This window comes from Silene latifolia, chromosome X (genome assembly GCF_048544455.1).
Source record: "Silene latifolia isolate original U9 population chromosome X, ASM4854445v1, whole genome shotgun sequence".
Taxonomy (NCBI): Eukaryota; Viridiplantae; Streptophyta; class Magnoliopsida; order Caryophyllales; family Caryophyllaceae; genus Silene; species Silene latifolia.
Window position 1 is genome coordinate 320,884,020 of NC_133537.1, and position 144,179 is coordinate 321,028,198.

General features: G+C 39.7%; 13 protein-coding genes across 18 annotated transcripts in view; 8 read left to right on the forward strand and 5 right to left on the reverse strand.

The window, feature by feature from the left end:
- The window catches only part of LOC141620669 (putative disease resistance protein RGA4), a 1,872-nt gene extending 1,825 nt beyond the window's left edge, over positions 1 to 47 (reverse strand). Inside the window, exon 1 of the mRNA XM_074437479.1 lies at positions 1 to 47. This exon is cut by the window's left edge and continues 1,825 nt beyond it. Coding sequence (XP_074293580.1) covers positions 1 to 47 — 47 coding nt within the window.
- Positions 48 to 122: 75 nt separating this feature from the next.
- On the reverse strand, positions 123 to 1,568 carry LOC141620670 (disease resistance protein RGA2-like). The gene has a single exon (XM_074437480.1). It carries the CDS (start codon positions 1,566 to 1,568, stop codon positions 123 to 125), a length of 1,446 nt encoding a protein of 481 aa, XP_074293581.1.
- Positions 1,569 to 3,424: 1,856 nt separating this feature from the next.
- Positions 3,425 to 10,294, reverse strand: LOC141617933 (putative disease resistance protein RGA3). 2 transcript variants are annotated; one of them, XM_074435059.1, is made up of 2 exons: positions 9,993 to 10,294; positions 3,425 to 6,724 (listed from the first exon to the last, which is right to left on the reverse strand). In XM_074435059.1, the coding sequence occupies exon 2, from the start codon at positions 6,459 to 6,461 to the stop codon at positions 5,292 to 5,294; it is 1,170 nt and encodes a 389-aa protein (XP_074291160.1). In that variant the 5' UTR covers positions 6,462 to 6,724; positions 9,993 to 10,294; the 3' UTR covers positions 3,425 to 5,291. The 2 variants fall into 2 exon arrangements, 1 of the variants encoding a protein (XP_074291160.1); XR_012531247.1 differs by lacking the exon at positions 3,425 to 6,724 and adding an exon at positions 9,463 to 9,817.
- A 681-nt stretch (positions 10,295 to 10,975) lies between these two features.
- LOC141620671 (putative disease resistance protein RGA1) lies at positions 10,976 to 13,864 on the reverse strand. Its single transcript, XM_074437481.1, has one exon. It carries the CDS (start codon positions 13,862 to 13,864, stop codon positions 10,976 to 10,978), a length of 2,889 nt encoding a protein of 962 aa, XP_074293582.1.
- A 7,134-nt stretch (positions 13,865 to 20,998) lies between these two features.
- LOC141617936 (cell number regulator 6-like) lies at positions 20,999 to 24,495 on the forward strand. 3 transcript variants are annotated; one of them, XM_074435061.1, is made up of 5 exons: positions 20,999 to 21,215; positions 21,320 to 21,445; positions 22,675 to 22,789; positions 23,184 to 23,449; positions 23,996 to 24,495. In XM_074435061.1, the coding sequence occupies exons 2-5, from the start codon at positions 21,332 to 21,334 to the stop codon at positions 24,227 to 24,229; spliced, it is 729 nt and encodes a 242-aa protein (XP_074291162.1). In that variant the 5' UTR covers positions 20,999 to 21,215; positions 21,320 to 21,331; the 3' UTR covers positions 24,230 to 24,495. The 3 variants fall into 3 exon arrangements, with proteins under 3 accessions (XP_074291162.1, XP_074291163.1, XP_074291164.1); XM_074435062.1 differs by having other exon boundaries at positions 21,007 to 21,215; positions 21,304 to 21,445; XM_074435063.1 differs by having other exon boundaries at positions 21,079 to 21,200.
- A 6,186-nt stretch (positions 24,496 to 30,681) lies between these two features.
- Positions 30,682 to 33,209, forward strand: LOC141617934 (putative glycerol-3-phosphate transporter 1). The gene is made up of 3 exons (XM_074435060.1): positions 30,682 to 30,768; positions 31,135 to 32,254; positions 32,377 to 33,209. Exons 2-3 carry the CDS (start codon positions 31,234 to 31,236, stop codon positions 32,922 to 32,924), a joined length of 1,569 nt encoding a protein of 522 aa, XP_074291161.1. The 5' UTR covers positions 30,682 to 30,768; positions 31,135 to 31,233; the 3' UTR covers positions 32,925 to 33,209.
- A 14,182-nt stretch (positions 33,210 to 47,391) lies between these two features.
- LOC141617937 (putative disease resistance protein RGA1) lies at positions 47,392 to 52,304 on the forward strand. Its single transcript, XM_074435064.1, has 2 exons — positions 47,392 to 47,647; positions 48,793 to 52,304. Exon 2 carries the CDS (start codon positions 48,817 to 48,819, stop codon positions 52,168 to 52,170), a length of 3,354 nt encoding a protein of 1,117 aa, XP_074291165.1. The 5' UTR covers positions 47,392 to 47,647; positions 48,793 to 48,816; the 3' UTR covers positions 52,171 to 52,304.
- A 1,904-nt stretch (positions 52,305 to 54,208) lies between these two features.
- LOC141620672 (putative disease resistance protein RGA4) lies at positions 54,209 to 55,054 on the forward strand. The gene has a single exon (XM_074437482.1). It carries the CDS (start codon positions 54,209 to 54,211, stop codon positions 55,052 to 55,054), a length of 846 nt encoding a protein of 281 aa, XP_074293583.1.
- Positions 55,055 to 55,220: 166 nt separating this feature from the next.
- On the forward strand, positions 55,221 to 57,783 carry LOC141617939 (disease resistance protein RGA2-like). Its single transcript, XM_074435065.1, has one exon. The coding sequence runs from the start codon at positions 55,223 to 55,225 to the stop codon at positions 57,125 to 57,127; it is 1,905 nt and encodes a 634-aa protein (XP_074291166.1). The 5' UTR covers positions 55,221 to 55,222; the 3' UTR covers positions 57,128 to 57,783.
- Positions 57,784 to 59,070: 1,287 nt separating this feature from the next.
- On the forward strand, positions 59,071 to 63,951 carry LOC141617940 (putative disease resistance protein RGA1). Its single transcript, XM_074435066.1, has 2 exons — positions 59,071 to 59,492; positions 60,349 to 63,951. The coding sequence occupies exon 2, from the start codon at positions 60,373 to 60,375 to the stop codon at positions 63,649 to 63,651; it is 3,279 nt and encodes a 1,092-aa protein (XP_074291167.1). The 5' UTR covers positions 59,071 to 59,492; positions 60,349 to 60,372; the 3' UTR covers positions 63,652 to 63,951.
- LOC141617941 (uncharacterized) lies at positions 60,592 to 72,249 on the forward strand. Its single transcript, XM_074435067.1, has 5 exons — positions 60,592 to 60,678; positions 64,583 to 64,878; positions 65,401 to 65,571; positions 66,569 to 66,811; positions 67,185 to 72,249. The coding sequence occupies exon 5, from the start codon at positions 70,218 to 70,220 to the stop codon at positions 71,190 to 71,192; it is 975 nt and encodes a 324-aa protein (XP_074291168.1). The 5' UTR covers positions 60,592 to 60,678; positions 64,583 to 64,878; positions 65,401 to 65,571; positions 66,569 to 66,811; positions 67,185 to 70,217; the 3' UTR covers positions 71,193 to 72,249.
- On the forward strand, positions 66,506 to 67,039 carry LOC141620674 (uncharacterized). Its single transcript, XM_074437483.1, has one exon. The coding sequence runs from the start codon at positions 66,506 to 66,508 to the stop codon at positions 67,037 to 67,039; it is 534 nt and encodes a 177-aa protein (XP_074293584.1).
- A 2,523-nt stretch (positions 72,250 to 74,772) lies between the features above and the next one.
- Positions 74,773 to 78,775, reverse strand: LOC141617943 (vesicle-associated protein 3-1-like). Of its 3 annotated transcripts, XM_074435068.1 has the most exons (11): positions 78,394 to 78,678; positions 78,208 to 78,278; positions 78,031 to 78,112; positions 77,316 to 77,428; positions 76,833 to 77,000; positions 76,717 to 76,758; positions 76,376 to 76,438; positions 75,916 to 75,957; positions 75,702 to 75,728; positions 75,135 to 75,212; positions 74,773 to 74,971 (listed from the first exon to the last, which is right to left on the reverse strand). In XM_074435068.1, the coding sequence occupies exons 1-11, from the start codon at positions 78,440 to 78,442 to the stop codon at positions 74,861 to 74,863; spliced, it is 846 nt and encodes a 281-aa protein (XP_074291169.1). In that variant the 5' UTR covers positions 78,443 to 78,678; the 3' UTR covers positions 74,773 to 74,860. The 3 variants fall into 3 exon arrangements, with proteins under 3 accessions (XP_074291169.1, XP_074291170.1, XP_074291171.1); XM_074435069.1 differs by lacking the exon at positions 76,376 to 76,438 and having other exon boundaries at positions 78,394 to 78,775; XM_074435070.1 differs by lacking the exon at positions 74,773 to 74,971 and having other exon boundaries at positions 75,671 to 75,728; positions 78,394 to 78,674.
- Between the last annotated feature and the right edge of the window lie 65,404 nt (positions 78,776 to 144,179).

The window sequence follows — 144,179 nt, forward strand, 5'->3', positions numbered from 1 at the left end:
GCAGCACAGATCTCCTTTTCAGCAACTTCTAGAGCAACATCGTGCATAAGGTCGTGCAATTTAAATGAAAATATCTCACCACGATTATGTGTTTGCACATCCTGGAAAAAACACCTGCGCAACTAAATCAAAATGTACTCTTCACCGGCATCTTCTATGCTTTGACCTTTTTCCAATGGCACAACATAGCCTTGTGCTATCCAAAGACTGATTAGCAACTCCTTTTGTATCTCAAAATCTTTGGGAAACAAAGCACAATAACTGAAACAACTCTTTAACGGGGACTCGAGACTATGATAACTCAGCTTTAGTATTGGCTTTATCCCGTGTTGACCTTCTTTAAGATTAGCTAACCCAGACTCTTGAACCGACAACCACTTATTTTTATCATGTCCGTAGAGAAGACTTCCTACCACTCTAATTGCTAGAGGGACATTAGCACAACTTTTAACAATTTTTTGGCCAATGTTAATGAGGCCGATGTGGGGGTTTGAGTTTGCTTGGTCGAGCACTCGTTCAAATGCTACGAGTTGGAACAAGCGCCATGAATTCTCATCAGATAGGCCTTGTAACTCATACACATGACTACTTCCTACAATGTTTGCAGTGTCTTTCGAACGTGAAGTTACCACCACCCAACTTCCTCTTTTACCTCCTATCAAATGTCCTACCAACTTACGCCATTCATCACGATTCTCAGTCCACACATCATCTAAAACAATCAAGAACCGCTGTCCTGCTAATTTTTCCCTAAGCTGGTTTATTAAAACCTCCATTGAAGAGCCATCATGCTTCTGGTGTGTTCCGGATTCCAGAATCTGAGCAAGAATTGTTTTCACGTCAAATTCAGTTTGATCTTGATCCGAAACACAAGTCCACAACCTCAAGGGAAATTCTCTAGCGACCTTTTTATCATTAAATACAAGCTGAGCAAGAGCAGTTTTCCCTAACCCACCCATCCCCACGATAGTAAGGAAGGAAACATCCCGCTGGCCGCCAGCAGCGTCTAGCAACATTCCGACAATGTTCTCCACATCTTCATCCCTTCCAATAATATCCGTGTTATTCACATAAGAACAGGTCTCCTCCCTTCTCCTTTTTATAGGCTTGTGGTCACAAGGAAGAGGATGGTAATCAAGACTTAAGCCAAACTTACTATGATTATTAGCAATTCCATCTAACTTCTTCCTAACCCTCCTAACCCCTTGAGACATATTGTAAGCAACAGCGAGCTGATTGAAACGGGAAAAGAACATACTCACCTCTTTAGAGAATTTGCTACCTTGCATGAGCTTCTTCTGCTTAGCAAGAGTGACAAACTCGTCGAGCAAATCATCAGCATCATAAACAGCCTCCTTTAGCTCCTCAACCCAAAAACGCGCTTCATGAGAAAGGTTCTCCTGCTTAGCCTCGGCATCAAGAAGCACGGCCCTCACTGTGTTGACCGTGCGTCTGAGTTCATCAAGCTCAGACTTGTAACCCATCATGGACCACATCTCTTTAAGCTCCGAACATTCCAGAGCTGCAAAGAGAGTTTGAGCAACGTTTATCAGTGTTCCGAAATCCATCTTGTTTTCTTACCATAAAATGCGGTGTTTTGTGTGTATGTGTGTGATAGAAAGAACAACTCTATGTAGTGATAATACTCTCTACTTATTACTCGCTGGTAGTGAAGCTGCCTTGCACTTTCTTCTCATTCTAAGAGCCCATACCAAGACTGCTAGCTACCTTATGAAACAACGGCTGCTAGGTATAAGTGGGCATTTCAGAATTTTCAATTTTGGTGGCTTACAAATTGCAATAAACAATCAGAACAAAGTAAGCTGTCTTTTTGGCGTTTTCAGAGCAAGTTGTGTAGTAGTAGTAGTAGTACCAGTAATGCCACTACTGTAATGATTCAATCACTTAATCTTGTGTGATACTGTTGAATACATGAGAGAAATAACTAAAACATTTATAAAGCGAGTTAACATAACATGAAAAGAGACTGTTGCCACATACAAAAGACACGATGTTATCATCCGGGTGTTTGTTTACTTTTATTATCTTAGCGGCTGATACGTGCATTTTATATAGTCCTTTTTGGCCTTTTTATGCACGTATTTCTATGTTATTATCGTAGTTTTATGCTACGAAATGCCCCGAATGTGCTACTTTGGTTTGTTTTGTTCTATTTGGAGGAATGGACCAGAAAGTAGTGAAATCAAGCCTTTTACCGTCCGTTTTGGAGCGGAAATGTAGCTGTCTCGGGATGTGTGAAGCCGTTTCGGGAGCTAAGAAGACAAGTCAAAGCTGAAACTAACGGAATTGTGAGCTGCTGAAGTCAAATATCACTCGATTGAATGCTTTATAGGTCGATCGAGTGGTTTTGGATGGTAGAATTACTTCGATCGAGTACTTTCTTTACTCGATCGAAAGGATGCATTTTAGGGTTTGCTCGATCGAGTGGTTATTTCACTCGATCGAGTGGTTCGTGCTTGGTTTTGCTCGATCGAGCAGTTTTAAAGGGCTCGATCGAGTGGAATTGCTATTGGGCTCGGGCTTTTTGTTTTATTTCGCTATTAGGTTTAATAAGAATCGTCTCCTCTATAAATAGGACGACGACAAACACATTTAGGGGATCGAAAAACAGTTATTGGACTCCGTTCCTTGATACTTTACTCTTTCTCTGTAAACTGCTTTCCTCTTTTTTCCCGTCTTTCCTTTGTTTCTGTTCTTCCCTTTATTATGTCTAGCTAATTCTCTCTGCTAGTATTAGGGGATTTGATGAATGGATGTTAATTGCTAATTAGTTTATAGATTTGTCGTTGTTGTTTAAGTCTATGTTGTTAATCGCTGCTTTAATTGTATCTTGCTGAATCGATGCAATTAGCTTTTTAACCTTGGTAAGCCTTGACCTAGACCGGAAGGTTGGAAGGGGTGAGACCCGCAGTGAACAATAGGATGCTTTAGTGAGGGCGGAAGTTAAGCTAATAGCATCTTATGGCGAATTTAGACCGGAATGAGATATTCGTTGCCCCTTAGACCGACACGACTAATCTGTGACCTTAACTGCAATTAATTGACGTTCATTGACCCGAAATCCTAGTTCCCTCTCTCTTCCTTGTTAATTTCTCTTATCCCCTTTTCTCTTGCTTAATCTTATGTAGACAAACCGAATTGACAAGTAGATAGTAACCGCCTCCCTGTGGAGATCGACCCTACTTACCGCTGACTTCTATTAGTAGTATCTAGGTATTTATTTTTGGTACTGACGGTATCAGCGGCTTCCGCTGACGTTCCTGAATTTCATACATCAACCATTTAACCTGGAAAGAATGTTAACCTATCGTTATGATTTTGCTGAAGGTAGGGAATGTATAAGCATGCAAGTAAAATATTCAGAAGGAGAAAAGAGACGAAAAAAACATAGTTTCTGGTTGAAAAAAAAAGGATGAAAGTTACTTATATATCTGGCAACATTTTAACTTACAAAAAATTGGATTAGTTTACAGCATTTTTGCAGGTGCAAAGTTGAGGTCGCCGGTAGAGTTAACTTCACAACAAAAACTGAGTTAAATATTCGGTTACTAGGCTAAGACAAGATCACCAGAACCAAGGTTTGATTTCAATAAAGGAGATGTGTTTAATGTTGGGCCAGTCATCCCCATTTGGATTTTGGCATCTTTTATACAGCTCCTTTGGACAGTTGAAAACACGAAGAGACTGAAGAGATACGAGCTTCTGCATCCAGTTCGGAAATGATTGGAGTTGTGTGCAACTTGAAATATCAAGAAATTTGAGGGTGTGACAAATGGATCCCCATGCCACACCACTGCCTTCAACTTCTCCGTTAATCTCTTCATCTTCAAGAGTCACTATTGGGAGCGATTCTAAATATAATGTCTCTAGGGCAGTAAGATAGCCCATTCCTCCTAAAAGACTCCTTAGCTTCGGACACTTCTGTATTGTAAAACTATGCAGTGAAGATGAGCAGGCACGTAAGACTTGCCCAAACTCAGTTAAACTCTACACATCCTCGTTATCTATTAATTCCAAGTGAGTGAGCGTCTGAAAAGACTCTTCTGGTAGCGAAGAACATAACCACGCCATGTCGTCTACTTTCAGCTCCCATAATTTGAGACAACATGTAGGATCCGTTATTATTCTCAATCTTTCATTGAAATGATGTTAACGTAGCCTTTCCACTTTGGGGCAATGCAGGAGAGATGCCAAATGAGGACATTCCTCTATTTCCAATAATTTTAGCTCCGAAAGGAAAAGAGATGATAGATGCAATTCCTCACTACTGCTAATGCTATTATCTCCTCCCATTCTCTCCCCTGAGCTTTCACACCACTCTTTCAATTTAGGCAGATTCTTTAACCAAAGTTGCTCCAGGCAGGGCAAGTATGGCGTAACTTCTCCACATGTCTCCGGCAATGAGGTTGTTCCTGGCCAACTCACTACGTATTCCAAATAAGGCAGATTCTTCAGAGTAAGCTATTTCAAATAATATAGTTTTCCCACTGAAGGGACACAGCGAATACCCGGACAATTATCAAGTTCCAAACGAATGAGATTAGGAAGAAAGGTAGCCAAAGTTGTCATCTTTTGCCCATCTAGGCATTCTCGCGCCATGGTATTTCACTAATTCCAGCTCCATCAAATTAACATGCGGCTGCAGAGCTCCCAACAACTCTTCCTCATAACCAATGGCTACTTCACTACGCTCTTTGTGCATGAATTCAAACCTAATGGATTTGAGATGCTCCTTGTCTCTAATGTAGGCTTTGTCTCTTAAACTGTAGTCCTTAAGAAATGCACCATTTTTAGGGAAGTGGATATCAATATCAATATACCCTTGTAACTTCTTCAGAGCTTTTAGGCCTTCCAACTCCATATGTTGCTTCTGACTTGAGTTCCCTCCTCCCACTACAAACTTAGACAGCCTGCAAAGATGAATCAACTTTCCCATTCCCGGAGGCATAGAACACAGCCTGGTACAATTTGATAATGTGAAGACTCTAAGATTAACCAACTTGCTCATATCCTTCGGCAACTCTTTCAAACTCCAGCAATCGTCTAGATTCAAAGTTTGCAGATTATATAGTTCTGTGATGGACTTTGGGAGCACTTCCATATCATTACCGGAGAGGTCTAAATATCTCAGATGGATCAATTTCCCTAACGAGACAGGCAAAGATTTGATTTCAAGGAAACTCGAGTCCAAAGTCCTTAGAAACCTATAATTTTCAAGTACTGGTACTCTATTAATGAGTACCTCTCCATAGTTGTTATTACTACGAAAATTATAAACCTGGAAGTATGTTCGGATGTTGTTTTCTCGTAAAAGATACATGGCGGACCACTTTATCCACCTCACCCGTAAAAGAACTTGCTGGGCAGACTTCCATTTCAGCAACTTCCAAAGCAAGGTCGTGCATAAGGTCATGTAATTTAAATGAGAATACCTCACCATATTGATCTATGAGTACATCCTGGAAAAAATTCCTTCGTAACAGAATTAAAAAATACTCCTTACTTGCATCTTCTAGGCTTTGACCTTTTTCCAGTGGCATGATGTAGCCTTGTGCTATCCAAAGAGGTATCAACAAATTCTTTTTAATCATAAAATCCTTGGGAAATAAAGAACAGTAACTAAAACAACTTTTTAATGAAGACTGAAGATTCTGATAACTTAGTTTTAAAATTGGCTTGATCCCATTTTCGTTTTCCCCAAGGTTTCCTAACCCTGAGTCTTGAACCGACAGCCACTTGCTTTTATCCTGTCCGTAAAGAAGACTTCCTATCACTCTTATAGCAAGAGGGACATTGACACATAGTTCAACAATATTTTTGCCAATGTTTATGAAGTCGTCATAGTTATTTGGGCACACTTGGTCCAAAAGTTGTTCAAATGCCATCATTTGGAACAATCGCCAAGAATTTTCGTCAGACAAACCTTTCAGCTCGTATATAGGACCATTCCCTACTATTTTTGCAGTCTCTTTTGAACGAGTAGTTACCAAAACTCGACTTCCTCCTTTACCTCCCACCAAGTGTCCGACCAATTTTCGCCATTCATCACGACTCTCAGTCCACAAATCATCTAAAACAATCAAGAACCGCCTTTGTGCTAGTACTTCTCGCAATCGGTTTACCACCACCTCTGTTGAATAACCATAATACTTCTGACCTGTTGCAGATTCCACAATCTGAGCAAGGACTGTTTTCACATCCAGTTTTGACTGATCATGATCAGAGACACAAGTCCACAACCTCAAGGTAAATTCCTGGGTAATCTTTTCATGATTGTATACAAGTTGGGCCAGAGCCGTTTTCCCTAATCCACCCATCCCCACAATAGTAAGAGATAACATATCTCTTTCAATATCAGAGTTTAGCAACATTTCTACAATTTTCTCTAAATCCTCATCCCTTCCAATAATTTCAGTGTCTGACTGTCTGGATAAGAACATGTCTCCTCCCTCCTCCTCATGATAGGCTTATGGTCAAGACTTAAGCCAAACTTGCTATGCTTACTAGCGATACCGTCTAACTTCTTCATGATCTCTTTAACCCCACGAGACATACTATAAGCAACACCAATTTGATTATAACGGGAAAAGAAAAGACGCACCTTTTTAGTAAACTTATCATCCTCCATGAGCTGTTTTTGCTTGGTGAGAGTGATGAATTCGTCAAGCAAATCATCAGCATCGTAAACAGCATCCCTGAGCTCCTGGACATAGAGCAACGTTTCCTGAGATAACTCCTCATACTTGACCTCAGCGTCCAGTAACACTTTCTTGATGGTAGCAACAATGCCGATGAGTTCATCAAGATGGGACTTAAAGCCCCAGATGGACCACAGCTCATTAAGCTGGGAGCACTGCAGTGCAGTTAACAGAGTCTGAACTACAGACAATAATGTTCCTATGTCCATGTTTTAGTTCAAAGATGAGCAGCAACGCTGATGGGATCTGAATGGAGGGTAAATTTTTACACTAATATGAGAGGAGTGAAAGACACTGTTAGGTGCAATTCCTTCTTTTAATTGAAGTGTATGAAAGCTGGAAGTTGCACAGAAGGTTCAGTCTAAATTCAGTTTGGGATTCGTTATTATTGGCCTAAGATTATTTTATTAGGTTAAAAGACCGTGCGTTGTAACAGAGTAATTAATTTAATTAGTTATAACTATAATGAAAAAAAGTCATTTGTTTACACATGATTAAAATATCTCTTTCAAAGAAAATGGAAATAAATAAATACATGAGATGAATATGATAGAAAACTCTTAAGAGCTCTCTAAGACAGTACTTATGAGACTAAAAAGATTTTGGTTTGTTACCCAAGTATCAAGGATGAATCCTATTTATAATCATAGGATCACCCCACCTTATGATAATCATTCAATGTGGATGATGGCTATAGGATAGTGCAGTATATGATTAATTGATTAAGGATCAGCAATTTCCTAGCAAGTTCAATAGTAGCACCAAATCATGCTACTAGTCTAGAATACAATAGGATAGATAGAACGAGAAGTCGTTGAGTTTTTTCCTTGACTTTTCTGTTCTACAACTTATGATATATTGATTGGACATTTGGACCACATCACACTTAGCCAAACAATGGTCTCTCACAAAGTGATGACGAAAATACTCCCTCCATCCCGCTTATATTATCCCCTTGTATGTTATAAAAAAACAAGTTACCATTTATCCATTTGACTATCAGTAAATGAGAAAATATAATTGGGATGAAACATTTGTAAACTTAGTTAACTAAGGGCTAAACTGGACGTCACCATTTTTCATCACAAATTTAGTAATGGGACATTCAATTTGGAAGAAAATAAAAGGCAAGAAGACAACATAAATGGGATGGTGGGAGTAGAAGATTATAAACATAAGACTACATTTTGTGGCTAGGTTTAAAAGGGTGATTCGTGACCCTTCAATTCTCAAATACGGCAGTTTGTTCAAAACATTTAAGCGCTATGGAAATGATGTTGGGAAATTAGCGTCAATCTCCCACGCGCAACGGAAGCAACCAATTGACAATTAAACCGTAAAAGTAAATAAATGTAAGCAATAATAAGATGAGACGGTATTTTAGGGTCAAACCCAGGGCAAAACCTTCCAAACCGGAAGTAAAACCCACTAGCCAAATAGACTAGAATCCACTATAATAATATAGTACCAGTACAACGTAACCGTCCCGAATTAAATACCAATTCGAAACCCACAATAATATAAGATAACAACTTCTAACCTTCAAATAATATTAGTCAATGTCACTAATATTACCCCTAGAGTAACCTCCTAACTTATTGTATAAAAATACCCGTTATACTGCCTCTCACCCTCAAACCCGACTTGCTATTTACCAAGCTAAGTCACCTTGTTTGATATTTTGTTGTGAGATATATTTTTCCAAAGGATTTCAATCCTTTTTATAGCATTGTGAAAAGACGTTAGATTTTATAATAATAAAATCACTTCTCACGTTACCCTTAAATGAATTAATCACATTCATATGTTTTTACGTAATTGTAAAAACAAATGAATTCATATTCACTTAACTCCAAAATCCAAAGTGTTACATACATGTACTTCATTAATACATGTAATATTAATACATGTAACACCCTTCATTATACCTTGTCCGTGTAACTTGTGTTGGATAAGTTGTTTTAACCCAACAAATGATAATAACAAAAGTTTGAGAATTGTATAGTTAATATTCATAAAAGTACATGCTTATACAGTACACTATACAAAATGCTAAGAAACCTATCTAACGTGGCTAACGGTAGCTTAACCGCAAGATGAAAGATGCAAGTAAAGGATTATAATGACAACAAGAACATATTATAGTGATAACTAGAAGATGAAGGTACAGAAGTTGGAGATAATTGCTTTCAGGTGGGAGATTATGGGAAATTCTTTCTGGATAAAATGGTTACGAACAATGTACAAGTGGGTTATGTTAAATCCTAATAAAAAGCCGGTCTAATATCAATGAGAGCGTGCCCGTTTAAGGTGCAATTACTTCTTTGTACTCCCTCCAATCTATTTGCTTTCAGTACCTAACTTAATTGAGTTTTCCATCCTAGCTGAAGTATGAAAGCAGGAAGTTGCCCGGAAGTTTTAATGTAAACTTCATTGAGTTTTCTAAGGCTATCAATTTATTCGCGAATGTCGAATAAATGAGGTCTAAAATTGGTGACTGGTAATAGGATAATGCAGTAGTATATGATTAAGGATCACCAATTTCCTAGCAAGTTCAATAGTTACTAGAATACAATTTTCACTAATAGGGAAGATTGTATGAGAAGTCTTTGATTTTTTTCCTTGACTTTTCTACTCAATAATTAATGACATTATATAGATCGAAAATGAAGTAATGGACCATTGACAATGATTAAAGAAGACCGCATTACCCGTTCCAATCGCAAATACTCCCTCCAGCCGAATCATTTGTTTTATTTTATTCTTACAAATGATTAGGACAGAAGGAGCATAACGGTTTGTTCAAGACACATTGAAGCGCTATGGGGATGATAAAATGGTAAATAACAATGTAAAAGCGGGTTATGTTAAATCCTAAAAAGCAGTCGGTCTAATGGTAATTCATCGTAAACAATCTCATTACTGTATTATCATCCGAAAAACAAAGATCAATTTCAAGGTGCCATGAAGTCCTATCAGATTTCTACATAGTGACTTCTCAACAATCATCTATTATTACGATTCTGCATCTAATATAACAATGATGAGAAATCAATCATATACAACATCCAGCTACGGCGGCGATCAAGGTAGTTGATCTACAAGCAATCATCATATTCATCAATAAGCAATTTCAGAAAAAAATTTGAAATAATTGGTTCAATTACTTAAAAATAATTGTTTGATTTGATATGTTTTATATGCATCTAAGATTCAAGCATTACAAAAACAAAATTTTAACGAAATTAAGGTTCAAATGCCAGTAAGACATACATCAAATTTGACGATCTTGTTCAGTGATAGAAATTGAAGTAGTAGACGATTCCATATCCGAAATGATGTAATGTGTTGTGTGTACCGAATTGATATTTTGAATCATTGCGGCAGAATTAATTGTTGATCGAAGTAATTAGGATCGAATTTGGGTTAGTTATGAACCCTAATTTTTAGGATAGCCAAAGATCTAACATATTGGTACTCTTTTCTGGCGGGAATCTTTCACAATAAATTAACATTTTCCTTGGACAAAAAGGAAAATTAAAGTAATTGAGACTCAGTTAAAACTTGGGTGAATTTTCAAAAGACTCGGGTTTAAGTCTCCTAAGAGCAATTTTGTGGAGTGTTTATGTCCTGAATTTATACCGTCTAGACTTTATCACTCTTGGGTGGCCAAAGGTAACGGATGCGCATCCCCTCGTCACCAAAAAAAAAAAAATGGTATTCACGTATGATTTGAAAATCTAAAATCTGAGATATGGTAGAGGCACGACATTGCTAATGAAGTATGTAGTAAAATTCGTATGTGAAAAAGTACAACCCTAACTACCATATGTGCACAAAAAATTATTCAACTCTAGAGTCTAGACACGCCATTTCCAATAACATGTTTAATAAATCGATTTTTCAATGGTTACCACTTACCAGCAAAAATCACGTGTCTTTCATAGTTTATTTTGTTTTGTTTAACAATTTACATGTCTTTATTACATGGTTACTAGGCTGTTCAGAAACTATACAACTGGTGATAATGCATCAGATGTATAATCTACTTTCTGGTGCTGGAACCACAAACAAAACACAGTGTACAAACAATTTATAATGATTGTGTATAAAGTGTATTTTCAGAGGATATTACGATAATACTAACATATTAAATACGTAATAATGTAATATCCTCTAACATGTACTGAACTAAAAGATTTCAATCAAACTTGAATGCTGCTCATCAGAATTCATAATTTTCATCACAGGGTCGGTTACTGCACACCAAGAGTAATTGTTTTATGGGGTATGTGTTGAATGTGAGGCCAGTCTTGCCCATCTGGATTTTGACATTTTTCATACATCCCCTCTGAACAGCCCTCAACCTTAAGTCGTCGAAGAGAGTTGAGTTTCGGCATCCACTCAGGGAATGACTGCAGTTCTTTGCATTTAGAAATGGCAAGATAGTGTAGACTGTCACAAAGAGATTCCCAGGGCATGCCATCATCTGAAAGTTTGTCTATAGGGAGGGAGCGTAAAGATAAGTTAACCAATGCAACGAGAGAGCGCAACCCATCTGAAAGACTCGTTAGCTTAGGACAGTTGTATATCTCAAGAGTTCGCAGGGAAGATGAACATGCTTCCAAGACGTACTTAAATTCAGTCAAGTTTTCTATCTCCTTGTTGTCGATTAATTTCAAGTATTCAAGAGACTGATAAGACTCCTTTGGCAGCCAAGATTGTAACCATGCCATGTCATCGATACTCAATGCCATCAATTTGGGACTACTTGTAGCATTTGTTGCTATCTGCAGGTCTTTATTGAACCTGTGTAAATCTAGTTCTTCCACATTAGGGCAGTGCGGAAGCGATGTCAGCTCAGAGCAGTCCCTTATCTGCAAAACTTTTAACTGAGGAAAGAATAGAGCTGACTGGTGTTGCTGACAGTCCTGACACCATTCTTTTAATTTAGGCAAGAAGCGAAGACAAAGATTCTCAAGACGAGGGAATAATCCAATAACATCTCTGCTCGACCCTGGCTGGCTCTGTACGTACTCCAACTTTGGCAAAGACTCGATATTTAGTGTTTTGAGATGCTGCAGTCTTCCGAGAGAAGAGAGGCATTGAATCTCAGGACAATTGTCAAGAACCAATCGAATGAGATTAGGAAGTAAGGTAGCCAAGTTATCTTCATTTTCCCATCTCGGCATTCTTGCACCACCATATCCTACCAACTGCAGCTCCTTTAAATTTGCGTGCGGCTGTAAAGCTTTCAGAAAATTTTCCTCGTCACCAGCTGCTACTCTGCAACCACTTTTATGGTTGCACTTAAACCTAATGCGATCGAGATGCTCCTTGTCTCTCATATAGCCTCCATCTATTAGACTGTCATCCTGAACCAATGCACCAGTTTCAGGAAAGTGGATATCAATTTCGATAGACCCTCTTAGCTTCTTCAGAGCTTTTAGGCCTTCTAACTCGACATGTTTCGTTCTTGAGTTCGTCTCTCCCACCACAAACTTAGACAACCTGTACAGATCGGTCAACTTACCCATCCCGGAAGGCATGAAAGCCAACGCGTGACAACGAGATAGCCCCAAGACTCTAAGATTGACCAGCTTGCTCAAATCCTTTGGTAACTCTTTCAATCTAAAACATGAATCAAGACTCAATGTTTGCAAATTATAAAGTTTTGTGATTGACTTCGGGAGCACTTCCATATCATAATTATCGGAGAGATCTAAATACCTTAGATGGATCAGTTTACCTATTGAATCCGGCAGAATTCTGAAATTGAGATAACTCAGGTCTAAAACCCTTAGACACTTGTATCTCTTTAAAACTGTGACCACAGGTACATTTGCACAGTCGTCAGAATAAGACGCGGGATCAACATGGAGGTATGTTCGAATGTGAGCCTTGGCGAAAGAGCAATTTGAATATTGCTCTCTTTTAATGGATACATGGCGAACCTCCTTATTCACATCACCATTAAAAGATCTTGCTACGCAAATTTCCTTTTCAGCGACTTCTGTAGCAACATCATGCATGAGATCGTGTAATTTAAATGTCAAAATCTCATCAAATTGATTTTTTCGTATGTCATGGAAAAAACACCTATGCAACAGAATCAGAAAATACTCCTCAGCGGCTTCTTCTAGACTCTGACCTTTTTCGAATGGCACAATGTACCCTTGTGCTATCCAAAGACCGATCAACAAATCCTTTCGTATCTCAAAATCCTTAGGATATAAAGAGCAAAAGCTAAAACAACTCTTTAGTGAGGATTGAAGATTGTGATAAGTAAGTTTTAAAATTGGTTTTATCCCATCTCGGCCTTCCCTTACGTTTGCTAAACCCAAAGCTTGCACAGACTGCCACTTGCTTATATCTTGTCGATACAAAAGACTTCCAAGCACTCTTATAGCGAGAGGGACATTAGTACATGTTTTAACAATAGCTTCGCCAATGTCTTTGAATTCGTTATAGCGATTTGGGCTGGCCTGTTCTAGCAATTCTCCAAATGCCATCAGTTGGAACAAACGCCGTGAGTTCTCGTCTGACAAACCTTTTAACTCGTACATAAGACCAGTACCTAAAATGTTCGCGGTTTCTGTTGAACGGGAAGTTACTAAAATTTGGCTTCCTCTGCCTCCCACCATGTATCCAACCAACTGCCGCAACTCATCACAACTTTCTGACCATAAATCGTCTAAAACAATCAAAAACCGCTTTCCTGCTAGTTCTTTCTGCAGTTGACCTACTACAACATCCATTGAAAATCCATCATGTTTCCTTTTGGTTGCTGATTCCAAAAGCAAAGTAAGGATTGTTTTCACATCCAATTTTGATTGATCATGGTCGGAGACGCAAATCCATAACCTCAGGGGAAATTCTTTGGTAATGTTTTCATGATCGTACACAAGCTGGGCAAGAGCCGTTTTTCCTAACCCGCCCATCCCAACAATCGTAAGAAACGAAACATCTCCTCGAACATTATTAGAGTCTAGCAATATCCCAACAATATTCTCGACATCCTCGTCCCTCCCGATAATTTCAGTATTCGGTTGAGAACAGGTCTCCACCCTCCTACTGATACTCTCTTGGTTAAGACTTAAGCCATACTTGCTATGTTTACCAGCGATACGGCCTAACTTAGCCATGATATCCATCACCCGACTGGACAATTTAGCAGAACGACTAAACGGATTGACACGGGAAATGAAATGACTAACCTTTTGTTTAATCTTGCCATCAAACTAGTTATGATTAGCCAAAGTGACAAACGCGTCGAGCAAATCATCAGCATCGTAAATAGCATCTCTGAGCTCCTGAATATAGAGTTGTGTTTCTTGGGAGAGCTCGTCTTGTTTGGACTCGGCGTCTAGGAGAACTTTATTAATGGTACGAACCTCGCCACCGAGTTCATCAAGATCAACCACTTTGCCCCACATGGACCATGCCTTTAGAAGCTGGGTGCATTGCAGTGCAGTTAGTATGGTTTGAACTAATGTCAATGAAGTTGCTAAGTCCATTAGTTGTTTTGGTTTCAGAGATGAAAGACTATATTGTGAAAGGGAAATAGAATGCAAAGAAAAGAAATGTTTTTTTTAAGGTTGGTAGTTTGGTATGCCGGTGATAATTTTATAAATGCATTATTGCCTATCAGCCTATGTCACACTTGTAATAATGTAATGTAATATTCTTAAGTATGTGGTTGTCCATCGTCACCATAGTTAGTCTAAGAGTCCCAAAAAAACATAATCTGATATGGTTCGTGGTGAGTAATACCATGTACTTTGAACAATTGTAAAATTAATCTAAGTTTTAGATATACTAATTAGGGTACATAAGTTTGATCAAAAGTGAAATTTTACCCAATTTGTTATTGGAATTTGGAACCGATTCTGGCTTTAAGCCAAGAAGACCGGTTTCAGATAGAATTTCTAACGCAAACTACTTCCAAGTCGAGAAAGTATTTGAGATTGCCTAAGTCTTACGTGTAAAAACATGTACTCGAGTAGACTTGGTAAAACTTACTTGAACTAAATGACCCGACCCGACCCGACCCGACCCGAATAATCTAACCTGGACCCGAATTGAGGATCCGAATTTGAGTTGAAACTGAATTGATCCGACCTAAATATTTATTGTTGCATATTCACCATTATTCCCAAATAACTTGGTAACAACCCATACGAAAATGACCCGAATCTGAAATGAGCCGACTCACCCAGAATTCTTGCATACCCAAACAACCTAGATTGATCGACCTGATTGACCAGTTTAACAGGTCTACTCAACTCTCAAGTAGCTCTTGAATTTTGAAATGGCCTCTCGATCGTTTACACCTAATTTATCCATTTTTTGACAAAAAGTTACCAGAACAACAAACACTATTATACCAAAGTTGGCTGGTGTGAGTGGTAAGGGCTCTCATCTCTTAAACAAGTGGTCAGGGGTTCGATTCCTGACTCTTGCGAATGAAAAAAGCCAAACTTGGGAGGGGTCAACCCATTAAATTGCCTTCAGTACCCCGAAGGAGATTGCCCCAACCGTCGGTAGGGGATACTCCTGGTCAACACCAACAACAAACACTATTATCCAGTCAGGGGCGAGGGGCGGACACAGGATTTTACTTAAGAGAGAGCACCTTGTACTTTTCCCAAAAAATAATGCAAAAAGTAATGCTCTTAATAGGATTTGAACCCTAGTTGTCTAACAATAAAGGGAAGCTCCAATCATTTCGTCAATTGAAAATTAATGTTAATAATAGTCTAGTAGGTACCATATTAAATTGTTTCTGAAATTTGAGGGTGGCACTTGCCCGCCCTCCCTTTTCCCCCCGCAAATTCGTTCATGTGTCCAGTTATAACATTTTATTATTAAATGGTCACATTTTAACATAAAAATTGTTACATAAGGCCGTCTGAAACATTCAAACAAATAGTCTATCTGAAATGAAATTTAGTGTTTTTATCCTAGGTTACATGGGGTAGGTCCGTGTAAAAAGTGGTGTATATATAATTGGAGATTACCAATTTCTCCAAACATGAAATTTCCCATTTATTTACTCCCTCCGTCCGGTCATTTGTTGTCCTTTGGTTTTGATACAAAAACCAAGAAAAGAGGAAAGAGTCAATTACTAAATGACATGTGGACCAAATTGGGTATGAATGGCCAAATTGTTCATCAAATGCATTTCTAAATAGAAAGGACAACAAATAACTGAGACACCTTAAAATGAAAAAGGACAACAAATGACCGAGACGAAGGGAGTAGTAATTTGTTTTTTTTTTTGGTGCATAAGAGGGGTTAAACCCCGAGAAAGCAAACAACTAAGAACGAACAATACGAGGTATTGCTACCCCGAGAACATCTTCGCGAAGAATAGACCGTAAACCATCAGGAGGAGTTTCAAAGTATGACACCGTTGTACTCGAATTAATCCCGGTATTTGCAAGCCAGTCCGCAGCTCGATTAGCTTCCCGAAAAACGTGATCAATCTTTACATTCCAGCCGTCTAGCTTAATAAGATCGATGCATCTTTGCACGAGAGGTCGAAGGCTATTGCTTATGAGTTGTTCCTCTTGAACAAAGCTTACACATGGTGCATTATCCATGTGAACCAATAGCTTATGTACTCCAAGAGATCGAGCAAGCTCCAAACCAGTGACCAATGCTCTCATTTCTTCTCTCATTGAATTGCAGTACCCGCAAGATACATAAAAGGCTTGTATGAAATTGCCGGCCTCGTCTCTCAAAATACCACCACATCCCGCCGGACCCGGATTCCCTTTAGATGCGCCATCAGTATTAAGTAGAAGCCAATCATGGGGGGGAGGGTTCCACCGGATGTAGCGCTCTTCATGGACAGTACCGGGTATGGGAATAAGAAGGGAGAAAGGGTCGAGGGCCTTTCTAGTGCTGTCAAAGTGTCTATGCAAAAAACCAATAGGGTCCGTCGGATTTTCGTCAGCTCGCCCAAAGGTAACGTTGTTACTCCAGCGCCAAATCCACCAACATGTTATAGCGAACTTCATAGACCAATCATGAGTGGCAAAAGGTATGCTATTGCTAGCATTTTTCGAGACCCATTCGTTAAAGGTCAGAGTGTAAAAATTTGGAGAATTAGCACTCTCACCTAGTTGTGCCCATATTTCAGTTGAGAATTGGCATTTGCGGAGGAGATGATCCGTTGTTTCATCAGCATCTAAGCATCGTGGACAGATTGGGTCGTCATGAAGGCCTCTTCGAACTCGGTTATAGTTAGTCATTAAACGACCATGGGCCGCTAACCATATGAACATCCGGGTCCATTGTTGAACGGGTAATTTCCAAATTACATGCCATGCCATGGTCTCCGTTTCTGGTGGAGCATCCGCTGCTTTGATAAGAGTAAGAGCGGATTTTATCGAGAATTTCCCACTCGATGAGGCATTCCAATATAAAGAGTCTTTTATATAAGGCTCCGGGGACAAAGAATAAGCTGCGATTTTTAGAAGATCTTCACGGGATAGATAATTAGAGAAACTATCCCATTTCCACCCCGAGGACTCGTCCCACATGTCGGCCACCGTAGCTCCCAGGATAGTTTCCGGAATTGGTTGTGTATTTCTATCCGACAAGCATCCCTCATCCACCCATGAGTGGTCCCAGAACAGGGTCTTTCGACCGTTTCCCACTGCAACTGTACTTCCCCGATTAATAATTTTAGCTTGCGAGGTTATACCCGCCCAAACATTAGACATGTTTGGCTTGGGTTGAAACATATCAACGTCACACCTCCCATTACAATACTTGTTTCTGAGTACTCGAGCCCATAGAGAAGTTGGCTCGGTTAAAACTCTCCACCCGAGCTTTGTGAGAAAGGCTGCGTTTGATTGTCGTGAAGATCGAATGCCTAAACCCCCCTTTGCTTTGGGCTTTTGAATCGTTTCCCAAGAGATAAGGTGGATTTTTATTTGTTCTTCGGTTCCTCCCCATAAGAATCGTCTAGTCTTCTTGTCTAGATTGTCGCAGACGGAACGTGGTATTTTAGCTGTCTGCATGCTATAATTGGCCATAGTAGAGAGAGTAGATTGGACTAATGTATTCCGGCCTGCAAGCGATAAATGTTTTGTCTGCCATCCTGCCAGCCTTTTATTGAACTTTTCTTCGAGATGGGCAAAGGTATTTTTTGTCACGCGACCATTAATCGTTGGCATGCCCAAATAGGTACCCAAATCGTTAGTCACTTCAAAACCCAGTATACTCCTAATTTCTTCCATAACCGACTCCTCTGTATTAGCCGAGAAGAATAGTTTCGACTTTGCCACACTTACTTTCTCCCCCGAAGCGCGACAAAAGTTATCAAGTACATATTTTATGACATGGGCTTGGTCCGCTCTTGCTTCCGCGAATAAGACCATGTCGTCAGCAAAGAAAAGGTTCGAGATATTGGGTCCATTTTTACAGACGGGAATGGGGAGCCAGTTCTTGCTACGTACCTGAATATCAATTGCTTGGTGCAGCTTTTCAAGGCACATCACGAATAGGTAGGAGGACAGCGGGTCTCCTTGACGAACCCCGCGTGAAGGCTTGAAAGACTCGGTTGCTTCACCGTTCCATAGAATCTGCATTGTCGGTGTAGACACACATTCCATAATCGTATCTATCATGAGTAATGGGAAACCCATGTCGGTCAAAGTTCTCCTAATGAAACTCCATTTGAGACGATTGTATGCCTTTTCCAAATCTATTTTTAAAGCCATGTAGCCCTTCCTGCCTTTCTTTTTTCTCATTGTGTGAATCGCTTCCTGGAACACGACTATGTTGTCGGTGATTTGCCTCCCTGGAACGAACCCGCTTTGGCTTTCTGATATGAGCCATGGTAGTACCTTTCGAATTCTATTAGCAATGGTCTTGCTTATAATTTTGTATGCCACATTACAGAGGCTAATGGGTCGAAATTGAGAGATGTGCTCCGGGGCTTGGACTTTAGGGATCAAAACTATATGGGTATCGTTTAAATTATCGGGCATGCCCTTGCCTTCGAGTGCCTTCAGGACCATATCATAAACATCCCGTCTCACTATATCCCATTGCTTTTGATAAAAAAGAGCTTGAAATCCGTCGGGTCCTGGTGCTTTAAGTGATCCCATATGCAGGATCACATTGTCAATTTCAGCTCTTGAATAATATTTATTTAGCCATACCCAGTGTTCATGGCTGAACTCTTGGAACATATCGTATGGGATATCGGCTTCAAAGTCATCCGGAGTGTCGTCAGTGTAAAGTTTCTTATAAAACTCCAGCACAAGCTTTTTAATCTCCTCGTTATTTTCTATCCAGTCTCCATCATCGTTTTTCAGAGAATTAATTCGGTTTTTCCACCGACGAACCAAAGTGCTAACATGAAAGTAAGTCGTATTACGATCGCTATCTCGAATGAAGTCGACCCGTGATTTTTGGTACCAGAGTAATTCTTCTCTTTCCAGGATATCATCTAATTCTTTTCGTAATTTTGCCTCCAATTTGATTAAATGACTCTGTCTTTGATTCTAAAGGATACGTTGGCACCCTTCTATCCTCGCAAGCAGCTGCCTTTTCTGTCTAAAAATATTCCCAAACACATCCTCATTCCATCGTTGTAGTTTGTTAGAAAGATTAGACAATTGTGTAACTAAATTGTTGCCTGACTCCCAACTCGATTCAATGAAGGACGAAAAATTCTCATGAGTCATCCAAGCTGCTTGAAATCGAAACGGTCTTTGGACCGAGTTGAGAGGAGCGAAACCGTTAGGGGATATTAATAATGGGCAATGATCGCTTTGGAAAGCCGGAAGATGTCTCACAGCAACATCCCCAAACAATGTACCCCATTCGCTGTTGCACAGTGCCCTATCGAGGCGAGCACTTTGCCTTGTTGCTTCGGAATTCCCTTGAGACCATGTGTGGGCAGGGCCTGAGAATTCGAGCTCTATGAGTTGACAGTCTTCTATCCAATTGTTGAAATGTTCGCACCTACGCGCCATATTATTATCACCGCCGTGTCGCTCATATAAAGATCGTGTTTCATTATAATCGCCAGCTAACATCCAAGGGTGGTTATTGTTCCCTGCAAAACGTTCCAGTTCCGACCATAGTTCAACACGATTAGTTGGGTTTGGGCTAGCATAGACTGCGGAAAAGAACCAGGGCATATCTCCATTTCTCGACACTTCAATGGTGATATATTGTGGATGCTCCTTAATAGGCAGGACTGAAACGAACTCGGGTCTCCAATATAACCAAATACCACCGCTAAACCCATTCGCATCAACTCGTGAATGACCGTTATATCCAATAATCTTTTGTATTTTCAGAGCGTGCTCACCATCCATATGTGTCTCAACTAGAGAAATTATAGAAGGTTTATACATTCTAACCACTTCCTTAAGTGCGTTAATCTTATTTTTATTGCCCGTCCCTTGTATATTCCATACCATACAGGTTATGGGGGACAAATTTCGGGTTAATGCAGGTATTCTATCCGACATATCAAACGGTGCGTACAAGAGATGTGTTAGATAAGCTCGACTTACTAGCGAAAGAACTTGATTAATGCTCCATGGAATCGACATCTCCAGTTGGAGAGTCGATTGGTCGTCCTGGATTGCTTTGAGGTTGAGGTCCATTATGGGACATTCCGGTACCATCACCACCATAAAGGGTGCAAGAGTCTCCTTCCAAACTGACTTCTTGATGGTTTGTGTTGGAGGGACCATCTCGAATTGAGGGAGTTGTGGTAGGTATCGAGGTTGCGGTAGGTTGAGGTATAGGTATGGTATGTGTGGATCCATTATTATTGTTATTGGAAGCAGGAGATGAAGAAAACGTGATAACTGTGTTTGATAGAACAGGGGAGACGAGTTGGGTAATTTTTGTGGTGGACTGTATTGGCTGGTAGGTGTTGGAGATATCTTGTAGAATAGGAGAGGGACTACTAACAGTGGAATTTTTGGAAATATTTTGTATAATATGGGAAGAATTATTGGGTGTAGTATTTTTAGAAGTTGGAATATTTTTGATTTTATTAGAATTATTGTTTGTTCGGGTAGTCAAACGTGATTGGGAAAGAGATTTATTTGCTTGCTTATTATGGGAATGATATTTTTGATTTGCCTTGGAATTATGGCTGGGGGAATAATTTGTGGTAAATTGCATATTCTGAGCTGCTAGACTTGGCAGTTTTCCCATATTAGGAATATTTTCCTGATTACTCAGTAACTCGAATCTTGACCCGGGAACTGCGCTAGGTTTGGCATTAAATCACATTTACAAGTGAGCGTAAACTAGTAAAACTACCAAGTTAATCTCGTGATCTCTAATATACAAGTTGTTTACACAATTACACTTCATAGCAAGGAAGACTCCATTGTACTTCCATTTGAAGAAAAGTGGAAATTTTGTAAGAAAAAGATTGTCCCCTAAACCAAAGACTACGAAACCCCATCAAATCCCAAGTGTGAAATTACTGTAATCTTTACTCCGGTACTCCTCCTTTATTTACTTACCCTCTTGATTAGTTGATTTACCATCTTACTTCTTAATTTTCTTGTATAATTGTGATCAATTTCAGTAAAAAATTTATGCAGAGATAAACAAAAATGGCGGATGAAACTCAAACATCACGATATGTCAAGTTGTCTAAGGCTCAAATTTCTGCTGATGAACAAGAGACTAATCCTGGTGAACTTAATCAAGCTATACCCACTTCTCAGGTTTCTCTTCTTTTCTCTCATTTCTTGATTTTTCATCCCTTTTACTGATTTTTGTACAAACCCTTTTGCGATTACTACTTGATCTGCAAAACCCATGTCTTCAATTTTTGAAATGTTTGCTGATTTTGTTGAATTTGGGGGTAATGTGTGATTAATTGAGAAGTTAGGGTTGATTTGGGTGATTAGAATTGTTTGGTTTTGTTGTGCATTGGGGTGAGATTAGGAATTGTGTGAGAAAGTTTCATGGTGATACATTGATATTACTTGAGAATTTGAGTTCAAAATGTGAGATGTTGAAATGTTAGGTTTAAGGCTTGCCCGTTTATCTTTATACCTGATACTTTGATACTTTCTCGGTTTCATTTAGTTGTATACGTTTTTCAAAATATGTGGGTGGGATTTGAAAAACTTAGACAATCAAATGAAACATAGGAATATGATTTTATCATACATGTTAATAGCAATTGAAAATTCAATGTATGTGCCAATATGGACTATGTGGTGGAATTTGGTATGATGAAATTAGAATGCTGTCGTGAGTCGTGATCCTCAATGACTTCAGTGAGTTTGATGTGCCTGTTAGTTGCAATTGGGTGAGCTTGAGATTACGTGCTCACCTAAGTGACATTGGATCACTTGTGCATGTATTGTCCATTCATTATACTTGCGTCAAATTTACAATTTTTTTAGTCCTTGTGACGATGCAAAGTCAATCCTCTAGCTGCGTGGGAGCCTGGGAGGTCGAGATTCATGCAATTTTACCTTTTACTCTGTCAGGTAGGGGTTTTGGTTCAGAAGAAAAAATTTGTTAGTCTCCTTGAATCAACAATGATTTGTTAGGGTTAAACACTATGTGACCAGATGCTCAGATGACTGTATGAGATGGTGAAGAGATGTGTTCCAATTTGGTCAAAATAATTATGCCTATTGAAAGTTTGGAGCCATCAAGATGTTGATTCCTTAGGCTTGTTGCTTTGCCTATGATTTCTTATGACGGTATCTTAGGCCACCAAGTTGTTGATTTCCTAAGGCCTGTTGCTCTACCAAGTCATTCTCATGCTGTATCTTGATTTGGTAGTGCCTGATCAATTTCCGTATTCTATGATTACTGATGCTGTATCTTGATTTCCATTGAATCACACTTTATGGGTTTGTAAAATTGCATGGTTGTGTGTGCGGCGTAGTCCTGTTTTAAATTGTCCATTGTCCACTTGCTCCTGATTGTGCAGTTGCATGTTCGGAAGTGTAATGAATGTGGACAAGCTTTACCTGAAAGCTATCAAGCACCTGCGAATGAACCTTGGTCCAGTGGGATCTTTGGTTGTACTCAAGATACTGAAAGTTGTAAGTCCTTACTCCGTATTATTTCCACTTCTCTTTTCTAAGTTGTTGCGTATTTAGATTTTAGATGCTTAAACAGAGCAAGTACTATTTTTGTATGTTTTTCACCCTCATGCTGTCAGCATACAGCATTGAACACCAGTGCGATGGCTCCTTAAGAGTAACCCTCTCTGTTTGGTGGTCAGATTTTTCATTTTTCAATCACATCACACCATATACAATTCATTGCAACATTGATCACATGCCGTTCTGGCCTCTGGGACTTCTGGGAAGTGTGATCAGTCAAGACAATTTTAAAATTCATTGCTTCTTTCCTGATTTTTTTTCTCTTTTTTCTGCGCTTCAGTATTTTATATCAATTAATAAACCCTTTAACCATCTCTTTTTGTCCTCTCAGGTTGGACTGGACTTTTCTGCCCCTGTGTCTTATTTGGACGGAATATTGAAAGGTTGAGAGATGACACCCCCTGGACCACACCATGTATATGTCATGCTGTTTGTGTGGAAGGTGGAATGGCACTCGCTGCTGCTACTGCTTTAACCTATGGCATCGACCCTAACACCACTTGTCTGGTCTGGGAGGGCCTGTTTTTCACTTGGTGGATGTGTGGAATTTATACTGGTCTTGCTCGACAGAAGTTGCAAAGAAAATACCACCTGAAGGTATCTTTTTTTTATTCCAGTTTGGTTACTTCCCTTTTCACTTTGAAATCACAGTGACTTTATCCATGACCGTTTATTTGCTTTATGTTTGAGTACTATTTTCCTATATCCTGGACCTGGTGAATTCATGCAAATCAAAGCAGCTGTAAACTTAAATGTGTTATTTGGATTCATGCTGCTTTCCTGGACATCTTTATCTTTGAATTGTGTTGACTATTTGAGCAAAAGCATTGTGTTAGCTTTCTCAAAAGGTTGATCTTGGACCATTGAGGCTTGGTTTTGTCGACTTGCTGAGTTAATGCATGTCTTTGTGATGACCAGTTAGTCTAATGGGAGGAGGGTTTCATATTTATACTATGTGAGATCAACCCATTGAATAAAAAATCTTAATGACTATTCAAATAATGGCATAGACCATTTTCTGACCTAGGTTGAGTTCACTTTGTGAAATTTTTTGTGAAACTTGTCTTGTTTTTCTTTATTATCAGTCTTTGACCAACTTTTCGGGACCTTAAGTTGCGGGAACTTTATCATGTAACTGTGCAGAACTCTCCTTGTGACCCATGCCTAGTGCATTGCTGCATGCACTGGTGCGCCTTGTGCCAAGAACATCGAGAGATGAAGACCCGTCTTTCAGATGAGACTGCCATGGCTATGACCGTCGTGAACCCACCACCTGTTCAAGAGATGACTGGCCGGGACAACCAGGAGTCGACAACTACCTCTGGAAATGAAAGGAATGGTGAAGGCAACGCCACTTTAGAGTTGCAGGCATTGTAGTTTCCATCTAATCACATATTGTAGAAAGTGAAATGAGAAACATTCCCGGCAAACTCCTGAGATCATATTAGGTTACAGAAAAGTTGGCGACCGTAATTGTATGGTGATGCTAGTAATGTGTGCTATTACTATCTTGAAAGTCTCATTTACCCTGTGCATTCTATTTCTTTCTTTAAGCCAAGTGTAGATAAAGACTGCAATGGATATGCAATATGGTCAAGATTATGATTTTGGATCTATCAAGACTTTATATAACGAATTTGGACGAGATCTGGATCTCTTTTACGGATCTCTTAAAATGACCTTCGCCCCACTCACCCCTCCGTTGAACTACCTATATGGACCTCTCCGTCCACCTCTAGTTCGATGTGTGCATTAACACATGAGCTACATCCAGACCTGAGTTCAGTACTCATCTTTGACATCTGGAACTGTACATTTTTTTTTTTTTGGTGTCAAGGCAAATATGATGTTGACGGGATTTGAACTCAGGTCATGAGTACCACCGATCGTGACTTTACTCGTACGGTTATGGTCAACAATGGCCATACAATATAGAGTAGCAAGTTGTATGCAAGGTCCATTGTGATTAACATGATAGGCCTTAGTGCTTCCCTTGCTGGCAGTGGCTTTATATTTGAGCCCAATTGTGGATGGTAGAGGTTTGCAAAATCACTTTGGCGAGCTTATCGTTATGGCTATAAAATAAAGAGAAACAAAACCTTGCGCCACCAACAATTTTTTTGAGAAAGACTCCATGATTAAAGGACGCCACTCATACATATCGTGGTATACTCCCTCCGTTCACTTCAATTGCGAGGTGTAGTTTTAATCAAATATATGGATTTGGAGGGAACAGAGGGAGTATTATTTAAGTCTCGTGGATTCAACACCCTTTAACAAGTACAGTACATTGTATATTACGAGTTGTCGATACTATGCGACTTGGGGAGATACACCTCTAAATGTCGCTTTGTAGATATTAACTTCCTTAGCTAGTAAAGTTATTGAGGTGTGATATCTATGATACGGAACGAAACCCGTCACCTCAAAAATGACCTTTTGTCTACCAAAAGTGTCTCAGACTCGTACTTGTTCTTGAATTTTGTTGGATTGTAATGCACACATAATTTAATTTGAGGAACAAATCCAATCCAATGTCCATCTTGATTCATCATTAGGTAGACAACTCCATTTTTGTCTTCTAGATATCTCTGGTGAAATTTCGTGGAAATTACTTGCATTAAAGCTCAACAAAAACAACCCACAACGAGCAATTTCATCCCACTGTTAGCAGAACGAACATAAATGGCATGGCCCCAATCCTCATTGGTGAATATTACGTAATTTTGGAGCTTATGAGGCGGTCTTATATGATTAGACGGGGAATAGATAGGTATTTGAAATGGTGTCAAATGAGACGTTCTCATACAGGACGCACTGTCAATGCATTAGCTGCTTATGACTTTGTTAAACATTAATAAAGTATATGATTATTTCTAAAAAAGGCTAATTAATTATATTAATTAACAGCCGGGATTGACTAAAGTTTGTAAACTGCCCTTAAAGTGGGCATGGCGGCATGGCCTAAGGTCAAATTTGACACATTATACAGCAAGTGGTGCTGTGCACTATACAAATTCTCCTTTGTGATGGGATTTCCATCGCAAACTTGCGACGGGTCAAATATTATTTATGTGGATAAATAAAACAAAATAGAATGTTACTTTCTAGGGAGGGTGCATTACTAAGTACTAAGTACTAACCCAGCAAATATCAACACTTAATTTGACCTTTATGATCTTAGCCACAAAAATAAATCATGGTCAACTTTCTATTTCAAAAAGCTCAAAATCTTATGGTAGAGGTATTATCAAGTGTATTTGTAAGTGAATTCCCCATTTAGATGATCGGGAATTCGAGATGTAGACTTAGACTTTCAGTAGTGAACGCGTGCTTTTGGCATTTGGTGACATAATTCTTTTTTCCAAGAAATAATCGTTCATCTTAAAATATTTTTATGTTGCGTAATTTTTCCCTAAAATGATGTTGTATAGAACAAAGCCAAAATGGACAAATAATTGGTATCTCAAAACGTATTTATTGACGAATACATCCTCCAATCCAATCCAAACTACCCACTTGCTTTTTAGTGGTCAAACTTTGAAAAGTTTGACCGTTAATCCACAGAAAAATATAAAACTTTGAACGATAAAATTTACATATTTAGTTGTATTATGAAAATATCTTTCATAAATTATATTTTTTTGCAAAAAAAAATTATATACAAGGGAAGAAAAACGCGGTCAAAGTGTCACCTCGAAGACCACCCAAAAGCAAGTGGGTAGTTTGGATTGGATTGGAGGGAGTAATATTTATGGCCGAGACTTGCAAGAAATAAAACCGAAACTTAAAACATTGCTTGAGTAGTTGAGTGTGGTTTTAATTTACACCGATCTTACATGATAATCTATATAGGTTTAACTCACATAGTCGCATAAACTCCCCATAATTGGTGACAAAGCCACCCCTGTAGTTTTGGGGGCCTGCGCAAAATCTTAAAAAGGGACCCCGATACCATTTTATTAAAAGAGTAATTGGAAAAATATATAACTATTTTTAGTAATTTTTATATGGCTAGTTTATTTCTCAATTCTAAAATAATGTAGTACTACATAGATAAATTTCTATTCCTTTCTTCAACGACAATTAAGCAGCAGGGTGGTTAGTTGCATGATAAAGAAGCCAGCCTATCAAATGCAAGACATTGAAACCCTCACCCTTAATTTGCCGACGGAAAGTGACATAAAGGCATAGGAAACTTCGTTGATTGTTTGTTTTTGTCTGAATCTATCATGCAAGAGCCACATTTTAATACTTAATTACTGTTATTAAACTAAACATTACGTATCCATGCTATCGAGTCATCCATTATGGAGTATAGTAGTTATGCAATGCTTACTCAGCAATTGCATTGAGTCGTCGCACCATCAAACGGTTTTGGACTTGTGGCAACCAACGAGCTTGGATGTCCACGGAAACAGAGCAAATGCTCTACTTTAAAGTATACATCACCAAATCATCAACAATTGTCGAGTATTATATCATGCTCTACGTAATGTAATTTGGCTAACAAAAAAATTATATTACTCTGTAGTATAGATTACTTCTGTCTCGATCAATTAATCTATTTCGATTTTTAGTAAGTTTTACATAAGTAAGCAAGTGGATATTAAAATTGGGCAATTACGCATGTGAGATAAATCTTTAGTTTATCATTAGTTTTCTCTCCTTTTTATCATTTCTTTTATCTTGTTGCAAAATGAATAAATAACAAATGACTGAGATTTAGGATGTATAAACTAATTTTGTGATTTCCCACGCTATATTAGCACTATTTTTTAGTGTATGGTCTAGTTGAAGATTCCATTTGTAATAAATAATGAGTTTAATTATTAGATTACTTTTTTTTCTAATGGTCTATAATTTTTTGCGTAGTGATTGTGAAGATGACTCCAAGGTCTCCAATCTATATAAAAATGTAAGCCAATGAGCTACTTTTCCTTTTTACCAATTGCTTTTAGCATAATAGTTCGCTAGTTAGACTTGTGAAGTGAATTATCTTTTTTTATATGATGTTCACTAGAATTGAGCAAAAAATTCGATTATCTATCGTTTACACAATTCACTAATAATAAGGAATGCATTATATCGTGTTAGTACAATAGTAAAACAAGTATGAGTACACCATCTGATAAAAAAAAAAACATTTGTTCTTCTTCACATATAGCCTTATCAGTTTCAGTTATCATCTTATGTATGAAGATTGAAGAGACTGGCTTTGCACATATTTTTATATAGGAATATCATTTTAATAGATCCCACATATCATATCTCACGTATGTAAAAGGGACGATATCGACTACCAGAGTACCAGATCTCGATAGCCATGCCATCTGATAACGATATCTTCATATCTCATTTTTATTTCATTTCAATAATGACACTGAGTCGGCGAGAAGAATGGGTAGTAAATTTTGGAAACTTGCTAAGGTGGTAACTGGTACGTAGGCAGAGACAACAAGAAGTAGAGATAGGCAATGGCATAGGATAGTAAATTATTTTTGGTTTGGAAAATAAAAGGCATATTCCCCCTATAATGCGGACCAATCCAACAGCATATTCCTCAATTAGCTTGGTCCCATACTCTCACGCCACATTTCGTTACCCTCTTCCCTCAAAGCATGCACTTGTCAAACATTCTCGTGATCTAAATGGCTAGTTTTTTTTTTTTTGGGGCAGTCGAAAAAAATAAATGGCGAGTTTTTGTTGTTATCGTTATGGTTTTCCATATAATTATTTCTATCATCCTTTCTTTTGTAGTTTTGTTAACATTATATGCTATCCAATTGGATAAGTTTCAACTTCCAAAAAATGAACCACATTTTATATCTATAATTGTAATAACTAATACTCCTCATCCCGGTCAATTGTTGTTATTTGTTTTGGCACAAAGATCAGGGAAAGAGGAGAGAGTCAATTACTAAATGATAAATGGAACAAATTGAGTGAGAATGATCAAATTGTTCATCAAGTTCATTTTTAAAATAGAAAGGATAATAATTAACTGAGATACCCAAAATAAAAAAGGACAGCAAATGACTGGAACAGAGGAAATAACTATATGATTCCATATGCTTAAACGGGGAGAACATTAATATTGTTAAAAGTTAAAACATACGTATGTTAGCTAGACGGTATTATCAGTGACGGAGCTAGGATTTGAGCTTAGGAGGCGAAAATTTTTAAAAAGGACAAATGGATAATAATATAAGATATACTCGAAAAAAAATTAAAAAATTTAACTAAAAATTTCAAAAAACGAAGTTGATATATCCCTCTTATTCTCTATGTTCTTTCACTTTTGTTTTTGGGTAAAATTTAGTAGTATGATGATATGTGGATGTAAATAAAAGTAATAAAGAGATTGTGGGGTAAGTTGTTATAACCACAAATAATAGACAAATAAGAAAACTGGAAAATTTTTGTGAATTTACCATTTTAGAAAATATGAAAAATCTTAGAGAATAGGAGGGAATACGAGTATATCTAAATGGGAAATTGGGAATATAGCACTCCATTATTATGTTGTTTAAAACTCGCATAAAAAGCTAGAGCACATGTCACCAAACACAACGTATATTAGTCTCAAAAGTAAAAAGAGTGTACGTACAACCTTATGAATTTATACGGTGGTCGGCAAATATGATACGACTACGTTATACTTTCAGAATCATGCTACTATTAGATTCTCTCTCAACAACTATACTCTGTGTAATTGTGTATTTGGTAGCTGTTCGTTACTTGAGAAATATTCCATGGGAATTTCCGCCATATGTACGATTATGTATATTCAAAAGCGAGGTCTTACTCTAGTGATTAAAATTGAAGTATCAAAACTTTCTTAAACAACTAATATTATGCAGATCTATCTTATTTTCAATAATAGTCTCCCTTTTGGTGAGATCTGTTGTTCCGTCCCTTCTTTCGGGGTTTTTCCATTTTTTCGTGGGATTGTTATCAATATAATAAGTTTTAATCGACGGGGAGATTATCAGATTTGTTTCATGGATGAATACATCAAGACGGCTACACGGTTTCCCTCCATCAAGAAGGATGCAAAGACATCGATTATTCATAGATTCAAGAAATTTATGATTTTGGAGCGGCAGCATTCATTACAGATATTTAGATAGTTATTTTGAATGTATTTTTTACGTTAGCAATCTTGATTTTCCTTTGTCTATTTGTTATCTTCATTGTAACCTACGCCTAGTTGATTATTAATGAGATGACAATTTCAAAAAAAAAAATTGAAGTATCATGACAATAGATTATAATTTACATGTTCGAATTTCCTTTTCCTTATATTATACATTTATACTGGTCATGCGCTTCATTTGACACACAAAAAAAAAAAAAGCGAAGTTAAAAATGCTAGTAAAAATGGTTGTTTTCAGTTAATTTTCGATTTTCTACTAGTTGACAATAAGTTACATGTACTAATTATTTCGCTCTCTCGGAAATCTTCATACCTCCAACCACAAATCTTAAATTTGCTATTGTCTACATTGTTTTTCACCCCCTCTTCAATAATTTATCGATAAAATAACTAATTTTATTTTCTTAATTAAAGTATTCTTCTTGATTCACTGAACTAATAAAGCCAGTATGTAAGTGACATATTTACTAATCTCTACGTAATCTCTTAGCATCAAATATGTACATGCTCTTATATACCATACAAAAAAAAAGCACATGATATGCTTAGTATAATTCTATACTTTGGGGACATATTCCAAGGGGCAATATAGTAATTTCGGAATGACGTTAAACTAAAAAGTGACACTTCCGCTCAATACATAAGCAGCTCACAACGTTACTTGAAAAGCAAACATTCATTGTTTCAACACCATCCTCCTCTTCATAAATCTTCAAAGAGACAGGGTAAAACAGAGGAAATAACATCATCATAAAAGGTATTGTATTATTTTACGTTCAAATATTTTAGTTTCCGTTACTCCGCTACAACCACTAGGCTAGGACATCTTCCACTAATCAGTTTATTGTTTATTGAATAAGTAAGCAACATGCTGGGCTAGTTAGGAAGGAAAACAGGGGAAATTAATGCTAACTTTTGTGTTTTTTTGTCAACTACGAGTAATAATTATGATGATTTAATTATGTTTCTCCATGCAGTTTATTGCTCAAAATAAGATTTTATTAGGTTTGATTTTACTCAACGTGTACATCCGGCCCCCCTTAACCCGCAATTTGCAGTAGCCATTGATACACAGAGGTAATACTAATATTGTTGTCTAATTCTACCTTTCTCCTCTTTACAGCTTGCTTGATTTATTCTTCCAAAAGATCAGTCATCTGTTCTTTGCTCAACTTCAAGAACTAGTCTTGTTCTTCAGTGTAAAACAGCTCCTACTTCGTCAATGGGTTCAATCCATGAGATACACCCTCTTGAAATCAAGGATGAAAGGCCTATCGGGATTCGAATTATCGAGAATTCTAAGAAAAGATCCCTCTCATATCCCACTTACCAAGCAATTGCTTTGGTAGTTACATTCTTATCCTACACAAGCTACCATATAACCCGAAAAACGACTAGTATAGTGAAAAGTGCTCTAGATCCTCAAACTCCAACTTCATCAACAGTAGACTTGAGATCATACCCATGGCAAAACAATTATCTTCATGGAAATACCACATTTTTGGGTGCTACTAATGGTGGGTGGGCCCCATTCAATGGGAGCAATGGCAAAGAATTACTTGGTTACCTTGATGTGTCATTCTTAGCAGTATATGCTGCAGGAATGTTCTTTTCAGGACACATTGGTGACAGAATGAACTTAAGGGTGTTCCTAACAATCGGAATGTTGGGCACTGGTGTATTCACAGCGTTGTTTGGATTCGGATATTGGTTTAATATCCATAATTTCTATTATTACTTGGTTGTACAAATGTTTGCTGGAGTAGTCCAATCCACCGGGTGGCCTTCAGTTGTAGCCGTGGTTGGTAATTGGTTCGGAAAGGGTGGTCGTGGTTTGATCATGGGGATTTGGAATGCGCACACTTCAGTTGGGAATATTGTTGGGTCGTTGATGGCATCGTCTTTGTTGAAGTATGGTTGGGGTTGGTCAATGTTTGTTCCGGGTATTGTTGTAGGGTTTGCAGGGTTGGTTGTGTTTTTCTTCTTGCCTGTTAGTCCCTTGTCTTGTGGGATGCATATGGGTGAAGATGACGAGGATTCTCCTAAGAAAGAAGGAGTTTCGGAACCCTTTGTACCCTACTCGGGTTCAATTGATGAATCAGACGAAGATGAGCAAGGCGCTGTTGGATTTATTCAAGCGTGGAAGATCCCCGGGGTTGCTAATTATGCTCTTTGCTTGTTCTTCGCAAAACTCGTTGCCTATACCTTTCTCTACTGGCTTCCCTTCTACATCAGCTATACAGGTACCTTTCTCTACTGTCATATCGCGAGTTTCTCATGATTTGACGAGTACTAGTACGATTAGTTTTATGCTCAACATTGCAAGGAATGAATTAATCTAATCTTATGTCCTTGTATATTGCAGAAATCGGTGGAGAATACCTGTCAAGCGAAACAGCAGGGAATCTATCGACATTCTTTGACATAGGAGGGGTAGTCGGAGGGATTTTAGCAGGATTCTTCTCTGATAAACTTAATGCTAGAGCTATAACAGCAGCATCCTTCACTTACTTCACAATCCCGGCTCTATACTTGTACAGAAATTACGGTTACATCAACCTGTACTTAAACATCGTGCTAATGTTTATAGCCGGGATGTTTGTGAACGGACCATACGCCCTAATCACAACTGCAGTTTCAGCCGACCTTGGGACCCACGAGTCTTTGAAGGGAAACTCAAGAGCACTTGCGACAGTGACAGCAATTATAGATGGGACGGGGTCGATTGGGGCTGCTGTTGGGCCTTTGTTGACAGGTTATATTTCAGGTATCAGTTGGGATGCTGTTTTTACAATGTTGATGACTGCAGCTTTGATAGCAGGATTGTTACTTACTAAGCTTGTGGTTGATGAGATTCGTACAAAGATTGACAAAACTCGGTTTCCAAATGTCGCTAGGGATTTTCTTGTTTGAGAAATGAACAAAAATCGCAAAAAAGGAGGGAATTTATTTAGTTTGTACAGATTTTACGCACATGTTAACTAGTTTAACCATCTGACCGCTAATATTGGGGGAGTCTTTCATTCGTTGACAGTTTGGATACCATCGAAAAGAAAGGAATTATGTGCCTGATTAGGTCTCCATATGTGTATTAGGAATGGAGTGAAAATGCTTTACGTTGTAAATTACGGAGTATTATGTACTGTACATAATTATTGTTTATATTGTCTATGATAAACATTAAGGTTTCAGTAACAATTGTACACTTTACCACTACTCGATATCTGTATTTGAAAGCATTTGGTAAATTGATTTCAATTCGGAGTTGAGTCGATTAAGTTAAGCAAAGAACTTTCAGAAGTTTGACTCCCGAAAAGTAAACGAATAGTCGAGGGTTTTCATATATGATATACCCTAGTCCTTAACTTGAGGATGCTCCACTTATTTAATCGAAACTGTTCGAAACAAAACACACTAGTTATACTCCCTCCTATTCTCTATTTTCTTCCCTATTTCCTAAAACGGATTATTCAGGTTTTCTTCCCCTTTCCTTTTTTGGAAACTTTTTAATCTTATTTTATTCATTCCTCTCTCCTATCACCAAACCCCACCCAACTCACAATTCTTTATTTAATTCCTAATTATTCATTTCTCTCTCCTATCACCAAACCCCACCCAACTCACAATTCCTTATTTTATTCATTCTTCTCTCCTATCATCAAACCCCACCCAACTCACAATTCATATTTTATTATCCTCCTTAATATTTGTGCCCCAACCAAAGAGGAAGAAAAAGAAGAATAGGAGGGAGTATATACTTGCCAACTTGTACCATTGGAAGTTTAATCAAGGAAACTAAAATAATGATTAGCATAACTAAGTAGCTATCATTAGCTAAGTAATCCTGAAATTAAAGAGTATTATTATTATATGAAAAAGAAGAGAGGGGACCATATTGTATGAAGCATACCGTTGTGGTAATGCAATCTTTGGACTAATTAGGAGTAAAGATGTGACGATATTGACGTCCAAAAGAATGGTTGAAAATTGAAATTAGTATACTAAATTACTAGAGTGCGGCATGATTCCTACTCTAACAATAGCTTTATTATTGCGTTGACTAATTCATTTTTCTTTCGTTCAAGGCTTTGTATATTTGTGTGGTTCTAAATCCAAAGGTACATGTTTGAATAATTAAATCACCAAATTAATGTTTTTCTAAAGAAAGTTTCTGAGTATAGAATGATTTTGAGTCCATTTTTGAAATAATACTCAAAAATAAAATATTTATCGTTTTGGGTCGGTTTTGAAATTATTTGTCAAAATGGTATCCACGTAGGTTCGGATTTTTCAAACCTGAAACACGAAGTAAACACGCCATTGTCAATGGCGTGTTTACTAGAAAAAAAATAACTGACGTAAACACGCCATTGTTAATGGCGTGTCTTTTGGGATAGACACGCCAATAGTAGTGGCGTGTATTTTAGAAATCTTAAAAATTAAGAAAATCAAGCAGTACTTGTGTGCCGCACCTCTTTTCTCTTTCCTCCTACCATCAAACTCCTGTCACTAGGCCAATTGGCCAAATTAATCCTCCATTGTTGCAAGATCTCTCCTTCCACAACAAAAACCACCAACAAGTATCATTAATATAAGGGTAAATTGATAACTTATACCAAGGATAACACTCTTTTTCAAATCTTATACCTAAGATAATTTTTTTTCAAAACTTATACCGAAAATCCTATTTTTTTCCAAACTTAATACCAAATCACAATAAAAGACACAAACTGACGATTTTACCCTTAGTAATTACCTCATCACCACCATTTTCCCTCAAAATTAATCATTAACCTCTCTTATACATAAATCCATCACAAACACCCCACCATTATCACCCGTACAACCCAACTCCTTCCCCTTTCGACACCCATCATCGGTGTCGGGCTGCCACAGTAAGTGCCCTCTTGTCGGTGGGCCCTCCTATTACCACCCCATTAATCACTTATAACTAACCCACAACCTTCCCAATTCAAACCAACACCCATCTACACCACTAACCCAAACTCACAACCCCAATCTACATCCCACCACCGTCAATTCACCGTCACTGAGATGGTATATGAAGAAAACGAAAGATAAAACATGAAATTCCCCAGATCTATCTAACAAAGGAGAGATTGAAGACGTTTGAGCTAATTGAGAAGGCTACTAACCGATCGAGAACATTTCAAGGGAGTATACAAGATATGCTCAGACTCATTAAAATACAACACCTATGGTGAAAAACTCAATTAAATCTCGCTGAACTTTTTTTTCCTCAAACACCTATTAGTGGGCACTCTCACAATGCTTTAGTGGCATATAATTGCAGTCCCACATCTGACCAAACAAAACATCTGACCAAACTTTTGTTGAAATTGATTTAGATATATGAGTTCAATGGGAAGGATTAAAAATGGTGAATTTTTCCACTTAGCTGAAAGAAGGTGAGAAATGGTTGTGATAGGCTGGGAGTGGCGCTAGGAGAGTAGGAGGGTTCGTCGATAGGAGGACAGTCGTGGGTAGGCGGCGTTGGCACCGATGGTTGTGCTGGTGGTTTGTGGTTGTGGTGGTTATGGTGGATGTTTGGTTGATGATTTTAATGGGGGTGGAAAGGGTGGTTATATTTTATTAATAAGGGCAAAACTGTCATTTTATGTGTGATATTGAGATTTGGTAAGTTTGGAAGAAAATAAGATTTTAGGTATAAGTTTTCAAAAAAAGTTATCTTAGGTATAAAATTTGAAAAATGGTGTTATACTCGGTATAAATTATCAATTTACCCTTAATATAATTAAAAAGTTTTTGTGATTGTGGCTTTTCAAATTGATATGAATAATCAACTACATCACTGGTATTCCTTCTCTTAATTCGTTTGTTCATTTCGATCTCGATTTATACGGCGACCACCACCACACATTAACCACCAATTGAGCTCACCATTTCTCCCTCAATCACCAGCACATATCTTACTTCACACCATCCCTACCACCACTCGACCACCTTAACCCATCGTTCTCACCATTTCGAACAACCATAAATTGACCCAAATACCGAGAGACTCTTAGCACGGGGCTTGATTTAAGTCCACCGGACAACATGCATAATGTACTTCGAGATCCGTATTTGGGGGTGAGGATGAGCTTGAATGTTTGATGTTGTAAAGATATGGAAAATGGGTGAAGAATACACCCACTTTAGTTTGCTTTCTAGTTTGATAAAGACACGCCAACTACAATGGCGTGTTCTCTCTCTCTCTCTTTTTTTTTTTTAAAAAGACACGCCACTGCTAATGGCGTGTTTCCTTCACAAAACACGCCATTGGTAGTGGCGTGTTTCAGGTCATAAATCCGAGCCTACGTGGACACCATTTTGACAAATATTTTCAAAACCGACCCAAAACGATAAATATTTTATTTTTGAGTATTATTTCAAAAATGGACTCAATGATTTTTCATGTGGGAATAGTTCAATCATTTTGCCTAAATTCAAAACATAGACCTTGTACTACATATTTACTACCGATTTGAATTTGGAACCATATTAATAATTGTCTTCTAATGTCGATGACATTATACAATAATCTCACATTTGAAATCAATCAATACTATATATTAAATCCAGAAACCAAGGGACTTCAATGTAATTAAAGAAAGTTATATAAATTAATTATACTATATAGTTTTAAATCAATAGCACCGTGTGATGGACCCAATTAAGGGATCTCAATGTAAATATGATATAGTTTGGGTTAAAATTAAATTATATAGAAGCTTGGTAATTTTCCTAAACATGGACAATTTCCTTAAAATAAAATAATTAATTAAGATGGTCAATTTCCTTAAAATAAAATAATTAATTAAGATGGTCAATTTCAAGGAAACTAAAAGAAAGAAGATATTTAGTAATTTTCCTAAATATTTATAGAAGACTAGAAAATGGTCAATTTTCTTAAAATAAAAATAATTAATTCGTATAAACATGCAGACTTATGGTATTAATTATTATCATCATAAAATCAATACTATATATTAATTCCAGAAACCAAGGGACTTCAATGTAATTAAAGAAAGTTATACAAATTAATTATACTATATAGTTTTAAATCAATAGCACCGTGTGATGGACCCGATTAAGGGATCTCAATGCAAATATTATATAGTTTGGGTTAAAATTAAATTATATAGAAGCTTGGTAATTTTCCTAAACATGGTCAATTTACTTAAAATAAAATAATTAATTAAGATGTCCAATTTCCTTAAAATAAATAGTATAAACCCTCACACTTATGAAATTAATTATTATCATCATAAAATTATATATTAAATTTAAAATATATGCAATTTTATTAAACTTTTTAGTTTATTAGATGTATAGAGATGTTAATTATTTAACATACAAAAATATAATAAGTAAGTTATAAATAATTCAACTTAGATTCCATAATATATAATATTGCATAATTCTTTCGATTTGATTTAATGCATATATGTAATATATTTATATAAATATATAATCCTCTTAAAATTGCATGCCTAAGTAGTAAAAATAATTTCGTCAGTAAAGAAAAGAATTGTAGTAACATTGGATATAATTATATGATAATAATCACTCATTTGAATAGTAAAAGTAACAATATTATCAGCGATATTAGTGAAAGTGGTAGAAACAACAACGGGGTAGTGAAATAATCAATATTAATGCGGCAATAGTGAAAGTAACAATAATTACGGCGAGAGTAGTGGAATTATCAATATTAATGCGGCAGTAGTGACGATAACAATAATTACGGCGGGAGTAGTGAAAGTAACAATGATTACGGGCAAGTAGTGAAATGTTATTACTATTGTTTCATTAATAAGAGTAAAATATTAATAGCGGGAGTAGTGAATTTGTCTCAAAATTTATTTTATCGTAATTTTAGGATATATCATAGAAAAATATATTAATAATAAATATATGGGTTATGCAACTTTAAGTAATTTTATTAAATGAAAAAAAAAAAAATTAATGGTAAGTAAAGGTAGCCCGGGCAAAGCCGGGCACCAATGCTAGTTATATATTAAATTTAAAATCTATACAATTTTATTAAACTTTATAGTTTATTAGATGTATAGAGATGTTAATTATTTAACATACAAAAATATAATATAAGTAGGTTATAAATAATTCAAGTTAGATTAGGTAATATATAATATTGCATAATTCATTCAATTTGATTTACTGCATATATGTAATATAAGAGTAAAATAATTACGACGAGAGTAGTGAAAGTAACAATGATTACAGGCAAGTAGTGAAATGTTATTACTATTGTTTCATTAATAAGAGTAAAATATTAATAACGGGAGTAGTGACAGTAATAATAATTACGGCAGGAGTAGTGAAAGTAACAATGATTACAAGCAAGTAGTGAAATGTTATTACTATTGTTTCATTAATAAGAGTCAAATATTAATAGCGGGAGTAGTGAATTTGTTTCAAAATTTATTTTATCGTAATTTTATGATGTGTTATAGAAAAATATATTAATGATAAATTTATGGGTTATGCATCTTTAAGTAATTTTATTTTCATAAAATAAAATAATGGTAAGTAGAGGTAGCCCGGGCGAAGCCGGGCACCAATACTAGTATTCTCTTATAATAAATCTCACAAGGTACTCTAATACTCCGTACTTATGAGCAGACCCTACAAAATGAACGAGGCGACCGCCCAACCCAGCCTAGCACGGAGGCGGGGCGTCAATTCCAAGCCTGGCTGCTAAAGGTCGTCGACAAATTACTAAATATCGTCGACAATTTTAATGAACTTCCAATTTTGCCCCTCCCTCACACTCCCCCTTATATTTTCCTTTTTATTCAATAACTACCTTTCATATTCCAAATTTTGAAAAAAAAAAAACCCGACTCAAATTTCAACAAAAAAACGTATCGACCGCATAATTTCCGTCACGAATTCAAACATTAACCAAGGTATGTGATTAGTATTAAAAAATTTTTGTATTATTTTGCTTAGTTTGTAAATTTGTGACGGAATTAGGATAGATGCCAAAGTTGTGACGGAATTAGGATAGATGCTTTGATTTCAATCGGATTTAGTCGTGTTTCGCGAAAATCAAACGGAATAATCGAAAAAAAAAAAAAAATGAAAACACACGAACTGGGCCCAGACGAGGAACTTCTTCGTCCAAGTCCAGGCCCAGACGAAAGAATTCCTCGTCTAATATGGGCTCTGGACGAAGAATTCTTTCGTCTGGGCCTGGAGTTGGACGAAGGAGTTCTTCGTCTGGCCCATTTGTCTTGTTTTTTTTTTTTTTTTTTTTTTTCTTTATGTTTTAGAATTTGTCGATACTTTTTTTTTTATTTTTTTTTAAATATTTTTTTTTCCGTCTTGTTTTGTTATCGTTATAAACTAATAAATTATTAATAATAGTTATCGTCCGTGGCGAAGTCGTTGTAAATTTATATTTTTTCCGTCTCGTTTTGTCGACGTAAAGTATTAATTAATTATTACTAATAAACCCCTTTTGGGGATATTTTGTTTTTTTTATTTATTTTTTAATTTACTTAAACTTATATTTATAAATTCTTTGTTTTATAAATTTAAGTAATCAAGTTGTTGTAAAATAATTTTTGTTGCGTCTCGTTTAGTTTACGTAAAATATTAATTAATTATTATTAATAAACCGATTCGTGGACTGATGAGCGGGTGGAGGAGGAGCTGGTTCGGTCTGGTGATGTGATAGGTGAGGAGGAGGCGGGTATTGAGCGAGTGCGTAGGGTGCCACGTAGACGGACCGAGGAGGGGGCGTTTCGGCGGAGGTCGGATGGTAGTTCTAGTAGTGTGGTGGCTCAGAAGAAGAAGTCGGGTAAGGATGTCTCTTGGTTGATCGATCATCGTGTTCCTGGTGGTCCTGACTTTCCCCACGTGATTCCTAGCTTCGGGGGCCACATTGCCAACACCATATGGTCGACTCCTAATGAGGTCGGTCGACCAGTTTTGACGGGTTACCACCGGTTTGGTAAGACGAGGTTGTTGAGTTGTTGGCAACTCCCTCCGGCCGTTAAGACTATTTATGATGACTTGGTCTTTCTCACCTATTAGATTCCATGACCGAGTATTATAACATGCCCCTTATTTTCGCCTTTGTTGAGAGATGGCAACCCGACACTGTGATTTTCACATGCCTTTTGGGGAGATGTCCATACTCCTTCACGATGTTGCGCAGATCTTAGGCGTTCGGGTTCTTGTAATCGTTGTAAGGTGGAGAGTAATGACGGGACGTTGGCGGATCCCCTTATGTATGTATGTGGCTTCTTTGGGATTTCATCGAGAGCGATTGAGGTTGCCGTTAAACTCTACTAAGAAGGTCCCTATTTACAACAGTGGGGGTATATTGGTAGATGCAGTTTGTGAAACGGCGAGAGCTAATTGTGATGTTGTTTTTGCTCAGGGGTTTTTGGCTGTGGTGTTGGGGTCGACACTTTTTGTCGACAAATCAGGTGATAGGTTACGTCCTCAGTTGTTTCCTTTAGTGTATGATACTGATGAAGTACACCACTACGCTTGGGGAGCCGGTGTACTTGCCTTCATGTACCGACACGGTTGGGGTAGCTTCACGTCTTTGGTGTGAAGACTATTGGTGGTTGCTTGACCTTGTTGCAATCGTGGATCTATGAGTATTTTCCTATGTTCAGACCCGGTCCACCTTCGGCAATTGACCCTACTCAGCCTCGGTCGTGTTCTTGGAGATCCGTTGGTCCTTTCGCTCAAAATGCGGAGAAATTGTTGGAGTATCGGAGGTTGTTGGATGGGCTTACTTGTGCTTCCATTAGGTGGGATCCGTACGGGCCGCGTCAGGAGGAGTATCATCCTCGTACTTTGTATACCGGTTGTATTCGTTTCATGGACATAGCGGAGCCGTACCAGCCTGATCGGTGTTTACGACAGTTTGAGTATGTGCAGATCATACCCAATCGCATTCCGAATTTCATCGAATAACTCCTCCAACCGATCATCATCACAAGTCGGCATTGCCTCCGAACCATCGTACTCCAACTTCCTCCAAAATGCATGTAACACATCAACAGGGACCCGAGATCCGTTTCTAGAAATGCGGTGAAGTGAACAAGCACATAACAAACCAAGTGTAGTAGCCTTTGATATTTTGCAAGAAAGTCTGGAAAATAATCGCTGAATCCCCGTCAACCGCCTCGATCTAGATAACTCCAACGAGTGTCGGATCTCAACATGTTGCGTTTCCATCAAAGAATGAAACCGACTCGGATGCTATCAATCGCGAGTTTCGCGCTATTGACCATCTCTTCAAATTCGCATGAGCCGACTCAACCCGGGATGTAGAAGTATTGCCAAAATGAGTTATGTTGTTCGTTCTATACTTGGCCCATTTTTCCAAGTGCGGGAACCATTGCCTCTCAATATAAGCCGCCACTCCCGCCCATTCCCTTGCCAATTTGCCCCACGCAACATTAAACTTATCTTCGGTCTCCGCCTCGACAACCGCAGTAAACAAGTTAAAAGTTACATGCTTAGCCCAATTATCTTGACCCGTGATATCAAGTGCTTTCGTCTCCACGTTAGAATATATATGCCAAAGACATAGCAAGTGAGACGAATCCGGAAAAACAATAGGAATCGCGTTCAACAAACCTTTCTCGCAATCGGTAACAATAGCATTAGGTTGAACGGCATCATTGAGCGGGGCCTTGATTTCCGTAGGACCACGAGATATTTCTCCTCCGACTCATGCGTCACAAGAGCATACGCGATGACAAAGCTCTTCCCGACGGGTGTGACTCCAACCATCTCAACAAGCGGAAGACGGTAGTCATTTGTCTTGTACGTGGAATCGATCATCGTACCACATAATAGTATGATCGAAACATCTTAACCGCTTCTGGATGAGCCATGAACACGTGGGTTAGCTCATCGGTCTCTTGATCAGTGACCCAATAATGAACGTACTTATCTTTGAACCGCAAGTGCTAACATCTCATTGTCTTAGGGTTTCTCCCATCTCTTTCCTCGACCCTTACTTTTCGAGAACGGTTGTAGATTTGTCGCCGATTAGGTCTTGACTTTTCCGGATTTCCGCTCGATGTAAACCCGCACTAATAATTGCCGGTCTAACGTGAGCTCTAACTTGGGCATCGATAAAAGCCAACTCCTCGTCATCAAACTTTGCAAAGTATCTGTCGCCGTCACAATACAACGTTAAACCATGATTATGAAACCCGGATCTCATCACAAGCCGCCACTTATTCTCTTCTAATTCAACAACTTTCATTGAAAATTTGCAATTGCACCACGCGGTAGCGTATTTACCCTCATTAAAGAATCGGCATCCTTATTTACGGGACCTTTTCCACCCATCCGACAAACAAAATAACGTTGTCTCAAATTAGGTATTACGACCAACTTTCTTGTTGCTTGATTTTTTATACCAAACCCGAGTCGGAGCCCGATCTCATATGCCCAATTAAACGCTTGAATACTAGATGCAAAAAATCGGTTTGGCGTAAAATGATCCGAGTAATCAACACCGTCTCCATCGTTAATCACTGCGCACGCATTTCAACAAGTTAGTTATTAATTCAATTATTTGCTACGGGACTAGTCGAAGTAAATATAAAATAATATAAATTTAATACAAACACGGTAATAAGTTATTTTTTACAAAACGAGTCGGAAATGTTAAAGATAAAAATTTCATATAAAGACGGTAATTAATTAATTCAATTGTTTTATAATACAAAAACGGCATTTAATTATTTTGTACACAACGAGTCGGAAATAACGGAAATTAATTATAATTATTTGAATTGTCGGAAACTATAAAAAATAAAAATTTTAATACATATACGGAAATTAATTATTTTATACAAAAAGTCGAAAAAAAAAAAAAAAAAAAAACAAAGAAAAAAAAATAAAAGTAACGAGAAACTCTAAAACAAAAAAAAAAAAAAAAAAAAAAAAAAAAAAAAAACAATGGGCAGGACGAAGGAAACCTTCGTCCAACACACAAGGCACGGGCGAAGGAATCCTTCGCCCAACACCAGCCCAGCACGAAGGATTCCTTCGTCCAAGCCCAATATAAGACGACCCATTTCTTCGCCTGAGGTGGGCCGAGAGGCGAAGAACCCCACGTCTGTTGATTCGTGTTCTTTTTTTTTTTTTTTTTTTTTTCAATTGCTTTTTCATATAAATCCGTCACAAATTCTATCATAATTCCGTCTACATTCATGGCATCTATCCTAATTCGGGATTCAAACGATAATAAAACATAAATTTTTAACAAAACTAAATCGTAAACTAACCTCGTTACTATCTTCATTGTTGAAATCGTTGTTAAAATCGTTCCCGTTCATGTTGTTAATTACAAAACCCGACTTTTTTTTTTTTGGTTTGAAATATTTTAGTGAGACGGTGACTTGTGTTTTAGTGAGACGGTAATTTCATTTCTGTTTTGAGACGGAAATTGCATTTTGGTGAGACCAATATGGAGTCATGATATGGAGGGCAAACTTGGAATTTTACGTTAATTGTCGACGATATTTAGTAATTTGTCGACGACGTATAGCAGGACCCATTCCAAGACCTGCCCAGTCTGCTAATGGCCTGCCCTGACATGACCCTTCCCTAAATCGGATCGGGATCGGGCCCAAATCCGAATATACCTAACACAACTCACTAAAAGACATTAAAAAAAAACATGGGCCGGTTTAGGACTAGCCATGGCCCATGAGCCAACCAATCCTGTCCGGACTCCGGACCTTTGACATACGTCAGCTAAGGGCCTGGGTGACTTGGCCCAGCTCGGACCTAACCCGACCCCTGGCCAGGTCTACTTGTGAGTACATTCCATGACATGACATGATTTTCACAAAATTCATGTTCATATTAGCTCGAGTATCCCTGTCCACTCGACACTACGATACGTGTAAGGGACTTGGACAACAAAAATCCAGAATTCAAGTCCAGAAATTTCACAAAATCATTGAGTCAGACAGCAGAAAACATACTCATGTTGAATACTTCGGAGAACATCGGTAAATTTGCCACAACACCTACAACTACAAGTATCCAATAATCAGTAACTTCAGGAATACCTTTAGCGTGATTCTGGAAAGAAATGGGGGAAGTGATAACTGAATTTGGTAGTTTGATGTTGATCGCAATTCACAGTGGAAACATGAATACATGAAAAAGAAGGCATGGAAATGTTTAGAATTTCCAGTGGTTTGCAGTTTGCAAGTATGCAACTAGGTTTGTAACTGACTAACGCAGCTTGCCTAGCAAACACAAAATCTCACTTTAGACGGACACTATCCGTCTAAAGTAGTAGACCGTAGACGGGTCAAATATGTCACCACTTTCATAATAAGACAAACAACAAGTGGGATGGTGGGGGTTGTCTTATTATGAAAGTGGTGACATTTTTTACCCATCTACATCTTTAGACGGATACACCCATCTACAATGACACTAATTGCCTAGCAAAAGGGTTTTGCAGATACCTCAGATACAGTATATAAATTTCAGAAACCACCACCTAATTTACTCCACACAAATTCTCAAATAATGACATACAACGGTCTCATAATGCCTATATACTTCATTTGTTGAAATCATTAAATAAGGTATATAAGCCCAGTAAAAGACCGTTGGAGGAGGATCAGCAGAGGAGACTAGGTGGATACTCTGTTCTGTAAATCATCGTCATGTCATTTTTCACTTTAGTAGTAAAGCACAACCAAAATCTAAACTAGTAAACTCCGGCAAAATAGTTACACCTTTAGAACATACAGAGGTTAAGCCTCACCAGACCATTTGAGCATCATTGTCAATTTGTCATGCAAGTAATAAAGAATACAGAGTAGAAAGCCGATTAACCAGACCCTCCAACCACCCGACCTCCTGGGGTAAACTGTTTGTTTAACATAATATGTGCTCAAGAGTTCAAATTAGTTATCGGATAAGCAGCCTCACTCACTTACAAATTACAATAGTTGCTTCTAAATTGATTTTTGAACAAAGAAATTAGATTCCTCAATAATTGATCCCTCCACCAAAAAGAATAAAACATAAAATCAAAAGAAATGAAGATGATATGTGGTGGAGTCCTGGAGAGCTTCATCATGGTGAAGACGGGCAGAGAGGGTGACATGAATATATGGTTCAACTTTAGACTATCGAGAAGCATACAAGCACCAAACATTTATCACTCCCGAAAAATCAACATATCCTTTCTGTTGATTTCGGCCACAGGATAGACACTGCAAACTTCTAACACTACAACATTTGCAGTGGGAACTGAGATGTTAGATTACCCAAAGGTCAAGAGACAAGAAGACATGTTTGCTTTCCTTAGTACTTTCATACCAACTTGATTACCTTAAGGGCTTGCTTGGATTGACGGTAATTGTTCTAGGGGAAATGACGAAAAGGTAGAAAGGTAAGTAGGAGGTCTAGGAGGTAGTAGCGGCATTATTTTTATCTTCATTAAACTTAGCATGCAATAAACAATGAAATTATCAAACAGCCCTCACAACCTCTATCTTGTTTCTCATCAACTGAATCGATAATTCAGGCAATGCAAAAACGCGGTAAGATGTCTTCAACAAGCAATGGGAATTCGCACCTTCGCAATTCCTTTGGAAAGCATAAAACCTACTCTTTAGTACTCCGTACATAACTACATACCAAGTTACACTAAGAGTACATCATCTATTACCTCAACTCCTTAAACAATCAATTCCGCTGTAATTCATTCAACAAATCCAATTGATACAACAATCAACAACGATATACTCCCTCTGACCCAACAGATGGGGGAATTTCAAACATAAATAACTATTGACCGGGACGGAGGGAGTAACATTAAGCAGCTTAAGATGAAATGATAAAAATAAACGCAAACTCAATAGTTTATCAATCACAAATCACAATGTAACACTTTAATCATGTATATATCCTCAATATTCAAATGTAGTATATAACTTCACAATATAATCCTAAAATCCAACAACAACCCAGATCATAAATTCAACTAAACCACAAATAATCACTGCTGATCCCACCTAAAATTAACCTGTTAAATATAGATCAACCAAAAAAACAGCCAAAGAACTCAACTTTTCAGTGGAAAGAAGAACTAATCATCATCAGGTTTACCGGGTTTGCGATAATTTTGCTCAATGAGACGACCAACAAAGAAGACAGTAGAAGCAAGCTTTTGAACATCAGGAACTTTGTAATTTTGAGCAATATATACACCACATACTGTACCCACCATGAATGAACAGCAGCTTCTTATGATTCCCATCTTTTCTGCTTCTTCTTCTTCACAAACAACACATAATTTTGCTTCTGATTTGATTCAGCCTTGTTTGTGTTATTGGGATTATTGCTGTTGTTATGAGTCGAGTTTGGTTGTGATTAGGGAAGGAGGGATTAGGGAATCGAGGAATCTAGAGAGGTCAAAGTTCAAACAACATAAAGAATGGGTTTGGGCTTTGCCGCCTGTTGGGGTAAAACTGAAAACCATTTGGGTAAATTGGGTATATGGCCTTTTTTGGGAGTTTGAATCGAAAAAAAATTGTAGATTTGAGATGGTTTTGAAATTATTTATCGAAAAAAGGTCTGATATGGGATTAAGAATTTTCAAACATGAAACAGGTTCTATTGCATTTTTAAAATTTTTGAGTTTTTTTTTTTTTTTTTTTAGAAAAATTATAGATTAAAAGTTGACAATTAATATGTAGGATGACGACTTTGAGGAAAAGTCGGCATGCGGCATCACAACTCTTGCTAGAGTAGATTGGCAAATTGACCTAACTTTAATGACCCAACCTGAACACTCCAACCCGATTCTGGCAAACTTGTAACTCGGCAAACTAATCCCATCCACAAGCAATATGATTGACCATTTACGAGGTCTAGTCTGACATGGACCTTACTAGCATTATACTAATAAACCCGACAAATGGGTTAGATCTGGTCGGGGTCGGCTTTGGGCCGAGTTAATTCGGGTTTGGGTTTGCAAGAATTTGAGTCGGGTCATATTGGGTTCAGGTCATTTTTGAATACGTTGTTTCAAGTTATTTGGGGATAACTTTCGGTATGCAGGGGAATAAACATTTGGATCAGTTTAAATAGTGTCTGTCAATTCAAGTCTAAGGTTAAATTCAAGTTCTCAACCCGGATGCGGGTCAGACAATTCAGGTGGAGTCGGTTTTTGTCCGGGCTATTTTATACCATAGTAGCAAATGTGGGTAAATGAACCATATAGAGGAAGTAATTTTGTTTATCAAAAAAAAAAAAAAAAAAAGGAAGTAAGTAATTTTGTAGGCTTATGATGAAGCCCAAAATTAACCAAATTCCCAATCATTTAGAGCCGGGAGAAAATCTCAGTCATCACTCTCTCATTAACCTTCCAATAAATTCTTGAGAATATTTGATCCAAGGGAAGGAGGAAAAGGGAAAATCTACCATAACTAAAGTTATGTTGCTGAATTATGCCCCAAAACCGTTTCATTATCACTATCAATACCACTAAAATTGTAGGTAATGGTGGAAGTGGGATTTGGCTGCCGATGTCACATGCAATGGATTATTCGGCCGCAAATAAGGTACAATGGTACATTATCAATTTAATGCAGCTCTTTCTTTGCAACTTTATCACAAATTCTTATATAAAACCGTCTACAGTCATTTACTCGTACTAGTGTACTACATAAACAAATGTGATCATTTTTATGTTTTACAAACCTCGTTTGATGGTACTTGAGACACCTTTTTGTATTGATCCCCATTTTTACAATGTTAGTACCTATTTTTTATCGTATTTCGTTATATTTTATATTCCTAGTTTGAGCAATGTCACCAACCTTCTCCTTTATATTCCTAGTTTGGAGTAGTTGTTTTCATTTCACAAAAGTCAAACAAGTGGATCAAAGTTGGCTGGTGTGAGTGGTAAGGGATCTCATCTCTTAAACAAGTGGTCAGGGGTTCGACCCATTAAATTGCCTTCAGTACCCCGAAGGAGATTGCCCCAACTGTCGGTATGGGATACTCCTGGTCAACACCAAAAAAAAAAAAAGTCAAACAAGTGGGTAAAATAAGCGTTATTTTAATCGTGTATTAGAGGAGAAGGTTGAAGAGAAGACCCAAAAGAGAATGCAAATAATATTCCTCTTCCTAGTTTTGATGTAGATTTTTTATGGTGGTTTGATTGAATTAGGCATTAGTCACTCTAATCAGTGCACTATTTGTCCAACTATCCCATTTAGTATCATGATTGATGAACATGGAATATCTTGTGTCCTTCAATAGTTGGCAAAGGGCGTAAATATATTTGTGATTAAATGAGAATTTGTGATCCACTTAATACTCATTTTTCGTCGCAAATGACTATTGTTATCTCTATGTGAAAGTTGTAGTCTTGTAGATAATGTTTAAAGTGTTCGACTCTCTCCTAGTTTACCAATGTGGAACGGAACATACATGTGACGCATCTATTTGGGCCGCAAATATCTCCACATTATTGAACTTGTTTGTCTTAAATCATATAAAGAGGACCATTCTGTAACCAGTCAACATCTTTACAGCGGTATTACAGGCCCACTAGGAATAGTTTAAAATTACATTCTACTGCATGTCTGCATTCACACTTCATTTTAGATAGCAGTCTATTACATTCAACTCATATCTTGAGGCCAGCCGACTTCCATATCAGTTTCACCCGTCTCAGACTAACACACTGAATCTTTTGTAGTTTCGTTTCTGAAACTGAAAAGAAATGGATATAGGTACGCTACTGTCTGTAATTCAAACTCTCTTGGCTGCACTGAGTTGTAATCAGCTTAAAGAGGCTTGGTCCATCTGGGGCTACAAGTCCCATCTTGATGAACTCAGCAGCATTGTCGCTACCGTTAAGAAAGTACTTCTTGACGCGGAGGCCAAGTATGACGAGTTGTCTCAGGAAACAGTGCTTTATGTCCAGGAGCTTGGGGATGCTCTTTACGATGCTGATGATTTGCTTGATGAGTTTGTCACTCTTGCTAAGCAAAAACAGCTCATGGAGGATGATAAGTTTACTAAAAAGGTGCGACTTTTCTTTTCTCATTATAATCAGATTGGTGTTGCATATAATATGTCTCAAGGGGTTAAAAAAATCATGCATAAGCTAGATGGTATTGCGAGTAAGCATAGCAAGTTTGGCTTGAATCTTGACCATAAGCCTATTAGGAGGAAGAGGATGGAGGAGACCTGTTCATATCCGGATACTGAAATTATTGGGAGGGCCGAGGATGTTGAGAACATTCTAGGAATATTGTTGGACTCCGAGATTCGGAGAGATGTGTCGTTTCTTACTATTGTGGGGATGGGTGGGTTAGGGAAGACGGCTCTCGCCCAACTTGTATACAATCATGAAAAGATCACCCAAGCATTTCCCCTGAGGTTATGGGTTTCTGTCTCCGACCATGATCAGTCAAAATTAGATGTGAAAACAATCCTTGCTCAGATTTTGGAATCAACATCGGGACAAAAGTATGATCAATATTCGATGGAGGTGGTGGTAAGTCGAGTGAGGGAAGTACTAGCAGAAGGGCGTTTCTTGATTGTTTTAGATGATTTGTGGACTGAGAGTCGTGATGAATTAGGAAAATTGGTAGGGCACTTTGTGGGCGATGAAGGGGGAAGTTTGGTTGTGATAACTACACGTTCGAAAGAGACGGCAAAAATAGTTGGAAATGGTGTTATATATGAGTTAAAAGGTTTATCAGACGAGAATTCATGGCATTTGTTTCAGCTGATGGCGTTTGAACAAGTGCTAGATCAAGCGAGCCCAAATCGTTATGTGGACTTGATAAACATTGGCCAAGATATCGTTAGAATGTGTGCCAATGTACCTCTTGCTATAAGAGTGATAGGACGTCTTCTTTACGGCCAAGAAAAAGGCAAATGGTTGACAATTCAAGAGCTAGGGGTAGCAAATCTTAGGGAAGACCGAAATGGGATCAAGCCAATTCTGAAACTTAGTTATCACAATCTTGAATCCCCATTAAAGAGTTGTTTTAGTTATTGCTCTTTATTTCCCAAGGATAGTAAGATACGAAAGGGGGTGATGATTAGTCTTTGGATGGCACAAGGCTATGTTGTACCACTAGAAAAGGGTCAAAGCATAGAAGATGCCGGTGAAGAGTATTTTTCAGTTCTACTTCGTCGGTGCTTTTTTCAGGATGTGCAGAAAGATATACATGGTGAGATATTCTCATTCAAATTGCACGACCTTATGCATGATGTTGCTTTGGAAGTTGCTGATAAGGAAATTTGCCCAGCAAGTACTTCTACTAGTGGTGTAGATAAAGTGGTTCGTCATGTATCTCTTGCGGGAAAACCATATGCAAATTATAGTTCCACCGCAACTCGCCTTCGCACATTACTTGTTGGCCCCCGTAACTCTAATAAGGTACCCATTGATATAGTACAAATACTAGCAAAGTTTAGGTGTGTAAGGACTTTGGATTTGAGTTTTCTCAATATCAAGATTTTACCTGCCTCAATAGGGAAATTAATCCATTTGAGATATTTGAACCTCTCCAACAATCAATCTTTGGAAGTGCTCCCAAAGTCAATTTCGAAACTTTATAATTTGCAAACTTTGAATCTGGATTATTGCGAGAGTCTAAAAGAGTTGCCAAAGGATTTGAGCAAGTTAATTAATCTTAGAGTGTTGGGGTTAGATTTGTGCACAAGGTTGGCTTGTATGCCTTGGGGGATGGGTAATTTGACTCATCTTTACAAGCTGTCGAAGTTTGTGGTGGGAGCGGGGAACTCAAGTCTGAATCAACACATCGAACTGGGAGGCCTGAAAACTCTGCAGAAGCTAAGATGGATGATTGAGATTGTTATCCACTTCCCCAGAAGTGATGCATTTGTCAAAGATCATGCTGTTAAAGAGGAGGCTTATATTAGGGACAAGGAGCACCTCCATACCATTACGTTTGAATGCAAGCATGAAGATAGTGATGAAAAATTGGCAGATTACGAGGAAGAGTTGTTGGGAGCTCTGCAGCCACATGCAAATTTGAAGGTGCTGTATTTGGTGAGGTACCGTGGAGCGACAATGCCTAGATGGGCAGCAGGCGACAACTTGGCTGCATTTCTTCCTAATCTGGTTCGATTGGACCTTTGGAATTGTTCACAGCTTCAATGTCTGTCATCACTAGGAAAACTGCGATATCTGAAATCACTTACTCTCAATAAATTGTCAAATTTGGAGTACATGGAGAGTCATTCAGCAATGTCAGGTATAGAAGTTTTGGAATTCTGGCCCTGCCTTGAGACACTTGTTCTTTGGTTTCTGCCCAAGTTGAAAGAATGGTGGGGGCCGTCAGGAGAGACGGTGAGAAATGATAATAGCATTAGCAGCAACGACGAACCACACCAATCATCTCTCTTCCTTCCTGAGTTAAAAACTTTAGACATACACAAGTGTCCTGACTTGACATCTCTTTTTAACTGCCCCAAACTGAAAGATCTTTCCTTGTGGAAATTCAATGAAAGACTGAGAATGACAACTACTCCTACAAGTCCCAAACTAAGGCGAGTGAGTATAGATAATGTAGCTTGGTTACAGTATTCCCTGCCGATAGAGTCATTTCAGTCGCTCGCTTCCTTGGCATTATCTTGCAATAATGATGTAGAGGTTCTGACTGATTTAAGGGAAGTCTTCTGTGCTTGCTCGTCTTCACTTCAAACTCTTAATATAAAGTGGTTTTCCAAGTTACGGAGGATTTTTGGAGGATTGGGATATCTTTCTGTCTTGGAGAGGTTGACTTTACACAACCTTCCTATGTTGAATCTAGCAGATGAAGAGATTGACGGAGAAGATGAGAGTGAAAGGGTGCCGTGGGGACCTGTGTGCAATACCCTCCAGCGTCTTCAAATTTTAAACTGTGAAGAACTCCAATCATTTCCGAAATGGATGAGAAAGCTCACCTCTCTCCGACAACTTAAGGTTGCGACATTTTCAGAGGGACTGTATGAAAAATGCCAAAATCCTACCGGGAAAGACTGGCCCAACATTCAACACATCCCCCATATTTCAATTACTCCTTATCTTCTCAAGCCGAAGCATCACCTATAAATGCTCTTTATTATTTCCAATCACATTTACCAGCTATTGGCTTATCATTTCTTCGAGATGCAGTTTATGATGTGCAATTTGCAATTCGACTTGCCTGCTGCGTATATTTCATTTTTATTGTCTGGGGTAATTAACATCCTTCCATCCTAAGATTAAACAGGTATCTACGATATGAACGATGATTTTTATCGAAATTTATTTCATGGTGAAATTTGGATGCCACTGAATTCAGGGTGACATATTGACTCATTTTCTTGTTAGTTCTCACACTTTCCCTCTCTGACTTTGTCTGATTTATATACATCCTAAAATAATATTCACATTGGAATAATTTGTAACTTAATGGCTAAATTTGAAGTTATATGAACTTAAGGATGATCTTTTACGCTGTCTTTTTCACAGCTAACATACCATTTAGCTTGTAATTAACCCCTGTTTGTGTTTTTGGAACCCTGTCTTCAAAAGAGTTCACCTGATTCTACCCAGGATCCTAACCTCACAATTCCATTTCTGTCTTAATTGCAGAGAGGTACCTCTTTCCCAACTGGGGAAGCGTTTCTGCCATAAAAACTGCAAGCCTATGCGCGGGGCGCATCCCCTCTCTAGCACGTGTAGCTGTTTTGGCAGTAAGAAGGGAGTCGGCGCCATCCAAACTCCAAAGTACTTTTTCCTATGCAGATAGAGCTTATACAAGAGCTTTAGCGATAAGTTTTTCTTTTCCGGAAGCAAAGAGCTGGTTCGAGAATTCCTTGGTCAACAATTGAAGGAGAGTCTTGATCCCAGGACGGAGCTGTATAAGTGAGGCGTATAACGCAGGAGTGTCACGTACGGTACGCCGAATAATAACAAGCCCAATTAAAATGCTTATTAAGTATACGGAGTACAAAATAATGTTTACTATTGATAAAAGATTTTTTTTAATTGATAACATGCATATTTTACATATGTATTTAGTAATCTTTGCTCGTATAAGATGTTGGGTTACCAAAATAAAATTGAAATTTAAGATCATTGGAATATAGTGTGTTAAGAGTTGAGACGGTCTTACAAATGTTGCAATATATTGTTTTAAAAGTTTAGAGGGTCATTACAACAATTACAATATATTGTCTTGACTCTTGAGGATTGAGAGGACATTTGACTTTTATATTATGACGAACACAATAATTTTGTTATATGACAATTTCTAATATGCTACATTATAATATTTACATTTATATTTATATTAAATATTATTGAAATAACAAAATTAATTTTACCATAAGAAAATTATACTCCCGTCTACACTACCGTGGTAAAGTTACTATGTTCTTTTAAGGATGTCCATGATTAAAATTGCTATTCGGAATTTTTCTTCTCTTGTATGTTATTCGTTGTCACCACGAACTATGACCATACCTTCCTCTAACTTTCCTCAATAAATTTATTTGGTACTCCCTCTGTTTTTTTTAATTGTCATTCTCACTTTTTGAGACACTCACTTCTCTCTTCAATATCTCTCAAAATATATGACTAAATATGTTGAAATGTATACTCATATTAAAGCTCTATTCGTAAGGAATTTTATGGTGTAATTTTTATAATTTTCCGACTAATATATTTTTGTATAAATTGAATTCAATGGCTCACCTCGTAAATTGAAAACGTCAATTATTTTAGAACGGAGGAAGTATTATAATAATTGTGACTATGCAAGTAAGAACTCTGTTAATAGATATGGTCTTCTGAAAATTGTATGTAGTAGTTTTCTAATACCCTGTAGCTAATAGCATGTCTGTTATTGCTATTGAACTTGCTAGGAAGTTGCTACTCCCAAAACATGCAAGGATTACCTACTGTAACCAATCAACATCTTCAAAGTCATCATTTGTCTGATCTGTACTGTAGCATTTTGAAATTACATTGAATTATTCAGCTCATCTGTGATAAAATATTAGTACATTGAATTCAGTATATTTCTTGTGAAAAAATCAGCTTCCATATCTGTAATACATTGACTTTTTTGTAGCTTCTCATTTGCGAAACTGTAAAAACAAGAATGGATGTAGGTACGCTACTGTCTGTAATTCAAACTCTCTTGGCTGCATTGAGTTGTAATCAGCTTAAAGAGGCTTGGTCCATATGGGGCTACAAGGGCGATCTTGATGAACTCAGCAGCGTTGTTGCTACTGTTAAGAAAGTGCTCCTTGACGCGGAGGCCAAGTATGACGAGCTGTCCCAGGAAACACTTCTCTATATCGGGGAGCTTGGGGATGCTCTGTACTATGCTGATGATTTGCTTGGCGAGTTTGTGACTCTCGCTAAGCAAAAGCAGCTCATGGAGGATCACAAGTTTATCAAAAAGGTCTGTTGTTTTTTTTCCCGTTATAATCAACTTGGTGTTGCATATAATATGTCACAAGGGGTTAAAAAGATCATGCATAAGTTAGACAGTATTTCTAGCAAGCATAACAAGTTCGGCTTGAATCTTGACCACGGGCCTATTAGGAGCAGGAGAGAGGAGACCTGTTCTTTTTCGGACACTGAGATTATTGGGAGGGCCGAGGATGTTGAAAACATTGTAGGGATAATGTTGGACACAGAAATTCGGAGAGATGTTTCTGTTCTAGCTATTGTGGGATTGGGTGGGCTAGGGAAGACAGCTCTTGCCCAACTTGTGTACAATCATGAAAACATCACCCAAGCATTTACCCTGAGGTTATGGGCTTGTGTGTCTGACCATGATCAGTCAAAATTAGATGTGAAAACAATCCTGGCTCAGATTCTGGAATCAGCAACAGGCGAAAAGCATGACAAATATTCGATGGAGGTGGTGGTAGGTCGAGTGAGGGAAGTACTAGCATCAGGGCGTTTCTTAATTGTTTTAGATGATCTGTGGACCTAGAGTCGTGATGAATTTGGAAAGTTGGTAGGGCACTTGGTGGGAACTGAAGGGGGAAGTTTTATTTTGGTTACTACACGTTCAAAAGAGACTGCCAAAATAGTTGGAAACGGTGTTATATACGATTTAAAAGGTTTATCAGATAAGAATTCATGGCATTTGTTTCAGCTCATGGCATTTGAACAAGTTCTAGACCAAGGAAGTCAAAATCATTATGTTGACTTGATAAACATTGGCCAAGAGATCGTTAAAATATGTGCCAATGTACCTCTTGCTATAAGAGTGATAGGACGTCTCTTGTACGGCCAGGAAAAAAGCAAATGGTTGACAATTCAAGAGCTAGGGATAGCAAACCTTAGAGAAAACCGAAATGGGATCAAACCAATTCTGAAACTTAGTTATCACAATCTTGAATCTTCTTTAAAGAGTTGTTTTAGTCATTGCTCTTTATACCCCAAGGATAGTCAGATAGAAAAGGAGTTGATGATTAGTCTTTGGATGGCACAAGGCTATATTGTGCCACTAGAAAAGGGTCAAAGCATAGAAGATGCCGGTGTAGAGTATTTTTCAATTCTACTACGACGATGTTTTTTTCAGGATGTGCAGAAAGATGAATATGGTGAGATATCCACATTCAAATTACACGACCTTATGCATGATGTTGCTTTAGAAGTCGCTGAGAAGGAAATTTGCCTCGCAAGTACTTCTACTAGTGACGTAGATAAAATGGTTCGTCATGTATCTCTTATGAAGAAATCATATGCAAATGATTGCTCCTCCATGGCTCACATTCGCACATTCCTCTATGTTGGCCCACCTAACACTAAAGCGGTAGTGATTGATATAGAACTATTGTTATCAAAATTTAGGTGTCTCAGGACCTTGGATTTTAGTTTTCTCAATATCAAAATTTTACCCGCTTCAATAGGGAAATTGTTCCATTTGAGATACTTAAACCTCTCCAACAATGATTCTCTGGTAGAGCTCCCAAAGTCAATTACAAAACTTTGTAATTTGCAAACTTTGAATCTAGATTACTGCAAGAGTTTAAAAGAGTTGCCGAAGGATTTAGGCAAGTTGGTTAATCTTAGAGTATTGGGGTTAGATCAGTGTACAAGTTTGGTGGGTATGCCTTTGGGGATAAATAAGTTGACTGGTCTTTACAAGCTGTCTAAGTTTGTGGTGCGGAACTCAAGTCTGGAGCAACTCGTTGAGCTGGAAAGCCTGAAAACTTTAAAGAAGCTAAGAGGGACTATCGAGATTGTCTTCCATTTTTCCAGAGATAATGCATTTGTTAAGGATCACATTGTTAGAGACGGGGCTTATATTAGGGACAAGGAGCATCTCCATACCATTACGTTTGAATTCAAGCATGAAGATAGCGATGAAAAAGCGGCAGATTATGAGGAAGAGTTGTTGGGTGCTCTGCAGCAACATGCCAATTTGAAGGCGCTGAATTTTGTTATGTACCATGGTGTTAGAATGCCCAGATGGGCAGAAGGAGACAACTTGGCTGCATTTCTTCCTAAACTGGTTCGATTGGAATTTTGGAGGTGTTCTGAGCTTCATTGTCTATCTTCACTAGGAAAACTGCGGTGTCTGAAATTTCTTGCTCTCAGTAGATTGCCAAATTTGGAGTACATAGAAAGTTATTCTGCAAAAGCTTCACTGCTTGGATCAGGAGTACCATTCTTGCCCTGCCTCGAGACACTTGTTCTTTCGCGTTTGCCCAAGTTGAAAGAATGGTGGAGGCCGACAGGAGAGATGGTGAGAGATGATAATAGCATTGGCAGCAACAAGGAATCGCACCAGTCATCTCTCTTTTTTTCTGAATTAAAACTTTTACAAGTATTGGATTGCCCTGACTTGATATCTCTTCCAAACTGCCCCGAACTGAGACGTCTATACTTGTCAGAATTCAATGAAAGACTGAGAATGACAATACCTCCTACAAGTCCCAAATTAATGGAAGTAAGCATAGATAATGTGGCTTGGTTACATTATTCGCTGCCGATAGAGTCATTTCAGTCTCTAACTTCCTTGCATTTACATGGCAATAATGATGTAAAAGTTTGAGTGAGTTTTGACTTGTGTTGTGTGCTTTCTCGTCTTCACTGCGAACTCTTTCAATATCGGCATGTTCCAAGCTAAGGAAGGTTTTCGGAGGATTGGGATATCTCGCTGCTCTGGAGAGCTTATATCTAGGTGACCTTCCTATGTTGAATCTAGCACATGAAGAGATTGACGGAGAAAATGAGGGTGAAGGGGTGCCGTGGGGACCCGTGTGTCGTACCCTCCAGTCTCTTAAAATTTTTAATTGCTATGAAATCCAGTCATTTCCGAAATGGATGAGAAAACTCACCTCTCTCCGACAACTTATGGTTACGACATCTTCAGAGGGGCTGTATGAAAAATGCCAAAATCCTACCGGGGAAGATTGGCCCAACATTCAACACATTCCCCATATTTCAGTTACTCCTTTGTTTTACAAGCCGGTGCATCAGCAGTAATTGCCCTTCATTATTTCCAATCACATCTACCAGCAATTGGCTTTTCATTTCTTCGAGATGCAGTTTATGATGAAGATTATAATGTGTAGCTCGCAATTCGACTTCTGTAGTTCTGTTTGCCTATTTTTCATTTTGATTGTCATGCCAACATTACTTCAACAGAATCATTATCTTTGTATGAAATAATGAATGATGATTTTATTTTTTATTTTTTTTGGTAAAGAGAAGCGGAATTAATCCAAACTAAAATAAACGAAAGAACGCACTACTCTAAAACGGAAATAAAGGGACGAATCGAGGCCATGCCACTCCACCCATATCTTGCTGAATTAGTTGGAATAATTCAGTCGGCAAATTAGTTTGGTCTACGCGACAGAGCTTATGCGGAAATTGAACTTATTTGACCGATAATAATTTTAATGAGGCGTCGTGTAGGATACTGCGCTAAGTTAGTTAGACCCCCACTATGGTGCGTCTGGGTACCATCGTCACGACTCCAGGTTTAACGCCTCCTTCCACCTTTGTTGAACTCTAAAGGCGGAAGTGGGGACTGTTCACAGAATTTAGGACGAAGTGAATATATGTGATTATGATTCTGTAAATTTGTGTGTACAACTGAAGAAAGGGGTGGGTTTATCGTTGTTAGAGAACATAGGAGACATAAAATCTGGTGTTTTAATGGCACTAAATCACAACAATGAGTTGTAATAAATCGGAAATAATGAGGAGATTTTATTCAGTAGCAAACGCAATAGTTGGAATTCAACCGCTAGAATCCGATGAAAACATTTGGACCGCCGGAAATAAAGAGGAGATATTATTCTATAGCAATTGCAATAGTTGGAATCCTGTCTCATGATTGCATTAGAGAATAGCTAGCCCACATCTATTCTCACAGGTGGTGGCCAACATTCCACAATCACGCAGGTGAGTCCATCAAGTGTGTAGTGTACACACTACTAAACCCCTTGTGGTATGAAACTCATTAAGGACTACCACATGTTCAACCTAACTTTGCAATAAATAAACATGTTAAAAGAGATAAACTGAATAACATCCTTTACTCATCAAAATAAATAACATAGGTTTAGGAAAATTCAAACATAAAAACATTATAAAGTCGTCATGTTAAATGACGATTCTATTGCATTTATTAAGTTATTAGTATATTTCATGTGCGTTGCACGGATTCTAAAATAGTTGAGTATATATAAAACGTGTAAGACGTTTTAGCCTTTATTGTGTAAAGAGTATTTTAAGACAATTTTCTTGCAAACTCGTAACCCGGCTGAACTAATCCCATTCACAAGCAATAAGATTGGCCATTTGTGAGGTCTAATCTTACGCGGACCCTACTCGCCTCCTAAATCCATTTTATAGACTTGATAAACAGGTCAATCAGGTCGGGTTAATTCGGATTGTTCGGATTTGTAAGAATTTTGTTTGGGTGGGTTGTTATTAAGTTATTTGGGATAATAGTCAACAAAGAATAAACATTCGGGTTAGGTTACATTCAGGTTAGGTTGAATAGGTTCAGATTAATCCATATCTCGGGTCAGATTAAGGTCCTCAATTCACTCCTCAATTCGGGGGATTCGGGTTTGAATTATGATGAAGCCCCAACTCGTTTATGGTCTAGCACCCAAAATTAACCAAATTCCCAATCATTTAGAGCCGGGAGAAAATCTCACTCATCAATCACTCATTAACCTTCCAATAATTCGCTAATTCTTGAGAATAATTGATCCAAGGGAAGGAGGAAAAGGGAAAATCTACCATAACTAAAGTTATGTTGCTGAATTATGCCCAATTCCCAAAACCGTTTCATCATCACTATTGATTACCACAAAAATTGTAGGTAATGGTGGAAGACTGGAAGTGGGATTTGGCTGCCGATGTCACATGCAATCGATTATTCGGCCGCAAATAAGGTACATTATCAATTTAATGCTGCTCTTTTGTTTGCAATTTGGCCACAAATTCTTGTATAAAACCGTCTACAATAATTTATTACATAAAAAAAAAGTGATCATTTTTATGTTTTACATACCTCTTTTGATGATACTTGTGTCATTTATGTTGGCTATCTATGTGTGTTATGTGTCCAAGACCAACTGTCGCATTATACCATGATGAATTGATGAACATGCAATATCTTGTGTCCTTGAATAGTTCGCAATGGACATAAATATCTCAAATTCTCCACTTTTAGCTGAATTTTCATCGCAAATTACTATTGTTAGTTATCTCTATGGTAAAGTTTTAGATTATGTTTAAAGTCACTTGTGTAGCCAGAAACGTTTAAGAGTGGGGTCAATTTTTGTTATTACGGGGTCGTAAAGATATAAAAATTTTAGATTAGACAAATTTTGTTGATAAACGTCAATTGTCGGAAAGCTGTGGGGTTTCAAGACCCCACTAACTTGTACGGAGTATGTGTCTACGCCACTGTTTAAAAGGTTCGACTCTCTCCTAATTTACCAATGTGGAACGGGACATACATGTGACACATCTATTTGGGCTGCAAATATCTCCACATTATTGAACTTGTTAGTCTTAAATCATATAAAGAGGACCATTCTGTAACCAATCAACATCTTCACACCCCACAGACATCATTTCTTTGAATTTGCCAATAAAGGACACCTTCTGAGACCCACAAGGAATGGTTTGAAATTACATTGAACCTTCTCTGCAGCTTCTAGCATTCACACTTCATCTAAGATAACAGCCAGCTTCCATATCAGTTTTCACCCGTCTCAAACTAACACACGGAATCTTTTGTAGCTTCGTTTCTGATACTGAAAATAAATGGATATAGCTACGCTACTGTCTGTAATTCAAACTCTCTTGGCTGCATTGAGTTGTAATCAGCTTAAAGAGGCTTGGTCCATCTGTGGCTACAAGTCCCATCTTGATGAACTTAGCAGTGTTGTCGCTACTGTTAAGAAAGTGATCCTTGATGCGGAGGCCAGGTTTGATGAGCTGTCCCAGGAAACACTCCTCTATATCAGGGAGCTGGGGGATGCTCTCTACGATGCTGATGATTTGCTTGACGAGTTTGTCACTCTTGCTAAGCAAAATCAGCTCATCAAGGATGACAAGTTTACTGAAAAGGTGCGTCTTTTCTTTTCCCGTTATAATCAGATTAGTGTTGCTTATGCTATGTCTCGTGGGGTTAAAAAGATCATGCATAAGTTAGATGGTATCGCTAGTAAGCATAACAAGTTTGGCTTGAATATTGACTACAAGCCTATTAGTAGGAGGAGGGAGGAGACATGTTCATACCCCGACACTGAAATTATTGGGAGGGCCGAGGATGTTGACAACATTGTAGGAATATTGTTGGACTCAGAGATTCAGAGAGATGTTTCATTTCTTACTATTGTGGGGATGGGCGGGCTTGGGAAGACCGCTCTTGCCCAACTTGTGTACAATCACGAAAACATTACCCGAGCATTCCCCTTGAGGTTATGGGCTTGTGTTTCCGACCATGATCAGTCAAAATTAGACGTGAAAATAATCCTTGCTCGGATTCTGGAATCAGCAACGGGCGAAAAGTATGATCAATGTTCAATGGAGGTGGTGGTAAGTCGAGTGAGGGAAGTACTAGCATCATGGCGTTTCTTGATTGTTTTAGATGATTTATGGACCGAGAGTCGTGATGAATTGGGAAAATTGGTAGGACACTTGGTAGGAGGTGGAGAGGGGAGTTTGGTTATGGTTACTACACGTTCAAAAGAGACTGCGAAAATAGTTGGAAACGGTGTGATGTATAAGCTAAAAGGTTTATCAGATGAGAATTCATGGCATTTGTTTCAGCTTATGGCTTTTGAAAAAGTGTTAGACGAAGCTAGAACAAATTGTTATGGTGACTTGATAAACATTGGCCAAGAGATCGTTAAAATATGTGCGAATGTACCTCTTGCTATAAGAGTGATCGGACGTCTTTTGTACGGCCAGGAAAAAAGCAAATGGTTGACAATTCAAGAGCTAGGTGTAGCAAACCTTAGGGAAGACCGAAATGGGATCAAACCAATTCTGAAACTTAGTTATCACAATCTTGAATCCTCTTTAAAGAGTTGTTTTAGTTATTGCTCTTTATATCCCAAGGATTGGGCAATAGAAAAGGAGGTGATAATTAGTCTTTGGATGGCACAAGGCTATATTGTACCACTGGAGAAGGGTCAAAGCATAGAAGACGCCGGTGAAGAGTATTTTTCAATTCTACTTCGCCGATGCTTTTTTCAGGTTGTGCACCAAGAGAAAGATGGCGAAATAGTCTCATTTAAATTACACGACCTTATGCATGATGTTGCTTTGGAAGTTTCCGAAAAGGAAATTTGCCCCACAACTACTTTTACTGGCGTCGTAGATACAATGATTCGTCATGTTTCTCCAACTGGAAAACAATATGCAAATTATTGTTCCACCATGGCTCAAATTCGCACATTCCTACAGGTTGGCCCGCATACCTATGAAATGGTAGCGATTGATACAGTACAATTTTTGGCCAAATTCAGATGTCTAAGGACTTTGGATTTGAGTTTTCTCGATATCAAAATTGTACCTGCCTCAATAGGGAAGTTGATTCATTTGAGATATTTAAACCTCTCCAACAATCAGTCTTTGAAAGTGCTCCCAAAATCAATTACTAAACTTTATAATTTGCAAACTTTGAATCTAGATTACTGTGAGAACTTGAAAGAATTGCCAAAGAATTTGAGCAAGTTGGTTAATCTTAGGATATTGGGGTTGCATTTTTGTACCCGGTTGGCTTGTATGCCGTGGGGGATGAGTAAGTTGACTAATCTGTATAAGATGTCTAAGTTTGTGGTGGGAGCTGCTAACTCAAGTCTGAAGCAACACCTTGAGCTTGAAGGCCTGAAAACTATGAAGAAGCTAAGAGGGACTTTAAAGATTGACATTCACTTTCCCAGTAGTGAGGCGTTTGTCAAGGATCACTCTTTTAGAGGGGAGGACTATATTAGACACATGGAACATCTCCATACCATTTTGTTTGATTGTAAGCATGAAGATAACGATGGAAAAGTGTCAAATTACGAGGAAGAGTTGTTGGGAGCTCTGCAGCCACATGGCAATGTGAAGCTGCTGAATTTGGTTGGGTACCGTGGTGTGACAATGCCTAGATGGGCAGAAGGAGACAACTTAGCAGCATTTCTGCATCATCTCGTTCAATTGGACCTTTTTCAATGTTCGGAACTCCAATGTCTATCTTCGCTGGGAAATCTGCAGTATCTGAAATCACTTAGTCTCAGTGAATTGCCAAATTTGGCGTACATAGAGAGTTATTCAGCAAGAGCTGTGCCGCTTGGGTCAAGTACAGAAGGTTTGCAATTCTTGCCCTGCCTCGAGAGACTTGTTCTTTGGTTTTTGCCCAAGTTGAAAGAATGGAGGGGGCCGTCATCTCTTGTTTTTCCTGAATTAAGATCCTTGCACATATGGGATTGCCCCGAGTTAACATCTCTTCCAAACTCCCCGCAACTGACAGATCTATACTTGTTAAAATTCAATGAAAAACTGAGAATGACAACTCCTTCTACAAGGGCCAAATTAAGGCTAATGAATATAGACAATGTTAAGTGGTTACGTCTGCAAACGGTATCATATAATGGTCTTGTTTCCTTGGAATTACATGAAAATAATGAGGGAAGGGATTTGACTTGGTATTGGTCAGTCTTCTATATTTGCTCTTCTTCATTGCAAACTCTTAAGATACAGTCGTGTTCCAAGCTAAGGAGGGTTTTTGGGGTATTGGGTGTTCTCGATGCCTTGCAGAGCCTAACTTTAAAAGACCTTCCTATGTTAAATCTAGCAGATGAAGAAATTGACGGAGAAGATGGGGGTGACGAGGTGCTGTTGGGATCCTTGTGTCATACCCTCCAGAGTCTTACAATTATAAACTGTGAAGAACTGCTAACTTTTCCGAAATGGATGAGGAAGCTTACCTCTCTCCGACACCTTCAAGTTGTAAAATGTTCACCGGAGCTGTATGAAAGATGCCAAAATCCTGCATTGGAAGACTGGCCCAACGTTCGACACATCCCCCATATTTCAATTACTCTTTAGTTTTCATTCCGGTGCACCAGCAGTAACTGCTTTTTTTATTTCCGATCACATGTACCTGCAATTGGCGTATCATTTCTTCTAGCACAAATTCTCATTATAGACGGGGGATATCCGTCTATAGCTATAGACGGGTCAAATATCCACCCACTTTAAGATAAGACAAAGAACAAGTTGCGTGGTGGAAATGCAAAAAAATGTCACCACTTTTTCTCACTGGCTTTATCTGGTCTATCCAAACAAATTTCAATAATCACAATATTATGTATTGAGATTGACACGGCCCATAGCCAAGTTTTTTTATACGTTTGGAGGACGAGGTTCGTTGAATTTTATTTAATTGAAAATACTCCGTATTTTACAAGTGCAATGTCTTGTCTTTAACACATTCGTATTGTTACTTGATAAAAAGTGATTTATAATCTTATGTTCTTACATATTCTCTTTTAACTTTCATTTTCCTCTACGAGTTTCTTAATAGTTCAGTCAGCACTGACAGAAACCATATTAGTGGATGGAGTATTAGTCTACAACAAAATTGCTCTTGTGGAAATTGTAAGCTAATAGCATGATTGGTATTTCATATTGTTATTGAAATTGCTAGGAAATCATGTAATTAAGGAGTACCCTTCTGTGCGTCTGTAAATCGATCAACATCTTCACGGTCATCATTTGTTTAAAAATGCCAGTAAAATGACATTTGCCGAAGCCTAGAATGAATAATTGAGTTCATTCATTCAGTATACATCTTCACATTGAATTATTCAACCTTTTGTGCAGCTTCCAGCATTCACACTTATTACATTGAGTTCATTCATTGAGTATTATCTTGGGGAAAAACTCCAGCTTTCGTATCAGTTTTTGCCCGTCTCATCCTAACACACTGAATTTTTGTAACTTCTCATTTCTGAAACTAAAAAAAAAATGGATGTAGGTACACTATTGTCTGTAATTCAAACTCTCTTGGCTGCACTGAGTTGTAATCAGCTTAAAGAGGCTTGGTCCATCTGGGGCTACGAGTCCGATCTTGATGAACTCAGTAGCGTTGTTGCTACCATTAAGAAAGTGTTCCTTGATGCGGAGGCCAAGTATGACGAGCTGTCCAAGGAAACACTGCTTTATATTAGGGAGCTTGGGAATGCTCTTTACGATGCTGATGATTTGCTTGACGAGTTTGTCACTATTTCTAGGCAAAAGCAGCTCATGGAGGATGATAAGTTTACTAAAAAGGTGCGACTTTTCTTTTCCCGTTATAATCAGATTGGTATTGCTTTTAATATGTCTCACGGGGTTAAGAACATCATGAAGAAGTTAGATGGTATTGCTAGTAAGCATAACAAGTTGATGGCATTTGAACAAGTAGCTAACGATTCAAGGGCTAGGGTTAGCAAACCTTAGGGAAGACCAAAATGGGATCAAGCAAATTCTAAAACTTAGCTAATCACAATCTTGAACTATTATAGATGAACCATCTCAACCAAAACCTTAAGGTGATGGTTGAGGCCCAACTATTATAAATATTCCTATTACGCTCCCTCACTCAAATGCCCGTTGGGCTTGAAGAGTGGTTAGTTGTGCACCGGCTCCCCCGTACCGTGCGCTGGGTTTCCACTTCGAGTTTTGGGGTTGCCAGGATTTGAGCTCTGATACCATGATAGATGAACCAACTCAACCAAAACCTTAAGGTGATGGTTGAGGCCCAACTATTATAAATATTCCTATTAGTTATAGTTATTGCTCTTTGTATCCCAGGGATCGTAGGATAGAGAAGGAGTTGATGATTAGTCTTTGGAACGTACAAGGCTATATTGTGCCACTAGGAAAATGTCAAAGCATAGTAGACGCAGGGAAAGAGTATTTTTCAGTTCTGCATCGACGATTTTTTTCCAGGTGGTGGAGGTGGACTGGAGACAGATGAGCATGGTGAGATAATCTCATTTAAATTACATGACCTTATGTATGATGTTGCTTATGAATTTGCTGAAAGGAAGTAATACTAAATATATTAAATATAAAAATTTTTACAAAATTAATTTCAACATAAGGAAGTACTACTACCTTCTACACTACCGTAATATAAAGTTACTACTATGTTTTAAGGATGTCCGTGTTAAAAATTGCTTCTCGGAATTTTTCTTCTCTTGTATGTTTTTCGTTGTCAGACTTGTCAACACGATTTATGACCTCGCCTTCCTCTAACTTTTCCTCAACATACTGAGTATTTATTTGCTATTTAATAATTGTGACAACAGAATGAAGAACTCTATTACGGAGTAGTAGATATGGTCTTCTGAAAATTGTAGTAGTATTCTAATACTCCTCTCTAATAACATGACTGATATTGCTATTGAACTTGCTAGGAAGTTGCTATTGAACCAGTCAACATCTTCACAGAGTCATCATTTGTCCGTAAATCTTAATCAGTCGTGAAGCTAGGGGGCTAGCAAGGTCAATCACATGCATCCCCTGGACAATGAAAAATTTCCATAGTTTAGTTTAAATTTTTTAAAATTTTCACCCCTAGTAACAATAAATCTTGCACTTGTTACTGTCTGTATTCTGTAACAGAAAAAAGTGTTACTTTGGATGGTTTTACACTCTCGTTTTAAATTACTCTTGTTCACAAGGTTTGCAAACAAAGAATTTGTGATTCTTTAATAATAGAATCTTGAAATGGACAACATTACATTGAACTATTACATTATTACATCGACTTTTTCAGCCTTCTGTGATAAAATATCATTGAATTTGTATATATGTTGGGAAAAAATCTTAGCTTCCATTTCAGTTTTCACCCTTCTCAACCAAATTCATTGACTTTTTTTTTTGTAGCTTCTCATTTCTTAAACTGAAAAAAATGGACATAGGTAGACTATTGTCTGTGTTTCAAACTCTCATGGCTGCACTGAATTGTGATCAGCTGAAAGAGGCGTGGTACGACTGGGGCTACGAATCCAATCTTAATGAACTCAGTCACGTAGTTGCTACCGCTAAGGAAGTTCTCCTTGACGCAGAGGTCAAGTTTGATGAGCTGTCTCAGGACACGCTGCTCTATATCGGGGAGCTTGGGAATGCTCTTTATGCTGCTGATGATTTGCTTGACGAGTTTGTCACTCTGGCCAAGCACAAGGAGATCATGGGGAATGATACGTTTACTGAAAAGGTGAGTTTTTTCTTTCGCTGTCATTATCAGTTTGATATTACATTTAACATATCTCAAGCGATTAAGAAGGTCCTGCATAAGTTAGACAGTATCACTAGTAAGCATAACAAGTTTGGTTTGGATCTTGACCACAAGCCTATTAGGAGGAAGAGGGAGGAAATTCGTTCTTATCAAGACACTGAAATTATCGGGAGGACGGATGATATTCAGAGAATTGTAGGAATATAATTTAAGGGGGTTACCAAAGGATTTGTGGAAGTTGGTTAATCTTAGAGAATTGGGGTTACGCGGGTGTAATTAGTTGGCTTGTATGCCTTGGGGGGATGAGTAGGTTTACTAATCTTTGCAAGCTGTCAATGTTTATGGTGAAAAGGTCGAACTCAAGTAGACTGCAATACGATGAGCTTGAAGGTCTGAAAACTCTGAAGAAGCTAAGAGGGGCTATCGAGATTATGATCAAGTGTCCCGTGAGTGATGCATTTGTCAAAAATCACGTTGTTACAGAAGGGGGTTATATTAGAGATAAGGAGCATCTCCGTAGCATTATGTTTACATTCAAGCGTGAAGAAGGCGATGAAAAAGCAATAAATTACGAGGAAGAGTTGTTAGAAGCTCTGCAGCCGCATTCCAATTTGAAGATGCTGGAATTTGATACATACTGTGGTGTGAGGATGCCTAGATGGGCAGACGGAGACAACTTGGCCGTGTTTCTTCCTAATCTGGCTTACTTGGAGCTTTCGTCTTGTTTGGAGCTGCAAAGTCTATCTTCGCTAGCAAAACTGCGGTTTCTGGAATCACTTAGACTCCATGATTTGCCAAATTTGGAGTACATAGAGAGTTATTCAGCAAAAGATATGATTCTTGGGTCAAGTGTAGAAGGTTTGCAAAACATAAGCATCCTTCTCATCATCCCAAAAAACAATACTCTTTATAAAAGTAGCTCGTATCAAGATTGAGGGGAGGAGGGTTTTCAACCTCAAGATCATTCTCTTTATCATAGGAACCATCATCAAAACACTCATTGTCTGAAGTGTGAATAACCTCTTCATGTTCTACTTCCTCAACCAAGTTACTCAACGATCCCTCAAGAGTAGAATCCTCACTCACATAACTATGAATCGGGGAATCATCACAAGGAGGGTCACTAGGAACACACGTGGGTTGTAAGGAAGGTAAAGTAGTCAAATCACAACTATAACTCTTACCCTCGGGGCACCGGTCATCCTCAATTTGAGGCTCCTCACTATGAATAGCCTCACATGCTACACTAGGGAGTGAATTTCTCAACTCCAATTCTTTACTCGCAAGAGCCAACATAAGGAAAAATTTCCACTTCTCTTCATAGTTATAAGTATTGCCAATAAATTCCTGATTAGTCAATTTATCGGTAAGGAACAAAGTTTCTTCATTCAACCCATTATTACAAAGCTTTCTCATCTCATAAGGGTATTCACGTAGAGAGTTAAACTCTTTCATTCTATTAAAAAACTTGTAAAATGGTTCATCATGAGTTTGGCGACAATAACGAGTAGCCATCAAATCAAAGAAGTATACAAACTAAGGCAAGTAAAGGAGTCCTATATTTACAAAGACTAACTACACTAATAAAAGACCAATAGTTCAAAAACAAGCTCTAGCTATATTGCCCTTCCCCGGCAACGGCGCCAAAATTTGATAAGCCAATTACTAGGTCGCTAAAAACTAGAATTAGACTACCAAATTAACAATTTATAAGCCTAACTAAACTTTACTAACTTCAAGCAATAAGGTAGTAAATTGGCAAGCTAGGGTCGAACCCAAGGGAAGGTCTTTTAAGCTAATTACTTGAATTGTAAACTATTGAATACTAATGACAAGTGTATAAACAAACAATGGTTATCAACAATGACAAACAATAGATGAACATAGATAAAGGGGGGTTTTTGAGTTGATTGGTAACATGAAAACAAAGTAAAGTTGCAATTTTTTTCTAACAAACAATATGACAAACACTTGGTGAGTAAGAAAATTCAATATTAAAGAGGACTTGGTGTAACAAGGCTCAACAACTACTTCCTAAGCATAAAGATCCTCTCTTTTCCTTCCCTCAACAATTACTCAACTACTAATGTAAGATAATGACTACTTACTCCTAAGCTAGAGTAGTTGGTCCTACTAATATGGTCACCCAATTGAAAACCACAACAAGGTTTGCATAAAAGAGCATTAAGAACAAAAGCCAAACAAAAGTGCCAAGATTAATCCTTTAGGAGGCTTAATCCAACTATCCCAAGGAGCAACATACAAGTTCCACTCACAAAGATACAAACTTTAATCCAACTTCATAAAGATGCAAGCTTGCTACAAGGATTGCAATAGTAAGATGATTAACATGCAAGGTTCATGACTCCTAACATAGTAACATCCAACATAAACAATGAAATCAAGGAAACATGTAATAATTATTGAGGAAAGGTTAAGAGGTTCTTACAAACTTAAGGAGAGTAGTGTCTCACCAAATTACACCAAGAAAAAGGTCTAGCCTTCCATAACCATGGATGAATCCAAGAGTTGTGGAAAGATTGACATGAAAATCCAATAAAAGCTTACAACTTTTACCCAAATACTAAATATTCTTCTCATACAAGTCTTTTGTGAATTGCTAATAATTAGGAGATTAGATGATTAGATGATCCATGGTAAGGAGGTTTTTTTTAGATCTCCAAACATGTGGTGATTTATACCCTTGAGCCTCCTTTTTAGGTCACAAACAAATGGGCTTTCGGAAATAGGAAAAAAGGAAAACCCGTCGTAATGATCAGGGGAAAACCGCAGGCTCCGGTGGGGGCCGGAGGCTCCGGTGTGGGCCGCAGGCTCCGGTTTCAGCCTGTACCACAATCTTGCGAAAGCCATATCTCTCTCGTTTCTTGGTTAAATAAGGCATGCGACCTACCGTTGGAAAGCTAAAATCACAAGCTTTAACCTCCACTTGGCCTTGCATCGATACGAGGTCTAGAACTCGAGATATGCTCATTTGAAGTTGACCCTTGTGAAACCGAGTTTTCAATTCTTCATTTTGGCTCTTGTTTGCGCATTCCAATGCTTCATCTTCCTTTTGTTTGCTTCTCTTGACTTTGCACTTATTCTCTTGGCTTACTCTTGGCCTTCCCTTCTTCACTTTGGTTGACCATGACTCGGGTTTGACCCTTAATTCGGCTTGTACAAAAACGATTTCTTCACCTCAACTTATCATCATGAAACACTTCAACTACCCTTGAGATGCAAATGCCAAAACAAGTTCAATTGACCCAAGTTACAACTGAAGTGGATTTGCCGGTAAATAGAACGATTAACACTCAAAACCGGCTTTGTGACAAGTTTATTCACTTTAAATTACCTAATTAGACGGACACTATTTGACTCTATCATGGAGCTTTCGTCTTGTTTGGAGCTGCAAAGTCTATCTTCGCTAGCAAAACTGCGGTTTCTGGAATCACTTAGACTCCATGATTTGCCAAATTTGGAGTACATAGAGAGTTATTCAGCAAAAGATATGATGCTTGGGTCAAGTGTAGAAGGTTTGCAAATTTTCCCTCGCCTCGTGTTTATTGCTCTTTATTCTTTGCCTAATTTGAAAGGATGGTTTACGCCATTAGGAGAGACGGTGAGCGATGATAATCAAATTAGCAGCAACAAGGAATCACAGCATTCATCTCTTCTTTTTCCTGTGTTAAAATATTTAGTGATAACTAACTGCCCTGAGTTGACATCTTTTCCGAACTGCCTGAAACTCACAGATCTAACCTTGTGCTTGTTTAATGAAAGACTGAGAATAACAGAAACTCCTACAAGTCCCAAATTAGAGCAAGTGACTATAGATAACCTGACTGGGTTACAACATTTGCTGCCAATACAGTCATTTCAGTCTCTCACTCTCTTAACATTACGATTTAATAGTGAAGTAGAGAGTTTGAATGATTTTCGGCAAATCTTATGTGATTGCTTTTCTTCATTGCAAACTATCGAGATATCGCTCTGTTCCAAGATAAGGACGGTTTTTGGGGGATTGAGCTATCTTGATTCCTTGAACAGCTTAACTTTAGGCAACCTTCCTGTGTTAAATCTAGCAAATGAAGAGATTGACGAAAATAATGAAGATGAAAGCGTGGGGTTGGGGTCCCTGTGTCATACCCTCCGGCATCTTCATATTTCATACTGCGGAGCACTCGTAACATTTCCGAAATGGATGAGGAAGCTCACCTCCCTCCAACAACTTAAAGTAATGGGTTGTTCACCGGTGCTGAAAGAAAGATGCCAAAATCCTACAGGGGAAGACTGGCCCAACATTCGACACATCCTCTCTGTTTCAATTACTGAGAGGAAGTACAATAATTTAACTTAGGGACTTGCTTTCAGTTTCTTAAAATTGCAAGCTAATAGCTAGACCATTGAAAAAGGAGGTGACCTCAAATCGACATGCGTTTTTTCGTTTTATTTTGTATTGACATTCCAAGATTACTTCAATGAATATCTCTGTATGATTTTTATCTAAATTCATTTCGACATTGCACAAATAATTTGTAAATGGGTAAATTTGAAGTTATATGAACCTACGATTGAATTTAGTTTATACCTATCAATATAAAATAGGGTTATTTTATAAGAATAATCTATCCTATGGGTGGTCTGCTTATACTACTCCATCCTATCATTAATTCCAATTAAATCCAACCTATACAACTCTCCTTCCAATAACGAACTAAGGAGACGGGCAACCTGCATAACAGGTCACCCTTGTTATGGTTAGATTAGAAGTCATACAAACACAGAGAAGTGTGTTCAACCCACTTTAAAACACAGTTCCCAATTTTCATCTGGATGTTCACCTTCCAAAAAATCGCCATTCATAATCTTCATCATTCAACTTCAAATTACTCCCTTAATCTTCATCAATCCCCCTCGGTATTCATCAATCTACTTTCCTCTTCCCCTTCTTTCTCTTTCTTATCACTTCCCCAATCTCTAATTCACAATTCAATTCAACTCCATCCGATAAGATTGGTTCCAGTAATGGCGGAATTCTCCCCAATCCCTAATTCACAATTCAATTCAATTCCATCCGATAAGATTGGATACGTTTTACTGAAATTTGTTTGAGTGAATAATTGATCGAGATAATGAGTGGCGTAGGAGATCGCTCATCGAAGAATTTCGCCATTACTGTAACCTCAACGGCGACTTAAAAGGGAGAAAAACAGAAGGAGAAGACAAGAGCGAGGAAAACGTCGGCGATTCTGTGGCACTCACATAAAAATCTCAACAACTCGGAATTCTCTCTTTTTTGTGTTAATTTTTGATTTGTTATGATATGATTATGTTAATTGTGGAATTCTAGTGATTTTATTGTGATTAAACTTGTTTCCTTGCTCAATTTTGAAGAGTATTCTCTCTTTGTTTTTTGCCTTTTTTGTTGGTCTTCTTCTTCTGGGTATCATTATAGGCTAGACCTTTTTTTCATATATTTATGTTGTTATTAATGATGTTTGTGTTGTGTGGTGGCATGTTGGTAGTTTATTGAGATTTGAGATAGAAATCAACATTTTTTAGAAGATTACGATGAAAAGGAAGAGGGAGAATGAAGATAAAAAAACAGGAGAAGAAAAAAAAATAAAGTTGTAGGATGGAGAAATAGAAGAAGAAGAAGGAAAGCAGAGAGAGGGAGCTAGATGATAATTGTCAGAACAAAAAAGGAAGGTGACTTGATACAACCAGTCAAAAAATCAAGTGAGTTTGAACTATGAAGGAAGGGGGAATAGTATGGATTAAATTCAGATTACTTACGGAGTAATTTAAGCAGACCACTTATAGGATGGATTATTCCTATGAAATAACCCTATAAAATACTACGAAGTACTTTATTTTTTATAAAATTTGTTGAGCTTCTTATTCTCTGATTAGTTTTTTTGGTATAAGATTGTCTTACGCAACAATTTCAGATCTTGGTTGTGCGGCTAAAGGTCGCCGACTCGATAATAAATTATAATGAACGACTCAAATACCCCAGGGTTGTATTTGTCCCTTGAATCTTTTAGTGCCGCTTCAAAAGACTATAAACGGTATCTTATCGAAGTAAAACGAATCGATTTTTCTAAAATCAAAATGACAAATTATTAAGTGAAACAATACTAAATTAATCGACGTAAAGCAAATCAATTTTTAAAATCTAAACGACAAATTACTAATTGTTCGTAGCAATGTACTAATTGACGTAAAACAAATCGATTTAAAAAAAAAAACAAAAAATTCAATTCTTTTTACAACGACTAGTTACATTGTTGCGATTAGTAATTCGTCGTTTTGATTTTTTTTTCTTTTTGAAAAAACCAATTCATTTTACGTCGATTATTTTAACGTTGTTTCACCTAGTAACTTGTTATTTTGATTTTTGAAAATCAATTAGTTTAACATTTTTCGATTCGTGGATCAAAACAAATATTCTTCAATTGTTTGTTATTCGATATTAGTTGTTAGTTTCGATTAATCAATTAAATTTAATTGACGATAGCTTGATTGAAATGTTCGGGTCAGGAGAGGTAATTTGAGAAGTTCATTAAATATTGTCGACGATTCAAAATAAAATGTCGACGACGGATAGCGAATGGGTTTACTATCCGCAACTGAATTTAAAAGGCCCAACATTAGAGCCCACAATAGCCCAATAACACGTGGTATATCAACAAGCAGTTACCAAAAGTGGCGCCAAAATTCCAAACATAACGAACTTCCCTTAACCGTCATGTTCATATCCCCAAACTATAACCACCCCACCAAATGATAACTACCTTCACCAAACCATACAAACTAGAATACATCACAAAAAAGATAGTCACAAAAGATGGAGAGAGACAAATACAGGATCCTACACAAGAAAATCCGAAAAATCGAATCCAAACTCATTCCCATCTTATCCACCCCACTTAACCCCGAAATCACACCGTCTCAACAACCTGTGGTACAGACGTTTCACCACAACCTTCATTTTATGAATAACCTACTTTCGGCCGAGATGGCTTCGTCCACCGAACCTCAGCACCTAGCCCACTTTGTGAAGCGGGTTATTCGTCTTCAAAGGGCGGTACATTCTTGGACTGAAGGCCGGACTCTTACTCCGTATGTTGAGTCGAGTGGGTCGGACCCCGGTTCGTTTATTGAGTCTTGTGTTACTGATGATGATGATGTTGGGTGTGATTATAAGGGGGAGGTGTCTGGATTGGCGGGGTTCACCGTGTATGAGAATCCTTTGTTTGACGGGATTGTTGATAGTGATGATTATGATGATGATGCTGATAATGATGACAGTGATGATGATGCCGACAATGAGAATGATAATGATGATGTCGGTATTATCGATGAGTATGAAGTGGAAGAAACTGAGGGGGGTGAAGAGGAAGACCTGATCAGGGTTATCGATCAGGGTGAAGAGCATGAATCAGATGCAGGAAACGAGGGCGTGGAAAAAGAAGTGATCAAGGTTGATTATCAGAAGGAAGATGGTAAAGAGCAAGAAAAGGAAGAAGAAGACGAAGATGAAGATGAAGATGAAGAGGAAGAGGAAGGGACTCAAAACTGCTGTTACAAGATTCTTTTCTGGAGTTTGATCATAGTAATGGTTGTGATTTTTGCTATGCTGATTTTGTCTCATTTTCCTGATAATCATGCTCCTGTTCTGCTAACTCCTACTTGAGAATATTATGTGGGTTAAAAACAAGCAATATGGTATGTAATGTTTACGTTGATCACACATCCCGACAGGATTGCAACCTTTCTAACTCTGTCGCAGTGTTTATGTTTAAAAACCTTCGATAAGTGAAGTGTATAAGTTGCCAAAGCAGTTTTAGAAGGTTATCAGATTACCGGAAACTGTAAACATGTATGATGAATCGTTCAGCATTTCTGCTCGGTATTCTACGCAGTATATAAGATGCATTGAACTGATGAATGATTTGATATAAAAAGTTAGAATTTGTAAGGTTATCGGAATCAGAGTTTGTAAACTGTTTCTAGAGATGGCTACTTAATGACATACCCGATCAGGAAACCTAGTAAACATGCTAATAGAGCGACTATAATTAAAATATCGCTGCTCCTGATGCTCCTCTTAACTTTTCTTCTTACTGTCTCCTGTCAAACAAACACAGGTAATCATTAATAAGTTTCCTACTCCGTGCTGATTTTTGCTGATTACTTTAAACAGTTTGTGCGTAAAATAGAAGGTTTCATCAATGAAATCATATATCATCAGAATACCGAAATAATACGCCTGAATGTAGGTTTTCTAACTAACCAGTTCGTACTGCAGTTCTTGATTTTCTAGAACCACGCTAGACCTCTCGTCTATTAGCTTAGATACCATATCCCACTCCTGAAACAGTAATAGCATCAAATATACAGGCAGTTCTCAGTATCAAAAAATTGATCAGAAAATCTAATATTGAGTAGGAATCACTATTGCCGTTCTTTAAACCACAAGTGAGCAATGACAGCATACACAAGATCAGATGCATGGAAGCACTTGAACTACGATGTATCGATCAATCAACAAATTTACAAAAAAAAAAAAATCTTGAAATGCCTAAAAAGCATAAAATATATTAGTACCCTTATAGCTCCCACCAATCATAACATCTTAACAGGATCTTTATAGTTCATAATTGCATTGTGCAGATTATATTCCACCTTGAACACCGAGAATTCTCACAGCCAAATAAAGTTAATGACAACTCCAAAGACGTCATTATGAAGTAGGACTTCACTAAATAGAAAGGAACAATACAGATTACCAATTGACCATGATAGGGTGAAAGAAGGTTCCTAACGCACAGTTAACATTAAGATGCACGGAATTTGGTACCTCGGGTTCTGCAGTAGATTCCGACATCTGAAAGTTGCAAGAGAAGCATTAGAATGATATCATGAGATACTTACAGCGAAACTTTCAGTGTCGTAAAGAACACAAGAATAATATCCATCTATCTCAAGAGCAATGAGATATTTAACCAACTGTGAGTTACATTATACGAGTATTATAAGAATTAGGTATGCAAAGACAACTTGAAGTTAATCACCTGAAAATTTTCCTCGTTGCCTCCCCTCTCGTAATTTGGTCCCTGTTTAGTATGGAGTGAATCACAAGAAGACCATTAAATTAGTTACATACATTGTGGATCAGATCAACTCTTTATTCAACTCTAAATATCCTAAAGGCACTCTTATAACCCGGTAAAAATCAGACTGATCCTCTTTAAAAGCATTCAATTTATGTGACGATTTTTACTAGAAAAGAATTCAAGGTCACATCATATACAAGAACATAACCCCTAGTGCCTCAAGGGCTTCCGTAAATTGTGGGATAGAGGGATTGGAGCCTTGGGGGTTACATCATATACAAGGCAGGAATAAGGAAGCAATGTCGACAAGGGCCTCCAACGGAATTATAAGACCAAAATGGTTACAAGATCTGATGTTTCTTATCATAGTCAGGAATTTACAAGTGTATTTCAATCAAATAATCATTTACAGTAATACCTTTGGAGGAGAATTATTGATTACTGATCTTGGCATTATGGCCTCCCGAAAGTTTAGTTTTACCTTCATTTGTTATACAAGTTCTACATTAATCTTGAGTCTTGACAATAAAAATCTATAACACGAAGACACTTAATAGTAATAATGCAGAGACTGGAAACGCATCAGAAATGAAAGGTTAGATCCCATACAACACCCACAAGGTCCAACAAACAAGTATGCAAAGTAGAACCATTGGCGAATGACAATTATGATAATTGATAACCTATAAGTTTTAAGCTAGAGTTGCTAGTACATTTCCTGAAACACTCACAAAAAAATGGCTTAGTACATGTATCTACCTCGCTAAGTAATTCTTGGAATTCTCCTGCAACCGTTGATGCCTGAAATAAAAATGAAAAAATAAATGGTTGAAATAGCAATTGTAAACTGGGAACAAGATCAAACCAACACTTACAGAATCAAACAATGCTGATATGTAATTTTTTCGGTAGGAGTATTCTTGTTCAGCTGCCCCTGGGGAAGATTCTTCCTCCGACCCTTCAGGGATTGGAGACGGTGGGTCCGCAGTAACAAAGATAACCCGCAACTTTTGTTCCTCTACGTCACCACTATCTTTTCTGAACTACAATGGCATGACACAACACATTAGCTTAAAATCTAGAAAAGCAAACCCTTATTCTCCCAACAATTTCCATGAACACCACTCTGTATGCTTCATGTACTGTGAAGTAACAGTGTGAATCATTTTATGAAGCAATTTCCATATGGGCCATCCATTAACAACCTTTACGTGTAGTTAACACATGGGTAACGTTGTGCACATTCGTACCACTATACTCCACCACAGGTGGGAGCCAAGATAATATTGATGCTGTTGTAAATGTTGTAATTCTCCAGGAACAAACAACTTATCAGCCTCGGAAAAATTCAAACATACCATTTCAGAAGTTATATCTTCGACAGTCACCCCTGTTGGTGCTATTATACTTTGAATTAGAAACTTGTCTTTAGGTATGGCAAGAGGGAACTCCTTTTGAGCTTGCAGACCAACTGATGAATGTCCAATTTCAACATCAAATCAGTAATGGAGAGGTACATTGAACTAACAACATTCATAACTTAAACAACAATCAATCGACCCATGACCATGAGTAAGTGACCTTAAACTACTACTAACCCAAACTTAGAATTTGACTACAAATGCAATTGTGATATAATTAAGTTGTTTGAACATCACAGGAATTTAAAATATATCTCAAATGACAGTAAAGATATCATCTTTAGCAATGCAATAGGCTAACATATATGATGACGGTAAAAACAGTTTAGTCCTGTGTAAGGCGGTTTTACACAAGATTGTATAAACAGATTCAAAAATAACCAAATTAGCGGGTGAAAATAGTTGCGGGTATTAAAAAAAACTGGTTTTACAATAAACTTGTGTACGGCCGAGTTAGACAAGTATTTGTGCCATAAAAAAATCCAATCTTGACAGATTCTATAGCAGGCAACCAGCATTTTTCTTTTCCGAGCAAAATATCAATTCATTAACAACAAAAATAATAAGTCATACAGACTATGAAAGACATCAAAATCAACCGAATACAAATTTGAAAAATCGAACAAAATGAAAGCGGAATAGCAGAAATCACCTTTAACAACAGATGTAGAACCAGGAGATAAAACACCCACATTAGGACGAACACAATATTTTCTGGGGTGTGTTGTTTTAACCTAAAAAACACAAAATAAATCACAAAACTCAAAATTAACAATAACCCAGATAAAATTTAGGGTTCATAAATACAAAAATTAATAAAAGATAATACCTTGAAAGCAACATTATGATCAGTCTTATTTGTTAATTGCAACCAACATGTGCTAACCCTATTCAATTGAACTGAAGAAAAATCCCAATTAAATACAAATAAATTAGATTATAATTAATTAACATGAATAAATAAGATGATTAGGGTAATAATTAAGGGTTAATTAGAGGAGATTAATGAACTTACATGGGAATTTGAGCTCAGAAGGTTGGACATGGAGAAGCTTTGCATTCATGGTTTAGAAAATATAACACAGTAAAAAAAAATTGTTAAAATAATTTTCAGGTTTTTACCCACATGTAATTTGTTAAATTACAGCGTGTTAATGTTGATTTCGTGGTAAAATTGAGAAAGACGACATTATTATTACTGTATATGGGAAAAGATGAAACAAGATCTGTTTTCCTTGTCCAAATTTAAGAAGATAAATTATTTTTATGATTTTAATTTTTTTTTTTTAATGACTGGACTTTGTTTTTATTTTTTTAGTTAAATGAGCGCGCACGAATGTCTGAGTTAGAATCGAACTCTCAAATTCAAAGTTGAGGTAAGGGAGCTCTTGTCACTTGAGGTTTTTTTTTTTTTTTTTTTTTTTTTAATTTATTTAAATGAGCGCGCACGAATGTCCGGGTTAGAATCGAACCCTCAAATTCAAAGTTGAGGTAAGGGAGCTCTTGTCACTTGAGTTTTTATAATAATTTTATGCAAAATTATTGGGTTTAAGTCAATTTGGATAAATTATAAACTATTTTAATTTTAACTGGATTTGTGTCCCGTTAAACTTTGCGGGATGTTTCGATGTTTCTCCTCTTATTTGTTTAGTGATTTAATACGATGACCATTTCATGCAACCAAATTCACGTTGTTCTTCTTTTAGTATTGTGTTAAAATGGTTTTACGTAAATAAATAAATTACACTCATATATCCCCTTGACAAAATGGTAAGGGTTTTTTGTGTAAGATCGACTTCACCAGAATTTGGGGAAGAAATATTCTGGCGACAACAATCTCGAGCTTTATGGTTAAAAGAAGGCGATAGAAATACGAAATACTTCCACCTAGGAAGCGAATCAACGAAAGCAACGTAACCATATAAGCAAAGGTTGCTAGATGAAGATGGAAGCGAGCACGTGGGTGATGAAGCCGTGTCGAGGGTCGCAGTGAGATACTTAAAGGAGTTGTTTGCGAAGGGGCCAGAGGGAGACTATGACCAACTGTTAGATATGGTGTCAAATAGAGTAACAGAGGATATGAAGTTGCTGCTAAGACGGGATTATGCTGAAGAGGAGGTGTTACAGACACTAAATCAGATGCATCCACTTAAAGCTACAGATACATATGGGATGAACGGTCTATTTTATCAGACCTACTGGCACATCGTTGGGAGGATGGTGGTGAATACGGTCCTATAGGGATTTTGAGAGGTGCCCCGTTTCCACCAAGTAATAACCTGTAACACCCCAACTATCCGGCCACGATAATTAAAGCGTTATCATCTCGGTTTCCCGAGGTAGGGTTTCAAAACTTCAATGAAAGAACATTTTATTAATGTAATGTTTAGTGAATTACATAAATTGTAAACAAATGAATAAAAGTACAACTCATGACATCTACACTCTTCTAGCCAACTAGACTCGTCTCGTGACTCATCAAGCACGTCCCGTCTCCCGTGTGCTATCCAAACAACTTGTACTTAACTTGCTCCCCATATGACCAAAGGATATCATATGGATCGACACATGTCACCCCAGAGATAGGTGACAATTACACAGACACAACAAACGTCAGTTTCATTAAATAAATAAAGTGTGACTCGACTCGAGTGTGTGAACCGATCGACAACATGACTATGATATGAATGAACCACCATCAACAACCACCACCACGGCACGGGACACGCCGGACATACCGACAACCACACTGCACGGACACGCCCGGACATACCGATAACCACAAACAAACCGGGACACGCCCAGACGTACCGGGTCCGAAAGCCAACCGGATCCCCTGCCAGACGTCGTGTCTCAACCACACGAGTCCCTCCGTAACTCAATCCATTAATGTGCACATCCCTCTTAGAGTGGGAAGCTCCAAGAGGCGACTTAAGCGCAAGACGGTCTCCCAACCGTCTTACGTCTCCAAAACAACAACAACACGAATCCTCCAACATATACAATCACAACTGTCATAATATGAAATGCATGATGATACGTGCAATTTATATAGTCTTTTTAGCCTCTTATTGCATGCATTTTCATGTCGTTTTCTATAGTTTTTTTATTGCAAAATGCCCTGAATAGGCTTCTTTGGTTTGTTTCGTCTCATTTGCAGGAACGGACCTCAAAGTGGTGAAATCGTGCCTTATTCGTTCCCCCTGGCATGCATTTATGGAGATGGAGGATTTAGAGCGGAAGTGCTGTGCCTCGGGAAGCGTGAAGGAGTCCTTAGAAGCTGACCAAACGAGATCAAGTTGTTTTCAGTTGCTGAGTGCTCGATCGAGAGCTCTTTTGGTCGATCGAGTGGTTTTGACGGTAGCTGGAGTTCGATCGAGTCCCTGATGAGCTCGATCGAAGTAGGTTGAATTGAAGGCTCTCGATCGAAGCCCTGACTTGCTCGATCGAGAGGAATGAAATGCCTCGATCGAGAGGTTTGCTTATTTACACGGGATTTTCTTCCGTGATTATCTTTAGTTATTTAATAAAACGCTTCCCTATATAAGGTGAAGACGTCATTAGGTTAAACACACTTTTTGAGAACTCTTTAAACTCTTTAATCAGTCCCTAATTACTTTAACCAGACACTTTTCTCTCTTTTCTCTTTTGCTACGTTACTTTGCTCTCGATTCCGGATCTCAATTTGTAATCTCTCTTCACTCTTTCTCTTAATTTAATTCCTCTTAATTATTTGTTCCTTAATTTATATTTAATCATTGTTATTAATTTATGCATCATCGTTCTTTTAATTAATCTATTATGTCTCTTGTTAGTTTATTCATCGTTATTATTGTTAGTATCATTAATAGCATGAGTAGCTAATTCTCTCTATGTTAGGATTAGGGGAGCCATGGTAGTGAGTTGACGATGTTGTGAATAAGTTAGATGATTAAATTGTGAGAACTGTTTTATGACAATATAATTGTAATCGTTTAGTTGAGTGCATGCTTCTAAACTAGTTAAATCGGTTAAATTCAGACCTAGATCGGAAGATTGGAATTAATGACTTTTATGAACAAGAGACTACCCTAATGAGGACTGAAGTTAAGTTAGTTGTATTCTAGGGCGGATAGCGGACCGGAAAGACCTTTACCTTACCCTTCTCACATTAGATCGTCACGAACTATTTATGATCGAGTTGATTAACTACCATGGTGAACCGACTTCCTAGCATACTTCTCTTTATTTGATCACACCTTTAATTCTCTTTATTCTATTTGCTCTTTTCTCTTGTCTCAATCTCTATTAGTTTGTTAGAAATCAATTTAAAACCCCAATCGTTACTTTGACAGACTTAGATTAGCGAGATAGATATAATAGCCTCCCCTGTGGAGATCGACCCTACTTCCACTAGCTTCGTTGGTTGTTTTAGGTATTTATTTTTGGTACTAAAACGACAGTGTATCAAATTTTGGTGTCGTTTCTTGGGGAGGCAATTAGCCTATTTATCTGTTTATTTTCATTTGTATTCGTGTTAGGGAATTTCTAATTCCTTGAGACAGTTCTTATTTATTTTCTCTAGTGTTGTTTATGCCCAGGTCTAACAGGTCAGAATTAGTGCCAGCTGATCCTGAACCGGAGCGGACTTTTCGCTATAGACAAAGATTGCTGAGAAAGAATCAAAAGGAAGCCTTGAGTACTTTTAAACCCGATTTTGAACATTTTTATTTGCAGAAGACCAGTCTTTTGAAGAAGACAATTTTATTTTTGCAGCCAATTCTGTGAAGATGCCTAATATCACGAGTCACTCTGAGCCTACATCTGCTTCCATTCCTAAAGGTTTCAACCTTGCAACAGAGGATGGCAGTACATTTGACATTCGGCCGTCTTATATCAATTTGGTCGTGAGGAATATGTACCGTGGGGTAGCTGGTGAGGATCCGCGAAAACACATGGAAGTCTTCACCGATTATTGTTCTACCATTCCCGCCACTAAGGGAGTGACACAGGACAAGATTAAGGAGGTTATATTTCCTTTCTCCTTAACTGATGGAACCCAATAGTGGCTCACTGATCTTGATAGGACTGCAGCTGGGATTACTAACTGGGAGACACTCGCCCTAGCCTTCTATAAGAGGTACTTTCCTCCACAACGAACTAATCAGCTGAGAGGAAAGATCACAAGTTTCAAGCAAACGCCAGATGAGAACTTGTACGAGGCGTGGGGTCGGTTCAAGAAGCTTGTGCGGTCTGTTCCTGATCACGGTTTTGATCAGTGGTTCTTGTGCAACCAATTTTATAATGGGTTGTATGACGATCACCTTGCTATTTTGGATGCTACATCAAATGGTCGGTTCCAAAAGAATATCGATGACGACAAGGGATGGGGGATCATTGAGGAGATGGCTACCCATTGTGCTGAATATGGAAACCCAAGAGGAGGAATAAGAACAGTTTCTTCAGTTGATAGTGCAGTTGTGGCTCAGCTAGAGGCCATGAATGCCAGGTTTGACAAATTGGAGGTTTGACAAATTGGAGTTGCAGGCTGCTGGGGATCAACAAACGGTTCACTTGTTGACTAGACAAGAAACCGTTTCATGTGAGAGGTGCGGTAGTAATGATGGTCACACTGCTGTTGACTGTCTAGCTGAGAAGGAGCAGGTTTTTGCCTTTCAACAATATAGGCAAGGGGGCTCCTATTACAACAATCAAAGTGGAGTCCATTCTAACTTGAGATGGACTAGTCAGAATGTATTGAATCCTACACCTCCACCGCAGCAACAACAACCTTACGTTCTACCTCATAAAGCTCAACAAGTCTTTCAAAAGCCTCCATCGTTTCCACCACCGCAACAAGGTATTTCTTCTAGTGGCGTAAGTGAAATGGCCGAGTTGAAGTCGATGATTCAGTCATTGACAATTCAATTGCAGTAAAGTGACCAACAAAAAGATGCATCAATCAAGTCACTTGAGTCACAAATAGCTCAACTCGCCACCAATCAAGCTTCAAGGCAACCGGGTCATTTACCGTCCCGGCCTGATAAGAAACATCATGAGACGATGAATCTAATTAATCTGAGGAGTGGTCTTTCCTACGAAGGACCTAAAATGCCGACTGAAGGCGATAAATCAGACTCGGAAATCGAAGTTCCTACTCGTGAACAGTCGTCCCTTGATGAAAGTATGCTGAATCCGAAGAAAGTACTCGATCGACTCATTTCTGGAGGTCGATCGAGGAGAATTGCTGTGGAAAGTACTCGATCGAATGGTTCTGATGCTCGATCGAGTATTGTTGAAATTGAAGCTTTCGATCGAGTAGGGGATAGTACTCGATCGAGTGAAGTTGATGAGAAAACCACTCGATCGAAGGGAAATAGTGGCCGATCGAGTAGAAATGATGCTGATGGCGAGAATTATTTAGCAAAAAGAAATGAAGGTTTAGAAATTCCCATCACGGTCCCTTTCCCGACGCAATTGCAGAACAAGAAAGCTGAACAACAGTTCGGTAAATTTGCTGATATTTTAAAGAGCCTTCACGTCAACGTTCCCTTCGCCGAATTGCTAACTCAGGTACCCTCTTACATGAAATTCATGAAAGAAATATTAAAGCGTAAGAGGCATATAAATGATCATGAAACGGATAGCTTTGACTGAAATAGGCTCGGCCCTAATTCAAAATAAGACACCACCCAAACTGTCTGACCTGGGTAGCTTTTATATTCCATGCAATATAGGGACCCACTTGATTGACAATGCGTTATGTGATCTGGGAGCTAGCGTGAGTGTCCTACCATTGTCTCTCGCTAAGAGACTTGGTTTGACCAAATTTCATTGTACCAAAATGACTGTGCAGATGGCTGACCGTACTTTAACACGGCCCCTAGGTGTCTTAGAGGACATACCTGTAAAGATCGGGAAATTCTTTATTCCCGTTGACTTTGTAGTCTTAGACATACCCAAAGATTCTTACACTCCTATCATATTAGGATGACCATTTTTATTATTGCTCGCTTGAGTGATAGATGTCGGGGGAAGACTCTTATTTTTCAGGTAGGTGATGAGGAGCTGATTTTCTATCAGTCCAATGTTCGTAGGTCCCCTATGCAGGTTCAGCCTTGCAACGCCCTACCCTCCATAGACCCTGACACAGATTCTCCAGTTAATAATATTGAGTCATGCGCTGCTATATTGACACCTCCGCCTCAGACTGATAGCAATATAGAGGACCATTCTGTTGTTTCTTTTATTGCAGGTATACACAGAGTGGACATTGGAGATTATGTCGAAGCCAAGGATGATGCCAAGGAATATGTCAAGGAAAAGGATCATGAACGGGAAAAGAAAAACAAAGGAAAGAAGAAAGTGAAGGCGTATGTGGACGCGAACTATTCTTCTTCAACCAGTTCAAACTCATGGCGATCCAAGAGGACGGTCTGCGATGCTGAAGGGACCTCCTCTAGTCAGAAGCCCTCTTTTGGGCTGTTGAAGTGCTTTGGACAATAAACGGGAAATGTCTCGTGTAAAAAACTTTGTAATTTGGATTTTTGTTAGACATTTTTTTTGCTTTTTAGACAATAGTGTAGTTAGTTTTTAGCGTAAGACCGAATATAGACTGTGTTTTGTGAATTTGGTATTTTCGGGAAGTGTTTTTCTGTGTTTTTATGCAGGTTTGGGGAAGATATGCTGCATTGGGATGCATGCCAAAAGGAGAAAGCCTCGATCGAGTACTTTTTGTACTCGATCGAGAAAAATGCCCAGGTAAAGCCTTCTATCGAGTAAACTAGAGTAATCGATCGAGTAGAAATGAGGAGCAAAAGTCCTCGATCGACAAATTTGCTGTGTTCGATCAAGTAGAATTCAAGGAGGAGAAAGAAGTCTTCGATCGAACAATTTCAAAGGCTTCGATCGAGCAGAATCTTGAAAAAAGTTCTCAATCGAGTGGTTTAAAATCACTCGATCGAGTGAAACTGCTGATAATACACACGGGAGTGTTTCTATTCCCTATTCTTGTAATACTACGGATTTTCTTAAGTTGAATACTCGACCGAGTAGAGCCTACTCTACGAGTAGTGCTAATGGCGTAGTCTGTTTTGGTTCCTTTGAGGCATACTCGGCGAGTATGAAGAATACTCGACCGAGTACGAATACTCGGTCAGTGTACACTTTACTCGACCGAGTATCCGTCCAGCGAGCATTAATTCAGCGGTTTGAGGCGGGAGTGTTTAGGGTTGTTTTATATTCAAAGTCAGTTTCTAAAACGTCATTTTTACCCTAATCACTTTACGATTTCCCTAATCACACTCTAATCACTCCCCAAATCATTCCATAATATCATTGTGTGTGCAATCATCGTGGTCCTTGCGTGTAATCTCTCACTCCACTGTTGGTAAGTGTTATTTCTATGTTATTTATATTCTTTTGGGGTTACTGTGTGTATGGAATTTGGGAAATAAGGGGGGATTGTGCAATGTATAATTATGTTATGTGGTTATTATATAGGAGAAGACTTCATAGAGGAGCCTTTCTGATTGTTCGGTTTCGTACTGCCGTTGATTGCTAAGGTAGGGTTTTCCCTACTCAGTTTACTGTTCATTGTTTAAGACATAATTGTGTTGTGATTATTGTATCTGCTGATCATCGGTGTACGGGCGTTGTTGTGACGATGTTGGTGTGGAGATGTTATGACAACTGTGATGCTGTGTGTGTTGTGATTGTGGTGGAGTCACTTCCGGGAGTGGCTTCACACCCTAGTTCGCCCTCCGTGGAACCCGCCACGGTAGGGGATGTGCACATTAGGGGACAGGGATTGTCAGTCGCTCGTTGATGAGCTGGACTAGGTGGGATCGGCTGCGGTCACCCACTGGCGGCGAGGATTACCTGTTGCGATGGGTAATCTGGAAGGGCTATACACTTCGGTGTGTAGTCGGTTACTGTGTGAGATCGGGAGACTGGGGGTGGAGGATGATCAGCTGGTTACCTTGTTTGTTTGTCTTATATTGATTGAGTAATACTGACCCCGTTGTTTGTGGAATCTGCTGTGATCCATTCGGGGATGGTGAGCAGGCTTGACAGGTATTGCTAGTGGTGAGCTTGGGGCAGTCATGGGAGTGTTGTCATCACCAGTCGTAGCATCCCCATCCGAGTCTTAGTTTTGATTTCATTAGTTGTCAGACATTGGAGTGTTTTATTGAACTAGTTTTGGATTTTGGTTTGATGTAAACTTTAACACTTTATGGTATTTTAATAAATGTGCTCAGTTCAGACGCTTTTGATATGTACTAACCTCGGGCAACCGAGATGGTAACACACTTTCATGGTGGGGTGGTCCTGGTAAGGCACCTTGGTATGAGAGGGTGTTACAATTCTATTTTCATTGTAACTTCTTTCCTTCTTCCTTATTTGCGCGAAAAAACCCCCTAATAATTCCCCAAATCCCCATTTTTCTTCCCTTTCTACCAAATCAATTACCCACAAATTGTTCCTTGCAATAATTTCGACCATTGCCCTCTATTTTCCCCTTGAAATTTCGTGTTTTTTGTGGGATTTTCTGCGATTAGGGTTTTCAAAAAATCGGGTATTAATTCGATTGATTTTGTGCTTAATTGTCGATTTTAGTTGCAATTTCTCTTGGGTATTTCATCAAGTAAGTTCCTTCTCTCAATCCTTAATGTTTTATTGCGTTTTTTGTGCTTGATTATTGACATTAGAGTTTCGAATTTTTAATTTTGGGGGAAAATTCGTGTTTGATTCCTGGTTTTTGATTAAGGAACTTACTTTGATTAATAGGATGGATAGTAGTGTTTCTGCATCTAGTTCTACCACTGCTCAGTCTACCTCTGAGACGGTGGTCCCTGCTGCCACCACCGTCACTACCCCTGTTGTTACTGCTACTGTTACTCCCGCTGTCACTGTTACAACTGATGTTTCTGCCTCCGTACCATCCTTGGTGTCGACCCCTGCTGTGTCGACACCGTCTGTTACAGTCCCTTCGTCTGCTCTCGTACCTCGAACAGTTTCTGGCTGCGCTCCTGGGCTAGCCGCTGCTGCCCTTGCTGCTTCACGGGCCAAGGGATGGGGTCCTACTGCTACTGCACGAGCCGCTGCCCGGTTCGTAGCCGATGACTCTCTGGACTCGCTTCCCGAGTTCCCTTAGGTACGATTTGTTAAGTCGCTTCATCTTAAACGTTTCATGCATTTGATAGACTGTAACATTACTTCTACTAAATTTTTGTGTCGTTCTTCATTGGATAAGTTGGGGATTTTAGAACCCGTGGCTAAACTATTAAACGGGACTGGGATGATGGGTCTGACTACAATGAGAGCACTCACATATGAGCAAGTGACCCTTGAGTTATTTAGCTCTTTTACTTTCTCATCCGCTGCCTATGACACTGACCCGGGGAGTTCTTGCATTTCTTTCAGACTGTTTAACCAGACCTTCACTTGGACCTTAGCTGAGTTTGGGAGGAGGTTAGGTTTGACTAGTGATGGCCCTCAGGAAGCTCCTGTCTCTACTTTGGGGTACTGTTGCACATACTCCCTTTGACCAGAGGAAGGTGGCTCACATCCATCTTCCCCCAGCCCGTTACTTTCTTCGTCTCCTTGGGGAGATGATCTTTGGCCGCCACGAGCCTAACAACGTTAATAACGTTGAGTTGTCTATTTTAGCGGGCTATTTGAACATTGATAGTGCTGGCCCCTTCGTTCTCAACAATGCTTATCTGACAGCTCAACATTTTAACGTTGTCGGGCAGAAGAGGAGGGGCACGATTTCCTGTGGTGGGTTGGTATCCTACATTACCCGTAGCCTCCTCACTGACTTCCCCCGTGGCCTAACACATGTAGATAGGAACGTGTACATTGACATTGACGCCATGAGGCGATGTTTTGGTTAGCTAAGGACCAGCGGACTTGGAAGATTAGTGGTTCAGAGTCCGTGACCTTACCTTTTCCCGACCTACCCCATCTTTTACCCTTGACCACTGTGTTGGGTAGGTTACCTCCACCTCTACCTTCTTACCTTCTTACACTTGCTTCTTCTGCTTCTAAGAAGAGGAAGAGACCTAAGACCAGAGAGGGGTCCACACCGACTCAGGCTAGGCAGACGTCCACGCGTACGCCGACACCGACCCCTATCCCTACTCCTTCTGTGCCACAGCCGGTTCTGCCGGCTAACTTTGTTCCTCCTCCACCCTTTGAGGCGCCCAAGGTCATGGACCAAGGGCATCGTGATGGTTTGCTTCTTGATATGTCCAGGAGAGTGGCTCGTATAGAGCGGGACCAGGCACTTGCCTTGTTTCCTCTATACGAGTACCACATGTGGAAAGGACGTCCGTTCTGCACGGTGGCCACACACCCTTCTTTCTACTAGTACCGCGGAGGGGTACCCACAACCGGAGAGCGAGGCGGACAGTTGAGCAAGAGGAGAGGGTCGAGCCGACATTCTTTGCAGTCGTCACAGGAGGAGTGACGAGGAGGAGACTGATCCCACCTACACGGTGGCTGACGAGGAGGAGGGGGCTGACGAGTAGCTGCCAGTCTACTCACTTCCCCAGTTTCCTGGCTGGTTTGGGGAAGTTCGCACATATTGTAAGTATTTCCGCTTTATTTATTTTTCATCTCCATTTATTTATTTATTTATTTTATTTCCTTTATTTATTGGCTGTAATTATCCCGTTCCCCGTATATTCTGCTGGTGTATGCTGGAGGACAACGGGGGCGTTATCCGTTTTGGTTTGGGGAGGGTATTGCATCCTTTGAGTCTGCATTTGCATTTGTTTTTGCATTCACGTGAAATTTCTGCTTGCGTCGTTGTTTTAATTTCAAAATATTATCAAAAATTTTTAAAAAAATAGACAAATTAAAAAAAAAATACAAAAATATTTCACGTTTATTTTTGCATATAGGCCGAGTCGGAACGGTAGATTTCTGTGATGATATTGCACTGTAAATTATCATTTCACTTAAGCCTAGCATCAGATTGTCATTTTATTAGCTTGGTCATGCGTATAGTCTACGAGTTAATGTTAAAAATACAGCTGAGCATATAGACTTGACCTGATAAAATTGGCAAACTACTTTAAAATTTCTAAGTTTTTAGAGCTGTATAACTGGTGTCATTTATGACCAGTTCATGTAGGAATTAAGAGTAGTATACTCCTTGCATAACATGTTCATTAATTTGGACTTTCATGAAATTCGATTGCTTTTTACTTGCATACATTAGGGTTTGTGGTCGGTGTCACATGCAGGGAGGCGCTTGCAATTTTCCCTTTCTTTCATTTCCACCCATTTAGCTCCACATTAGCCAAACTTAGCCTTTTTTACCCATTAACTACACCCAAATTAAGCCTGCCTGTCAAGCTAGTTTAGTGTATTTTGCGGTATATTTTCCACTGATGCGAGTTGGTTTGTTTTATTTTGTTTGGAATTGGTAGAAAAGAAAAGAAAAGAGGATGTGTTGGAATTGAAAAAAAAGAATCGAGATGAAAAATGAAAAAAAAGAGAAGTAAAATGTGGGCCGGAAAATGAGAAAAGAATTAGAAAAGAAAAAAAAGAAAAAGAAAACAGACCGTGTAAGAAAGGGAAGTTTGTGACGGTCTTACTCCTATGCATTACTTATGTCTTCTGAGGAATTGTGTATTGGTTAGTGAGTTTTTGTGCCAGTTGATGGGTACATGTGCTAAATTTTATAATTGGTTAAGAATCGGATTTGCTTAGTATGGTATTGTTTAGGTGTTAGCTTGACGCTATACCTCCACATTTTCCATGACTTGTTTTGCCTTTTCTTACCCATTGCCTCACTAAACCATAATTTTTGTAAGCCCTCAGCTGTGACAGATATTGTTTGGTTGGAATGTATGTATGGTGATTAGAATTGTCTACCATTTTTGTTGCAAGCATGTTTATGTAGGTCGTAGTTTAGGTGCGTGGCTATTTTCTCTTCTCTTATACTTATATACTTATCCTTTGCTTCATGAGAGAAGAGTGACCCGTGAGAGTCCGATTTTAAAGGTCTTGCAAGGTCGACAGTTCAGCTTATTTATAGACATCATACAACTCGTTTGCGCTTGACTGTTGTAGCTATAAATGTCAGTTTTGTTTGCATTAAACGGTTTAAGTGGACAATTTATAGCTAGCTCTGAGTTTTCTTATCCGTTCCATTAGTTTGCATTTAGTTTACTCGAGGACGAGTAAAGGTTCGGTTTGGGGAGATTTGATACGTGCAATTTATATAGTCTTTTTAGCAACTTATTGCACGCATTTCCATGTCGTTTTCTATAGTTTTGTATTGCAAAATGCCCCGAATAGGCTTCTTTGTTTTGTTTCGTCTCATTTGCAGGAACGGACCTCAAAGTGGTGAAATCGTGCCTTATTCGTTCCCCCCGGCATGGATTTATGGAGATGGATGATTTAGAGTGGAAGTGCTGTGCCCCGGGAAGCGTGAAGGAGTCCTTAGAAGCTGACCAAACGAGATCAAGCTATTTTCAGTTGCTGAGTGCTCGATCGAGAGCTCTTTTGGTCGATCGAGTGGTTTTGACGGTAGTTGGAGTTCGATCGAGTCCCTGCTGAGCTCGATCGAAGTAGGTTGAATTGAAGGCTCTCGATCGAAGCCCGGACTTGCTCGACCGAGAGGAATGAAATGCCTCGATCTAGAGGTTTGCTTATTTACACGGGATTTTCTTCCGTGATTATCTTTAGTTTAGTTAATAAAACGCTTCCCTATATAAGGTGAAGACGTCATTAGGTTAAACACACTTTTTGAGAACTCTTTACACTCTTTAATCAGTCCCTAATTACTTTAACGGACACTTTGCTCTCTTTTCTCTTTTGCTACGTTACTTTGCTCTCGATTCCGGATCTCAATTTGTAATCTCTCTTCACTCTTTCTCTTAATTTAATTCCTCTTAATTATTTTTTCCTTAATTTCTGTTTAATCATTGTTATTAATTTATGCATCATCGTTCTTTTAATCAATCTATTATGTCTCTTGTTAGTTTATTCTTCGTTATTATTGTTAGTATCATTAATAGCATGAGTAGCTAATTCTCTCTATGTTAGGATTAGGGAAGCCATGGTAGTGAGTTGACGATGTTGTGAATAGGTTAGATGATTAAATTGTGAGAACTGTTTTATGGCAATATAATTGTAATCGTTTAGTTGAGTGCACGCTTTTAAACTAGTTAAATCGGTTAAATTCAGACCTAGATCGGAAGATTGGAATGAACAGACCTGTTATGAACAGTAGACTACCTTAATGAGGACGAAAGTTAAGTTAGTTGTATTATAGGGCGGATAGCGGACGGGAAGGACCTTTCCCTTACCCTTCTCACATTAGATCGTCTGAACTATTTATGACGGAGTTGATTAACTGCCATGGTGAACCGACTTCCTAGCATACTTCTCTTTATTTGATCACACCTTTAATTCTCTTTATTCTATTTGCCCTTTTCTCTTGTCTTAATATCTATTAGTTTGTTAAAAATCAATTTAAAACCCCCAATCGTTACTTCGACAGACTTAGATTAGCAGATAGATATAATAGCCTCCCTGTGGAGATCGACCGTACTTCCACTAGCTTCTGTTGGTTGTTTTAGGTATTTATTTTTGGTACTAAACGACGGGTATCACATGACAGACCATATATATACACCATGACATGTCAAACATGCCATGGATACCATTTCCTCAAATCCCGACTCCTCGAGTCGTCATGACCAACAACATGAAATACGACTCACTCAATGCAATTAAATGACAAAGACTCATTTTATAAACAAATACGACAATGAAAACTGAGTAGGATAAACCTACCTCACAGCAAATCCGCATAAGCAATCCGTCACACAAGCTACATCCGTCTTGTAAAACCGTCTCACAAAACCCATTTCCTAAAATACGGTAATAATACAAATACGTATAAATATACCAATCTAATACTTATACAAATACGTATAAATATACTAATATAATACGTATACGACTAATTAAATACTCGTCTTAAGCTATACAAAAACCCGACTCAAAACCCACACCCGACCTCCCTCCTAGGACCACCACCACCGACCATGGTGGTCCACGGCCAACCCACAACCCCGGTGTGACGATCCGCACACTTGAACCCTTAGATTTATTTATACTTATGTAATTTCATTTTCCTTGTACATTTGTAGTAAGTATTTTCTTAGTAGTTTTAGAATAGGTTTCCATAAATAGGTATATCGCTATTCTGAACTAAACTTGTAAATTCAATGTTTCCTGCTACCAGGACCAAACTATCAAATTTGCCTCTATGAGAGGTGCTAGTCAATGAAAAACCGCTTCTCATCCAAAAGCTTGTTGTTGCTTGTTGCTTGCTTTCAATAATCGTATTGCTTAATTTTATTGCTTTTGTGTGTCGGACTTGATAATCGTGACTAGGATTCCCGACACACACCGATCCGAGACCCGAGTATCGTGCTAGTGGGCGATCCCTCACTAGTACGAAGATCCTTGTCGCTTGCATCTTGCCTTGAGACGGGCAAGGGTGCGCGCCACGGTCCGGCAAAAGTAGCGGACCGTGACATTTGGTATCAGAGCCCGGTCTTCGGACGGGGCGTCGCAAGCCGCATTTGTTCATCGTGATCGAGAAAATGGGCGAAAGTATAGAGGACCGAGTGGACGCCTTAGAGGAGGCGCTCGATAAGAAACTCCCCCTACTTGAGACAATCGTGATGCGAATGGGGGAGAGCGTCGAGGAGTTGCAAAAGACCGTTAGTGGCTACGAGTCGGCCATGACCGAGATGGGTGTCCGGATCCAAGTGATCAGTGATGCAATCCCCGACGATCGGGCGGAAGAGATAGCTCACCTCCATCGAAAGATCGAGGAGCTAGAGAACACTTGCGCTACACTCTTGAAAGCGGTAGCCAACGATGGGAAATCTTTGGGGGGCCATAAGGTGAAGGCACCTCCACCTCGTGCCTACGATGGGGCGAGGGATTCGAAAGCGGTCGATAACTTTATCTTCGATATGGAGCAATACTTCCGAGTAAGTGGGCTCGACGAAGACGCGGAAGTTGTCACGACAAGCATGTATCTAGTCGATGATGCCAAGATGTGGTGGAGGGCTAGGTACAAGGAAATCGATGCGGGCACAATTACGGTGACATCGTGGGCCGACTTCAAGAAGATCTTGAAGGATCACTTCTACCCCGAGAACACGGAGTTTGTTGCTCGGAAGAAGTTGAAGGAAATCAAGCACACCAAATCAATCCGAGAATATGTGAGGGAATTCTCAGCGTGCATGCTCGAGATTACCGAAATGTCCGAGACGGATAGGAAATTCGAATTCATTGACGGGTTGAAGAGGTGGGCACAACAAGAGGTCATGAGGCAGAATCCCAAAACTCTGTCTTCGGCCATATCGGCTGCGGAGCGCCTACTCGACTTTCACGGAGAGCGAGAGGCACCAAGAGTTGTGGCACCAACGGGGAATATGGGTGCATCACAAAGTGGGTACAATGGACAAAGGCCACAAAACAGCGCCATTTCAGTTGGGAACAGTCGGTTCCGCTCACAAGGAAGTCAAGCCCAATCGGCGAGCACTACAAACTCGCCCTCAAGCTCGTCTTTTAAGACGAGAAACTCTACTGCTTCCACAACTAAGAGACCGTTCGCGTGCTTTGTGTGCAAGGGTCCTCACAAGATGGCCGATTGTCCGAACAAAGCGGAGTTCAATGCCATGTTCAAGCAGATGCCGAAAGGGGCTCAAGAACGTCTTGATGGGGCGTTGGCCGACTATCACCAAGAGTGTAACGAAGACTCGAGTGATGGTGAAGACCAACCACGGATGGGCTCACTTCAAAGGATCAGCGCGATGGGGAAATACGAAGATTCCTCCGCCAAGAAATCTAACGGGCTCATGTACGTGGACTTGATGGTGAATGGGAAGCAAACACGAGCCTTGATCGACTCGGGCGCCTCCCATAACTTTGTTACGAAAGAGGAAGCGGATCGGTTGGGGCTAGTTCTGCGGGATGCTAACAGCTGCTTGAAGCCGGTCAATGGGAAAATGAGACGCGTCCAAGGAGTGGCTAAGAAGGTCGCGGTCCAGGTTGGTGAGTGGGCAGGGGAGCTCGACTTCACCACCGTTCCGCTGAATGACTTCAAGTTAGTACTCGGGATGCAGTTCTTTCAGAAAGCATTGGTAGTATTGAAACCAAGTGACGGATCGATGCTACTAATGGGGTCTATCGTAGTGAATACGGTAGACGGCGACGAAGATAAGGGGCAGCATCGAATTTCGTCTATGAGGGTGATACCGACGCCGAAACAAGGGATGCGACCTTGGAGAAAGCCTAAAGGTTCGGTGGAGCCGAGGGCGAACAAGACCCAGGATAACTACGATGCTAAGTGGCCTGGGAGACGAAAGAAAAGTCTAACCCCTCACCGAGGAGTAGACAATGAGGGCCGAGATGCCCAAAGAAGTAGGCCTCATACCATCAAGGGACCGCGTCGATGTGCTGAATCGACGTCCTGGTTTGCAGGTCAGTCGACCCAAGATAGAAGGCCTCGTACCATCAGGGGGCCGCGTCGATGTGCTGAATCGATGTCCTGGTTTGCGGGTCAGTCGACCCAAGAGAGAAGGCCTCGTACTATCAGGGGGCCGTGCCGAAATGCTGATTCGGCGTCTGGAGAACTCACTTACCCTTGAATGCAGTGCTGAAGTGGTGATGGACAAGGTGAAGGTGCGATGGAGCGAGCACCTTGAATGATCTCGTAAAATTTCCGCTCGAGCAACGAGGACTTGGACTTTCCAGAATGATCAGAGGCGAGTGATAAACTTGGAGGACATGATGTTCGGGAGTCTTGCCGTCAAGGAAATGCACTCTATTCTTGAAGGGACGATGAGTCCGATCATGGTGTGGACCGAGAAGTATCTACAAGCCGGACTCAAGAGAAAGCCAAACCACAATGCAGCATGGACGGCCACTGACTCACCGAGGATGTCTCCTTTGAAGCGCCGTTCGAGATTTTTGTGTTGCCGAGGGCGGCAACAGATTAGGTGGGGGAGAGTGTGACGATCCGCACACTTGAACCCTTAGATTTATACTTATGTAATTTCATTTTCCTTGTACATTTGTAGTAAGTATTTTCTTAGTAGTTTTAGAATAGGTTTCCATAAATAGGTATATCGTTATTCTGAACTAAACTTGTAAATTCAATGTTTCCTGCTACCAGGACCAAACTATCAAATTTGCCTCTATGAGAGGTGCTAGTCAATGAAAAACCGCTTCTCATCCAAAAGTTTGTTGTTGCTTGTTGCTTGCTTTCAATAATCGTATTGCTTACTTTTATTGCTTTCGTGTGTCGGACTTGATAATCGTGACTAGGATTCCCGACACACACCGACCCGAGACCCGAGTATCGTGCTAGTGGGCGATCCCTCACTAGTACGAAGATCCTTGTCGCTTTCATCTTGCCTTGAGACGGGCAAGGGTGCGCGCCACGGTCCGGCAAAAGTAGCGGACCGTGACACCCGGCGACAACAAACGGCAACAACAACAACCCCACACCCGATACCCTTCAACTTTCACCACACAAACCACCAACTGTGGCCACCACGTGCCACGGCCGACCTTGCCAGTACCCCCACCATGTCCCCAACACTTAGACGACACCAGCCCATATCGCCAACCACCAACAACCCCCAACGACACTAGCAACAATCAAGCACAAAAATGACGACAAAAATAGGCCGTACAACCACTTTTGGCCTCGATTTCCGACCACCACAACCACTCTACCCACCAACCAAGACCACCACTAGCTCCTCCTCACTTATGCATGAAGTCATAGAGTCGGGGGTCATCGCCGTCATCGACATCTGTTGTTCTTCAAGGTGAGTTTGCGATTGATTATCTTTTCTGCAGTAGTCTTTTAATAGCTTAGTAATAAGATGCGATGGTTGTTGTAGGATACGATAAGGAGTCTTGCGTGACATGGTGATGGATACGTTCTATGGTTTGCACAAAGGTAGAGTTTCCCTACTCAGTTGGGTTTATAATCTAACTGATTGTTTATGATTGATTGTTGGCATGTAATTGTCGTTGGAATTGATGAAGATTGGTTGGTTGGTATTTTTGGTTAGATGATTGTTGTGGAACTATGTCGGTAGATGGTTCCATACTCATGTTTGCCCCTTGTGACTCCCGTCACAAGGGGGTGTGCATATTAAGGAGCTGGGATTGCTCGTTGCGATGAGCGGGGATTTGGTAGGCAAGGCTGCGGTCCCCCATTGGCGGTGTGGGTTACCTGTTGCGATGGGTAACCTGACAGGGCTATGATAAAGTTAATTTCAGTCGTTGGCCTATTAAAATAATCCTAAATTACTACTAACTGGTAGCTAGTGGCAAGAAAAGATTGAATCCACAGGGAGGCGGTAATTAACTATTTGCTAATATTTAAGTTTGTCTTAAAGGTAACCAATTTCTTGAAGGGTTTGTTTGTTTGATTTCTAACAACTAATTGGAAGGTAAATAAAGACGAATTCAATAATATTAAAAGGTCTAGGGATTAGGTTCAATGGGTAGTTATACGGGGTGTAACCTAATTCATTGATAGAGCAATTTATGTTGTTTAAGGTCATATGATCGGTCGATTCTAATATGTCCTTTAGATTTAACTTAACATGCGGTCGCTATCATTAAGTTAATTCTATTCAGCTATTGTAGCCTTTACTATTCTTAACCCAGTCGATGAAAATCCTAGTTTGCAACATTAGTTAATTAATCCTGCAGAAACTAATCAACTAGATTCAAAACAATTAACTGAACAACAACAAAGAATCTATTTTAATTATCAATTCATTAACATAATCCTCTTATAACAACCTAGATCCCCATTCACCCTAGATTATGAAATTAGCTACGCATGAGAGAAGAAATAACAACAACAATAATAATAGAAGACATAATTAAAAGCATGTAATAAGAACAATAACAATTGAATAACGAATTTGAATAATTAATGAAGAAAGATTAAATACCGTAGTAAATTAAGGTAGAACAAGTTGTAGATCCGAAAGTAATAGCAATAAACTAAACTAAGAGTTTTTCTAGGGTTTTAGAAGTAAATTAAGCGTAAAAAACACAAGGGTACGAATTGGGTATTTATAATAAAGTGTAACCGACTTAAGGAAATTGCGCGAAAACTCTCAGCTTGATGTGTACTCGATCGGGCATAGGTGCACTCGATCGAGTACATTCCTAGTTGATCGAGTGTGCTTAGGTTTGATCGAGTATTCTTCCCATTTCAGCTCTTTTCTTCGTGTTGTCTTCTTTTCTTCTCTTCCTTTATTCTTCTAGATTCCCGTGCCATGCTCCGTGTATTCCTTCATGCCCACTCTGCGGTGCTCATTTCATTCCTTTGCTCCATTAATGCATCATTCCTGCATTAAACACCAAATAGCGGAAGTATCGACATTCTAGCATAAAAGGCATGTAATTAATATAAATTAGCACGAAAACCGTATCAAAAGTAACTAAGGGGAGGCATAAATATGATATAATTATGACTCATCAGGCTACACACTTTATTATGTAGTCAGTGATTGAAGTTTGTTGGAATTGGAGATCGTCTGTTTGTATTATTGTGTTTATTTCCATTGCGTATATTGATTTGGATTATACAGTTGACTGACCCCGTGTTATATTTTCAAAACCGTGGTGATCCATTCGGGGATGGTGAGCAGTTATTTAGCAGGTTGGATTTGATGTTGCTTTCGGGATATGGACGGGATCGAGTCATCACGCTGACGCTTATGCTAGTAGTCTCAACAGTAGTTTCAAAGTGTTTTCTTTTATCTTGTTGTATAACCATAAAGATACATTTTATAAACGTTCTGTTATTGTCTTTTGATATAGTTACCTCGGGCAACCGAGATGGTAACGCCCTTACTTACCGAGGAAGGTCTGGTAGAAGCTCCTTGGTAAGTGGAGGTGTTACATTAACACCCTCAATCTCAACCCGCTTATTGTCGAAAATGAATTTGTTCCTTGCCTCCCATATTGCCCTAACATCCAAACATGAACTTTTCTCGCTCGCCTTCCTCCATCTCCCTCCACACATCCTTCACCCACTCCCTTACCCTCTCATACCCATAAGCCTCCTTCACATCCAACCCCAACCCGTCCCATAAACCCCCTGCCAAGAGTGCCAACCCACAACCCCGAACAAGGTGGAGATCCCCTCGCTCCAACAAATAAGACAACCCACGTCAATATCACTAATTCGCCGTGCCAAGTTCCATTTTGTAGCGATCCCCTCGTTACACAATTGCTACATGAACACTTTCACCCGAGGTAGAACCGGCCTTCGCTGCCCATATCCGCCTCCATAACCATCGCTCCTTTGACATGTCAGAATTGCTCGCTTCCTCCGTATCACCGCCCTTCAGCCCCCTATATGCAGAACGGACCGAATAGAGCCTATTTGTCTCTAAATCCTAACACCATGTGTCCTCTAATTTAACAGAACTTAACCTCATATTTAAGATTCTGTTTTTCTCAAAGGGGAGGAAAAGACGACGTACCTTCGCAGTATTCCATGCCAAACCATCACTCCTCCATAAGTCAGCCACAACCATGTCCACATCCGCATTCCGTCATGGTGAAATAACCCTCCAGGTTTGTGTAATCCAAGGATCAACCCAAACCTTCGTGCTCAAGCCATCACTTACCCGTTTATGAATCCCAACCTTCAACACTTCACGAGCTTCCAATATTACGCGCCAAGTATTACGAGGATTAGTGCCTAAGTCAGCACGCATAAAACTCCCATTCGGAAAGTATTTGCCTCCAATAACCCGTGACAATTTTTGTTAATCACGAGTCTCCATGCTTGCTTGCCCAGTAGCGCCATGTTGAATTTGTGAAAATCGCGAAAGCCGAGTCCTCCTTCACCCTTAGGTTTGCATAATTTCTTCCAAGCTATGCACGGAATTTTACGTTTCCCATTTTCCGCTCCCCACCATAAACGTGACACAACAGACCGAAGTTCATCACAAAAAGTTGTCGGAAGTTCAAAAATACTCATAACATAGGTAGGAATACGTTGGACCATGACCTTTATCAAAACCTCTCTACCCGATTTAGAGAATAATTTACCTCGCCAACCTTGTAATTTTTTGCATAACTTGTCTCGTACAATCCTTGTAATTGCCCTCTTAGACTGACCCCATTGTTGTAGGCAGCCCTAAATATTTTTCCTATTTCGCGACAATTTGAACACCGAGACAATTTGCAATCTGTTTCCTCCTATCTCTGCTGGTACCACGGCTAAAAGAAATCAAGGTCTTGTCATAGTTGACTAGCTGACCCGTTGCCTTCTCATAATATCGCAAAATTTCCTTGACACACCTCACCTCATCTAGCTAGCTTTTACGAAAAAAATAGTATCATCAGCAAATAATAAATGTGAGACCATTGGTGCATTACCTCTAACACGGATGCCATGAATTGAGCCCATCTCCATTGCCCTTCTCATCAATCCAGATAAAACCTCCGCTCATAAAATAAACAAGTACGGTGACAAAGGATCACCCTGTCGAAGCCCTCTACTTGGTTGAAACACTTCCGAAGGACACCCATTAACCCTTAGCGAAAAGGAGACCGTAGTTACGCATGTCATAACGTGATTCGTCCAGTTCTGCTCGAATCCCTTTCTATTTAAAACTATTTTAGAAAGCCCCTTTTGATCCTATCATAGGCCTTCGACATGTCAAGTTTCAGCGCCATGTAGCCTCCCGCACTCCTATTATTTTTCATGCTATAAAATAATTCATAGGCAACCAGTACATTGTCACTAATCAGCCGTCCCAGAGTGAAAGTGCTCTGGTTCTCAGACACTATATCATCAAGAAATAACTTCAGTCTAATTGCCAACACCTTCGAAACAAGCTTATAAATTACGTTGCACAGACTAATCGGATGAACATATGTCATCTTGTGCCTTCTTCTTTGGAATTAGCACAATATATGTCATGTTATGTAATACTCCGTATTTAATAATTATATAATAATAATATTTTATTGTATTTATACGAGTTATGTTGAGACGGAATAATTTAATAATATAATAATAATAAAATACATGTATTATACTACTTCCACCCTATATATACCCCTTATACCCTATCCACCCACCCTTATCCACTCACAAAATCTCATAAAATCCACCATCAAATATAGAGAGAAAAGGGAGAAAAGAGAGAGATTGGAAGATATGGAGATTTTGTCCCTCCGCCTCGAGTTCGTAAGGTAAGACCGTCTTATACTAGCCTTTATATTATTTAATTTATACCATCGACCAGCCTTGACCCCGACTCACCTTGACCCGTCATTTGACCACCGTTGACCGCCCAAAAAGGGGTTTGACCGTGACTTTTATAGGGGTTAAATTGTTGTTATAGTTGTTTTGTGTGACGGTCTTAAGACGAGTTTTTGACACACCTTTCATGGCTGTTTTGGGTGGACCTTGGGTGGGTTATGTCGAGGGTGCCTACTCTTTGGGTTTAGATTATGGTAAGATGATAGATACATAGTGAGAGATGAGAGGTTAGGGAGAGGGAGTATTTGGTTTTAAGGAGTGACGAATAAATAAAATGAAAAATGTTATAAGTCACGGCCTCCGCGAACTATAAACTATCACGCTGTCACGCCACTACTCGGTCGAGTAAGCATCTACTCGACCGAATTCACAACACTCGATCGAGTCACTCCTACTTGGCCGAGTAACCGCTAATTGACCGAGTCTCAGGTCTGTTCTATGATTATACATATTCCTCTTATTCTGTCTCTCACTAGGGTCCTCCAAGGTTAAAGGGTTGGTAAACGAGCCCCTAAAACGACGGGTATTACAGTTAAGACAAGGGTTTGTGACATTATGAGGGAGTTGGAGGATGAGGGTGGTGATGTGGTGGTTTGTTGGCGAAGGACGGAGCAGCTGGGTGGAGGAAATCGAGAGGGGAGGCATTGAAAATAAATGTAGACGCTGGGGATGAGGGCTGTTTGTCGAGATAACGAGGGGAAGGCGAGGTGGGCAGTGATGATTAGAAGACGGGGGGAAGCTGAACCAGGGGTTGTCGAGGTGAAGCGGTCTTAGAAGGGGTGAAGGAGGCTAAGAGACGAGGATGTATGAACATCGTTGTCAAGAGTAACTGTAAGACTCTTATCAAGGCAGTTCAACAAAACAAGAAAGGAAGGAGAGATTTCATCTATTACTAGACGAGATTTTTTGTTTGTGTAGTTCTTTTATTTCCGTAGAATGGTCACATGTATGGAGGAATATTAATCGAGTCACGCACGAACTAGCACACTTTGGTTCTCCGTGTGTTGATAAGATTTTTTTTATATGATAATTTTCCTCCAAATTTAACCGCACTTATGCAATTTGATTCAAATGAGATGATATAACCCCATTTTGGGATTTCAAGAAAAAAAAGAATTTGGGGAATAAAGTAAATTAAAAATACTCTAACTGATACGTGCATTTTATATAGTCTTTTTAGCCTATTTTATGCACGTATTTCTATGCTTTTATCGTGGTTTTACGCTACGAAATGCCCCGAATATGCTACTTTGGGTTATTATGTCTTATTTGCAGGTATGGACCTGAAGGGAGCGAAATCGAGTCATTTACCGTCTATTTTGCATGCATTTGGAGAAAGAGTAGATTTGGAGCGGGAAATATTGCTGTCTTGGGATGCGTGAAGGTGTTTCGGACACAAAAAGGACAAGTCAAAGTCAAACTAGCGTGGATACGAGCTGCTGAAGTCAAGTTCCACTTGATCGAGTGATTTATCACTCGATCGAGTGGTTTTAGGTTGTATAATAAGTCGATCGAGGGGTTAGATTACTCGATCGACCAGTTCTTTTTGTGCAATACTCGATCGAGGACACCATTAGTCGATCGAGCAGGTTTTAGAGTTAACTTCACTCGATCGAGTGATATCACTGCTCGATCGAGTGGACTTTGCTACGGGTTGGGCTTTTTAGTTCAATTCCGTCATTAGGTTTAATCCTACTCCTATTTTCTTATAAATAGGAGTTAGGACGTCATTAGTTAATCATCCAATAATCCAGGGGGATCGACACACGTTACTTTCCCCTGTCACTTCCATTGTTACTTTTATTTCTTCATTTTCCGGACTTAATTCAGTATTTCCTTCTTCTCTTTTCTTCTTTAATTATTATTTAATGTTTATTATTCTTGCTTTAATTCTTGTTTCCCCCATTCCCATGTGTAGCTAATTCCCTTAGTATGCTAGGATTAGGGAAGCCGTGGTAGCAATGCTTTAACTGTATTAAATAGATTAGCCTTGCGATAGGAATTGTATTAGGCAATTTAATTGTTATCCAGTCGAATGTATGCATGCAGGAGACCAATAATTCTAGTTAACCCCGACCTAGATCGAAAGATTGGAAGGGAAGGCTTGCTTAATTACAATAGGGTATTGCAGTGAGGGCGAAAGTTAAGCTGTTTACACTCTAGGGCGGTTTAAGGACCGAAAGGTGACGACCATAGCTCTTCTTATCAATAGTCTAATCGCCTTAATATTCCTGATATAATAGATCTGATAGCTGCCACGGTGGACCGACTCTTAGCATACTTCTTCCTCTTATTCATTTCCCTTGCCTCAATCATTAGTATAGTTAATTCAATCAAACCCCCAATTGTGACATTTAGACAGATAAACGGACAAATAGATAGTACACCGCCTCCCTGTGGAGATCGACCCTACTTACCGCTGACTTCTGTTAGTAGTACTTAGGTATTTTATTTTTGGTGTAGAAACGACCGCATCAAATTTTGGCGCCGTTGCCGGGGAGGCAATCTATTTATTTATTTGTTCAATTTTATCTGTTTTTAGCCTCAGGGGATTTTTCCCTTGAGGCCGTTTTTAATCTTTTGTTAGTGCTGTTTTGATAGGCCTTACAGGTACTACCTAGACAGTTCTAGGTGAAAGACCGTCAAAGGGAAGGCTTGAGTACCTTTGACCCATCACCGATGTCCCATTATATGGAACAGCCGGTGATCTACTACGGGAGATGTGGTTCTGCTGAGCACAATGCAGCTGTAGTTGTGCCGCCACATCCACCCTATCAATGGCCACCGCAACAAGATTCCCCTGATATACAAGAAGAAGACATTGCGGAGCTGAAATCCTTACTGCAGATACTTGCATCTCAACTGCAAGATCGTGACCAAGAGAGGCAAGATCATGATAGACGCACTTCTTCGCGACTTGAAAAGCTCGAAACTGACATTGCTCAGTTAGCAGCTGCGATACAAGAAGAAGAGGTTGCAGAACTGAGGTCTTTAATGGAGATACTTGCATCTCAAATACAGAATTATGATCGAGTGAGGCAAGAGAGTGATAGACGTGCGGATGCTCAAATCATTGAGTTGGAGTCTAAAATTGCTCGATTAACCGTGAGTCGGATAATTGGCAACCGTAAGAGGTATACCTTGCCGAGAACGGTTTTCCCATGAAAAACCGTGTTGCCCAATGCCGAGGATGACTTTTATGACTCGGACGACGAGTTTCTATCACATTTCATTGCCCCACACGAGGATTTCAACAGACAGAGGAACCACTCGATCGAGTGACTTATATTAGTCGATCGAGTGATTTTCTAGAAGACAGTCCTCGATCGAGTGGTATCTCTTCTCGATCGAGTGACATTCAGGAGGGAGTTGCTCGATCGAGAGACTATTCTGCTCGATCGAGTGAGAAGCGGGAAGAGATTGTTCGATCGAGTAATTATTCTGCTCGATCGAGTAGTTTGGCCATTGGGAGCTTTGGTTCGTCATTTTGGTTTGATATGGATGACGACTCTGACGATGACTACGGTGAACCTCCCTTATTCACAGCCGAGTCGGATACACTCGAAGCTGCGATCTACGGGATGGATTCCACTAAGGAGGTTGATGAAGAAGCAGCTGAGACGGTAATTACTCCTAGCACGGAAGAGGTAATGAATTCTTTTATCCATGATTCCGTCATTAAGAGTGATCAACCTGAGGTAGCAAACGGTAATTTCATTATTATTTGTAAATTACCTCGTCTTATTCATGCTTCCTTTTTCAATGCTTTACCCCCTCCCATGTGGACATATAATTTAACTGATTTTCACCGTACATGTCATCTCAAAATCGCTAATTTGAATTCAAACCATAATGAATTGACGATTGCTCCCGCGCTCCTTTATTTTGTGGATAAATTTAGGAGCGCCCATAGGAAATTTGTTCGGCTTAAAAAGTTAAACATTTTTATTTCCTATTTCTGTATTCCACTCTGGTGCTACTTACTGTTTTGTGTAGCACATGCGCAGCTATTTGACAAAGTTCTTGCGCGCTTTGAGCTGTTTTGATCATGATTAATTATAGTGGCTCGAAGAAAAAGAAGGTCGAGCTGGGACCTGACTGAAGCTAGCGCTACCCGGGAGGCAACCCGGAGATTTTATTTTGTTCTTTATTTTATTTCAGTTGTAATAAATGGTTTTATACCATAGACTTTATCAGTTTGCTTGTCTAGTTAGTTTACGGGCTGTTTTTCATTATGTTTTGCAGGTACACGCTGAGATCCACTCGATCGAGTAGTTTCTCTACTCGATCGAGTACCTTTGCTGATGAATCCAGTCGATCGAGTGAAGATGTTACTCGATCGACCCCCTGCAGAACTGAAACTACTTGATCGACTGGTGCACCATTCGATCGAGCAGTTCTTGGATGCCCACTCACTCGATCGACCACTGTTGGACGGATATCGAGTGATATTGACTTTAATTAGCTTCCTGAGACGGTTTTCCGGGCCCTTAGCAACCTCCCATTTCATGGTCGGTTTGGGGAGGTCCCTTATTTCGCGCTATCTTGTAAGTTTTCCGCATTTACTCTTTTCTTCCTTTAGTTTGCATTTCCTTTCCTTGTTTTGGTACAATGGGGGCATTGTACGGTTTGGTTTGGGGAGGTTATGCATCCATATCTGTGTCTGCATCTTGTTTTTATTGCATTTCTGTTATCACGTTTAATTTCAGTATGCATTGTATTTTATTTTCATAAAAATCAAAAATCTCATAAAAAATGAAAAATTTTCAAAAATTCAAAAAAATTCACGTTTATTTTAGCATATAGGTTGAGTCGGAACGGTAGATTTCCATGATGATATTGCTCTATATCTGTCTTTTTGCTTAAGCCTTGCATTTAAACTGTTATCTTATTAGCTTTGTCCTATTGCATAATCTACGAGTTTATGTTTAAATTTAGCTGAACGAATAGACTTGACCTGAGATTTTGGCAACCTACTTATAAATTCTAAGGAATTAGAGCCGTATAAACTGGTGTCATTTGTGACCAGTTTCATGTAGGATTGTGAGTAGTTACTCCTTGCATAACATGTATCATCAATTTGCACATATATGAAATTCAATTGCTTTTTGCCGTCGTACATTCGGGTTAGTGGTTGGTGTCACATGCAGGGAGGTGCTTACAATTTCCCTTTCTTTCATTTTTACCCATAAACTCCACATTAGCCAAATTTGCCAGTTGACCCTTAGCTACATCCAAATTTAGCCTGCCTTGTCAAGCTAGTTTAGATTGTTTCTGCGGTATATTGTCTATTGTATCAAGTTTGGCTCATATCATATTGTTTTGGAGTTGGTAATTTATGAAGAAAAGGAGGTTGATGAGAAAAAAAAACGTGATGAAGAAAAAAAAGAAAAAAAAAAGAAGAAGAAAGAGAAACCGAGAAAAAATAGAAATAAAAAAAGAAAAAAATGAAAAAGAAAAAAAGAAGAAAAATTCGAAAAAAATGGTTGACGGTTTCTGCTCCTATGTTCTATCTTACATCATATGAGGAGTATGTTCAGTTTGGTTTGGTGAGATTTTGTGCCAAATGAAGGGCATGTGCTTATTCCATAATTGAGTTGAGAATTGGATGTTGTCATATGGTTCTGTTTAGGTACTAGCTTGATCACCTATACCTCCACATTCCCATAAATGTTTTGCCTTTTCTTACCCATTGCCTCACTTTACCATATCTTTGTAAGCCCTCGGCTGTGACGGACCTTGTTTGGTTGGAATGTATGTACGGTAGTTAGAATTGTCTATCATATTAGTTGCATGCATGTTTATGTGGGTCGTAGTCTAGGTGAGCGACTATTTTTCTTTCTCTCTTATACATATATGTTCGCCCTTTGCTTCATGAGAGAAAGAGTGACCCGTAAGAGTCCATTATTAAAGGTCTTGCAAGGTCGACGGTTCAGCTACTTTTATTATAACATCCTATAACTCGTTTGCATTTGACTGTTAGCTATAAGTGTTAGTTTGCTTGCATTAAATTGGCTTAAGCGGGCATTTGTAGCTAGCTCTGAGTTATTTTTCCGTTCCATCAGCATATAGTTTTGAGTTTACTCGGGGACGAGTAAAGGTTTGGTTTGGGGAGATTTGATACGTGCATTTTATATAGTCTTTTTAGCCTATTTTATGCACGTATTTCTATGCTTTTATCGTGGTTTTACGCTACGAAATGCCCCGAATATGCTACTTTGGGTTATTATGTCTTATTTGCAGGTATGGACCTGAAGGGAGCGAAATCGAGTCATTTACCGTCTATTTTGCATGCATTTGGAGAAAGAGTAGATTTGGAGCGGGAAATATTGCTGTCTTGGGATGCGTGAAGGTGTTTCGGACACAAAAAGGACAAGTCAAAGTCAAACTAGCGTGGATACGAGCTGCTGAAGTCAAGTTCCACTTGATCGAGTGATTTATCACTCGATCGAGTGGTTTTAGGTTGTATAATAAGTCGATCGAGGGGTTAGATTACTCGATCGACCAGTTCTTTTTGTGCAATACTCGATCGAGGACACCATTAGTCGATCGAGCAGGTTTTAGAGTTAACTTCACTCGATCGAGTGATATCACTGCTCGATCGAGTGGACTTTGCTACGGGTTGGGCTTTTTAGTTCAATTCCGTCATTAGGTTTAATCCTACTCCTATTTTCTTATAAATAGGAGCTAGGACGTCATTAGTTAATCATCCAATAATCCAGGGGGATCGACACACGTTACTTTCCCCTGTCACTTCCATTGTTACTTTTATTTCTTCATTTTCCGGACTTAATTCAAAGATTTCCTTCTTCTCTTTTCTTCTTTAATTATTATTTAATGTTTATTATTCTTGCTTTAATTCTTGTTTCCCCCATTCCCATGTGTAGCTAATTCCCTTAGTATGCTAGGATTAGGGAAGCCGTGGTAGCAATGCTTTAACTGTATTAAATAGATTAGCCTTGCGATAGGAATTGTATTAGGCAATTTAATTGTTATCCAGTCGAATGTATGCATGCAGGAGACCAATAATTCTAGTTAACCCCGACCTAGATCGAAAGATTGGAAGGGAAGGCTTGCTTAATTACAATAGGGTATTGCAGTGAGGGCGAAAGTTAAGCTGTTTACACTCTAGGGCGGTTTAAGGACCGAAAGGTGACGACCATAGCTCTTCTTATCAATAGTCTAATCGCCTTAATATTCCTGATATAATAGATCTGATAGCTGCCACGGTGGACCGACTCTTAGCATACTTCTTCCTCTTATTCATTTCCCTTGCCTCAATCATTAGTATAGTTAATTCAATCAAACCCCCAATTGTGACATTTAGACAGATAAACGGACAAATAGATAGTACACCGCCTCCCTGTGGAGATCGACCCTACTTACCGCTGACTTCTGTTAGTAGTACTTAGGTATTTTATTTTTGGTGTAGAAACGACCGCATCACTAACACATCTTGTCAAGTGATCTTTGGGGTTGTTGAGTAATTAAACTTTGCAAGATTGATTCAATTTATATAACTTAAAACGTATCAACCTAATTTAAGTGGTATCCAAATAGACTAAACATATTAAGTTAGACTGTCATTTTACCAAGGAAAAGACAGCAGAAAGAGTTTTTTGGGTGTAAAGGGAGCTATAAAGCCGAATATGATGCTGACAACTGGGTTTGAACTCAGGTCATGCGTACCACAACCTCATGACTTTACGAGCTAAACTAGTTGACGTTTACAAATACAACATAATAAATTGTGAATCCTTCTTATGTGTCTTCTCACAATTAGGTTGTTGATATCTTCAGCAAACCTCTTCTCATTTCGCAACATCAAAGATTGTTGCCCAAGTTAGAATTGATGGAATATGAAGAATAACTAACATAGTTAGTTAGTTAGTTAGTTAGTTATGATGATAATTAATTAAACTAATCACAGTTAAAGTTACTAACTATAGTTCAGCTTGTATATAATTGAATTCGTGTACTTTCTCAAAAGTTAATACAATCATTTTTTATTTACATCATCTCTCTACGTTTTCAATCTCTAAACATTTCTCCCTAAATCAGTCTATCGAGGAGCTCTTTATCAATGGCGTTTATTTCCTTCATTATCAGTTGCTCATACATGATTCCATGTCTTCACATACATGGTACCACAGTAGGATTCGATCCTGTCTCTTCATGCTTCTAGAATCTTCTTTTGCTTCCGCAAATCATTTTCTTTTCCTCGATCGTTTGTCGATCAATTATTGCGAAAACCCCTAAAAATTAGCTTCGTCAAAATTCTTCGATTTTCCAATTCTTTTGTTTCGATTATCTTTTATCATATCAAATCGATCTTTCACTTTGAGATCCTAGCGATAATTCATCATTTTGCTTTCAATTATTGTCTCACATTTGATATATATCAAAAATCAACAATTTTCTATCAAAATGCCAGGAAAAGCGGATGCGGAATACAAAAGTGGGTACGATGATCATCTCTTTCTCTCGTAATCAGATTATTCAGGCATGAAATTATAAAAGATGACGTTCAATAATGGACAGAACTATCTGCACTTGAGTAAATGAATGCTTCTTGCGCTCGGATCTAAGTATAAACAAGGACCAAAGGGTTATAAATCTTTGATTTAGTAACTCACAAGATTATAGTGATTAGGGATGTGATCTTCAATGAAAAGTTTCCTTACAAATCTGGAGCTGTTGTCTAAGGCTATATTGCTGGCAATTTCTTACCTGAGTTTCCTAGTGATGCTCATGTTTCATTCTCTGATGACAAAGAGGATGAAGCTTTATTTTAGCCAGGTAGTTCATCTGGACTTTTTGACAACATTAATCCCATCTTAAGAACATCCAGGTGCATCATCTTCTCCTTCTATATTTGATACTCCCTCATCCAGAAAGTTTACAAGGCCAACAAGGCCTCCAAGCAATTTGCAGGATTTTATTTGTCCCACTATCAAACCTGCTGCTTCATCTTTTTTTGTTTTTGATATAAGTTAATATCCTGAAACTCTGACTGCTTCCTTGACAAAGGTTTTAGAGGTTCATGAACCTTCTTATTATCATCAAAGCAACTGGTCTCAATTGGGTCAAGGTAATGCAGCTAGAATTAGATGCTTTAGAAGCTAATGGGACATGGGAGATTGTTGATTAACCCCAATATTTCAAGGCCGTTGGTTCAAAGTGAGTATATAAATTCAAGTTTAAGAAAGATAGAAGGTATAAAGCCAGATTAGTAGCTAAAGGGTACAATAAGGTTGAAGGAAAGGATTTTAATCATACCTTCTCACTTGTGGCCGAATTCAAAATGGTCAGAGTTTTATTGTCTGTTAGTGCCTCTAGACGATGGATTATCAGTCATTTGGACATTAATAATGTATTTTTTCATTGTTTTTGGAGGACGAAGTCTATATGAAGTCAAGGCACCTCCAGGTAAAGTATGTAGATTAAAAAGATGTCTTTATGGTCTTAAACAAGCATCAAGGCAATGGAACATTGAGCTTTCTAAGTTGTTTATTTCTAAGGTTTCGGTCTAAATCCGACTATTCTGTCTTTATCAAAAGCCAAGGGAATTTCTTTGTTGTTGTCATTGTCTATGTAGATAACTTGTTGGTTACAGATTTTGACATAGCATATATACATAATTTAAAGAGTGTGTTAGACAAAGCTTTTACTAGCAAGGATTTGAGGGAAATAAGGACCTTTATGGGTCTTGAAATTATCAGATCTATAGAGGGCCTTCTCCTCGATCAGAGGAAATATGTCCATGATTTTTTAAAGGATGCTGATATGGTTAATTGTACTCCTACTCCATCTCCTCTTCCCAGCGGACTTCAGCTTTCAATAGTAGAAGAAAATGTATTATCTGAACCAAAAATTTATAAAATGCAATGTAACACCCTCATTTATTTAGTAGCCTTTAGCTAGGCCTCCCAAATAAATAGGAGAGTTACCATCTCAGTTTCTTGAGGCAGTGTATAACAAAGTATAACAACCACATTACTTTAAATAGAATTAACCAACAAAGGTTTTGTTACAATAGTCAACCGATAAATTAAAACCATAATAATACAATTTACTATGCAGCGGAAATAAATAAAATTACATATTTAATAATTCAATAATGCTCATAAATAACTCAACTCCATTATCTCAACTCCACCTCTGTAGTCACAATTGCAATATATAAATCAACCACATATATAAAAACAATTAACAATCACGTAAATATAAGTTGAGTAGTGTAATACCCGCCCTTTTAGGGACCTGTTGACCGACGTTGACCTACCTTTGGGAGTAGGTGAAGGTTCTTGGGAATGCGTGCCAGAGATGCCTAGTGTCTTGTTAGGATATGTGGATGAGTGGTAGTCGATAGAGTAGAAGTTACTCGATCGAGTAGCTTGGGTACTCGATCGAGTAGGGGCCACTCGATCGAGTAGGTTGGTTACTCGATCGAGTAGCGTCTTTACAGCGAGGGTTTATAATCGTGTTTTGTTAAAACCGCAAATCATTTTCGCCTCCTTCCTTCAGACCTATATGTCGCCTCCCTTCTTTCCCTTCACCAAATACCTTCCATGGGAGCCTTTGAGGATGCTAATGCCTTGAGGATGAGTTGCTTGAGTCGGGTAGCAGTCTTAACGCCGTTGTGAGATACGTAGGTATGTCATCATCATCGTCTTTGTCTTTGTTGTTCCTTGTAGGGTTGTAGTGGTAGTAATAGACTTGTATGCTGTTTATATAGGGGTTGCGTGCTTGGTTGATGTCTTGTGGTTGATCGAGGAATTGCTGTGGTTGGCTTAAAGGTAGGTTCGCCTACTCAGTTTCTGTTGGTTGTCTAGTGTGTCGGTTGTTGTATCGTTAATGTATCGATGTTGTGACCATGTGGCTGATTGTGTATGGTAATCGGTTGGTGCGTGCTGTTTCATTAGTTGTTGTTATAGTGCAGCTGTCTGTGATTGATTGTCTTTGGTTCTTGAGGTGCGTCCTCGGCTGAGTGGAGTCGCTTGCGGGAGTGGCTTCACGCCCTAGTTTCACCCTCCAGGGAACCCGCCATGGGAGGGGATGTGCACATTAATGGGACAAGGTTTATCGCTCGGTATGATGAGCGGGGATTTGGTGGGTACGGCTGCGGTCCCCCACTGGCAGGGCTGGTCCAGTGGACAGTCGGTGACGATGATTGATTGGTGGAGATGTGGCTTGTGTGTATGTTGTTGTTCTGTCTTGTTATGCCTGTGGTTAGTGTGTCACTTCAGTTACTGACCTTGTGTGGTTTGTCTTTTGTTTGTTTCTGTTGTGTCTGCCGTGATCCCTTTTGGTGAGCAGTCAGTCTTAGCAGGTTTTGTCTTGGATTGTTGCTGGAGTCTTGACGGGATGAGTCTTCACGAGTAATGGCAGAAGTAGTTTAAATAGTTTTGACGAGTTGTACCTTTTGTTTTAGTAGTTTGGTTGTATCACTTGTAAAGTTATTTTAAATGTTCTTTTATCGACTTTTGATGATTATTTACCTCGGGCAACCGAGATGGTGATGCCATTATATGCTAGGGAAGGTCTTGTTAAGGATCCTTGGTATATGGGGTGTCACAAAGTGGTATCAGAGCATCGATTTTGGAACCTATAACAAATGAGCCTAATGAACGTAGTGAGTCTAATAAAATGAACCTGGTGTATGTATATTGGGAGCCCCAGCTGATGCTAGATTTTGGGTGAGTAGGCGCCCTCATTTCAAAATCATGGCCCCATTGTGCTTAAGCCAATCACTGGGTATGGGAATGTTGAGTCGGCAATTATGTGCCAAATGTGTATAGTGGTCATACTAGAATTATTCGTGGTAAAGTTTCTATTGAGGTTAGCATGTGTGTAATAGTTATGTTAGAATCGTATATGATAAAGTTCCTAATGGAGCTAATGTGTGTGTGTGTGTGTGATGATAATGGGAAATGTGAAAGTTGGTGCATGAATAGAGTTGTGTGTGAAAAAAGTAGGAATTTGGAATAATGTATGGAGTTTGGTGACGGTCGTATTTGCTTCAAGCTGTTAGTACTGGTAGTTCCTATAAGAATTTACAAATCTTATAATAGTAATAATAATGATAGTTAAAAGTTGTGAATTTGTGATAATAATTATCAAAATTGTAAGGGATGAATGTGATATATGAATGGCTGAAAGCTTCCATTTGTGACATGATTAATTTGAGTAGACTAATTTGTTTATGCTGAGACACGGTTGCATTGCTAATAGACTCGGATGATACATGATAATTCAATGTTAAATGAGTGATTAGAGTAAAGTGATTACAAGTTCCATTAGTGAAGTTGTGGGCATGAAGTAATGCGTCAAACTTATGCGTAAACGATTTAATAGTGTGGTAAATTATGTTGTGTGAAGTTCGTTATAGAATGATATGGTATGTATCTTAGTTGGTGAAACCGTTGCGATACATTTGAGTAGTAATAGTATGATGTGAATGATTATGGTAACCGGTGACGACTTTTGAACTTGGTTTAGAGTCGACACGTGATGTTGTTTTGCAGGAATCTTCAATTAATCTCGTAATTCCGACCGTGTACCCAACCTTACTTGACCGAGTATGAGTGCCTACTAGGCCGAGTAGACCTCACTCGATCTAGTTAGGAAGCTATGACGTCGAGGATGTAGGAATTTCCTACGGAAACTCGACTGAATAGCGCCTACTCGATCGAGTAGAAGGCACTCGATCGAGTACCCGACTTACTCGATCGAGTAAGCTACAGTACAGGAAATTCCGTGGGTTCATAAACCCTTTTCTTACTCATTCTCCTTATTCTTCCTCATATTTTCGTAAACCCTAACCCCTTTTTCCTCTCTAATTCCTTGCCTCTTGATACTTGTGGTGCTTTAATCCATTGATTTCCTTGCTTCTATTTGTTCTTTTACTTCCTATTTGAATAAGGTATGAATTTTCCACCTATTTCTATTGCTTTTAATCAATTAGAAACAATTAGGGTGATAGAGAAATCTGAAAAGTCGATTTGTATGTGAGAAAATTTGCTTTTAATTGTTGTAATGTGATCTACATGCTTCCCTTTTATGATCATTGTTGTTTATAATGTAAAAATCGAATTAAAATTGAGCATAAAGTGGCCGAAATTTTTTGGGTTTGATAAATTGAATTGACTATTAGTTGTCTATTACATGTAAAAGGATGAAAATTAAGTAAGGTATGTTGTTTATATCATGTGGGGAGTTAATTTTTGCGATTTTTACCCCAAAATTTGTCTTAAAGCTCCGTCTTAAAAGTGCCCCAAACGGAAATTCGTCTCATATAATTGGAAATTTGGGGTGTACATGAATGTATTTTGAAGATTTAAGTCCTAAAAGTTGTAGTAGTTGAGTTAATTCATGTTATTTATGTCACAATTGCCACAGCTATGGAGACCGTCTGAGCTATAAAGATTTGAAATTTTACTTGTAATTTGGGAATTGTTGGTGATAGTGTGTACTTAGATGATTCTTTCATGATTAAATATGTGTACTTTGTATATTTTGGTGCATATGTGTTGGTGTATTAAATGGTATGTTGAAACAGATGCCGAGACTAAACTTAGGGACCAGACAAAGTAAGAGGGGTAGGGCTTCCCAACCCGAAGTTGGGGAGGGGAGTGGATCGGTGGTACCAGCTGTACCAGAGTATCCGTCTGTGGTCTTTGTGGACTACGCACAACGGAATAGGTTTGTAGCCTTACAATCCCGTAAGATGAGACTGAGTCGCTGTGTGGACACGACTCTTTTAGAGGACCTGGGTGTTGAGACGGATGTCCGTCATATCTTTGAGACTTTGGGATTCACCGGGCTATACCGTTTACGGAAGCATTCGTCTGCTTTTCAGACCCTTGAGTTCATGAGCTCATTTAAATACGAGCCGGTGGAGCAGACTGTGCAGTTCCACCTCATGAACACCAGTTTTGTTTTGACCATGGACCTTTTTGCCTCTCACCTTGGCTTGGCTAAGGCTCCCAAGGGATCCCTTCATGGCATACCGTCTGAGTGTGGAGTTTGCCGCCTTATGCCCTGTATCACCGGGAAATTAGCTCCCATCGCCAGCAATATGTTGATAAATGATGTGCAACATGTCACCTTGAGGATCTTTCTCCGTGTCGTGTCGTGTCTCCTTTACAAGAGGTCGGATATGAGCAAGTTGAACTCCCACGAGTTGTTGCTTTTGATGGCGTACCTCAACCCCGAGAGGACTGAGAAAGTGACCTTCAATGCTCCCGCTATGGTATGTGCCAGTCTTGCTTTGATGGCCACCTCTAGCACTAGGTTTCTGAGTTGTGGTGCTATCGCCACACGTTTAGCTGAGAAGCTAACTTTTTTCGAGGCTTCCTCGGAGTACACCCCTCTAGCTACCCCGATACCTACCATGGACAGAGATTACTTCCTCGACCTGAAATGGTTGAGAACTTTGGAGGATAGTAGTTTAGCATGGAGGGTGTGGGGAATGAGTTGGATGAAGATACCAGCTCCTGAGCACCTCCCACCGACAGAGCCTTTACCTGCGGCAGTGGTAGCTGCCGATTCTGATGAGGAGGAGAATGAGGCGCATCCTGCAAGGCAGACGTATTTCATCGACCCGGAGATTCTCCGAGTCATGCCTGAGCCGAGGAAGGAGGAGAATATGAGAGCTGAGGAGGATCGCCCTAGGATAGGGAGAAGGCCACGCCAAGTGCGGGAGAGGGTGGCTGAGACACAGCCACAGCCGGCAGCACCACCACAGCACCCGTTTCCTTGTTACCCTTACCTTGATACCCCGGAGACACGGGAGAGCTACCTGGCAGAGAGAGTGTCCTCTACCTTGACGCTCCGGAACATGCATGAGATGGCGTATACTCAGGTCATTGGGACCTCGGGACCGCATCCGGTTTGGTGGAGGGGAGTTGGGGGATTACAGTGGGGTTTTCCACTCCTACGGGGTGAACATGTCTACATGGGGAGCACCTCAGTTATACCCTTATGGTAGTTTGACCCCTTGGTACGTTAGACCAGATGCTGGAGCCGGTGGTGATGCGGGTGTTGGCACATCAAGAGCAGGCACATCAGGTGGCGGAGGAAGTGAGGACGAGGTGATGGATGAGCAGCAGCAGCAGGAGTGATACTCCTTTTTCTCTTGTTATGTCTATTAGTTGCATTGGATATTAGTTATTTTTATTCGTACTTATTATATTCGGTTTGTAATGGTGGCCATAAGGCCGTACTTGCTTTTCCTAGACTTGTTTGCAGGATTTGTGGTTGGGTTATCATCCCGACTCGCGGTTATGCGATCATATATATATATATATATATATATATATATATATATATATATATATATATATATATATATATATATATATATATATATATATATATATATATATATATATTGTGTTGTGTTAGGGAAGTTTTGGAGTAGCATTTGACCTGTGGCCACTCGACCGAGTGCCACTCACTCGATCGAGTAGCTGCAGGTGTGACAGTTAGAGGGTATTCTGATCTCGGGCTACTCGATCGAGTCAGGCCAGCTCGATCGAGTGCCTAACCCACTCGATCGAGTAGCACTGTTACAGGCACTTTACGAAAATTTAATTGTTTGGATGCTTTTATTTTTGCATATTTCGATATTTATCATGGGTATGGAAGATTAGCAACATGTTTGCGTCGACTTAGTAGTTATGCTTGGGTCCGTGCTAGACTTATAAATGACATTTGGTAGGAATAGATGTGACACAAAGGTTTCTTTATTGCATTCATTTCACATCCTCAACGTTACAAGAAAGCCTAACTTATTTATTATCGAAAATACTTGTTACTTATTTCCTGAAATTTCCATACTTCCATTATACATATTGTACGTGCATGTCTTTCATGGTCGTTGATAATCATTCTCATAGAGTAACAGGTGTATATAAGTTAATGTTAGTCGTGATTAGTGAGTAATGTCGACAAGGTGCAAAATGTGTCAGGTTAAGTGAGTAATGATCTGATGGTGAACCTCGGGGACGAAATTCCTTTTTAGAGGGGAAGATTAATGTCGCAAAAGAAAAAGCCGAAATTATAATAATTTTTACTGTATGTTGTAATGTTTTACCGTATGTTTGTAATGTTTTATAATGTCACTGTTATATTTCAAGCATGAAGCTATAATTGTTTGAATAGTTTTGATGGGTAATTTGTATGTTTAAGTAATAGTTGAGTAATTTACTGTGAGAGGATAGTCATAAAGTGATAAGGATGTCAAGAATAGTAGCGGAGTTGTGCGTTTATGAATCATGCATTGTGTGATCTGTAATAGGATCGTTGTGTGACATGTTTTGTGTGGTAGTGGTTGGCCAGTGAAAGTATTGTCTCGTAGTTGCGTTAATGTGTACCTGAGAAGTTCGCCGTAGTAGTATAATCGTTAGTCGAGTTGGTCGTGTTGGTGCATGTTGTGAGTTTGGTAATTCGAGTAGTGGTTTGCAGAAGCTTGTGTATGTGGTGTGTGTTGGACAGTTGATGATGATGACATAGTGGATAATGCCTCTAGAGAGTGGTGGATCTGTGTCGGGAGAACGGGGGTGTCGACCTTGGGTTTCTTGTCGTGTCGTTTGGGGGATGATGAGTCGAACTTCGGGGATGAAGTTTTTTTTAAGAGGGGAAGACTGTAATACCCGCCCTTTTAAGGACCCGTTGACCGACGTTAACCGACCTTTGGGAGCAGGTGAAGGTTCTTGGGAATACGTGCTAGAGATGCCTAGTGTCTTGTTAGGATATGTGGATGAGTGGTACTCGATAGAGTAGAAGTTACTCGATCGAGTAGCTTGGGTACTCGATCGATTAGGGCCACTCGATCGAGTAGGTTGGTTACTCGATCGAGTAGCGTCTTTATAGCGACGGTTTATAATCGTGTTTTGTTAAAACCGCAAATCATTTCCGCCTCCTTCCTTCAGACCTATATGTCGCCTCCCTCCTTTCCCTTCACCAAATACCTTCCACGGGAGCCTTTGAGGATGCTAGTGCCTTGAGGATGTGTTGCTTGAGTCGGGTAGCGGTCTTAACGCTGTTGTGAGATGCGTAGGTATGTCATCATCATCGTCTTTGTCTTTGTTGTTCCTTGTAGGGTTTTAGTGGTAGTAATAGACTTGTATGCTGTTTGTATAGGGGTTGCGTGCTTGGTTGATGTCTTGTGGTTGATCGAGGAATTGCTGCGGTTGGCTTAAAGGTAGGTTCGCCTACTCAGTTTCTGTTGGTTGTCTAGTGTGTCGGTTGTTGTATCGTTAATGTATCGTTGTTGTGATCGTGTGGCTGATTGTGTATGGTAATCGGTTGGTGCGTGCTGTTTCATTAGTTGTTGTTATAGTGCAACTGTCTGTGATTGATTGTCTTTGGTTCTCGAGGTTCGTCCTTGGCTGAGTGGAGTCGCTTGCGGGAGTGGCTTCACGCCCTAGTTTCGCCCTCCGTGGAACCCCGCCACGGGAGGGGATGTGCACATTAATGGGACAGGGTTTATCGCTCGGTATGATGAGCGGGGATTTGGTGGGTACGGCTGCGGTCCCCCACTAGCTGGGCTGGTCCAGTGGACAGTCGGTGACGGTGATTGACTGGTGGAGATGTGGCTTGTGTGTATGTTGTTGTTCTGTCTTGTTATGCCTGTGGTTAGTGTGTATCTTCATTTACTGACCTTGTGTGGTTTGTCTTTTGTTTGTTTCTGTTGTGTCTGTCGTGATCCCTTTTGGTGAGCAGTCAGTCTTAGCAGGTTTTGTCTTGGATTGTTGCTGGAGTCTTGACGGGATGAGTCTTCACGAGTAATGGCAGAACTAGTTTAAATAGTTTTGACGAGTTGTACCTTTTGTTTTAGTAGTTTGGTTGTATCACTTGTAAAGTTATTTTAAATGTTCTTTTATCGACTTTTGATGATTATTTACCTCGGGCAACCGAGATGGTGATGCCCTTATATGCTAGGGAAGGTCTTGTTAAAGGTTCCTTGGTATATGGGGGTGTCACAAGTAGGATAATCCCTACCTTTTAAGCAAGTCTTCTCGAATTAAACAGATAAGAATTAAAAGAGCTCCTCCACAAATTCCTCACCTAAACAATCAAATATTATGCATACAATTACTAATCTATTAATACAATAACGATTAAGAAAAAAAAATCTACCCGTAAATCCCCAAAATAACGCCCAAAGCACACGATCAAACCCCGGTCAACGCCGATCAACGGCAGGTCCAGGTGGTCAAGGATGGTGGTGGTCAAAAGTGGTTGGTCAATGGTCAAACTTACATATGTAAACAATTGAATAAAGCGAGGTTAGGATACTTACTTTAATTAAATCTTAAGATAAAATAATGATGAACAAAGCTCATTATCTCTATAGTCTCCTTCTCCCTTTCTCGCTCTATATTTTGTGATTTGTAATTTTGAGCAATAGAAGTTGATAGGTGAAGGGAGTATATATATAGGAACAAGGAAGCTTTTAGGAACTTGGTCGATTTAAGATATATTTGATATAATATGCAAATATCTAAGGTAGGTGGAAAAATAAAATAAAATAAAATAATAGTAGTAGTAGTAGTAGTAATAATAATAATAATAATAATAATAATAATAATAATAATAATAATAATAATAATAATAATAATAATAATAATGATAATGATAATAATGATAATGATAATGATAATGATAATGATAATGATAATGATAATGATAATGATAATAATAATAATAATAATAATAATAATAATAATAATAATAATAATAATAATAATAATAATAATAATAATAATAATAATAATAATAATAATAATAATAATAAAGAGAGAGAGTGTGAGGGAGGGCGATTTTTTGAACGACTGCTGCCATCCCTACTGACGTCATTGCTTCCTTTCGTCTCCGGCTCGGTTGCCCCTGTCTCACGCCGGCCATCAACTCGACTGTCAGGTTCCCGGTGTTTGGTGTGAGGTTGTCTCGTTGTGGGTTTGCTTGTGGGTTTTCTGGTAGGGCATTACCCTACGGGTTTTTCTTCCACTTTTCGCCATAACCAGCCACCACGGGTCGTCCTTTGGACCGCACGGCGCGCCCGCCATCGACGGCACGTTGTCTAGGTCCCGGTGTGGGGTTTTCGGGTCTCGTTACGGGTTTGCGTGTGGGTTTTCTCGTAGGGCTTTACCCTGCGGGTTTTTCTCATCCTTTGTTTCGCCGCCATCGCAACCCCCTGGGTCGCCCTTCGGACCGCGCGGGCGGTGTGGGGTGGTCTTTTGTTGGGTCTCTGTGTGGTTGCTGTTTAAGATCTGCGACGGGTGTTGTCTTTTGTGGGGTTTTCGTTTTCGAGATGGGTTTTGTTGGTGGTTCTGCGGTGGGTCGTGTTGCCTAACACCCCTTCACGACGACCTTCAGACCTCACGTCGCCGGTCTGAGGTGGGTTTTGTTGGTGGTTCTGCGGTTGGTCGTGTTTGTGGGATTTCTGCGACTGGGTTTGTTTTGTTTCTCAGGTTTGCTTCGTTTCTTATTTTTCTTTGTTTTTGGGTTGGTTGCCGGCTGCTGCTACTCGAGGTGCTGGTTGCCTGCCTCCTCTGCGACCTGCTTTCCTTGGGTTTTGCTGCCGGAATCTGCATTTATTGTGTGGTGCTTGGCTGCTGCTAGTTTTGTTTTAGGATTGTTTGGTACGTGGGTTGTTTCCTTGTCCATGCACATGGTTAGGTGTGTGTTCTGCTACTCTGCACGTCCTTTGCAGAGTTGACTTGCATTTATACCTCTCCTGCTTGGTTTTGTTCTTTTTTTATTCTGTTCGCTCGCTTTTCATAGGCTGGTTTTGTTTCGGTTGGTCTTGTGTTGTGGGTATGCGTGTGGGTTGCTAGCATTTCGATAGCTTTGCATCTTTCGCGCCATGCCTGCTTTGGTTCGATATCACTGCCCTTTTGTTGGTCTTCATGGGTGTCGTGATGGTAGTGGAAAGGGCCTCGTTAAAGCCTCCCTCCTACGGCACTTTAAGGATCGACATTGTCGTGGTGAAGCTATGGCACTTACACGTCAAACTCTTTCTGATAGTTTGACGGTTTTTTCTAATCTTTGAGACTACTTTGCGGCGGATGGGTCCAGTTATGTGGGGAGTGTCTTACCACTCATCCTTTTACTACTAAATGTCGGCATAGTGAGGATGGTTCTGTTGTGGATCCTCCGAATTGTGGTGATGGCCATGTCCGCTTTTTTATTTATGGTATTCCTCGGCCTTTTGTTCCATCTCCATCGGTTATCTCGTCTCGATGTTGGGTTGAGCCGATTGGTTGGACTATCTCTTTGCTTGATCGTTTGCTTTCGTTGGGTTTGCGACTTTGTGAAATCTATCCCTCCTAAGTGTCGTCTTGGGTTTGCTCGGGTTTTAAAAGGGGCTTTGGACGATGTGGGTGGCTCTCCTGGTGACCTCTCCTGCTGGATTCGTTTGATTGTGTTGCCCCTTTGTATACTTAAGACCTTTTCCCCGAGGAGTAATCTTGAGTGTAGGACCGCTGTCAGACGTCAGCGCCAGGAAGAGAGTATTGCCAGTGCTATTCTTGCTTGGGGTGTGCCTGGTGGCAGTTTGCAACTCGTGCGGGCGACTTTGGATGAGGTTCCCCCTTCCTTTCTTGTGGAGGAGGATCTTGATTTGAGCGAGCTTAACCTTCGGCAATGTCGGAGGAAGATTTGTGATGGTCATTATACTGCTGTTGTGCGAGTGCTTTCTTCATCGTATTGCCCTTACTCCGATGCCACTCTTGTGGCCTTGCGTGAGAAGCATCCTGCCGCCACGCCTCCTTCTTTGCCTCCTTTGTCCTGGGATCATCATCCTCTCGGTTGCCTCTTCGCCTCCGTGGTTTTGGATATGATTCGAGCTTCCCACGCGGTACATCTTGTGGGCGGGATGGTTTCGTGCTCAAGACCTTATGGATCGTTTGAGTGGCGCCGCTGTGGCTATCTCTGATGATTTTATCACTTCTATTACTAGAGTGGTTAATCTTTTTCTTGAGGGCCGGTGTCCTCTTCCTCTAGGTGAGTACATTGCCAGCGCCCCTCTCACGCCGCTTGTTAAACCGGGTGGTGGGGTTCGTCCTATTGCTGTTGGCACGGTCTGGAGACGACTTGTCTCTAAGGTTGGTGCTTTTATGGTTGGTCCTTCTTTATCTTCTTATTTTGATGGACTTCAGTTTGGGGTGGGTGTGTCCGGTGGAGGAGAGGCTATCTTGCATGCCTTGAACCGGCTCATTGAGGCTTGGGGGACTCAGGAGGGGCTTTCTATGCTGCTGGTTGATTTCCAGAATGCGTTCAACCTTGTTGACCGTTCGATCATGCTTCAGGAGGTTCGCCGTCGTTGCTTCGGCTCTCTCCCGTTGGGTGGAGTTTTGTTATTCCGGCCCGCCCGCCTTTTTATGGGGAGCACTGTTTGTGGTCTTGTCGGGGTGTTCAAGCAGGTGATCCGTTGGGGCCTTTGCTTTCGCGTTGGTTTTGCATCCCTTGGTTTGCAAGATCCGGACACTTTGACCTCACTTTTTGTGCTTGGTACTTAGATGATGGCACCATCGTGGGTGATACTTTGGAGGTGGGGAAGGTTTTGGACTTGATTATGTTGGATGGCCCTCGTTTTGGTTTACATCTTAATGTCTCCAAGACGGAGGTCTTTTGGCCTGTTGAGGATCCACGAGTCGGCTTCCGGGGTTTTCCCATTTCTATTTCTCGGCCATTGCGTGGTGTTACAGTTTTGGGAGGACTGTCACAAGATTTGTCCCGGTTTTAGCAAAGTGAGATTGTGGCGACGAGAGTAACTAAGACCATTGAGCTAATGGACTTGGTTGCGAGGATTGAGGACCCGCAATGTGAGTTGCTTCTTCTTCGGGCAGATCTTGGTATTTCTAAGCTATACTTCTCCCTTCGTACTTGCTCCCCTTGTGTTTTTGGGTCTGTCCATCTTCCTTTTGATGCCGCTCTTCGTTCCACTTGAACGTATTGTCACCGCGTCGGGGCCGGGTTTTGGGATTGGCGGTGGCGCCTCGCTACTTTCCCTTTTCATCTTGGTGGTCTTGGTGTCTATGCGGCGGGAGATGTTTTATTTTATGCTTTTATTGCGTCCCGCTTAGTCGCTGGTTTGCGAGGCTAAGCTCCTCGACCCTTCCGGTATTGTTGCCGCCGCCCCTTTTGATGATGCGCGCAGTGTTTCTGCGACTACATGTTGTTCGATATTTTAGGTCACCCGGTGAAATTGCCGCCCCAAACTTATGAAGAAACGCGGACATTTATTTCACGACGTTCTTGCCGCGCCTCGTAGTCTTTTTTCTCTTTGACACCTCGCCAGCTTGACTTGCTTTATGGCGATCTCGCAGGTTCTCACTCCTCCGATTGGTTACGTGCGGTTCCTATCTCGGGGTTGGGGAGACTATGAACGGAGGACTTACCGTAGTGTCTTTGGGGTATCGTGCGGGTGTTCCGTTATTCACGGTATCTAGGCCCGTCCGGCTTGCTCTCGGGTTTTTTCTTTGGGATGTTTTTGGGGACCACGCTGTTTTTTGACCGTATCGTGGGCGTTAAACATCGGCATAACCTTGTCCGGACACTCTTTTCGACATCGCTATAGATCCGGTATTATTTGCGGGAAGGAGGTTGATATCGGTTTGGTTGATGGGCATGGTGGCTCTCTTCGTCCCGCGGATTTATTGCTTTATTCTTGGGACAGGGGGCGTGATGTGTGCGTCGACCTGACAGGTTCTTCACCTTTGACTCGGCATCGGGTTGGCGATTTTGTGCGGGCCTGGTTGTCGTCTTTGTCTTTCGGCGAAAGTGTGCTAAGTATGGGGATTTGTGCGCGATAGCGGGTTATGGTTTCCTTCCTTTCTCCTTCTCTTCGCTTGGGAGCCGGGTTCGGATGTCGTTGCCTTGCTCAAGCGGATCCGTAAATTCTCGGTATCTCGGGATGCGGGAGCTCGGGTGGCCGCTTACATTTTTACTAGACTTAGCTTAGCTTTGTTGCTAAGGGTGTGGGAGCCCAGATTGTCTCTCGGCTCCCCACCAATTTCATGTAAACTTTTATGAATCTTTTAATGAAAGCTGCGCGCATCCTTATTATAAAAAAAAAAAAAAAAATAATAATAATAATAATAATAATAATAATAATAATAAGGGTGTGGAGGCGGATCCAGAAATTCTCGGTATCTCAGGATGCGGGGGCTCGGGTGGCCGCTTACATTTTTACTAGACTTAGCTTTGCTGTTGCTAAGGGTGTGGGAGCCCAGATTGTCTCTCGGCTCCCCACCAATTTCATGTAAACTTTTATGTATATGTAAAAAAAAAAAAAAAAAAAAAAAAAAAAAAAAAAAAAATAATAATAATAATAATAATAATAATAATAATAATTGTATTCGTCCTATTTCTGTGGGCACTGTTTGGAGGCGTCTTGTCTCTAAGGTCGGAGCTGTCATGATTGGACCATCTTTGTGTGGTTATTTTGAGTTATTTCAGTTTGGGGTTGGGGTTTCCAGTGGAGGAGATATAACACCCTCATCTACCGATGAGCCTTAACAAGACCTTCCCAAGCAGATAAGGGGGTTACCATCTCGGTTGCCCGAGGAACCGTAAATATTAAATGTCGATAAAAGAACAATTAAGTTATTTTACAAGTTATTAACAAAAGAAAAGTACAACTGGTGATATCTTTTAACTATGTGAAACTATCTCTGTCATGGCTCGTGGTAGACTCGTCCCTCCAAGCTGTTGGGGTTGGTGTCCTTAACAGTTAGTGCAAGGACTTATAAATCTCTAAAAGGATCAAAGGGCATACTTTTGGTATTATTATCAGTTGATCCACGTTTATCAATAACGGTTGGCTTGCTAGATAAGTTTGACGTTATTGTCATACAGATGGCGGTGATCAACTGGTCCCTAAAAGTCACACCTATAAGATACGTTTGAGAGATGTGACAAGATGAAAATACAAATCATGTTGATGCCAATTTTGACTAACCAGTTAGTCCGAGTTATTTGACTAGTAATTAGTCAAAATGTGATGTTGAGATATTATATTTAATACGGATTAAATAAAATGGGCTAAGGCGAATTAAACAGTTAAGACCAGTAAATTAAATATAAACGATTATATTTAATTAATGTATATTGAATAAATTATACAATATCGTCTTTGTCGGACATGTATTAATACTTCAACTAACCCGTGTTATTAGTTGATGTTTTAATAGCCGATAACCGATGACGATTTATAATAAAAACCGCGTCATATACATTTAGCATTTTACGAAATTTGGACCACGAGTTAAAATCAAGAGGAAGTGGAAGCCCACTTCCCCATGTGATTTCGGTTTGGCCGAATTAGAAGAACAAAAGGGAGCCTCTCCTCTTGTTTTACCTAATGGTCATTTGTGAAAAATAATTAGGGTTTTGGAGATAATTTTCTCTCTGAAACCTAGATCTCTCATCTAAAGAAAACTCACAAAATAATCCTCTCAATATTGCAAGGCAATTAGAGGATTCATTTTCTAGCACAAGGGCATAGTCTCAGACGGTCTTGGGTGCAACGATTAGGAGGAAATCTCTGTTGATTTCTGTTCTTTACGCCGCGCATCAAAGGACCCGAGGTTGATTCTTTACCTTTTATCGTTTCTCTTGTATTTTGTTTTATGACTATAATTCACATGTAAATTTACGTTATAATCCTTAAATTTAAAGGGTCTTATACGGATATTACCTCACAAGTGGTATCAGAGATTTTCACTACGCTCACTAAGGAATTCTCAAAAGCACCGAGAATCGTGACCTATGAGCATACCACTCGCTTCTTTGATGCGAGACTCCAGAAGGGCCAACCAGTTAGCCCACACATTCTCAGCATGATTGAGAATGTCGAGAAACTGGAGACGCTTGATTGTAAGATCAGCGAGAACATTGTTATTGACCGTATGCTTCATTCACTCCACGATGGTTTTGCGCTCTTTAGAGCCAATTACTATATGAATGATTTGAAGAAAAGTCCTCACGCACTACACTCCCTTCTCGTACAGACCGAGAAGGACATGAAGTTTAGTGGGAGCCTTAAACAGGATGTTCTCGTTGTGTCAAACAAGGGCAAGGGTAAGGGCAAAGTTCAGCCAGACCTAGCAGTAGGTAAGTCAAGTTTAAGAAGTCGGGATCAAGTAAGAGTGGACTGGTGAGTCGAGCACCTCATCGTGCACGACAAAGAGCAAGAATGATAACATGGAATGCCATCACCGCCACAAGATGGGCATTGAGGCGTACATGTCCCGTTTATCATGAGGACATAAAAGCGTGTCGCGTTAAACTGTTGGTATGTCTTCTTCTTCAACTTTTATTCATATGATTGAGATTAACCACGCAAGTTACGGAACTTGGGTACTAGATACTGGTTGTGGTTCTCATCTGTTAATCATGTGCGGGGGCTCCGAACATCGAACCCTCGTATAGGGTGAGGTGGAATGCGTATCGGGAATGGAGCACGATTGGTCGCCATCTCGAGGGGAACATACGTGATCCGACTTCCTAGCGGATTTGAGTTATTTTTATATAATCGCTATTATTATGTACCCAGTCTTTCTAGAACATCATTTCAGTTTCTGCACTTGATAAACTTGGTTTTTCATTTGTAATAGAGAATAATTCTTGCATTTTCTCATTACACAATATGATTTATGGCAAGGTAGTCTCCATGAATGGAATTTATGTTTTAGATCGACCAATAAATATTACACGTAATGAATAAAAAGTTAAAGGTTGGTGACAAAGATCAAACGTATCTATGGCACTGCCGCATGGGACACATTAATGAGAAACGCGTAAAACAGCTCATAAAGAATGGAGCTATCTCGGCCTTTGATTTTCAATCATTTGGCACGTGTGAATCACGTCTCATCGGTAAGATGACTCGGATTTCCTTCAAAGGTGTTGGAATGCGCGCTGCTGACCTATTAGGACTCATACACACGGATGTATGTGGACCTATGTCAATCACCGCACGAGAAGGCTATAGGTATTTCATCACTTTCACGGACGATTTAAGTAGATATGGCTATGTCTACTTAATGAAGCACAAGAGTGAATCCTTTGAGAAATTCAAGGAATACCAGAATAGGTACAAGAACCTATTGGGTAGAAAGATTAAAACACTACGTTCAGATCGTGGTGGCGAGTATCTTTCTCACGAGTTTGATCAACACCTTAAAGACTGTGGGATTGCCTTACAGTTAACTCCACCTGGAACACCTCAGTTGAATGGTGTGTCCGAACGGAGAAATCGAACACTTCTTGATATGGTTCGATCCATGATGAGTCACACGGTATTACCTGATTCATTATGGGGTTATGCTCTTTTGTCAGCCGCTCTAATACTTAACCGAAGTCCGTCTAAAGCTGTTGACAAGACTCCATATGAACTATGGAAAGGAACGGTCCCTAACTTGTCCTTTATACGGGTTTGGGGCTGCGAGGCTTATGTCAAATGGAGACACGAGGATAAGCTCGGCCCGCGATCGGTCAAGACATACTTTATAGGTTATCCTAAAGGAACACTTGGTCATTACTTCTATTCGCCAACCGAACAACGTGTTTTTGTTGCGGCTAGTGCGACATTCTTAGAGAAGGAATTTCTCGAGAATGCAAAGAGTGATAGAACCTTCGACCTGTCGGAGGTTCCAGAACCAAATACCGAGCAATCATTGGAGGAATCAATTCCTTCAATCCCGGTTGCGGTGAATATTCCTGAGGAACCTAGGAGGTCGGGAAGAGTCTCTATTCCTCCAGACAGATACATTGGTATGGTCGAGGAACATAACATAGATGACGTTCTACTTTTAACGAGTAGTGAACCCGCAACCTATAAAGGTGCCATGACTAGTTCTGACTCAAAGCTATGGCTTGAGGCCATGAAATCCGAGATGGACTCCATGTACGAGAACAACGTGTGGGATCTTGTTGACTTATCTGCTAAGGTTCGTCCCCTTCAATGCAAATGGCTTTACAAGATAAAGCATTCTGTGGAAGGTCAGCAAGATATCTACAAAGCACGACTAGTTGCTAAAGGTTTCACCCAAGTGCCAGGTTTGCACTACGATGAGATTTTTGCACCCGTAGTCATGTTGCGTTCCATTCGGATTATCTTAGCGATTGCCGCTTTTCATGACTATGAAATTTGGCAAATGGACTTGAAAACCGCCTTCTTAAACGGCTTTTTGGAGGAAGAGTTGTACATGGTACAACCCGAAGGTTTCATCGATCCACAAAATCCTAAGAAAGTGTGCAAGCTTAAGCGTTCCATTTATGGACTTAAGCAAGCATCTCGGAGTTGGAATCATCGCTTCGACCAAGTGATAAAAGAAAATGGATTCATTCGATCAGTCGAGGAACCATGTCTTTATATCAAGTCGAGTGGGAGCAAGATTGTCTTCCTAATATTGTATGTTGACGACATACTTCTGATTGGGAATGACATACCTCTCTTAACTTCGGTGAAAGTATGGTTGAAAAACCATTTCCAGATGAAAGATCTGGGTGAGGCACAAAGAATTTTGGGCATCCGTATCAATCGAGATAGATCACGTCGGATGTTATCTCTCAGTCAGGAGTCTTACATAGACAAAGTCCTAGAGAGATTCAGCATGACTAACTCCAAAAAGGGGTTTCTTCCTATGGCTTCAGGGGTGCATTTGAGCAAGTCTCAGTCACCAGAGACACCGGAAGAGAAAGAGCGCATGACACGGATTCCTTATGCCTCGGCTATAGGATCAATCATGTATGCCATGATATGCACACGTCCGGACGTGGCATATGCATTGAGTATGACAAATCGATTCCAACAGCATCCAGGTGAATCACATTGGTTGGCTGTCAAGAACATTCTTAAGTACCTACGGAGGACTAAAGATTGGGCATTGACTTTTGGAGGCGATCAAAAGCTATGCGCAACCGGTTACGCAGATGCTAGCTTCCAAACGGATCGAGATGACTCGAAATATCAGTCTGGATTCGTTTTTACTCTTAATGGCGCTGCAGTCAGCTGGAAGAGTTCCAAACAAACTGTTACAGCAGATTCTACGACTGAGTCCGAGTACTATGCCGCGTATGACATGTACAACGGAAAGCTCATCTAATCTGAGATTACGTGGAGCAAAAGGAAGTAGTGATAGGAAAGATTGCTACACATGATAATATAGCAGATCCTCTCACTAAACCATTACGACAAGTTAAGCATGAAGGGCATGTTAATTCCATGGGAATTAAACGTGTTCCTGAGTTGTAGTACTCTTTTATGGATTAGATTCATTTCTTGTGTACTCTATACGACATCATCGTTTTGATATTTCTATATTTTGTTTTTCATGTGGAATTGTACGACAATTTTGAACACCACAAAGTGAACTGAACAAACATTATATTTTTGGTCCTTAATTGCCCACATGAGTTGATAACTCTGGCAATTATTTATTGACGTTGGTTGATGGTGGGTTCAACGAGCCATAAGTCAAACGGTTGACTGACCAATCACAGAGGCGAGTTATACGGATATCTCGTAGGACACTTTTTGTGACATCGATGTGGAGTCCTAAATGTTTTATAACATTCGTTGCCAGGTCGTGGATAGGACCTCCATGGTGATCCTAAGAGTCGATTCTTTTGACTATCGACTGTCTCTTGAGACTACGGCAGATTTTGGGTGACTTTGGTTTCTTTCTCACGGTCATCCGTAATAGGGGGCCAAGTAGATTTTTTCTGGGTCATTTCATGCTGTGCTTAGATCGGAAGGAGTCGTGTTGAAGGAAATATTCAGCCTTTATCAGGTACTCGATATTTCTCAGGGCCACTCGAGGAGCTGTAACTGAAATGCATGGCCATGCTCGGATACGGATTCGTTTTATCAGTTAAGTTACTCTCTAGTCGGGGAAACCACTCAAGATACAGATCGATTGTAAAATACGACCTTTGCGGATCCGGATCTGCAAATTGTTTTACATTGAGTGGGAGAAATTTTTAAATGAATATGAGAATCGGTTATCGCACATACACTTGTACGGACAAGTGGGAGTTTGTTGGAGCTGTGTCCTCCAGTTAGTGCGGATAACGTCATTGCACATACACTTGTACGGACAAGTGGGAGCTTGTTGGGGTTGGTGTCCTTAACAGTTAGTGCAAGGACTTATAAATCTCTAAAAGGATCAAAGGGCATACTTTTGGTATTATTATCAGTTGATCCACGTTTATCAATAACGGTTGGCTTGCTAGATAAGTTTGACGTTATTGTCATACAGATGGCGGTGATCAACTGGTCCCTAAAAGTCACACCTATAGGATACGTTTGAGAGATGTGACAGTATGAAAATACAGTCATGTTGATGCCAATTTTGACTAACCAGTTAGTCCGAGTTATTTGACTAGTAATTAGTCAAAATGTGATGTTGAGATATTATATTTAATACGGATTAAATAAAATGGGCTAAGGCGAATTAAATAAGATTAATTCAGTAAATTAAATATAAACGATTATATTTAATTAATGTATATTGAATAAATTATACAATATCGTCTTTGTCGGACATGTATTAATACTTCAACTAACCCGTGTTATTAGTTGATGTTTTAATAGCCGATAACCGAGACGATTTATAATAAAAACCGCGTCATATACATTTAGCATTTTACGAGCTGGACCACGAGTTAAAATCAAGAGGAAGTGGAAGCCCACTTCCCCATGTGATTTCGGTTTGGCCGAATTAGAAGAACAAAAGGGAGCCTCTCCTCTTGTTTTACCTAATGGTCATTTGTGAAAAATAATTAGGGTTTTGGAGATAATTTTCTCTCTGAAACCTAGATCTCTCATCTAAAGAAAACTCACAAAATAATCCTCTCAATATTGCAAGGCAATTAGAGGATTCATTTTCTAGCACAAGGGCATAGTCTCAGACGGTCTTGGGTGCAACGATTAGGAGGAAATCTCTGTTGATTTCTGTTCTTTACGCCGCGCATCAAAGGACCCGAGGTTGATTCTTTACCTTTTATCGTTTCTCTTGTATTTTGTTTTATGACTATAATTCACATGTAAATTTACGTTATAATCCTTAAATTTAAAGGGTCTTATACGGATATTACCCCACACAAGCACCCAGCTAAGTTCCATATATCAATCTGCTAAGATCGACTGCTCAGCATAATGGATCATGGCAGACACATCACAAAAAGAAAACACAACAACACCACACAAGGTCAGTAACTGAAGGAACACACAAAACTAGACACAACAACATACACTCATCACCTTCTCTAATCACCCACACTCCTCTGACTGCCCGAAGGTCCAGTCCTGCCCGATTACCAATCGCAACCAGTAATCCTCGCCGCCAGTGGGAGACCGCAGCCGTACCCACCAAATCCCCGCTCATCAATCCCGAGCGAAAACCCAAGTTTCTTAATGTGCACATCCCCTCCTATGGCTGGTTCCACAGAGGGTGAATCAAGGGCGTGAAGTCATTCCCGCAAGTGAACCCACTCAGCCGAGGACGCGCCTCGCGAACAGAGACAAACAACAATAACCAACTACAACCAAACCACATAACCAATCACAATACCAAATACAAACAGGCACTACAACCAACATACTAAACAACCAACAGTACTGAGTAGGAAAACCTACCTTTAACAATCCGCAGCAGCACCGCATACAATCCACACGACGGCAAGCAACCACCATAACCACTTATTACAAATAGTATGACGATCTATTACAACTACCACAACCAGAACCGAACTAAGAGAGACGATGATGATGATGACAACATACCTATGCATAGCATTCCGGCGACAAGACCGCTACCCGACTCATGCTTCCCATTCTCATGGTGTCTCAACTCTTAAAGGCTCCAAAAGGGTGAAGATAAGTGAAGAAGAGATATATGACGACAATTAGGTTTAGGAGAAAATGAAACGAAATGATTTTGGTTTCACGATATCACGATTTATATTTTACCGCTGAACCAGTTACTCGATCGAGTATGTGTCTTACTCGATCGAGTGGTCTCTACTCGATCGAGTCTCTGAGCTACCTGATCGAGTAGCCTCCGCTAGTTCGAGCTTCCTAAACTCAAAGGGTTACTATGTCATAAGGTTAACTCATAAGGCTTTCAAAGGTCTAGACATGTGTCTAAGGTCAGTCAACGGGTCCCTAAATGGACGGGTATTACAGTCTTCCCCCCTTAAACAGAACTTCGTCCCCGAAGTTCAAACAATCATTCCCCCACGACACAAGGTGTAACGTGAACTAAAGAAACTGACAGCCATTCACCCCGGCAGGGACAAACACTACCGTTCCCATATACCACCCATCCATGTACGCCCATGATATAGGTATTTGCCGTCACTTCCCAATCAAAAACAATTTATAAACCCAATTAAAAGTAGTATTTAGTCGGGTGTCGAACACAAAGATGACGGGGGTTAGATACTTAGTTTGTTTTAGTCTTTAGTTTAGCCAAACAAATGTAAGCGGTTGATTAATTGTAAACTAAGATGCAAATAAGATATCAAATTAAACTAGGGTTAATTCATAGGAATACTCCATACTATTGCTCACCTTCTTAAAATAAGCTGAACTATATTTTAACCTAAAATAAACTCAACTTTGAATAGCTTCTTCTCAAATTAGAATTGCTCAAATTTTGACCTGCTGTACCAGGTTACAGATGACGTGGAGCTTATGTGTTGCTGACATGTCACTAGTAATAATGAAATATTAATAACAAAAAATTAACAATCTAACAATAATTATCTGTATTATACATTGAACAAAAGGCCTTTCCAATCAATTAACCCACCCACCTTCACATTTCATTATACCACCCACCAACCCTTCGGCGTCCCAACCAGGAGGCAGGGGCAACCCCCCAATACCGCCCAGCCACCAGATACTCCCGCCACTATCAACACTACAATCCTCCAGCCACCATATTCGTCGGCCACCACCTCTATCTCCTCCTTTCAGAGACTGTTCGTCTAACCTCTCGAAAAGAAAGTGAACTCTGCACCTTGAGAACGACAACCAGCGGTGTTGCAAAACTAGTCATCGAGGCAGGAAGACGAATTGTCCACGTGCTCAGGCAGGCTCGACAGTGAGTGAACCGTCTTGAGTGAACCGTCTTATTGAGTTGACTTGGTTCAAGGAGGTGTGAGGAGCGTAGAAGTTGAAATTTGGGGTTTTGCAACACCGCTGGTTGTCGTTCTCAACACCGCTTGGTGGTTGGAATTTGGAATTTGGGGTTTTCCAACACCGCTTGGTGGTTGGCTGGAGGACGGTGGTCGTTGAGGTTCACAGTTGATAAGCATGGAGAAGGTGAAAGTGGGGTTAATTTGGATGGGTGGGAGTTTAGGGGTTAATAGGAGTAATAATAATACTAACTGTTTTTCTTTTTCTTTCTAAATTAAATAAATGGAATAATAACCTGATACACAGGTTGTGGGTCACCTATTCTAATTTGAGAAGATTATAGTGAAAGTCGAGTATATTGGGAGTTAAAACGTTGTTCGTATTAGTATGAGAAGACGGGTCATAGTTCGGAGTATTCACATGAAATAACCCATTAAACTAAATGAAATTGTAATTGATCAATATGAGAAAGACTAGAGCTTTCGGGTTCACTCGGGTCATTGGGTATGAAACAAGGCAAATATGGGGAATAGGTGATTCAATTAGTCAAGGAATTATGCCTAATGTCTTAAGACACCTAGAATTTATTAACCAACTATCGTATGATTAACTAAAACCCGTCACACACATGCACAAAGATCATCCAATAGTCTACACACCAAGATTGTTCATCAAACTAGTATAGACACCAAGATAACTAAACTAGTGAGAAAATACTCAAACTTTCATAGGAGTGTAGATACCCAGTATCTGCACCTTCCAAAAACCACCCGATGATGATCGGACTGTAACGTGTTTTTGATATGCGTACGTGGATTGGCTATACATGAGACGGTTTAATGCACTACTCGGATATGAAAAATGATTTCAAAAGTTTTCTAACTTCATTTGCATTAAAATAACACTATTTAGAGTTAAAACCGTCTTCGGACCCAAAATCGACTCAGAAACCCGCAACTCGAGTCAACCTGAGTCAACCCAAATCTCGAATGTCAAAAATAATGCCATGAATGTTTTAATCATGTCATTTCCATTAAAATGACCCTAATTAGAGTCAAAACCGACACCGGGCCAAAAACCGACTCGAAATTCAAATCTCGACTCACACGGGTCAAACCCGAGTCAAGCACACAAAACACCTACCTCAAGTAACACCCAAAATCATCTTATTAGATGCCCATATTGTTACACGACATCTTATATGAATACCACATATCAACAATGGATGGAGATTAGGCCACGTCCAAATTGAAAGGGACAGTATACCCCATTGAGTCACGGGGTGGCTCGCGCCTCAATGGGGTGTCTCCTTAGCCTCCAAGCAAAATCGACCGACCTACCATCCCACATTTCTCTATAAATACCCACCATCACACACCATAATACTCACGCGAGAGTCCGCCCCCTCACATCTCCCTTAAACTTCTATACTCGACTTTCTAAGTCACAAAATCGACACGTGTTTACGACCTACCGATCGTAAACACAAGCCTTACACATATTGTTTGGTACCGTCGCCGTGCATTCGACCGACCCATTTGACCAACTCAACTCATTAATCAACATGTTCTAATCAACATATTTTCAAATCAAAATCCTTTTTTAAGGCACTCTTTTAAACTTCTTTGATCGTGATTAGTCACAACGAGAAAACCGTCTCTAAAGTCGTCTACTTCGCAAACATCAATACACGTAAGTTTGAGGGTGTAAACAACTCACTTTATTTCATGTCTTTACTGTTTTTACGAGTCTATACGCATGAACAATGCATAACACGATTCAAATATAGGTTAGACGAGCCAAAACCGAGTTTTGGACCGAGACAGAAGCCCTTTGCTGTGCAAAGTGGCTCGCGTCTCTTGGGGGTCTCGCCGGGTCAGACTCATCCGTGATTGTTCTCGCCATTCCTCTTTATTTTGTTTCTTATTTGTAATCGGTTTTTACCTTTTCAAATGTTTCAAATCATTTCTATGACAAACTTTTTAACCATAAATCATAATCACCCTTGGTTCCATATATCATGACGGTTAAATCCGTGACTCGGTGATATTAATTGGTTAATTACATTTTAAAGGAATTTCTATTCTTTTATTTACCATTTTAATTCATTTTTATGATAAACATATTTTGGCCATTACAAAAATCATCCTTGGTTCTTTATACCATGACGGTTTATTCCGTGACCCGATGATATTGTTGGTTAATCACATTTTAATGGGTATTTTAACACCCTTTTCTTTTATTTACCCTTTTTCTCATTTGTTTACATTTGTAAATATATTAGTCATAATTCATAATCATCCTTGGTTCTTTATACCATATCGGTTTAATCCGAGCACGATGACAAACTTGACTAATTACAAAGAAAAGAACTTAACATGATTAGTTCAAATCAAACATTTTACATTTTTGTTTGTAAGCTATATTTTTCAAACATGCAAGTCCGACAACGAATATTACTAACACAATAGTAATTATTCCGAGTCATGCAAATCATTAATCGCAAAAAACGGTTTTAAATAACCTTTTCAAGAACCAGGAGACGCCCCCTTGGGTCGCCCCATGGCTCGCGCCTCAAGAGGCCCTCTGCTTTCATACTTCAAAACCTGGGCAGAGCCCCTTCTATCGCCAATAGGCTCGCGCCCCAAAGGGGCTGCCTGGCACTGTTCTGCCTCATTTTTAGCACTTGTCTAGGATGATCCCGACTACGGTTAACCTGTATACATGACGGATCAGATTGACAAGTTTACATTTTATACTTTGTCTTTTAACATCCTTTTTCAAATAAATGGATCGTGTTAAGCATCATAATCCGAACTTGGTAAATGGATGTTTAATTTCCGTTCTCATATGCAAATCAACCATAAATCCAACTTGACATCTTATGCTTGATATTTGGATTAACAAACCGACTTAGAAAGCTCACATGTTAGGTTAACACTTTTGGATGTGCATTCATGCATTCATACCGTTTTATCAATTTTTGCACTTAAACAACCACGATCGATCAGTAGAGGCCGCTAACGCGGGCGAGATTGGGTGTCCGATTAAAGGGCTTCCCAATACTTACCCTCACCCCTTACTCAGAACCTTTGGATAGTGGATGGCCTTATCCAGGGAGTACGAGAGTCATTTTAGGCGCTAAAAGGGGGACGAGTCCTTATCTTTAGTACCTATGTCAAACACTACTTTGCGCTTCGTTTGACCGAGGTATAAAGTGGATTTCGAACGGGTTCTAGGCATCCCACAAATGCTTGGTGGCAACTCCGAACATCTCTAATCGTTTCGAGACCTTTACCGAGATGAAACCCACCAATTTAAAACGATCCGGTCGAAAGCATTTCAACGCCACCGAGCGTGGCTTTCAAAGAGACCTCAAAATCAACCCACACAGCTGCAAAAATTAATCTTACACCTCTTTACTGGGGGCTTCTTCCTTAAGACGTCACTCATTCCTTATTTTGTCAAATTCCCACCTTCTCACTCTGGGGGCTTCTCTTTCAAGACGCCACCCGTCCTCTATCCACAAACATCTTTTGAGTCTCAACTACAGTCCAAAATAAAACCGCCCGTCCTCTATCCACAAACCCTATTGGACACAGTCAGGAATCTTCCCTAGACTGCTCTCACCTCAGTCCTCCTGACGATGAGGAAATTCATGCAATTATGAGGATGGCATATAAAGCGGTATAATGATGCTCTCCGTCTCTATCAACAACATATTCTCAAAGCTGCAAGTTGCTATCGATGACTTGAACACCCGAATGGCTAATTTGGAGAAGAGGTTTGGTAGTACAGAAAATGAACCTGACCATCAAGGAAACCAACCCTTGGTTCACCAACCAACAGCTGTTGAAAATGAGGAGTCATCCGATGGTTCCCACATCCATGAACCCACAGACAAAGAACATAAAATTGCCTCACCAAAATCCCCTTCAAAATACAAAACAACTTCCCAAAAACTTCCCATTGGCAATGACCAAATCCGCTCCGCCCAGATTGACAAAAACAAAACTCACAAAAACATCCTAAAAAACACCAATGTGGGAACCATGGGAAAACATAAAAGGGTATTCACAGATCTGGGAATAACATATGGCACTGCTCTGGAGATACTTGCTTCAGAAGGAATGCTCCAACCCATTGGTCCGACTCCGGACAAACCTGAACACAAAAGAGGTCGTTCATGGAACGGAAAGGTCTATTGCCAATACCATCAAGGCAAGGGCCATGACACCGAAACCTGTTTCAAACTCAAGCATGCCATTCAAGATATGATTGAAGCTGGGAAAATCATAATTGCACCTCTCGATTAGGACAATCCTCCGAATGTCTCAAGTCAAATAGCAAGGTTGAACGTTCTCAAAGGACATTCACCAACCTCAACACAACCTATGCCGAAGCTCTTCAAAAGCTCATAATCAAGGGAAGCTACAACCAATCGGGCCCACTCCGGACCTGTCTGAATGCAAGAAATCCCGTTTTTTGACGGTAATGCCTATTGCCAATATCATCGAGGAAATGGTCATGACACTGAAACATGCTTCAAACTGAAACATGTTATTCAAGATATGATCGACAACCAGGAACTGATAGCTTCATCCCTATGCCAACCAAGTGATGAAGACAACCCTAACGAACATCTCTTTCTGCAAGGAGATAAAAGCCTCATCGACTATTGTCCTCATATAATCCCCAACAACGAGAGTGAAGTGCTCAAGTGGGTCAATGCTCAAGATCAAACATTCAAGCCACTGGATGTTGCGAAGGAGACCTTCGAGGAGGAAAATAATGATTAGGAGTCCGTATCTACGATTAAGTCTGAATCCAAGTCCGAGTCTTAGGCCTTCTCATATCTATCCTAGCGTCTGTCCTTTTATTCCTAAGTGACAAACTGGGGGCTGTCCCCATGAGTCACATGTATTCATCGAGTCTGTGCTAACATCTTATTTATCTAAATAAAAGCACCATTTCCATCTATCATATATTCTCTCCTTTACCTTTTCCCGTTGACAACGAGAATTGATTTGAGAATTGATTTAAAACGAACAACATGTTCCATTTCAGCGTGAGTACACTCGAGTGACGTTCCTTACCGAGTAAGCAGAGGACTCGAAACTCCGTGTTCATTCTCTTTACCTATTCCATGTCTGGCAATAGAAACCTTTCACTAGCACCCTATTTAGGACGAGCTTTTATCAAAGGGGTTATACGACAAACCTAGATAACAAACCAGGACATCTCCTTGTTCATAATCAATGACGGAAGGCAAGCCCATTCCCCACAAAAAAACATCCCATCACCAATTATCAACCTTTCACCAACGGGTACATCCGTCTCGCACCTTTACCCGCCTCGAACGAAGGGCGGCAAAGAACCAATAAATCAAAAACCAAAGCCAAAGCAAAACCAGAGCGAAAGGCCAAAATCAAAGGCCCAAGCCAATATCCATTCATCCAAAGCCAAAGCGAAAGGCCAAAATCAAAGGCCCAAGCCAATAGCCATTCACCCAAAGTCAAAGCGAATGGCCAAAATCAAAGGCCCAAGCCAACAACCATTCACCCAAAGTCAAAGAGAAAGGCCAAAGTCAAAGGCCCAAGCCAATAGCCATTCACCCAAAGTCAAAGCGAAAGGCCAAAATCAAAGGCCCAAGCCAATACCCATTCCCCAAAGTCAAAGCTCAAGGCCAAATCAAAAACCAAAGCCAAAAGAAATTCACTCAAGGCTAAACCCGAACTCAATTCGCTCAAAGCAAAAAAAAAAACCAAAGCCAAAGGCTACTCACCCAACGTCAAGGCTAAGACTCAAGCCAAAATCAAAACAAAACAAGATTGAAACCCTTTTCCCAAAAAGGCCAAAATCCAAAGAAAGCATCCAACACACAAAGTCCAGGACAAATAAGTCCATAGCCCAGCACCCCTAAGTCCTTCTACAGACTACTACAAGGAAACCTATCTAGGATCCTGGGGATTCCCCTCAAAATCATAATCAAAACTGCTTTACCCCTAAGTCCTTCTACAGACTGTTGCAGGGAGACCTATCTAGGATCCTGGGTATTCCCCTCAAGATCATAACCAAAACTGCTTCACCCCTAAGTCCTTCTAGAGACTGTTGCAGGGAGACCTATCTAGGCTTCTGAGGATTCCCCCTCAAGCTCGTAATATCACACCTTAACCTTTAAGGTCCAGACATGGAAATCTGATCCCATGTTATTTACCAACCATTTCATGCTCAGGCCACATCAAGCCGGAGACCCCATTCCGCACCACATTCCAAGCCGTAACCCATCGGCCTAAACACCGCAAAATTCTTGCTCCAGATTTTTATCTGTCAAGCAAACCCATTATTACCAAGCTCCACATTCCCTAATGTTGAAGCCATTTTTCACCACAATCCCCACAGAGTCCTCGAATGCTTTGCTATCGAGAACGGGGCATACCTAATCTACCCTTAGAGTCCACTTTTTAGTGTGCTCAAATGATAAGGAACTTTTTCACAAATTACACCTCTTCGATTCATGATCAAGAGGTATTTATCTCCAATCAACCTTCGAGTCACCAAACGGAATTTTCCGTCGTGACGCTCAACTCATTTTTTTATCATCAAACAAACCTTTATTACCAAGCTCCACATTCCATAATGTCGAAGCCATTTTCACCCTGACCCAGACACGGAGTCCTCGAATGCTTTGCTACTGAGAACGGAACATATCCAATCTACCCTTAGGGTCCACTTTTTAGTGTGCTCACATGATAAGGAACATTTTTACAAAATATATCTCTTCGATTCATGATCGAGGGGAACTCTCTCAAATCAATTTTCCGAGTCACCAAACGGATTTTACCGTCCTGACATCCACACTTTAAGGTCCTAACAACTCGCTTAGGCACACACATCCTCAACTACGATCTGGTTTGATTTCACTTCACGTGAATACGTAGGCGATCCCTCAAGGACACAACCATACCCCTCAAAATCACTTTTAATGTCCTAACATCTCGCTTAGGCACACGTTCGTAACTATGATCCGGTTTGATTTCGCAAGTACGCGAATACGTAGGCGATCCTATTATAAGGGCACAACCACACCCCCACACACATTCAATTTTCACGCCTTCAATTTGCAACCCATTGCACACACAAACTCGTAACTACGATCCGGTTTAATTTCGCAAACACGCGAATACGTAGGCGATCCCCCAACGGGGGACACAACCGCATACCCCTTTCAATCTCAACCATCAACATCAATCCTCAAAAGCAACCCACCCAGCTGCAAAAATTAATCTTACACCTCTTTACTGGGGGCTTCTTCCTTAAGACGTCACTCATTCCTTATTTTGTCAAATTCCCACCTTCTCACTCTGGGGGCTTCTCTTTCAAGACGCCACCCGTCCTCTATCCACAAACATCTTTTGAGTCTCAACTACAGTCCAAAATAAAACCGCCCGTCCTCTATCCACAAACCCTATTGGACACGGTCAGAATCTTCCTAGATCGCTCTCACCTCAGTCCTCCTGACGATGAGGAAATTCATGCAATTATGAGGATGGCATATAAAGCGGTATAATGATGCTCTCCGTCTCTATCAACAACATATTCTCAAAGCTGCAAGTTGCTATCGATGACTTGAACACCCGAATGGCTAATTTGGAGAAGAGGTTTGGTAGTACAGAAAATGAACCTGACCATCAAGGAAACCAACCCTTGGTTCACCAACCAACAGCTGTTGAAAATGAGGAGTCATCCGATGGTTCCCACATCCATGAACCCACAGACAAAGAACATAAAATTGCCTCACCAAAATCCCCTTCAAAATACAAAACAACTTCCCAAAAACTTCCCATTGGCAATGACCAAATCCTGCTTCCGCCCAGGATTGACAAAAACAAAACTCACAAAAACATCCTAAAAAACACCAATGTGGGAACCATGGGAAAACATAAAAGGGTATTCACAGATCTGGGAATAACATATGGCACTGCTCTGGAGATACTTGCTTCAGAAGGAATGCTCCAACCCATTGGTCCGACTCCGGACAAACCTGAACACAAAAGAGGTCGTTCATGGAACGGAAAGGTCTATTGCCAATACCATCAAGGCAAGGGCCATGACACCGAAACCTGTTTCAAACTCAAGCATGCCATTCAAGATATGATTGAAGCTGGGAAAATCATAATTGCACCTCTCAGTTAGGACAATCCTCCTGAATGTCTCAAGTCAAATAGCAAGGTTGAACGTTCTCAAAGGACATTCACCAACCTCAACACAACCTATGCCGAAGCTCTTCAAAAGCTCATAACTGAAGGGAAGCTACAACCAATCGGGCCCACTCCGGACCCGTCTGAATGCAAGAAATCCCGTTTTTCAGACGGTAATGCCTATTGCCAATATCATCGAGGAAATGGTCATGACACTGAAACATGCTTCAAACTGAAACATGTTATTCAAGATATGATCGACAACCAGGAACTGATAGCTTCATCCCTATGCCAACCAAGTGATGAAGACAACCCTAACGAACATCTCTTTCTGCAAGGAGATAAAAGCCTCATCGACTATTGTCCTCATATAATCCCCAACAACGAGAGTGAAGTGCTCAAGTGGGTCAATGCTCAAGATCAAACATTCAAGCCACTGGATGTTGCGAAGGAGACCTTCGAGGAGGAAAATAATGATTAGGAGTCCGTATCTACGATTAAGTCTGAATCCAAGTCCGAGTCTTAGGCCTTCTCATATCTATCCTAGCGTCTGTCCTTTTATTCCTAAGTGACAAACTGGGGGCTGTCCCCATGAGTCACATGTATTCATCGAGTCTGTGCTAACATCTTATTTATCTAAATAAAAGCACCATTTCCATCTATCATATATTCTCTCCTTTACCTTTTCCCGTTGACAACGAGGCGATTTGAGAATTGATTTAAAACGAACAACATGTTCCATTTCAGCGTGAGTACACTCGAGTGACGTTCCTTACCGAGTAAGCAGAGGACTCGAAACTCCGTGTTCATTCTCTTTACCTATTCCATGTCTGGCAATAGAAACCTTTCACTAGCACCCTATTTAGGACGAGCTTTTATCAAAGGGGTTATACGACAAACCTAGATAACAAACCAGGACATCTCCTTGTTCATAATCAATGACGGAAGGCAAGCCCATTCCCCACAAAAAAACATCCCATCACCAATTATCAACCTTTCACCAACGGGTACATCCCGTCGTCGCACCTTTACTGCCTCGAACGAAGGGCGGCAAAGAACCAATAAATCAAAAACCAAAGCCAAAGCAAAACCAGAGCGAAAGGCCAAAATCAAAGGCCCAAGCCAATATCCATTCATCCAAAGCCAAAGCGAAAGGCCAAAATCAAAAGCCCAAGCCAATAGCCATTCACCCAAAGTCAAAGCGAAAGGCCAAAATCAAAGGCCCAAGCCAACAACCATTCACCCAAAGTCAAAGCGAAAGGCCAAAGTCAAAGGCCCAAGCCAATAGCCATTCACCCAAAGTCAAAGCGAAAGGCCAAAATCAAAGGCCCAAGCCAATACCCATTCCCCAAAGTCAAAGCTCAAGGCCAAATCAAAAACCAAAGCCAAAAGAAATTCACTCAAGGCTAAACCCGAACTCAATTCGCTCAAAGCAAAAAAAAAAACCAACGTCAAGGCTAAGACTCAAGCCAAAATCAAAACAAAACAAGATTGAAACCCTTTTCCCAAAAAGGCCAAAATCCAAAGAAAGCATCCAACACACAAAGTCCAGGACAAATAAGTCCATAGCCCAGCACCCCTAAGTCCTTCTACAGACTACTACAAGGAAACCTATCTAGGATCCTGGGGATTCCCCTCAAAATCATAATCAAAACTGCTTTACCCCTAAGTCCTTCTACAGACTGTTGCAGGGAGACCTATCTAGGATCCTGGGTATTCCCCTCAAGATCATAACCAAAACTGCTTCACCCCTAAGTCCTTCTAGAGACTGTTGTAGGGAGACCTATCTAGGCTTCTGAGGATTCCCCCTCAAGCTCGTAATATCACACCTTAACCTTTAAGGTCCAGACATGGAAATCTGATCCCATGTTATTTACCAACCATTTCATGCTCAGGCCACATCAAGCCGGAGACCCCATTCCGCACCACATTCCAAGCCGTAACCCATCGGCCTAAACACCGCAAAATTCTTGCTCCAGCATTTTTATCGTCAAGCAAACCCATTATTACCAAGCTCCACATTCCCTAATGTTGAAGCCATTTTTCACCACAATCCCCACAGAGTCCTCGAATGCTTTGCTATCGAGAACGGGGCATACCTAATCTACCCTTAGAGTCCACTTTTTAGTGTGCTCAAATGATAAGGAACTTTTTCACAAATTACACCTCTTCGATTCATGATCAAGAGGTATTTATCTCCAATTAACCTTCGAGTCACCAAACGGAATTTTCCGTCGTGACGCTCAACTCCAGATTTTTATCTGTCAAACAAACCTTTATTACCAAGCTCCACATTCCATAATGTCGAAGCCATTTTCACCCTGACCCAGACACGGAGTCCTCGAATGCTTTGCTACTGAGAACGGAACATATCCAATCTACCCTTAGGGTCCACATTTTAGTGTGCTCACATGATAAGGAACATTTTTACAAAATATATCTCTTCGATTCATGATCGAGGGGAACTCTCTCAAATCAATTTTCCGAGTCACCAAACGGATTTTACCGTCGTGACATCCACACTTTAAGGTCCTAACAACTCGCTTAGGCACACACATCCTCAACTACGATCTGGTTTGATTTCACTTCACGTGAATACGTAGGCAGTCCCTCAAGGACACAACCATACCCCTCAAAATCACTTTTAATGTCCTAACATCTCGCTTAGGCACACGTTCAGAACTATGATCCGGTTTGATTTCGCAAGTACGCGAATACGTAGGCAGTCCTATTATAAGGGCACAACCACACCCCCACACACATTCAATTTTCACGCCTTCAATTTGCAACCCATTGCACACACAGCTCAGAACTACGATCTGGTTTAATTTCGCAAACACGCGAATACGTAGGCAGTCCCCCCAACAGGGACACAACCGCATACCCCTTTCAATCTCAACCATCAACATCAATCCTCAAAAGCAACTCACCCAGCTGCAAAAATTAATCTTACACCTCTTTACTGGGGGCTTCTTCCTTAAGACGTCACTCATTCCTTATTTTGTCAAATTCCCACCTTCTCACTCTGGGGGCTTCTCTTTCAAGACGCCACCCGTCCTCTATCCACAAACATCTTTTGAGTCTCA

Excerpts from the sequence above, each read along its gene's own strand:
- LOC141617939 (XM_074435065.1), top strand. The coding sequence starts at position 55,223 with ATGGCATTTGAACAAGTTCTAGACCAAGGAAGTCAAAATCATTATGTT.
- LOC141620672 (XM_074437482.1), top strand. The coding sequence starts at position 54,209 with ATGGATGTAGGTACGCTACTGTCTGTAATTCAAACTCTCTTGGCTGCA.
- LOC141620674 (XM_074437483.1), top strand. The coding sequence starts at position 66,506 with ATGGACATAGGTAGACTATTGTCTGTGTTTCAAACTCTCATGGCTGCA.
- LOC141617940 (XM_074435066.1), top strand. The coding sequence starts at position 60,373 with ATGGATATAGCTACGCTACTGTCTGTAATTCAAACTCTCTTGGCTGCA.
- LOC141617943 (XM_074435068.1), bottom strand. The coding sequence starts at position 78,442 with ATGAATGCAAAGCTTCTCCATGTCCAACCTTCTGAGCTCAAATTCCCA. Across the intron at positions 76,439-76,716 it reads TCCAAGAATTACTTAGCGAG|GTAAAACTAAACTTTCGGGA; the intron begins GTAGATACATGT and ends TAACAAATGAAG. Across the intron at positions 75,958-76,375 it reads TCAATAATTCTCCTCCAAAG|GGACCAAATTACGAGAGGGG; the intron begins GTATTACTGTAA and ends CATACTAAACAG.
- LOC141620671 (XM_074437481.1), bottom strand. The coding sequence starts at position 13,864 with ATGGCTAAGTTAGGCCGTATCGCTGGTAAACATAGCAAGTATGGCTTA.
- LOC141617941 (XM_074435067.1), top strand. The coding sequence starts at position 70,218 with ATGGAGCTTTCGTCTTGTTTGGAGCTGCAAAGTCTATCTTCGCTAGCA.
- LOC141617937 (XM_074435064.1), top strand. The coding sequence starts at position 48,817 with ATGGATATAGGTACGCTACTGTCTGTAATTCAAACTCTCTTGGCTGCA.
- LOC141617934 (XM_074435060.1), top strand. The coding sequence starts at position 31,234 with ATGGGTTCAATCCATGAGATACACCCTCTTGAAATCAAGGATGAAAGG. Across the intron at positions 32,255-32,376 it reads CTTCTACATCAGCTATACAG|AAATCGGTGGAGAATACCTG; the intron begins GTACCTTTCTCT and ends TGTATATTGCAG.
- LOC141617936 (XM_074435061.1), top strand. The coding sequence starts at position 21,332 with ATGGCGGATGAAACTCAAACATCACGATATGTCAAGTTGTCTAAGGCT. Across the intron at positions 21,446-22,674 it reads AAGCTATACCCACTTCTCAG|TTGCATGTTCGGAAGTGTAA; the intron begins GTTTCTCTTCTT and ends CTGATTGTGCAG. Across the intron at positions 23,450-23,995 it reads AAAGAAAATACCACCTGAAG|AACTCTCCTTGTGACCCATG; the intron begins GTATCTTTTTTT and ends GTAACTGTGCAG.
- LOC141617933 (XM_074435059.1), bottom strand. The coding sequence starts at position 6,461 with ATGTTCTTATCCAGACAGTCAGACACTGAAATTATTGGAAGGGATGAG.
- LOC141620670 (XM_074437480.1), bottom strand. The coding sequence starts at position 1,568 with ATGGATTTCGGAACACTGATAAACGTTGCTCAAACTCTCTTTGCAGCT.